This window comes from Macrobrachium nipponense, chromosome 39 (assembly GCF_015104395.2).
Source record: "Macrobrachium nipponense isolate FS-2020 chromosome 39, ASM1510439v2, whole genome shotgun sequence".
NCBI classification, from domain to species: Eukaryota; Metazoa; Arthropoda; class Malacostraca; order Decapoda; family Palaemonidae; genus Macrobrachium; species Macrobrachium nipponense.
Window position 1 is genome coordinate 5,181,154 of NC_061099.1, and position 126,938 is coordinate 5,308,091.

At 45.3% G+C, this 126,938-nt stretch overlaps 1 protein-coding gene across 1 annotated transcript; it reads right to left on the minus strand.

Annotated features, from left to right (window-relative positions):
• Nucleotides 1–4,358: 4,358 nt before the first annotated feature.
• LOC135210062 (WD repeat-containing protein 35-like) lies at nucleotides 4,359–100,321 on the minus strand. Its single transcript, XM_064242858.1, is given in 25 exon segments — nucleotides 4,359–4,715; nucleotides 15,121–15,245; nucleotides 15,925–15,990; nucleotides 15,992–16,086; nucleotides 16,193–16,354; nucleotides 16,980–17,097; nucleotides 17,240–17,452; nucleotides 17,916–18,111; nucleotides 26,374–26,517; nucleotides 56,396–56,599; nucleotides 57,641–57,819; nucleotides 58,274–58,441; nucleotides 59,115–59,193; nucleotides 59,411–59,574; nucleotides 59,848–59,945; nucleotides 87,293–87,421; nucleotides 87,937–88,072; nucleotides 88,267–88,283; nucleotides 88,286–88,484; nucleotides 88,678–88,829; nucleotides 89,789–89,954; nucleotides 96,987–97,147; nucleotides 98,069–98,171; nucleotides 98,841–99,007; nucleotides 100,187–100,321. Coding segments are annotated over 24 exon segments (3,375 nt in total). The 5' UTR covers nucleotides 98,961–99,007; nucleotides 100,187–100,321; the 3' UTR covers nucleotides 4,359–4,534.
• Nucleotides 100,322–126,938: the final 26,617 nt, after the last annotated feature.

The window sequence follows — 126,938 nt, forward strand, 5'->3', positions numbered from 1 at the left end:
AATTTAACACCAATTCCTCCCAATAATGGAATATAAAATCATTCAATGGAATATAAATGGTCTCTTAACCCGACTACGTCTGGGTGAATTACAAAGAATCATATGAGACCACAACCCAATGTGCATATGTCACAACATATAGGAAGTAACCCTACAAATATCCAACACTATAAAATTGCCTGTTATTCACCAAACTGACGGTGGAAAATTTAGGCACAGCCATATACGTTCATAATAGCATTACATATGAACCTGTTGACATACCATCTATTGCCATATCAAATAACATCAATTAAACTGTATATGCCTGATAAAAGTAAAATTACTATTTGTAATTTATATAACCAACCAAATTTCAATGCAAATTTCAGTGATTTTTCTGAACTTATTAGCAAAAGTATACAGAAACCACTACTTATAGTAGGATTTTAATGCACATAATCCATTATGGAATATTAATAACCCCACTGACACATCCGGAATCAACATAGAGAATACTATAATGAAAACACAACCTGTATTGTCTCAATGAAAGTGAAGTTCCAACATATTTTTCAAAATACACACCAACCAACCCTTTTCTTCACTTGACATTTCATTATGTTCAAATGATGTAGCGGGAGAATTTGAATGGAACGTCCTAGACATTCATACACAAGTGACCATTTCCCAATCATCTCAACTACTTAAGTAATGTCAAAATATTGCCACCTACAGATATAATATCCAAAAAGCTAACTGGGATAAATATTTCCTATACACAACGAAACATACCACCATTCCCACATAATGAAGATCACAATACTACACTGTGAATCCTTCTCAAACTTCATAATAAATTGCTGCAGATAAAATTATTCCAAAAAACCAAATCACTTCCACAAAATCCCCTGTCCCATGGTGAATCCAACATTAACAACATTAATAATAAAATAAAACTATATTGATTCGCAATCTAAACAGACTCAAAACTCGCCTTAAATCACTCAACAAAATGCCCTATAGTATAAACATATTAAACAAAATAGTTATAACAAACATAACAATTAACCACATTAAACCACTAATAACAAATATACAGCCAAATTTAGAAAAACGGTAATAGCTAAAAAATCACATCATGGAAGGAACATGTCTCAAACATATCTTCAAACACATCCACAAGGGATGTCTGAAAACATATAGGAAATCAATGGAACATATAAGACCTCCAGAGTGCAATACATTTAAATGGGAAAAAATATACCATGATACTTATGAAATATCAAACATAATTGGGAAACATTTTGAAACATCAGTGCTTACTCCAGCCTAGATACACATTTTCAAAGTATCAGAAAACAAAAAGAAAATATAATACTCAATTTTGAAACTCTTGAAGACCTGGAATATAACTATATTTTTAACATGGATGAACTAGATAATGCCATCAACTCTTGTCATCCCTCTGCACCAGGATATGATAAAATATCATTTGAAATGATAGAAAAATTAGCTCCTATAGCTAAATCATATATTAAAATTTTACAATAGTTATCTGGCTAAAACGTGTCTTTCCTGATAAATGGAAACATGCCATAATTATTCCAATAAACAAACCAGGAAAGGATGCAAGTAATCCATCCAATTATAGACCGATATCTCTAACAAGTTGCCTATGCAAAATCTTAGAAAAATGGTTAATGCACGATTAACGTATGTAAGCTAACCAAAGAATCCATTTTAACACCAACACATCTGGTTCAATAGCTGGCAGATCAACCCTAGATCCCTTAATAACACATTTAGAAGATCATATCAAAAAAGGCTTTGAACAAAAGAAATTAACAGTAGCTATATTTTTTTGATATAGAAAAAGCATACGATACAACATGGAAACATAACATCATGCAAAAACTCCACTCCAATGGACTAAGAGGCCACTTACCAATATTTATTAAGAACTTCTTAACAAACAGAACTTTTCAAGTAAGAGTAGAAAATTCCTACTCAGTAAACCTATAAACTGGAAGAAGGAATCCTCAAGGTAGTGTCTTGAGCTGTACATTGTTTGCTTTAGCTATAAATGGACATTACCATAATTACCAAGTGGTGTAAAAAACAGTTTATATGTTGATGACTTTGTCATTTACTATACGAGTAGTAATTGGAGACATGCTCAGAGAGTTCTCAGTACTGCCATTTCAAATATATGTTGTTGGGCAAATTCAGTTGGAATTTAAATTTTCAACTGATAAAAAAAACAAAAGCAATCGTCTTCTACAAAGACAAAAGGTGGATGAAGAACAAAAACAATCAAACTGCATCTTTATAGCACTGAAATACAATTTTGTACAAAAATCAAGTATCTAGGAGTAATATTTTGATCAACATTTAAATTGGAAAGAGCACATCAAATACATTAAAGCCAAGGGCATCAAAGCCCTTGCCATATTAAAAAAGTTATCTCACACTAATTGGGGAGCAAAGCGAGACATTTTATTAATGATATATAAGGCAACAGTCTTATCCATAATAGATTACTGCTGTCCAATATATTCATCCGCCTCAGAATCTGCATTAAAATCTCTCGATGCAGTGCACCATGAAGGCGTGCGATTGTGCACAGGAGCCATTCCGATCGTCCCCAACAACTCACTTTTGGTGGAGGCAGGTGTTTGTTTGCCCTTAAAACATCACCGTAATTTAATAACTATACAAAGCGGTCTTTCAATGCAAGCGGGATCGTCTCCTGCAGCTTACTGCTTCCAAAACTGTAATCAAGTAACAGCAGTTAATAGTACTAGCTCTTTCCCAAAAAGAGCTAGATACATAATGAACATACATATGGATCCAATTTTTCACCCACCAATGAAATTGCCACCACCATGGATTTTAAATAGAGTAAAGATATGTACCTCCTTCTCTTACCTACTCAAAAAGCAAATGACAAGTACGGAAATGTACCGCCAACATGCTTTGGAGCACATTAGAAGAAAAGGCGACAAATTATGGTGGATATACAGACGGCTCCAAAAATAATGTTGGAGTAGGATCATCTGCATAGTTCGAAAAATATGTTAAGTAAAAAAAGCCTACCTTCAATATCATCAGTATTTACTGCTGAAGTCACAGCCATACAGATGGCTCTAGATATGATATCTGAGGCAAAAAAGCAAGTGTCTCTGTTATTTTCAGTGACTCACGTAGCGCTATAGATGCTATAAGACAGTATAAACCAGGAAACCAAATAGTACAGGAAAATTCATTATAAAAATTCATCAACTCCTCCAATCAGGAATATCAATGGAAATATGTTGGATCCCAGCACACGTGGGAATAAAAGGAAATGAATATGCAGACTCTGCTGCCAAAATTAGCCTGCACTATCCCTCCAACAATTTCATATGCCCCAGGGTCAGACTGGGTAAAATCTGTTAAAACATTGATTTACCAGGATTGGAAAGAAGAATGGGCCTCGGTGCCAACAACAAATAAACTTAAAAATATAAAAACTGAAGTCTATGCATGGAGGACATCCTCACAGGAGGAAAGATCAAAAGAGGTGATCCTAGCAAGGCTACGTATAGGACACACAAGATTCTCACATGGTCCACTTGATGTCAACACCACATGCTGACCCAGAGAAATGTAACAGATGTCAAACACCCATGACAGTACAGCATTTGCTTGTTGAGTGCCCAAATTGGACCCAGCAAAGATCTATTTTATCTGCGGAGTTCGGAAATGAAGAATATTCTTGCTGAAAGCAGGGATTTTTCAATTAATAAAATCATAAATTTTTAAAATAAGACGGGTTTCTCAAATAGTCTAATTTTTTTTTTTTTTTTTTTCTCCCCCCTCAGGATTGACCTCCCTGAGAACCAGCCCGAGAAGAGTCTACTTGAGACTCAGAGTGTGGTGGAAAAAACTAACCACTAACCCCTAATAATAATAATAATAATTAGTATATAGAAAGTGTTAAATTATATAGAAAATAATGGAGTTTGTTAATATTTTTTAAATGTGTTATAAAGGGGTCTGGTTGTTGCTCACAAATTATGTAGTGTAAAAGACTTCTTATAAAATGTTTTTACTCATTCCCAACTTTGGAAAAGTTTGTTACAAATGTCCTCTAAGTGTGACCTTAGTGAAATAGTCACAAGGGTAATAGTGTGCGCGCGTTAATTGTTCAAAAGTTCACTGTAGCTTCACTTGACTCTCGGGTAACCAGAACGTGTTATTTCAGTAAACTATGCTTTCAGAATAAAATCATCAGTATTTTGAATAACTGAACACTGCCAGAGAAGCAATGTTTCAATTAGGATGAAAAAATGACAACTTCACACAATTTAGTTTTAGTTTATATTCATACATTTCAGTATCATTGCAAATATAAATATCACAGAAAGACTTAATTAAATTTGAAATGTGCATTATATTTATAGCACTCTTATCTTGCTTGACTAGTTATTAAACCTTTCTTGTTACTGACTAGAACCTTGCACTTGAGAATTTAGTCTCCAGACCTTTGGCATTGCATGAAAGTCCCCATTCAGTGGCTATTCACAATAACTGCATGACACAAAGGGCAATGAGCTCTCATGGTCATATCTTGTTCTAAAGCTGAATGACTGCAAGATCGACAAGTCCACACAGACGTCATATCCATTATAGGCCTACCAGTGACAATGCAAGTTGGGAAACGAGTGTTACAACTGGGACACGTGCTTACCCTGAAAGGAAAAAAAAAAAAAAGTTACTTTTTCATTATGCATATTTTATTTTGAAGTAATCCGGCCTGATTTCATGATTGAGATAGCTTCAGGAAATGTGAAGTTCTAAGCACATTACTGAAAACGGCCATCATTGAAATTATATATACGTATGTAGTAAAAGCTATCTTTGCATCTTTAATTCTGTTTTGCAAACTTATATGTTTTACTTGTACAATACTGGCTTTCATGTTTTACTTGTACAATACTGGCTTTCATGTTTTACTTGTACAATACTGGCTTCCACTAATTATGTCAGCATTAAGTTATCTAATAAAACTGTGGCTTGAATTTTTGTCTTGCACTAGTAACTTATTTGGCAATGGTCTTGCCATCATAGCAGTGACAATAGTTATTGAACGTTCATTTCAAGGCAGTTAATGAAAATAATGGTAGAACTATTGGAGTAAAGCAGACATACAGTACAGAGAAAGAAAATCGCCAAATGGTAGAACTATTGGAGTAAAGGATACATACACAATACAGTGAAAGAGAATAAAAAATTTGTACAGGACACCACATGACTGCTGATTTAGTTATCAACACTGTCACAGTAGAAACTGCAATGGTATACTTTAAAGTACATAAATTTCCATCCTGTGACGAAAAGGTTCTTGTTTAGAATAATTATAAATTATTAAGCTGGTTTAAGTAAAATTCTACTTTTTCAGAAAAGACCAAGATGGTTGCTGCCGAGAGACTGATAAGTGCACGAGTTTATGGAAATGGAATCTGGAACTTCATACAATTGCCTGAAAAAAGGAAGACAGTCTTTTGGATAGACTGGCTGCATGTCGCAACCATTTGGACAGACTGCCTGCAAGTCACAACCATTTGGACAGACTGACCATGTCACAACCATTTGGACCGACTGGCTGCCTGTCACAACCATTTGGACAGACTGGCTGCATGTCTCAACCATTTGGACAGACTGGCTGCATGTCAACCATTTGGACAGACTGGCTGCATGTCACAACCATTTGGACAGACTGCCTGCATGTCACAACCATTTGGACAGACTGCCTGCATGTCACAACCATTTGGACAGACTGCCTGCATGTCACAACCATTTGGACAGACTTCCTGCATGTCACAACCATTTGGACAGACTGCCTGCATGTCACAACTAATGTGTCTAAGGCTTGAGGCAAGAGTAGGAATAAACAAACCAGTACTACTTCCTCATGCCAAGCAGGTTGTGGAAGATGAACAGTGGAGAGGCTCTGCAACAATGCAGAGTGGTGACAACACAAGGATTAAATGAAGGACTATTTAACATGGGGCTGCTGTGAAGGTGAAGGCAACTAGAAAGTGTCAAGCTGGAAGTTTACGTCAGTAGCTGAAGAGCATTAACCAGTACACTTTTAGCAAAGAATCGGAAGTAAACAAAGGACAAGTTCAACGGGGTTGCAGTGAAGGAGAAGGCAACTAGAAAGTGTTGAGCTGGAAGTTTACATCAATAGCTGAAGAGCACTAACCAGTACACTATTTGCATAAAGTCAAGGAATGTTGCTAGAAAGTGTCACATTTTTAAAATTTAATATAAATTCATATGATATGCCATTTTCACAATGTTTTTATATCAGATTTTCATCAGCCTATTAGGGTGCAGTGAACAATTAGGATAGCGGGATAGCACCTGGTCAGTAATTGCTGGTCATTGAAACTTGTCTTTTTATATAAATCTTTTTATTTTGTTTCATAGTTAATGTAATTTTATTGTTCCATAACATTTTTACTTATATCAACAGACTTGATATCTAGATATCCATGGGAGCACTACATAGAAGAAATAAAAAATAACTCTGCGAGTTAAACAGAACAAGGTAGACTGTCTAATTAAAGGAGATAAGGTAAGAGGATTAGTAATATTGATCAGTGTCATCAGTAACCATTCTTTTGCCATTTGTGGGATTTGTATATAGAAAGTGTTAAATTATACAGAAAAGGATGAAGTGTTGATCAGTGTTGTTATAAGCTATCTTTTACCTCTTTAATTCTGTTTTGCAAACTTGCCTCTTTAATTCTGTTTTGCAAACTATAAACATATGTTTTACTTGCATAATAATGAGGTAATTATTGTGAACTTGACTGAGCAAATAATAGAAAACATCAGTGAGAAGGACACCATAGTTCACTTATATGTCTGAATCAAATGATCTCTAATAAAGTTGTGGCTTGAAATTTTTTCTTGCACTGATAACTTATTTGGCAAATGGTCTTGCCTTCATAGCAGTGACATTTATCTGATGCTTTTCCTGTGAAAACAGTTCATGAAAATACCTAATTATTAATATCTTTGTTGGTGGTAGGTTCCCCCCATGGCCTTCCATCTATTGTTTTTATATAATCATAATAAAGCTGGTTTATGTAAATTTCTACTACTTTTTCAGAAAAGACTAAGATGGTTGCAAAGACTGATGACTGGACGAGTTTATGGAAGTTGAATCTGCAACTTTATATTCCATGAAAAAAGGAATACAGCATTTCGGTTAGACTGCCTGCATGTCACAACCAATGTGTTTAAGGCTTGGGTTAAGTGTAGCAGTAAAGAAAGCAGTACTACTACCTCAGGCCAAGCAGGCTGTGGAAGATGAACAGTTGGAGAGGCACTGCAACACTGCAATGAAGTAGTGATGACAATACAAGAATTGAATGAAGGAGTTCAACGTGGGGCTGCAGTGAAGGCAACTGTACTGTTTTTTTCCATCTGTCCATCCGCCTGTGGTGTTTTTGTATGGTAACACTGCATCCCGGACTTTAAATAGTTACGGTATGTGTAAGTTTTAGGTAAATAAAAGGATATCTGGGTGTACATTTGCAACTGAAAAGTGTTTTTAATAATTTTACTGTCTGCAAAGTACACCGTTAATATTCGAAATAGGATATTATTATTATTGTTGAATGTAAGCTGAATGTAACTATCTAAAGCCCAGGACGCAGTGTTACCATATGGAAACACCACAGGCAGATGGACAGATGGAAAAACACAGAGTATAGTGTCAAGCTGTTAGTTTTACATCAGTAGCTGAAAAGCTGGAATAAATGAAGGACATGTTCAATATGGGGGCTGCAGTGAAGGGGAAGGCAACTAAAGGGTTGAGCTGGAAGCCTACATCAGTAGCTGAAGAGCATTAAACAGGAAGTTTGAATTTTAGCCTAGCCTTAATCCCTTTTATTTACACAAATGAATAATCTACCCACCTGTACGCTTTCTCCAACTTCAGTATACTCCAGAAATCACCTTAGAACAACAGCACAACAAGACTTACGACCCAAAAACTCCTACCAGACAGAGAGCTCTCCCCTACCAACCACACACCACCAGCACGTGCTTTCTACTGCACCGTGTTATTGTTTACATCCCTCCAACCCCGACGCCATCTTGTCTATGAGGTCACAGCCTAGGACATCACAACACAACTTAAATAAATCAACAGACACCTTCTGGAATCAACCATATGCTGTCCATATATACGACACCCACCATATTTCAACAACGCATAAGATACCAATACCCATTATACAATATATACCTAATCACACTTATCTCTTTCTCCCTCCCCTCCGACCGTTTCCTAACCTAATCCCCTCTTAATTTCCTTCATCCTCCAACTCTTTACCCTCTACATAATTTCTAATACATTCCCCTGAAACTCCTGCTTTAGTTAATACATCAGCAACTTGCTCCTTTCCTTTTATCCATCTCACCTCCTTTATTTCCCTGGATTCAATGGTTTCCCTTATTGCTGCAATATCTATTTTTAATCTCTTGCTACTTACACCAGTGCTCGATTTGATGGAGGTCATTAGTGTTTTACTATGAGTGTTAACCAAGGCTTCTAAATTTCTCCCTCCTACTACCTCTTCCCACAAATGCTTGAAATTTATCAATCCTTCTACAGCTTCCCCAACACTCAGGGCTTCGGCCTCAATGGTGGCTTTTGCCACTCCTGGATTACCTAGATTTCCACCATATGGGACTTCTCTTCCCATCTGTCAAGGAAATAATATAACCCAGTGTAGTAGGGCCATCTTCTATGTTTCCAAATGAAGCGTCTGCATAGGCTTCCCAATAAATCCTTTCTTCTTCCACCTAACTTATTGTAACTTCGCCCATCATGCTCTTAGTTTTTCTCACAATTTTAATAAGCTTCTTCATATCCTGAGTTGTTCCTTCTTTAAATGCTTTACTTAATTCGCTATCATCATCATATATTTCTGGCATCGTGTGTAGTGATACCCAATTCAGCTGTCCTACCACTGATCTATACTCGGTTAACTCCTTTTGTTCTAGCATTCTATTACCTGTATATCTTCTAGCCTCTGGTTCTCTTATAGAACTTATATACTGCCACTGATTAAGGGAAAATCTGTTCTCCTTCTGCTCTATTACTACCCCTATATACTTGAACCTTTTACTCTCTTGTTCTCCTACTTGCAATTTCCCTTTCAATTTCCCAATCGTTTCCTTTAAAAATCCTTCAGTTCCTCCGTAGCAAAAATCATCTACGCGTGTACACAAAATGCCATTCAATTTATTGTCCTTTTTCCAAAAGAATATATAAGGTTCTAGTCTACTTCTCTCACCTTGAAGCTCCTTCACTACTTTCACCACTTTACAATACCATGCTTTTGCTGCATCCTTGAGCCCATAGACGGTTTTCTTCAACTTCCATAATCCACTCCAACCGTCTTCCCTCGGTGGCTTCAAATACACTTCTCTTTGTATCTCGTCAGCTTGTAAATATGCAGTTTTGACATCCAATGTATAACAATTCCAATTTTTCACCTTTATTATGGTTAGACAGAATTTTAAAATTTCAGCATTGCAAGTGGGAGCGTCCTTTTCCCACTCTGCCATCTCTTCCTCAAACCCTCTAGCTACCAATCTTGCTTTACATATCCTTTCCCCCCCTTTCATCTTTTCAGTTACTATCCATCTTGTAGATATAGCTTTTTGTCCAACATCATTTACCTCCTCATATCCCTGGTTATCTCTCCAACTTTGAAGTTCTTTTTCTTTAGCTTCCATTATGCTTCTATTTTCAAATCCCAACAACACCCCCTCCTCATCTTCAATTTTTTCTACCTGACTATAATCCCTCAAGTTAACCCACCCTTTGTCACCTGACTGTGAGTCTTGTACATTGTACGAATCAGCCCATGCTTGGCTTGATCTTTTTCCTGCAAGACCTAATATAGTCCATTCTTCTACTTGTCCTGTACTGTTGTTTATAGCTCTAACTCTATTTCCCTTTTTGAATTTTGGTATCTCTTCCATTGACTCACCTTCTATTGACCCACTTTCCCCAGTATCTTCCACTGTTTCCTCTATCACCTCTTTTTCTATACTCTCTTCTGTGTCTACATTCCTTCTCCCATCTACTATTCTACTATTATCTCCTCTCCTCCTTGGCAATCTACTTTCCCTTCATTTGGGCCATCTGACCTACCTTTCACACCATGGGATATATCTATTCTAGCAGATATCTCTTATGTATCTGGTGATCGTCATTGAATCCTAGTCATATGTATCCTAGCTACTTCTCTTAAAGAATCCCCATGTTTGACTATTATTGTTTACCCCGATACTCCCACTACCTGAGCAGGTCCTCTCCATTCATTTTCCCTCTTTCAGAATACCTCATCTCCTACCACCACTTCTTCAAATTTATGTTCTCCGATGATTTTGTTTTACGCTACTATTCTTATTTTATTACAAGACTCATTTTTTATAAACGTTTCTCTGGCCTTGTGCATTGCATTCAGTGTGTCCCTTACCATACCCTCTTCCATCCCTTTTTCTCTGCTTGCAGGACTTGAACTTTCTTCTCCCATTAGGTTAGACAGTGAAGGGTTTTTTCCAAATACTAATTGGTTGGGAGAGAAACCTCCATTATTTATTAAGCAGTTCCTAGCACTCACTACCCATTTCAATGCTATGGACCAATCTACTTCCTCTTCCTCAATCATCTTTCTTACACTTCCCATGATCATGCCTACGGTCTTTTTACATAATCCGTTGCTCCACGGAGATTCTGATGCTGTGGCTAATACTATAATATTACATCTTTCTGCCATCCTCCTTACTTTTTCATTTTGAAATTCTTCCCCATTATCTGACAATATATTGGAGGGCGCTCCAAATATAGCAAACCATCACTCAAAAAGTGTCTATTATAGTTTCTGGTTTCTTATCGTACATCCAACAGGCCTGACCATACCTCGTTGCCATATCCACTATTACCAAGAACTTTCTCTTCTATCGCTCCCACATCCATCGCTACAACTTCATTAAATGTTTTACTCCAAGAAAAGCCTACTACTGGTTTGGCGGGGTTTCTTTTGTATCTTTTACAAACCTCACAATTTTCAATCAGTTCTCTTGGTAACTTTCTTATTCTCTATTTTTCTTTTTCGATTAACCCATTACTCCATTGTGCCTTCCTCTGTTAGTTTCCATATTTTATCTCACTCCATGACCAAACTGTAAATGTAATTTCTTCATTGTGTTCTTAATTTCCCTCAGATTCTTTCCCTTCCAACCCTCCAATAATAATTCTTCTACCTTTCTCCTCCTTATAGGTACTCTTAAATGACCCTGTTTGTCTTCTCTTAACCCTACTTTCATTCCCCCTAATACTTCTATTATGACAATTTTCTTTCAAATTTTGGGTCATACCCATTTTACTCATGGTTTGCTTACCTATCAGCCAGGGCATATCACCCTGCAGAATTCAGTTTTTTAGTATCACGGGTATTTCTATTATTCCTTTGGACTTATAAGATGTCTCACCAAAATTAAACACTTTATTAGACTCTGTCCTAGTGTCCCTCATTCTCCTCAACTCTTCCTGACTCAAATCCATGACAATACGTGCTAGTCACAATTCCCCGCAAACTGTTGATTTACACTGTGTCCAAAATTGCATCAACCACCTCCCACGACGCTTCCACTATTTTATTAACTTCTCCTACATAAACCTCCTACTCTTCTGTCCCAGTTTCTGTTTTCAGCTTATTTTCTTCTAGTCTTGTTTCAGTTTTCTTCCTATTATGAAAATTCTGAGGACAATCCCTAGCCCAATGCCACTGTGAGCTGCATATTGCACATACTGTTACCTTCCCTTCTTTGTTTATAGGATTTCTACCACCCCTACCTCGGTCCATCTTCCCGATATCTCTGGTTTTCCCTCCCTCTCACAGAACTGGCATTGCCTTTTGACAACCCCCACCATTCCTGTTCCTCTTTAGTCCGTAATCCCTCAAATAGTCTTTTCATTGTTTGCGACACTGTTTCGTACTCTAGCTTTTCTTGCCCACAAGCCGATAATACCATTTGTTTTTTATTTTCCATGAGATCTGCTTGCTCTATTACATGATAACCCTTGACTTCCCCTTCAAGCGCGCCTTTCCCCATTGCTCTTTCACACTCAGATGCTGCCTTCTCATATTTAATTAAATAGTCCGCCATCTTTTCACTAATTCCCTTCTTATTAGAAGGTATCTTCTTATTCTGCCATAATTCTCCATTACCAAGTCTTTTAGATAGGCTTTATCTAGTTTCTCTAGGATTAACTTTGGACCCTCTGTACCAGTAAGTTTATCTCTATCTACTGCTTCCACTAGCTCTCGGGCTTTCCCTTTTAAGCTCATTCTTATTTCTATCACCGGGTATTTTATATCTTCTCCATACAACAATAGCCAATCTTCGGCTTGACCTTTCCATTCTATGTATATTCTTCTTGTATCCCGCTAAACCTAGGACATTCCCTTCTCCATCTAGTTCCCTTTGTTCACAGTCGGATACAGGCATCTTTGATCAACCACGCTCTGCTACCAGTTTGAATTTTAGCCTAGCCTTAACCCCTTTTTATTTACACAAATGAATAATCTACCCACCTGTACGCTTTCTCCAACTTCAGTATACTCCAGAAATCACCTTAGAACAACAGCACAACAAGACTTACGACCCAAAAACTCCTACCAGACAGAGAGCTCTCCCCTACCAACCACACACCAAAAGCATGTGCTTTCTACTGCACCGTGTTATTGTTTACATCCCCCCTGACGCCGACGCCATCATCTCTATGAGGTCACAGCCTATGACATCACAACACAACTTAAATACATCAACAGACACCTTTTAGAATCAACCATATGCTGTCCATATATAGGACACCCACCATATTTCAACAATGCATAAAATACCTATACCCATTATACAATATATAATCACACTTATCTCTTTCTCCCTCCCCTACGACTGTTTCCTAACCTAGTCCCCTTTTAATTTCCTTCATCCTCCAACTCTTTACCCTCTACATAATTTCTAATACATTCCCCTGAAACTCCTGCTTTAGTTAATACATCAACCACTTGCTCCTTTCCTTTTATCCATCTCACCTCCTTTATTTCCTCGGATTCAATGGTTTCCCTTATTGCCGCAATATCTATTTTTAATCTCTTGCTACTTACACCAGTGCTCGATTTGATGGTGGTCATTAGTGTTTTACTATGAGTGTTAACCAAGGCTTCTAAATTTCTCCCTCCTACTACCTCTTCCAACAAATGCTTGAAATATATCAATCCTTCTACAGCTTCCCCAACACTCAGGGCTTTGGCCTCAATGGTGGATTTTGCCACTCCTGGATTTCAGTTAGACTGCCTGCATGTCACAACCAATGTGTCTAAGGCTTGGGGCAAGTGTAGCAGTAAAGAAAGCCATACTACTACCTCAGGCCAAGCAGGCTGTGGAAAATGAACAGTTGGGAGAGGCACTGCAACACTGCAATGAAGTAGTGATGACTACAAGAATTGAATGAAGGAGTTCAACATGGGGCTGCAGTGAAGGCAACTTGTGTCAAGCTGTTAGTTTTACATCAATAGCTGAAGAGCTGGAATAAATGAAGGACATGTTCAATATGGGGGCTGCAGTGAAGGGGAAGGCAACTAAAGGCTTGAGCTGGAAGCCTACATCAGTAGCTGAAGAGCATTAAACAGGAACCTATTAGCAAAAAATAAACAACTACAAAGACAATTTTGTTTGATCAACCTGTATATAGTGCTGAAAAGCAAATGCACTATACAGCTGTTATGCAAGGCTATATATAGAAATAAGTAATCTTTACAGCAAAATATCAGTTGCAAAATAATTAATCTTTTCAGCAAAATATCAGTAAAGCTATGTTCACCTTTGACCAAGTGTAATAATGCCAGAACACCAGCAAGCCAAACAGACCAAAAGGAATCCACGCAGGTCACAAAGGTACACAAACCAGCTAAAGCAGATGCAACCTTGAGATCAGCATCAAGAGAAAACTTCTGGAAGTTAGGAAGTGATCCTACATGAGTGATGTCCGCATACAGCTGTTGGATGTGACGAGACTACTAAATGACCCTCTCCATAGAAAACTTTATGAAGGCCATTGACAGTTCCCTACTCAATGCAAATGTGGAACCTGGAGATGCATAAAATTGGACTGGAAACTATTGATACCACCAGACCAGGTGGCAAATGCACTCTCAAGGTGAGGACAGACATGTTCTAAGAGATCAACAATGAAGGCTATTCAATAAGCGTGGAATTTATGGAATTATAGTCAACAAGCGGCTGTTAAGAGTTGACAGCACCAGAGAACTAATATCTGGATGACAAGAGCACAAGAGATTTCTTCTTCCAGCACCATGCAGCAATCATAAAGGTGAAGAAACGTTAGTGGGTGGACTTAAAGATAAGGAGCGAAAATGTCAGGTGCTTGTCCGGAGCCATCATGTCCATATCAGTGTGATTAGGGCTGTCAATATGAAGTACATACTCATAGCACAAAGTTGAAATAGTTGAGGAAAAATGGAGCACCATCTGCAAGAAACAACCTACTCCTTAACTGTTACTAGCAGATGGAAGTGAGATGGAACATCTTCCACCTCCTGATTCAAAAGTGAGGCTGAACCTAGACAAAGAGTGGGTACTGGACTGTGCAGCAGTGTATGATGGCAAGTTCTAAACCTAACATCCGTTAGTTTACAGAAACCATACAGCTGTAATAGAAGGAAGGGAATGTGTCACTAGACCTCCCAAGACATTATCTTAAAGAGGTTTATTAATGTTCTGGGCATGGTAATGGGGACAAGCTTCAAGTATCATGAAGACTGTTACAAAAACTAATTCTTAGAGGCTTCAGACATTAAGTATACACTTAATCTCCAGTGATACAAGTCCATTCTTGTGTTAGTGCGTTGACTGCATGACCTCAGATACACTTGAAAGTCTGAACCCTCCAAGAGGTAGTTGTTGTGTAGCTCTTCAATTTAATTGGTTTTCTCTGCTATTGGCATGAATAGTGCAGAATTGCAAACTTACCAGTCAGGAATCATAGTTTCACAGCTGGTGCATTCAGCCCTGTTACTCCGGGAATCCTTTGGACTGTACTTCATAAAAATATTCATTGCCAGATCTTCATATGCTTCCCTCCTAGACTGAGATACCTGTTTAAATAACACCACTGTAAATTTTAAAATGTGTAATGAAGTGTCCTGAAGCCAATTTTATTTTCATTAACCAATTGTTGATCTTGATAGCTAAGTTAGCAAAGCTAAGAAATTAATTGTATGAATAAAGACAATAAAATGATACAATTATCATGAAATTATATAAATGAAAGGCAAGGAAGCTTATTAATTTAAAATTATTAAGTCAACCAGTTTTAAATCAAGAGTTTTCAAAGCTATTTTTAATATTAAGAATTCTTAAAGCTATTTTAATATTCAATATGGGCCAATTTTGTCATGGTCAGCTAGTACCTTGTCAAGTATGAACAGTGATAACTCCCATGATGGTTGCAGTCATTCACGATATTGATTGGAAAACCTATGATGATAGAGGCCAGTATTCATAACATTTACTGGGAAACTTATAGGCTACACAATGTTCATCATAACAAGCCATAATTGCCCTATCACAAGCGGTATCTTGCTATTTGTGGGGAAGATATGATTAATGCACATTATATGGTATCCCCCAACCCATTACGTATTATTATTACTAGAGCTATTATAAAATATTCAGAAGATTAAACCCAATCAGAGGATGAAACACTTTACAAAGTAAAAAGTTAAACAACCACAAAATTATAACATTCAAAAACAAAACAAACTAAGTTTTTACCTCTGTAAGAGCCTCTAACTTGATGAAAGCTCTTGAACAAGTAGCAAAGGCTCTATTTGCACATGAAAGCCAGAGCTAATAGAGCAAAGATGTCTTCTGGATCTAAAATGCCTTCATATTCCCTCATATGGAGACAAGTTTTCATGGCAGCATCCACATATCCTTATAAAAGAAAGATACTGAATATAGTAAAATTAACTGGCAATACTCATTACAATAACCTATTTCTCTACACAGCAACTAAGAGTGTCTATGGAAATCCACTGACCTTCATACAGTTGCCTCTGTGCCAACAAGAAGAAGTGGTAAGCCTCTACTCCCTTCCATGGGTTATCTAAAATATTGTTAGTAGAACCCTTCATTTCCACAGAAAAGCCACCATCATCTCCATCAAAAAGGCCCATCAGCGCAGCACTTCGACTTCCTTCCGCTGAAAAGCAAAGCAAACAGTGTGAAGTTATAACTAAACAAGTTGGTAAACTGATCTTCTGGATATGCTTCAAGTAAGACATTATGCCAGACAAAACTGATCTTCTGGATATGCTTCAAGTAAGACATTATGCCAGACATAATATACATAGAAGAAATAATAACCCTTAAATAAAAAGAGGCATACACGAGAAATGCATCAAGTGTCATTTTTTTAAAAACAATGTAAATTTATTTTTTTTTTATTTTACCCAGAGTACAACAAAGAGAGAAATGACATACTTGACTTACAATCACAAAACAGGCCAAAAGCATTTAGCAAACTTTTTTTTAGCAGCGAAGACATCACTGAGACAGAAACATATACAATACCATGTACTCATAACTACAAAAACCATCCTTTTTAAAATAAAAGCTCAGTACCTGGTGCATGAGCAAAGTTTTAACCCAAAATTTTTCTAATTGTGAAACAGCTGTTAAATATGCATAGTAATGAGTGGGTGTAGAGAAGATGTTTGAGAAAATTCCTGTGACATATTAGCAAATGAATAGAACCCAATAATATGTGGAAGATTCACTGAAAAAAAAATGTAACTACAAAACAAAAATAAGCTCAAATATCGTACCCTCTTTCATTGCTTCTTTCATCTTTGAATTATGTTCCTGAACCAGCTGGGCTGCTAGTAAATACATTTTCTTAATTCGCAAGGGCCTCGCTTTCTTTTTCCCCTCATCTTCTGCAATCTGTTGAAGAAATATGTTAATAAAAGCACAAACACTTAAATTCAAGCCAATTCAGTAGTAACTTTGACAATCTCTGCATGTATTATGAAGAAGGGTCTTCAGTGAATGCCATAAACAAATATATGCTAAAAAGACTGCTTACCTGCAATAGCAGTTTTGCTGCATCAAGTAGTTTGTCAGCCTTACGGAACAACTCGATGGCCTGGAGTCTATCTCCTTTTTCCAAGAGGTGAGATGCATAACGAGCTAAGAGAGCACTGATCTCGGTTACATTATGTTGCTTGGCTAGTTCCACAGCTTCATGCCACTGGTTTAATGCCACACATGTGTCTATGGCATTTTTAACCTTGTTACACTTAAAGAAAAGATATTGAAAAAATTAATATAATTCAGAAGACAAGCATAAAGATAACATATTTAAGGTACAAAACTACACCTTAATTATTATTTGTTACAGTAATATTAAAACTAATCTTAAAAGTAATAAAAACCTTGTTTAATGCCACAAGTTTAGAATTAATGATGACAAAGTATTCAAAATCCAATTTGAAGCCGCCCCCCCCTTTACCACACACAAAAAAAAACAACAACAACATATCAAGGTATCTCACAACACTCCGGAGTGCAGTATCCTCTTAATCTTTACACTTTGTGAAGCACACCTAATTTCCCATCCGGAATTAAACTAATTTCGTGAAAATTTATTTTTAAAACTTCAATCTATGGTAATGACCTTTTGAAAGTATATATACTACATATGGTATTCTCATACAAATATTCATGCTGCTTTCGAGTACATAACCTGCAAGTTACAATACCTTCATGTAAGCAGCAACAGCTTGCTGTGACATCCCAACACTGGTAAACATATCAGCTATGGATGGCAGTAAAGGTGAATTATCCGGAAGAGATCGCACAAGAGACTCTAAGGCTTCAAAGTCTTCCAACTGATAGTAGCAGACAGACAGCATCTCATGATTGTGAGCTAACTCAAAGTGTTTCACTGCATCATCCCTGATAGCAAAAGAAAATTTTTAAAAATCTTACCTACATCTCTTCAATGTAAACTAGCATTGCCCCCTCAACTTTCAAAATTAGTTCAGTATTCCTGTTACACTCAAACAACTTTGAGAGGAATTGACAAAAATTACTTGGTCAGACTTGAAGTTATGTACAGCAATAGTATTTCAAATCTGCACTACGTAAAAATAGCAGTAAAAAAATTAATTAAAATATTTTGAAAGTGTCATCGGGTCTTAATTAAGGAGCTGATAAAAAATATATTTTTAAAATTAGATAGGCAGACCTGCTGGAATTTGACTAGAAATTCTTGAGAGGTTTTTTCCTCTGTTTTCTATCATTCTCATTCTATGAACAAACAATCAGCCACTTAGTACATAAATGGCACTATAATCCTTCTTTCTGGGTATAAAAATGCAAGAAAATAAAACACTGAAAGGTTGACATTTTTCTACACTGAAAATCTTGTCTGTTTGTCTAAAAATCAATCCCATTTAATTCTGTAACAAGATCTTCCTCTAAATGATGAATAAAGTCAACTTTCCTTCCACATCAAAGAGTGCTGAAAATTAAACTTTGAAAAATGAAAGATTTTTCCATGAATGGATCTGTGGAAATTTGGCTGAAAACTTACAATTTCATCTCCTCCTACTCCCTGCCATTTCAGTCTATGACTAAGTCTTCATCCTTAAGTGTATAAATATGACAATTTGTCGAAAATTGCATTTTTCCTAACTATACAAACCTGAGGTCCTTTAACAATAGGAAGTAGCTAGCGGCAGCTGGAACGGTCGTAAGCTTCGAACAAGGGGAGAACGGTAGTTAACTGCTTGTCCGATCGTCACTGGGAGGTAAACAAAATCAAAAACTTTTGCTTTTGGCCCATGCAAAATACGCAGAGTGAGGGGTGGCATGAGAGGGACTATATGTAAAGGACCATCAGGGTTGTATAGTTTATGAAAAATGCAATTTTCGACAAATTGTCATTTGTTCCGATAACGTAATACAACCATCGGTCCTTTAACAATAGGAAGACTCACTTCTTGGTGGGAGGAATCTGAGTCTTTTGATGAACAGACTGGTGTTCGTCCATCCCTGGAATGCTCCCTGGTCGTAAGAGCGAGGAGGGATCCAAGCCTCTGTCCGATTGATCGGGGTGTGCACCGCAGGATCAATGGTCAGACCTCTGGGCCGAGTACTAAGAGAGAAGGCAAGCGTATCTCTTCGTACCAGCATTGTAAGAACTTTTTCCTTTACATGACAAATGTAAGGTAATGGGTTTGTCTCATGTAGGCATCCACTTTCTCCCCTTGTTGGAGAAAGTGGTGGATATACACTCCTATCTCTAGTTAAAGAGATAGGATGGAGCTCTGTTGAATAGCTTACCTGCATCTGACTCCCTTCCAGCGTGGTAACGACCGTATCCCTCTGCCCACAGGTAGAGGTAGAGAAAGATGGTGAAGAGAAGCCAGTCACTCTCTCATTCGCACATTCATTCTCCCAGTCATACAGGAATCGATGCTGTTCTGCCTGCTCGGGTGCTGGGTAATCTTACACAACGTGTTGAGCAGCCACCACAGGTCCCAAGGAAAAAGTATCCAAGGACTTGTGGGCAATATCCCGAAGGTAGAAGGACGTGAAGGTGGTCTGGTTGGCCCAGACACCTGCCTTCAGGACCTGCGCCACGGAGAAGTTCTTACGGAACGCTAAGGAGGGTCCGATACCTCTGACTTCGTGGGCTCTCGGTCGGAGCGTACGGATGTCGTCGCTACCATCAGCCTCGTACGCTCTCCTGATCACCTCACGCAGCCAGAAAGAAGCGTGTTCTTGGAAACTTCTTTCTTGGTACCCCAGTGCTAACGAAGAGGCGTCGACACTCAGGCCTGAGTTGTCGAGTTCTCTTCAGATAGCGCCGTAGCGCCCTCACAGGACAAAGCAGCATCTCATCCGCATCGTTATTGGTGAAGTCCAGAAGGGAGGGATCGTGAAAGACTCGAACCTGTCGTCAGGGATCGACGGATTCTGAGTCTTGGCTACGAAGTTCGGGACGAAATCGAGCGTCACAGATCCCCAACCTCTGGTGTGTTTAACATCATAAGAAAGGTCATGTAGTTCCCCTACTCTCTTCGCCGATGCCAGGGCCAGCAAGAAGAGGGTCTTGAGGGTCAGATCCCTGTCTGACGACTCTCGGAGTGGCTCGAAGGGTCTTCGAGTCAAACTCCTAAGGACGAGAGTCACATCCCACGCAGGGGGCCTGAGTTCCCTGGGTGGGCAAGACCTTTCGAAGCTCCTCATTAGCAAGGAAATCTCGAACGAATTCGAGATGTCCAGTCCCCTCAGTTTTAGGACGAGAGCCAGGGCGCTCTATATCCTTTAACTGTGGGTACTGAGAGGAGCTCTCTCGGCGAACAAAACGAGGAAATCCGCTACCTGCTGAAGAGTGGCTCTGAGAGGAGACAGACCCTGTCTACGACACCAACCACAGAAGACGGCCCACTTCCCCTGGTACACAGCTGCAGAGGACTGTCGGACGTGTCCAGCCATCTCTGTTGCTGCGCTACGAGAAAAGCCTCTCGTTCGCAAGAGATGGTGGATAACAGCCAGCCGTGAAGTTGAAGGGACTGGACTGCTTGGTGGTACCGTTCTACGTGTGGCTGGGCTAGAAGGTTGTGCCAAGTGGGTAGCTCTCGGTGCGTCCGCAAGAAGAGCCAGCAGGTCCGGATACCAAACGGCTTGAGGCCGTTTGGGAGCCACCAGGATCATTCTGAGATTGGGAGTGACCAGCGCTCGACTGATCACTTTCCGAATCAGACAGAAGGGAGGAAAGGCGTAAGCGAAGAGGTTGTCCCAGGGGTGTTGGAGAGCGTCCTCTGCAGCTGCCCATGGGTCCGGCACAGCTGAAAAGAAAACCTGAAGTTTTCTGTTGTGCCGGGTGGCGAACAGGTCTACGCCCGGTCGCCCCCACAGGTTGAAGAGCCTTTCCGCCACGTCTTGGTGTAGAGACCATTCGGTCCCTATCACCTGATCCGACGGCTGAGCTTGTCTGCTACTACATTCCTCTTGCCTGGAATGTAGCGTGCTGACAGCTCTATCGAGTGAGCCGTGGCCCACTCGTGCACCTGCACCGTCAGCTGATGGAGCGGAAGAGACACTCTAGCCCCACCCTGCTTGTTGACATATGCCACTACTGTGGTGTTGTCGCACATCAACACCACTGAGTGTCCCACCAAGCGGTCCTGAAACTCTTGGAGAGCGTTGAACGCCGCCTTGAGTTCCAGGACATTGATGTGAAGGTGCTTTTTCGTGATGGTCCCACACACCTGCAGTCAGCAACTCCTCCAGGTGTGCGCCCCATCCCTCGGTCGATGCGTCTGAGAACAGAAGCATCTCCGGGGGGGGAGTGCGTATGGGCACTCCTCTTAAGAGGTTCTTGTCGTCGAGCCACCAGGCTAGGTCCTGCCTCACCTTGTCCGTGATAGCCACGGGAAAGTAAGGAGGATCCTTGGCCTGAGACCAACTCTCCCTTAGCCTCCACTGGAGAGACCGCAGGTGAAGACGCCCGTGAGGGACTAACTTCTCGAGTGCGACAGATGGCCGATCACGACTTGCCATTGCTGTGCTGCCTGTTCCTGCCGAGACAGGAACCGGCCGGCTGCCTCCCTGAATTTGCTGATACGCAAGTCTGCGGGAAAGACCTGCCCTGCTACCGTGTCTATCAGCATACCCCCAGTACTCATCTTCTGCTTGGGTTCGAGATCGGACTTCTCGTAGTTTATTACGATCCCCAGATCGCGACAAAACGTTGAGGGCGTCGATCTCTGTCGTAGCAACTGCGAGCGGGAGCTCGCCAGGACTAGCCAATCGTCGAGAGACTCAGAAGACGTTTATCCCGTGCGAATGGGCCCAAGCTGACACCAGAGTGAACACTCGCGTGAACACCTGTGGGGCGGTTGAGAGACCGAAACAAAGTGCCCTGAATTGGTACACCGTCCCGTCGAACGATGAAGCGGGGAGGTACTTTCTGGAGGACTGATGGATGGGTATTTGAAAATACGCGTCCTTCAAGTCCATTGAAAGCATGAAATCGTTCCCCCTGCCTCCATCGGGAACCGCGTCGTGCGAACGAAGCGGTTCAGGGGAGAGAGGTCTATCACCGGACGCCAGCCCCCCGATGCCTTCTCCACTAGGAAGAGGCGGCTGTAAAAGCCCGGTGACTGGTCCTCCACGATTTCTACAGCTCGTTTCGCCAGCATGGTCTTGATCTCCTGTCGAAGAGCGTTGTCCTTTGCTGATCCCCGGACATAGGTCTGTAGATGGACCGGTTTGGAGATGAGGGGGGCCGAGACTCGAAGGGTAGTAGATACCCCTCCCGAAGGACGTCTACTATCCAGTTCTCGGCGCCGTAGCGCTGCCAAGTCGCCCAATGGCTCGCCAGGCACCCCCCCACTTCCGGCAGCAGGTGAGGGGGAACGCCGTCCCTAGCGTTTCCCTCCTCGTTTCGACTTCTTTCCACCACCTCCTCGGGGAAAGGAGGGCTGGGAGGAGGGCTGGTTACGGCCTCCTCTAGCAGAAGTTGAAACAACAGGAGTCTTCACACGGGGCTTGGACGGTGCAACCGTCTTCGCCGCCGTGGAAGCGCTAGGCAGTCGCTCGAGATTGCCCAGTAACCTTCGAGACTGCCTGGTGAACTAAGCGGTCACTGTCGTCAGTGCGCCGCCTTTCCACCGCAGCGTCCACCATCTCTCCAGGAAAGAGAGCTGGGGAACTCCTAAGAGGTCCATTTCGAAGCCCGAGTGCCGCCTCACGCCCGGCCCCCTCGGGTAAGGACTGCGTCCCTACGTCGAAGAACCAAGTTGGCCCACAGGTTAGCAGTCTGATGGGCGAGGTAAGAGATTGCTCTTCCTCCAGACTGGCACAGTCTCCTAAAAGAAGCGTCGTCTTCGAGAGCAGAACTCCCAGAGCCGGCCGCTACTTTGGATATTGTGAGGGACCACAAATCCAACCAGGAAACTGCCATGGAATGCTGCCATAGCGGTAGATTCCAGGGCAAGTGCCTCCTGCTGCGAGAACCATAGGTTCTCCGACAGGAGCTGCTGCAGGGACACACCTGGAGTCAGCCTCGCTAACTCCGGGTTAACCTGTTTCGGCAGTATCGGGTCTTCCGAAGGCACGTAGAATCGCCTCTGCCGCTGTAGAGGAGGAGGAAAGCAGCTTAGAAGAACCGTCCGGACTTTAGCGAGTCCTCCCGTCCTGAGACGAGATTCTCCACCTGATCCAGGACTGATCTGCAAGCTCTGATCGCGGTAAACCCCACCATCATTTTGGGCTCCCTCTTGGGACCCCAAAATGATTCGAGCCGGGACGTGGGCTCTGCCGGTGGTAGCGGCGATCCTTCCGCAAGGTCATTATGCAGACGCATCAGCTTAATGACCTCTGCAAAGTTCCTCTGTATCTCGGGAGTTACTGCGTCTTGTGGAGTAGGACCGTCCAGTCCCTCCAGCAAGAGCATATCCCGCGATACTCCTCCTTCAGAAGGAGGAACAGCGACAGACCCCTGACGGTCGCCTCCAACTACTTGCGGCGTATGTTCTGGTCGGTCCTAAAACCGTGCCTGAGCCATACGGCGTCATAGCTGGTCACGAGCGGCGCACCTCTCGTGATCGCGGGCCCTCGGTACCTCGCTCCTCCCGGTATAGCCCGAGGAGGTTGAAGGTACGGGAGAGGCAGACCTGACGCTCCCCCCCCTCGCTCGCTGGCAGGACCAGCGTGCGTGGAGGGCTGCTGCTGATCGTCAACCCGCGGTGACGGTTGAGCAGCAGGCCTAGCCTTGCCGCTCGCCTGGGGCGATTGGCTCGGCTGAGAACGTCGAGACCGATCTCTAGCGTCAGGCTAGCTGCCGCTGGTCACCGTCTCCGCCCGGTCCCATCGGGAGCGGCGGACGGGTGACCTGCTAGGCTCTCTGCTCTCTTCGCGTCGAGACCGGCCAGCGTCCTCTCGGCGCGTCGAGCCGCTGGTACCAGCCGTGGCTGGTACCCGGCAGCCGCGGGGACTCCTTCCTCGCCTCAACCCGTGGCTGGTCAGCGACCGTCACGTCAGCCCGAGCAGCCAGTTGATCGCTGCGAGAGCGTCCACTGGCCTGGCGAGAGTCGTGTGCACGACTCTCGCCAGTCTTCTGCTCCGCGCCGCTGTCTTGACGGCGAGCGAGCTCGGGCGTCAAAACTTTGGCTGGACGGTCTTTCTTTAGGAAGAGCGTCCACTCGGTGCTTCTCGCGAACGAGAAGCGGCCGAGACGGAACCTGGTTTAGCGGCAGAACCGCTAGCACCAGGTGAGGACGCACCAGCTGAGGCTGGTGCACTCTGGTCCCCGTCGACTTCTTCTTTGCAGAAGAAGCGACGGGCCCCGTTCCCGAAGGAACAGGAGGACCAGCAGAAGAGCTCCCCAACTCGCCTGAGCGAGCCGGGCCCTTAGAAGATCCCGAAGGAGTCTTCTTAGGGGGGGAGGAGGCAGCCTTCTTCTTCTTCGGCTGTTAGCCTTAGAAGTCGAAGGGGAAGGAGAGGCAGCAGACGACGAAGAAGACGAAGACGACGACGACACCTTCTTCCTCTTCCTCTTCTTCTTCGCCAGGCTCCGCAGGACAGACGTCAGGTCTTCCATCCAGGAGGGAGCCAGGGCAGTTGCCGAAGCAACAGGGCCCGACTGCACCTGTCCGGAAAGACCTGAGACTGTGACAGCACCACCAAACAGCAGGAACAACAGGAACAGGTCCGGGAACGGCAGGAACATCTGAAAGGGAATGAGCAGCAGGCACCTGATCTGAAAGGGAATGAGCGGCAGGGACAGCAACAGGTACGGCAGGCACGGCAGGTAACCCACAGGAGAGCCAGGCGTCCTGTCGGCAGCTGACCGTCATCCTCGGCACTGGCGGCAGTCCAGGGGGTACTCTTTGGGCAGCGGAAGTCCGGGGTCGGCAATACAAAGAACCCAGGTGGCGGTGGCACCGTCCTCTTTGGCACGGCAGGAATTGGTTTCTGAATTGCAGCCGTGGGTGTTACCGACATGACATGTGGTGTGTACACCAAGTGCGGTGGCATCTCATATGCTGGTGTAGAAATTGTAGTTGTTGTAGTGGTTACCGTACCATGAGTGACCACTGCCGACCCCGCCAACCGCTGAATCAACCCCTGTATGCTAGGCACTCCCTGCAGTCCCAGCGACTCCCACACCTGTCCCAGGTCGTCCTTCGCTGATGGCACTGCGGAAGCACAGTCGGGTTAGTTAGAGGGGCTTCCTCGCGCCTGGGGGGAGAGAACCCCACCCCCCCCAGAGCGGACGGAAGACCCCGAGTACAACTGGACGTCCGGGTAGCGGGCGCCCTCCTCCACACTCGACGGATCGAGAGAGGAGAAGGACTCCGCTACCCCCCCCCGCAGGGGAAGGCGCGAAACGTGGGGGCTGGCCGGGGGGCAGGAAAGAGGACGAAGTATCCGTTACCAAAGGAGTCACTGGACTTTCCGATGACTTCTTGGGCGGCCTAAGTCTCTTCCTGCCCTCGTACAGCACCCACTGCGCCTCGGACCAATGCATACAAGTCACACATGGCTCGTTGCGGGAGCACCTATCTCTCCCCCGCAAAACGAGTACAAACCTCGTGTGGATCCACATCCACAAATGATCTGAATCCGCCACATCTACGCCCCTCCAGCCCGGGACACACTCTACGGGCGACTGGGGGGCGCGGCGAAATCTCCATTTCTTCCTCACTCATCATAAATGAACAAAAGAAATGCAAAGTACTTACAAATACTCTCAATCACACTAGGAAAAGAGGGCATATACTCAAAACTCAAAGCAAACGACAAAGCGGGCAGAGCGATGACGAGCACGTCCTATCCACACACGGCCGAAAGCAAAAGTGATTTGTTTACCTCCCAGTCGCGCGGCGCGCGACGATCGGACAAGCAGTTAACTACCATTCTCCCCTTGTTCGAAGCTTACGACCGTTCCAGCTGCCGCTAGCTACTTCCTATTGTTAAAGGACCGATGGTTTGTATTACGTATCGGAACAAAACAATAACTACATATTTTGGTAACAACTGAAACACTGAAAAGTTTAGCATTGTTTTTTATAGCTGGACCTGAGGAAATTTGACTGATAATTCTGGTAAACTCTAATTTCTTATGCACAAAGGGAAACACTTTCACTGTATTTACTGAATATTCTCTTTCAACAATTAAAAAAAAATAAATCATCTTACCATTTGTGCCTGTCTGCATAATAATGACCAATGTTATTAAGGGCTTCTTCCATTTTGACATCATCACCTGATGAGCCCAATTTTAAAAGCTGCACAACTCTGAACCAGTCACCAAGTTTGCGTCGAAGACTTATAGCAAGATCCCTGAAAAATAAAATCTTATTATTATTGAAGTTTCATAACTACAGACCTGCTATTCTACATATGCTACCATTCAAAAATGAAAATTTGTCGAAAATTGCATTTTTCCTAACTATACAAACCTGAGGTCCTTTAACAATAGGAAGGTAACTAGCGGCAGCTGGGACGGTCGTAAGCTTCGAACAAGGGGAGAACGGTAGTTAACTGCTTGTCCGATCGTGCGCGTGGCAAAGAATCACTTTTGCTTTAGGCCCATGCAAAAAGTTGCAGAGTGAGGGGTGGCATGAGGTGGGACTATATGTAAAGGACCTCAGGTTTGTATAGTTAGGAAAAATGCAATTTTCGACAAATTGTCATTTGTTCCGATACGTAATACAAACCCTCGGTCCTTTAACAATAGGAAGACTCACCTATTGGTGGGAGGAATCTGAGTCTTTTTGGTGAACAGACTGGTGTTCGTCCAACCTTGGAATGACTCCCTGGTCGTAAGAGCGAGGGAGGTGTCCAAGCCTCTGTCCGATTGATCGGGGTGTGCACCGCAGGATCAATGGTCAGACCTCTGAGCCGAGTACTAAGAGAGAGGCAAGCGTATCTCGTTGTACCAGCAAGCAAGAACTTGTTCCTTTACCAAAGGCAACATAAAGTTATGGGTTTGTCTCAAGTAGGCATCCACTCCCTCCCCCTTGTTGGAGGAAGTGGAGGATATTTGCTTCTATCCCTAACTAAAGGAATAGATTGGGGCTCTGTCGAGTAGCTTACCTGCATCATATTCCTTTCCAGCCCACAGGTAGAGTGAGAGAAAGATGGGGAAGAGAAGCCAGTCGCACTCTCATTCACACATTCATTTCTACAGTCACACCAGGAATCGATGCTGTTCTGCCTGCTCGGGTGCTGGGTAAGCTTACACAACATGTTGAGCAGCCACCACAGGTCCCAAGGAAAAAGTATCCAAGGACTTGTGGGCAATATCCCGAAGGTAGAAGGACGTGAAGGTGGTCTGGTTGGCCCAGACACCTGCCTTCAGGACCTGCACCACGGAGAAGTTCTTACGGAACGCCAAAGAGGGTCCAATACCTGACTTCGTGGGCTCTCGGACGGAGCGTACGGATGTCGTCACTACCATCAGCCTCGTACGCTCTCCTGATCACCTCACGCAGCCAGAAAGAAAGAGTGTTCTTGGATACTTCTTTCTTGGTAACCCCAGTGCTAACGAAGAGGCGTCGACACTCAGGCCTGAGGTGTCGAGTTCTCTTCAGATAGCGCCGTAGCGCCCTCACAGGACAAAGCAGCATCTCATCCATATCGTTGTCGGTGAAATCCATTAGGGAGGGGATTGTGAAAAACTCAAACCTGTCGTCAGGGATCGACGGATTCTGAGTCTTAGCTATGAAGTTCGGGATGAAATCGAGCGTCACAGATCCCCATCCCCTGGAATGTTTAACATTGAAGGACAGACCATGAAGTTCCCCTACTCTCTTCGCCGATGCCAGGGCCAGCAAGAAGAGGGTCTTGAGGGTCAGACCCCTGTCTGACGACTCTCGGAGTGGCTCGAATGGTCTTCGAGTCAAACTCCTAAGGACGAGAGTCACATCCCACTCAGGGGGCCTGAGTTCCCTGGGTTGACAAGACCTTTCGAAGCTCCTCATAAGCAAGGAAATCTCGAACGAATTCGAGATATCCAGTCCCCTCAGTTTTAGGACAAGGGCCAGGGCGGCTCTGTATCCTTTGACTGTGGGTACTGAGAGGAGCTTCTCTCGGCGAAGAAAAACGAGGAAATTTGCTACCTGCTGAAGAGTGGCTCTGAGAGGAGATAGACCCCGTCTACGACACCAACCACAGAAGACGGCCCACTTCCCCTGGTACACAGCTGCAGAGGACTGTCGGAAGTGTCTAGCCATCTCTGTTGCTGCGCTACGAGAAAAGCCTCTCGTTTGCAAGAGATGGTGGATAACAGCCAGCCGTGAAGTTGTAGGGACTGGACTGCTCGGTGGTACCGTTCTACGTGTGGCTGGGCTAGAAGGTTGTGCCAGTAGGGCTTCTCTCTCGGTTCTTCCACAAGAAGAGCCAGCAGGTCCGGATACCAAATGGCTTGAGGTCGTTTGGGAGCCACGAGGATCATCCTGAGATTTGGAGTGGCCAGCGCTCGGCTGATCACTTTCCGAATCAGACAGAAGGGAGGAAAGGCGTAGACGAAGAGGTTGTCCCAGGGGTGTTGAAGAGCGTCCTCTGCAGCTGCCCATGGGTCCGGCATGGCTGAACAAAAAACCTGGAGTTTTTTGTTGTGCCGGGTGGCGAACAGGTCTATGACTGGACGCCCCCACAGGTTGAAGAGCCTTTCTGCCACTTCTGGGTGTAGAGACCACTCGGTTCCTATCACCTGATCCCAACGGCTGAGCTTGTCTGCTACTACATTCCTCTTGCCTGGAATGTAGCGTGCTGACAGCTCTATTGAGTGAGCCGTGGCCCACTCGTGCACCTGCACGGTCAACTGGTGTAGCGGGAGAGACACTAGGCCCCCCTGCTTGTTGATGTATGCCACTACTGTGGTGTTGTCGCACATCAACACCACTGAGTGTCCCACCAAGCGGTCCTGGAATTCTTGGAGAGCGTAGAACGCCGCCTTGAGTTCCAGGACATTGATGTGAAGGTGCTTGTCGTGATGGTCCCACACACCTGCAGTCAGCAACTCCTCCAGGTGTGCGCCCCATCCCTCGGTTGATGCGTCTGAAAACAGCAACATCTCCGGGGGGGGAGTGCGTAGCGGCACTCCTCTTAAGAGGTTCCTGTCGTCGAGCCACCAGGCTAGGTCCTGCCTCACTTTCTCCATGAGGGACACGGGGAAATAAGGTGGATCCTTTACCTGTGATCAACTCTCCCTTAGTCTCCACTGGAGAGACCGCAGGTGAAGACGTCCATGAGGAACTAACTTCTCGAGTGACGACAGGTGGCCGATCACGACTTGCCATTGCTGAGCTGCCTGTTCCTGCCGAGACAGGAACCGGCCGGCTGCCTCCCTGAATCTGCTGATCCTCAAGTCTGTGGGGCGGACTTGAGCTGTCACCGTATCGATCAGCATACCCAGGTACTTCATCTTCTGCTTGGGTTCGAGATCGGACTTCTCATAGTTTATCACGATCCCCAGATCGCGACAAAACTTGAGAAGTCAATCCCTGTCCTGTAGCAACTGCGAGCGGCAGCTCGCCAGGACCAGCCAATCGTCGAGATACCTCAGAAGACGTATCCCGTGCGAATGGGCCCAAGCAGACACCAGAGTGAACACCTGTGGGGCGGTTGACAGACCGAAGCAAAGTGCCCTGAATTGGTACACCGTCCCGTCGAAGATGAAGCGGAGGTACTTTCTGGAGGACTGATGGATGGGTATTTGAAAATACGCATCCTTCAAGTCCACTGAAAGCATGAAATCGTTCTCCCTGATGGAGTCGAGCACGGACCGTGCCGTCTCCATCTTGAACCGAGTCTGGCGAACAAATCGGTTCAGGGGAGAGAGATCTATCACAGGGCGCCAGCACCCCGATGCCTTCTCCACTAAGAAAAGGCGGCTGTAAAAGCCCGGTGACCGATCCTCAACGATTTCTACAGCTTGTTTGGTCAGCATGGTCTTGATCTCCTGCCGAAGAGCGTTGTCCTTTGAAGAACCCTGGACATAAGTCTGAAGATGGACCGGGTTGGAGGTGAGGGGTGGCCGAGATTCGAAGGGTAGTAGATATCCCTCCCGAAGGACGTCTACTATCCAGGTCTCTGCACCGTAGCGCTGCCAAGATGCCCAGTGGCTCGCCAGGCACCCCCCCACTTCCGGCAGCAGGTGAGGGGGAACACCGTCCCTAGCGTTTCCCACCTCGCTTCGACTTCTTCCCAGCACCTCCTCGGGGAAAGGAGGGCTGGGAGGAGGGCTGGTTACGGCCTCCTCTACCAGAAGTTGAAGCAGCAAGAGTCTTTCCTCGGGGCTTCGATGGAGCAGCCGTCTTAGCAGCCGAGGAAGCGCTAGCTAAACTCTTAGGCTTAGCCGCAGTAGCTCGAGGTTGCCCAGAAACCTTCGAGACTGCCTGGTGAACCAGACGGTCACTGTCATCAGTGCGCCGTCTCTCCACCGCAGCGTCCACCATCTCTCCAGGAAAGAGAGCGGAGGAACTCTTGATAGGTCCATTACGAAGTCCATTTACCACCTCACGCCCAGCCCCCTTGGCTACTCGTGTAAGGACTGCGTCCCTACGACGGAGCACCAAGTTGGCCCACAGGTGTGCCGTCTGATGGGCGAGGTAGGAGATGGCCCTACCTCCAGACTGGCACAGTCTCCTGAACGCCGGGTCGTCTTCAAGGGCAGAGCCCCCAGAGTCGGCCGCGACTTTGGATACTGTGAGGGACCACAGATCCAACCAAGAGACTGCCTGAAATGCTGCCATAGCGGTAGCTTCCAGGCCCAGTGCCTCCTGCTGCGAGAACCACAGGTTCTCCGACAGGAGCTGCTGCAGGGACACACCTGGAGTTAGCCTAGCTAGCTCCGGGTTAACCTGTTTGGGCGGTATTGGATCTTCCGAAGGCACGTAGAATTTCCGCTGTCACTGCAGAGGAGGAGGAAGTAGCTTGGAAGACCGTTCTGACTTCAGTGAATCCTCTCATCCTGAGACGAAATTCTCCACTTGGTCAAGGACTTAGTCTGCAAGCTCCGATTGCGGCAAACCCACCGTCAATTTGGGTTTCCCGTTCTTCGGGTGCCCCAAAAATGACTCGAACCGTAGGGACGTGGGCTCGGATGGTGGGAGCCCTTCCCCCAGGTCGTTGTGCTGACGAATCAGCGCAATAACCTGGGCAAAGTTCCTCTGGATCTCGGGAGTTACAGCGTCCTGAGGAGTAGGACCGTCCAGTCCCTCCAACAAGAGCAGCTCTCGAGACCCTCCTCCTTCAGAAGGAGGACCAGCAACAGACCCCTGACGGTCTCCTCCAGTCACTTGCGCGTACGACCTGGCTGGTCCTAAGACCATACCTGGCACGTGCGGCGTCGTGACGGGATCGTGAGCGGCGCACCTCTCACGATCACTCCTGGCTACCTCGCTCTTCCCGGCGTATCCCGAGGAAGTTGAAGGTAGTGGAGAGGCAGACCTGACGCTCCCCCCCCCGCTCGCTGGCAGGACCAGCGTACGTGGGGGGCTGCAGCCGATCACCAACCCGCGGTGGGGATCGATCTGCAGGCCTGGCCGTGCCGCTCACCTGTGGCGAGCGGCTCGACTGAGCACGTCGACCCCGGTCCTGTGCGTCAGACGAGCTGCTGCTGGTCGCCCTATCCGCCCGGTCCCTGTGGGAGCGGCGGTCAGGTGACCTGCAGAGCTCGCTTTCGCGGTGAGACCGGTGAGCGTCCTCGCAGCACATCAAACTCGGCTGGTACCGTCGGTCGAGGGGACCTCTTCCCAGCCTCAACCCGTGGCCGGTCAGAGACCGTCACGTTCACCCGAGGTACCGGCTGGTCACTGCGAGAGTGGCCGCTGGCCTGGCGAGAGTCACCTGAGCGGCTCTCGACAGTCTTCTGCTCCGTGCCTCGGTCTTGACGCTGAGCGAACTCTGGCGTCTTAACTTTGGCTGCACGATCTCCCGAAGGAGACCGTACACTCGGAACTTCTCGCGGACGAGAAGCCGAGCCGGTACCTGGCTTAGCAGCAGAGCTGCCAAGACCAGGCGAGGGTGTACCAGCGGTAGCCAACACACCCCTGGTCCCCGTCTTCTTCTTCTTCTCAGAAGAGGAGACGGACCCCGTTCCCGAAGGAACAGGAAGACCAGCAGAAGAACCCCCCATCACACCAGAGACGAGCCCTTCGAAGGTCCCGAAGGAGCCTTCTTAGGGGGGGAGGAGGCAGCCTTCTTCTTCTTCTTCAGCTTGGAAGCCTTAGAAGTCGAAGGGGGAGAGGCGGCAGCAGACGACGAAGAAGACGATGAAGACGACGACGACACCTTCCTCTTCTTCATCAGCTCTCTCAGGACGGACGTCAGGTCTTCCATCCAGGCCGGAGCCGGGGCAATTGCCGAAGCAACACGGCCCGACTGCACCTGTCCGGAAAGACCTGAGTCCGGGGCAGCACTTCCATGACGAGACACGACGTGGGCAGGGGCAGGCACGGCAGGAACGTCAACAGCAGGAGCAGCAACAGCAGGAACAGCAATAGCAGGAGCGTCACACACAGCAAGCCTCACAGGAGCGGCGCGAGCGGCTGGGCCAGCGACAACATCGGCGACAGGTACGGCACCATAGTCAGGCGTCCCAGGCGTCTTACAATCAGCCACCGTCATCCTAGGAACAGGCGGCAGGTCCAGGGGAGAACTCTTTGGGCAGCGGAAGTCCGGGGTCGGCAGCACAAAGAAACCAGGTGGAGGTGGCACGCCCCTCCTTGGCACGGCAGCGATCGGCATTTGGATAGATGCTGTCGGGGTCACCGAAGCAATGTGCTGCGTATACACCACGTGCGGAGGGGTGGCGTATTCTGGAGTAGACAAGGTAGTCGTTGTAGTGGTCACCACTCCATGAGTAACCACTGCTGACCCCGCCAACCGCTGAATCAAGCCCTGGATACTGGGGGCACCCTGCAGTCCCAATGACGCCCACACCTGCCCAAGGTCGTCACTCACAGAAGGCACACCTGAGGGAGGAAAAGTCGGGTCAGTTAGAGGGGCACCCTCAAGCTTGGGGGAGGATGAACCCCACCCAGAGCGGACGGAAGACCCCAAATACAACTGTACATCCGGGTATCGGGCGCCTTCCTACACACTCGACAGATCGAATGAGGAGCAGGACTCCGAAACCCCCCCCGCAGGGGAAGGCGCGAACCGTGGGGGCTGATCTGGGGGTAGGAAGGATGACGAGGTATCCGTCACCAAAGGAGTCCCTGGAGAGCTTTCCGACGACTCCTTGGCTGGTCTACGCCTCTTCCTACCCTCATACAGCACCCACTGCGCCTCGGACCAATTATCACATACATTGCACGGATCGGCCCGGGAGCATTCTCGCCCCCGGCACCAAGAACACAATTCATGCGGATCAATCTCTGGGAAAGAGCGAAAGCCGCCACATTTACGCCCCTCCAGCCCCGGGGGGCGGGACCACTCTACTGGGCGACGCGGGGGGCGCGGCGAAAGCTCCATTTCCAGATCCATAATTCAATCACAATTCAATTACCGTATATACTCGAGTAACGTGCGATCTCGCATATCATGCGACCCCCAAATTTTCACCAATAAACAGTGGTTTTGTCATGTATCATGCGAGTTCCTTTTCTGAGAGCGTCAGTTCATAAGGTTGGTGGTTTAGCATGCTAATGGCCGAGTCATTCAGATGTGTGCTGCTGCTAGTCAAGTTACGGTAATTTTCTTACTAATCTCGAGAATTGAATATAAAATCTCAAGATTAAGAAAGAATCCTAAGATAATAAAATAATTGTAAAAATAACACGCCTTGGAGTCCTAAATAATTCTCTCTCTCTCTCTCTCTCTCTCAGGAATAAATACTGTAATTTGAGTCTTTCACCACCGGGTATCAGTAAATTTGTAGACATTGTGTGCGTTTTTTTTAAAAAAAATGTGCAGTACACACATTCCGATGTTTCGGTTTTTGGAATTTTTTTCAGATTTCGGAAATGTGAGGTCAGATGCATAATCAAACAAACATCACTACTGCAGCAAAAACATTTTTTCCCTTTATGTTTTTCATTATTGTTATTTATTAATTACAGTTTATTTAAATAAATATTAATATAATACTGTTAAATGAATGTGAGATAACTAAGATCACCTATAACAAAATAGTGGGACAATTAATACCATATGTTCACTAATAGCTATTATTTTTAAAACAAACATTCCGTAAAACGCAAAAATATATGTACATGACAATCAAAATATAATAATGTTTTGCAGTTCACTTGTGAATTTTAACAATAAGTATGACTATATAAATTTATTTAATTTTCACCATATCGATCTGAAGTTGAAGAGTCGTAAATTTTGAGGATGGTCCGGGAAAAGGATTTGTACTTCGTGATTATGTATCGCTACAACACCATGTGGTATTTTCATACCACTATATTGATGACGCATCGCTACGACACACTGGTATTTTTCATACCACTATACATTAAAGTTAAAATGATCATATTATATTATTGTTTTCACGAAGAAATAATTATATAAAGAAAATTATTGAGTAATTTTTGCCGTCAGCAGTCAGAAAATCACGAACATGGTAACGTTCTAAACTAGAGCCATCCACGGCATATGTCTATAAATAGAACAGAAGCAGAGGGCAGTCATTGGATAACAGATCACCATGGCTACCAACCAACCAATCAGGTGTTAAGTTATACTACTCAGTGAATTTCTTAGAATGAACGTTTACACACGCGAAGCTAACGATGATGTGTGTGTTTTGCATACAATACGTAGTTTTAGTTTTTATTAGTGTAAGTATTTTACTGATTACATGAAGAATAGAATGATTCCTTCTCATTACTTTGAATGCAAAATGGTTTGAAGATTCTTCCGCAAAAAGAAAAGAAAAAAAAAAATCTTTAGAAGATGATACCTATTTACTAACGCGGTTGACATAGCTTCAAAACAAATTTCAGCTCTTTAATCTCTGGAAAAATGTTAATCTTTCTGTCCGCTGGTCACACTCTTTATATCCCCGGCGACTAACAACAACAAAATTTGTTTGTTTGTTTTATCTTCCAAGATGTAGGTATTTATTACCTGTAGGTACAGCACATTTTTTAACAGTATGCCCATGCACACACACACAGTTGCGCTTGTGCTAATACCTACTGGTTTCAGAGACTCAAGTTAACACTACAGTATAGTTGAGAGGGGAGAGAGAGAGTTCATCCTAGATGGCCTTGGTTCATCTCTCCATCTCTCGAGGAATGTCACGATTTGTTCCCTGCTCTTTGTAAATTTAGTCCATGCGACTGACAGCAACAAAATTCACATTTTTCTTTCTTCCAGATATGAATTACCCGTACTACACATTTTTAACAAGCATGAACACACTGCATTATACTCTCTCTCTCTCAAAAAAGATACCGTCAATTCAATTTATCAGTATCTTTTCCTGATAGACAGACAAAGTAAATATTTAGGACTCCAAGGCTTGGCATATGTCAATTATTATCATCATCTTGGGATTTTCCATGGTCAACTCTTGGGATTAGTAAGAAAAATGCGATTATTTGAGTAGCAGTAGCAGCAGCTGCAGCGCACACCCAAACGAATCGGGTAAGCCTAGCACGCAGAACAATAGTATTTACAAAATGAGCCGAGCTCTCTGGCTGGGCTGTTTTGGTCCTCCCACGTGTTTGATCGCATATCTGCCAAATTTATAACAACAACAGAGATAAAACCATTTCTCCCATTACAGATAACAAATATTATCTTTTCCGTTACGCAGAATTCTAAATAAATTACGTAAGTTCACGATTGATAAAGTTTTTTTTATGCAATAACAAGAAACGGAGTCAGATTTTCTATCACCATGGCATCTCCTCTTGGTGCTGTTGCGAATATTTCAACCAGTTCCGCGTGCGTTTAAATCCATACTGACTGTACAGTCTGGAGGCAGTTCTCCCTTCTACACATATCTTGATTTCTTAATATCGTAGGTATGGAATAAATTGGTGAGCAAGGAAATATGAAATAAAGCATAACAGAGTAAGATTGACGAGTGAGAAAATAAACAATCGTATACAAGCAGATTCTCTCTCTCTCTCTCTCTCTCTCCGAGACAAAATAATAGATAGGAAACAATGACTGAATATTGCTTGAATGCGATAGGGCAAAGTTTTGGCCTGACTGAAGTGTGGAGTGACTTTGACACCGACTACAAGTTATTCCTGGTCATCTCACAGCCATGGATAGACATCAACTTCACAGCCGAGAAAGGGCAATCGTATACAAAAATAATTAGGTATGGAAAATGCGAAATGCGGGCCTATGTTGTCCCCACGGTCCAGATACATTTGTATCTGGACCGTGGTTGTCCCATAAAAAAAGCTCTCGCTCGGACAGCTGAGGTTTAGGAGAGAGAGAGAGGAGAGAGAGAGAGAGAGAGAGAGAGAGAGAGAGAGAGAGAGAGAGAGAGAGAGAGAGAGCAGGGCCGAATAGGGAGATTAAAGTACCTGGGAATGAAAACCCCTTATAATCTTATAATTATAGCCTCGGGGTTTGTCTCAAGGACATTCAAAGGTCTGTCAAACACGGGCAGTTGTTGTTTAGCATAAGGGCAGATCTTTAAAAGCCACGCCAGAGAGCTCGCCACGGTGACAAGACTATACATGAAATGATCAAAGATCTGGAAGATGACGAATATGACTGCATTCATGGCGAAGAATTCAGAGCAGTATTTGATGATACGGACACGGAGAGCGACTTGCGAGGATTTTAATTTATTAATTTTATGCCTTTTTTTTACTTTAATAAATTTTCACTTAACTGCGTATCCTAAAATAAAAATAATAGTTCAAGTAACAAATGTTTCTTTTACCGAGTAAAACAAAAAGTAAAAATTCCTTCGGTATTGTGCCTTTACAACTGATTTGGAAGTTATAGATGGTTAGTCTAGAACAGTTAAACATGCTGTATAAACCAAAATAATGCAAATGGTGCATGATCGCTCTTTTGTATTTTAAAATACAATAGTAATATGAGAATGCATACAATATTATTGGGTATAGTGAAGTACAAGTAAAGCATAACTTTTTAAAAGATCTACTGTTTTCCTCCGGTAGTAACTATCGCAATCTGCCAATTTGGGAAAGCATAGACGGTACGCTAATTTTATACCGCGTGTATGATGCGACCCCTTTAAAATTAACTTCAAAATTAGGTTTCAAAAGTCGCATAATATGCGAGTATATACGGTAATAATGAAAAAATAAAAAGAGTACTTACAATTTCATTCACAACCAACTAAACAAACCAGTTAGAAGAAATTGTAAACTTTCAAAGCACACGACGAAATAGCGGGCAGAGAGCGATGACGAGCACGTCCTGTCAAACCACGGCCGAAAGCAAAAGTGATTCTTCACCTCTCCGCGTGCACGATCGGACAAGCAGTTAACTACCGTTCTCCCCTTGTTCGAAGCTTACGACCGTCCCAGCTGCCGCTAGTTACCTTCCTATTGTTAAAGGACCGAGGGTTTGTATTACGTATCGGAACAATGAAACAGTTAGCATAATCATCACACAATGGAAGATCTCCGTAGTCTTTGCAATGTTGCTTTAGCATACAATGCTGTCTATCTTTTACTAACTCATTTACTTTGATTTCTTCATATGCTTATTTTCACCTTTATATATGAATTTATAAAGGTGGCGATGGTCTCCTTAAACTACACTATATAATAATGATGACAGATGGTAGTCCCTTACTTAAATCACAAGCGTCAATGATGCACTCACCAAAAATGCAAGGGACTTTTTATACAAATCAGAATTTTTAATGAACACTATATACAGTACATATACAAATGAAGATGCTACTTGAGAGAAATGCTCTACTACAGCTCTTTAGTTTTCTTGCTCAATAAGATATTGAAGTGGGAAACAATATAACATTATGTTCCTTAGAAACCAAATAAATAACATGAATTATAAGTAAAAAGCTTGAATGGCAGCAAAAGTAGGCAGATGATGAAGCTAGCCAAAAAAAAAAAAAAAAAAAAAAAAAAAAAAATCTGCACTCGCATCTGCCCTTACTCCAGTCTTTGGACTACATAGTACTGCTTTTCTCAGCATGAAAGGTGCAAATTATTTCCAGAAATAAGTCCAGAAATCTACTGTACATCCTAAAAGGCAAAGGTTGTTTTTCATGGGCCTATCTTAAGCAGGTTATCTTTACTCCACAATAATTAGACCTGTGTATAATCTCTGAATATGTATTAATCAAACTTAGTTGAGATGCTAAATAAACAAAAGTCATAAAAATATAACTACAAAATAACAATTTGTCGGAAATTGTATTTTTCCTTACTATACAAACCTGAGGTCCTTTAACAATAGGAAGGTTATTAGCGGCAGCTGAACCGGTCGTAAGCTTCGAACAAGGGGGTTCAGTAGTTAACTGCTTGTCCCGCAGTTGGCGGTCATCTCGACTGCGAGGAGAGGAGTCACTTTGCTTTAGGCCCAGGAAAACGCAGAGTGAGGGGTGGCATGAGGTGGGACTATATGTAAAGGACCTCAGGTTTGTATAGTTGGGAAAAATACAATTTTCGACAAACTGTCATTTGTTCCGGTACGTATACAAACCCTCGGTCCTTTAACAATAGGAAGATTCACTTATTGGTGGGTGGAATCTAAGTCTTCTGAACAGACTGGTGTTCGTCCTACCTTGGTTCCCTCCCTGGTCGTAAGAGCAAAGGAAGGGATCCTAGCCTCTAGAGGGAGGCAAGTGTACCTCTTATAAATAGCAACAAATGCAAGAACTAGTTCCTACTTCAAGAGCCAAGATGAAGTCATGGGTTTGTCTTTTGTTGGCGTCCACTCGCCCCTTGTTGGGGAGTGGTGGATAGAAACTCCTATCCCTAATGAAAGGGATAGGATGGAGCTCGGTTGTGTAGCTTACCTGCATCGGCCTCCTGTTCAGCGTAGTGACGACCGAGGCCCTCTGCCCACAGGTAGAGGAGGAAGAACGAACGAGGAAGAGAAGCCAGTCACACACTCTTTCACTCGTCCATTCATGCAGTCACACAAGGATGCGATGCTGTTCTGTCCGCTCGGGTGCTGGGTAGACTACACAACTTGTTGAGCAGCCACCACGGGTCCCATGGAAAAAGTGTCCAAGGACCTGTGGGTAATATCCTGAAGGTGAAAGGAAGTAAAGGTGGTCTGGTTAGGCCAAACCCCTGCCTTCAGAACCTGCGCCAGGGAGAAGTTCTTGCGGAACGCAAGGGTTAGACTAATACCTCTGACTTCGTGGGCTCTCGGACGAAGAGTACGGGTGTCGTCACTACCATCCGCGTCGTACGCCCTCCTGATCACCTCACGTAGCCAGAAAGAAAGTGTTCTTGGAAACTTCTTTCTTGGTAACCCCGACGCTAACGAAGAGGCATCGAAGGCCTGAGGTGTCGAGTTCTCTTCAGATAGCACTGTAGCACCCTCACAGGACAAAGCAGCATCTCATCCGCATCGTTGTCAGTGAAGTCCTTCAGGGAGGGGATCGTGATCGTGAAAGACTTAAACCGGTCGTCAGGGACCGAAGGATTCTGAGTCTTCGCTACGAAGTTCGGGATGAAATCGAGCGTCACGGATCCCCATCCCCTCGAATGCTTGACATTGAAGGAAAGACCATGAAGTTCCCCTACTCTCTTCGCCTATGCCAGGGCCAACAAGAAGAGGGTCTTGAGGGTCAGATCCCTGTCTGACGACTCTCGGAGTGGCTCGAAGGGTCTGCGAGTCAAACTACTAAGGACGAGAGTCACATCCCACCCTGGGGGCCCGAGTTCCCTGGGTGGGCAAGACCTCTCAAAGCTCTTCATCAGGAGGGAGACCTCAAAGGAAGAAGAGGTGTCCACACCTCGCAGTTTAAGGACTAGGGCCAGGGCGGGGGGGGGTGTGTGTGCAAAGAAGCACTCTTCTTACAAGGTTCCCGCCGTCCAGCCACCAGGCTAGGTCCTGCCTCACCTCCTCCGTGAGGGACACGGGGAAGAAAGGCGGGTCTCTTGCCTATGACCAACACTCCTTCAGGTGAAGACGTCCATGAGGAACTAACTTCTCAAAAGACGACAGGTGACCGATCACGACATGCCACTGCTGAGCTGGCTGCTTCTGTCGAGACAGGAACTGTCTTGCTGCCTCCCTGAACCTGCTGATCCGCGAATCTGCGGAGAAGACTCGCTCTGCTACCGTGTCGATCAGCATGCCCAGGTACTTCATCCTCTGCTTGGGCTCGAGATCCAACTTCTCGTAATTCACTATGATCCCTAGATCGCGGCAGAATTCGAGGAGTCGATCCCTGTCCTGTAGCAACTGCGAGCGGGAGCTAACCAGGACTAGCCAATCGTCGAGATACCTCAGAAGACGTATCCCTACCGAGTGGGCCCAAGTCGACACCAGCGTGAACACTCGCATGAACACCTGTGGGGCGGTTGAGAGACCGAAATAAAGTGCCCTGAATTGGTACACCGTCCTGTCAAGCATGAAGTGGAGGTACTTCCTGGAGGATTGATGGATGGGTATCTGGAAATACACGTCCTTCAGATCCACAGAAAGCATGAAGTCGTTCTCCCTGAAGGAATTGAGAACTGATCGTGCCGTTTCCATCGTGAACAGAGTCTGGTGAACAAATCAGTTCAAGAAAGAGAGATCTATCTCCGGGCGCCAGCCCCCCCGAGGACTTCTCCAACAGGAAAAGTCGACTGTAGAAGCCCAGCGACTGATCCCATACGATCTCAACAGCATGTTTGCTCAGCATGGCTTCTACTTCCTGCCAAAGTGCCACGTCCTTGGTCGAACCAGGAACGTACATCTGAAGACGGACCGGGTTGGAGGTGAGGGGTGGCCGAGACTTGAAGGGTAGTAAATATCCCTCCCGAAGGACGTTCACTATCCAGGTCTCCAATTCGTAGAGCTGCCATGTTGCCCAATGGCTCGCCAGGCACCCCCCCCACTTCCGGCAGCAGGTGAGGGGGAACGCCGTCCCTAGCATTTCCCGCCTCTCTTCGGCTTCTTCTTCCCAGATCCTCCTCGAGAGAAGGACTGGGAGGAGGGCTGGTTACAGTCGCTCCTTACCAAAGAAGTCGAAGGCAGAGTCTTAATCGTCTTAGCCACAGAGGAAGCGCTAGCTAAACTCTTGGGCTTAGCCGCAGTCGTTCGAGGTTGCCCAGCCACTTCGGGACTGCCTGGTGGACTAAACAGTCACTCTCGTCATTGCGCCGTTGTTCCACCACAGCGTCCACCATCTTTCAGGGGAAGAGAGAGGAGGAACTCTGCACCGGTCCGTAGCAAAGAGCCAAGGCCACCTCTCGCCCAGCTGCCCTAGTCACTCGGATGAGAACAGCGTCCCTACACCGAAGAACCAGGTTGGCCCACAGGTTAACCGTCTGGTGGGCCAGGTAGGAGATGGCCCTACCTCCAGACTGGCACAGTCTCACAAAAGCCGGGTTCACTTCAGGAGTGATGTTCCCTAAGGAGGCCGCAGTTTTCGACACTGTGAGGGACCACAGGTCGAGCCAGGAGACTGCTTGGAATGCTGCCATTGAGGTCGATTTCAAGGCAAGTGCATCTTGCTGAGAGAACCAGAGGTTCTCCGACAGGAGCTGTTGCAGAGACACCCACGGAGTTAGCCTAGCTAGCTTCGGGTTAACCTGTTTGGGCGGCAGAGGATCTTCCGAAGGCACGTAGAAGAGCCTCTGTCGTGGTAGAGGTGGGGGAAGTAGCTTGGATGACCTACCGGAGTGGAGCGAACCCTCCTGTATGGAGACAAGAGCATCCACCTGGCCCAGCACACTGTCAGCCAAGGCTGATCGCGGCAGACCCACCATCGCCCTGGGTTCCTTTTTGAGACCCCAGAACGACTCCAAACCCAATGTGGGCTCGGAAGGTGGGAGCAGCGATCCTTCCCCAAGGTCGTTGTGCTGACGAATCAGCGCAATAACCTCTGAGAACGACCTCTGGATCTCGAGAGTGACTGCATCCTACGGAGACGGGCCGTCAAGCCCGTCCAGCGAGAACGCCTCCCAAGAACCTCCTCCTTCCACAGGAGGAACCATAACAGACCCCTCATGGTCTCCTGCCACTTGCACATACGATCTGGTCGATCCGAGGACCGTGCCAGGTTCGTAGGGCGTCATGGCGGGATCACGAAGGGATAGGAGAGGAAGCCCTGATGCTCCCCCCGCGCCCACCGGCAGAACCAGTGTGCTGAGGGGGCTGCAGGCGATCGCCAACCTGCGGTGGTGATCGGGCTGCAGGCCTAGTCGAGCGGCTGGATGAGAACAGCGGTGACGGTCCCAAGCGTCAGAAGAGCTGCTGCTAGTCCCCTTCTCCGCCCGGTCCCGGTGGGAGCGGCGGTCAGGGGACCGGCAGGGTCCACTGTCACGGTGGGAGCGAGGCCTGGACTTGGACCAGCCGAGGCTGGTTCAAGTGACCGAGGGGACCGCTTCCTTGCCTCATCCCGCGAACGGTCTGGGGCTGTCGCGTCAACCCTGGGTACCAGCGGCTTGCCACGAGAGCGATCGCTGGCCTGGCGGGAGTCACCTGGATGACTCCCAGCAGTCTTCCGCTCCGTGCCTAGATCCTGGTACCTCTCGCGAACGAGAGGCAGAGACGGTACCTGGTGCCAGGCAAGGAGGTGCCGGTGTTAGCTGGTGCTCCTCCGGTCCCCGTCGTCTTCTTCCTTGCGGAAGGAGAGACAGGCCCTGTTCCCGTAGGAACAGGAGGACCAGCGGAAGCCCCAACCTTCCCACCGGAGTGGGAAGGACTCTTAGAAGTCTCAGAGCAATCCTTCTTAGGGGGGGAGGAGGCGACCTTCTTCTTCTTAGGCTGTGGGGCCTTAGAAGTTGAAGGGGAAGCGGCGGCAGACGACGACAATGAAGACTACGACGACACCTTCCTTCCTCTTCTTCTTCTTCGTCAGCTTCTTCAGGACCACCGTCAGGTCTTCCATCCAGGACGGAGCCGAGGCAGTTGCCGAAGCAACAGGGCCCGACTGCACCTGTCCGGAAGGACCTGGGGTGGGAGCAGCAACACCACGGGCAGGAACGACGGCGGCAGGAACTGGTACTGGAACTGGAGCAGCAGCGTGGTCAGGAACAGGAGGCGGGGCATGAACTAGCGGCACCCTATGCACAGGAGGCAGGTCCACTGGAGAGCTCTTAGGACACTAGAAGTCAGGGGCTGAGGCAAGAGCGGCAAACCCAGGTGGCGTGTCACAGTGGGCATCTCACCTCCGTCAGACGGTTCAAAACTCAAAACGGGTGTATGCACAGCGGCTGTCGGGGTCACCGTGGCTACGTGCTGCGTGTACACCAGGTGCAGCAGAGCAGCGTAGCCAGGCGTGGACACCGTCGTGGTAGTCGTGGTGATCGGACCGAGGGTAACCGGCATGGCCCCTCTCACCAGGTGACTCAGCAGCCCCTGAATTGTCGGTGTCCCCTGGAGCCCCAGCGAGTACCAGGCGCAGCCAAGATCGTCCCCCGTGGCAAGCAAACCTGGAGAAGCAAAAAGAGTCGGGTTAGTAAGGGGGGGTTCACCCCTTGTCAGGGGGGGGGGACAGATCCTACCCCGAGCGAATGGAAGACCCCGAATACAGCTGGATGTCGGGGTACCTCGTCCCCCCCCTCCACGCTCGACTGATCAAGCGAAAAGAAGGTTGATTGATTGATTGTAGGTTTTCTGGCGTCACAACTACCAGGGTCACCGACGCCGAATGCTAAGTGTGATCTTTTTAATGTTATTTAAAATCTGTTTAATATAAATTTTATTTTTTAAAAGAGATACATATAAATTTGATTTTAAAAAAAATTCTGATAAAAATAAGAATAAAATTCTTATTTTATATACTAAGACAGCACAGCTGTCATATATTTGAGAAGACCAGCTTCTTTGATAAAAGAGATAACGTTATTAACACACATGCTTTCTCCCAACAGTTTTGGCATGCTATAATTACCACCTGCTTCACTACTATAAGCTAAAAAACGATTCCTAAGTTCCACTAGACTGGGACACTCAACCAGCAAATGCCTAAGTCAGTGGAACTAAGCAATCATCACAGAAGGGCTCATTCTCCCCATCCATCAGATAGCCGTGAGTTAAACGCGTATGGCCAATACGTAATCTACACAATACAACCTCCCACTTCCTTGGTATTAGGTCATATTTCCAAGGGTGTGTCTGTCTAGTAATTTCTCTCATTTTGTTGGGGCCTACTCTGTCCCACTGAAGTGCCCATAAATACTGGACAGATTCCATATATCAAAGAATGTATCACGATATGGAACAGGGCATTTTCTCGGTACTAAAGTTTGCGCTGCTGATTTGGCTAGCTTGTCTGCCTCTTCGTTTCCCGATACGTTCACATGGGCAGGAACCCAACAAAATGAAACAATGCTGCCTCTATTTTGGTGCAAGAAGATCCACTGCAAGATCTTCAACACCAAGGGATGATCAGTATTAAAGACTTCCAGGGACTGTAAGGCACTTTTGGAGTCACAAAATATTGTGTAGCTACACACTGGGAGTGTTACAATATGTTCCAGTGCTACTAGGATGCCATACAATTCAGCTGTAAAGTTTGAGGCAATAGAAGGAAGTGCACCTCTTCGGTTAAAAGATTGGCTAAAAACTCCATATCCAACGCCGGCATTGGACTTGGAGCCCATCAGTAAATATAAAAATGCATGGATCTATATGCTCTGATACATGCTCTAAAAATATTGCCCTTATTTCCTCATCAGATTTATTCCTCTTTGCTCCATTGAAGTACCTGCAGAATTTCACATCCGGTAACCTCCAGACAGGAGTACTGGGATACACAAAGGGAATAATGGGATATTTTTTAATATTTGTATCCTCTAAAATTTGTTTTATTCTATAGCTAAAAGGAATGGGATACCTTGGATGACTTTCATAAAAACCATTAAAAATATTTCTATTTGCCCACAGCAAATGCCTGAGATTTGGGGGAGTCTTTGCGCTCTAAACCAGTACCGAAGTAATGATGACTGGCGATAGAGTTCAAGAGGCTTCTCTCCTGCATCAACTAGCAAACTAGATATTGGTGACGAACGGAAAGCTCCTGTGGCTATACGAATAGCTGAACTGATGTACTGAATCTAAAAGTTTTAAGTTAGTTGAGGAAGCTGAAGAATATATTTCACAACCGTATGACAGCTTTGACAAGATTAAAGATTTATGAAGCCTTAGTAAAAGATTTCTATCAGCTCCCCAACTGGTGTGAGAAAGCACCTTCAAGATGTGTAGACTTCTAGGCTCTTTACTTTTATATGTTTGATGTGGGGGACCCAAGTCAATCTACTGTCAAAAACTAGGCCTAAGAAGTGTGCTTGTTCTACACATGGATTGCTGCGGTCCATACAATAGAGGTCTGGATCAGGATGCACTCCCCTGATCCGACAGAAGTGGACAGCAGTAGTCTTGCTTACAGAGATTTTAAAACCCTGTTTCTCAGCCCAACTTACTATTTTATTTATTGTTAATTGTAGCTTTCTTTCTGCTACAGTCATCCGGGTGGCAGCAAAGGATATTGACAAATCATCCACAAACAGTGTCTTTAAAACCTCTCTTGGAATGACAGCTCCAACACTGTTTATGGCTAGAGCAAAAAGTGTTACACTGAGAACACTGCCCTGGGCGGGAAACACCTTCTTCTTGGCACCTTTTCTCTGATAAAGTACTGCCAACTTTAACTTTAAAATACCTATGATGTAAAAAGGATTTCACAAATAAAGGTAATTTACCTCGTAGACCACTATTATGCATAGTCTTCAGAATCCCATGTCTCCAAGCAGTGTCATATGCCTTTTCTATATCAAAAAACACTGTCACATGATGTGTTTGGAGGCAAAGGCTCACAGACAGAGGTTTCAAGTTGCAGTAAGATGTCCAGGGTAGAGTGCATTTTTCAAAAACCACACTGAGAAGGTGTTAGAATATTGTTGTGCTCTAGATACCACATAAGTCTTACATTTACCATTTTTTCCATCAATTTACACAAACAGCAAGTTAAAGCAATGGGGCGGTAACTTGCTGCACACAGGGGATCTTTTCCAGGCTTAAGGAATGGTAACATGGTAGCTAATTCCCATATGGTAGGGTAGCTGCTTTCATCCCATATTCTATTGATAATACTTATTATAAAAAGTTTTGTGTTCTTCGAAATGTGTTTAAACATTTCATAAGGAATCTCATCTGGAGAACCAGGGGCAGTGTTCTTGCTCCTAGATAAGCAGAGTCAAACTCCCTTTCAGAAAAAGGCATATTATATGATTCAGCTCTCTTTGCTGAAAAGTCAAGTACCTGTTGTTCTTCCATCATTCTGAAATTATGTCCTGGGGAACTATCTGATTTCTCAGAGACTCGAGCGAAGTGTTCTGAAAATGTATTATAACTTCTGTGGCATCAGTGACATGAGTATTATTCACTTTAAGTACTGGAGGAGGATTGGGTGTAAATTTACCCTGAATTTTTCTTATTTTCTTCCAAATGCTACAGACTGGTGTTCTGCTGTTAATAGAGGATACATATTTGGCCCATGCTTGTCTTCTGGCAGCTTTCATAGCTTTTCGAAAATCGTGCCCTACACTGTTTGTAAATTATGACATTGTCCAAGGTGCGATGTCTACGGCACCTGGTCAAATGATGACCTTGTAGCTCGGTGTAACAGCCTTAGGTCTTCTGACCACCACGGTACTGGCCGTCTACCTGAATAGTCCCTTAGTTCGAGGAATTGAGTGTAGACCTGCAGTATGCAATGTTCATTGAGTAGATCAATGGCATCATCTACACTTGGGAGATCTTTTGCATCCCCCTCCAACTCACTCAGGTCTTTGAATTTTCTCCAATTTGCTTTCTCTAAGCACCATCGTGGCGATCTCGGGATAGGTGGATCATCATTGGTGTCGATCACAATTGGAGAATTGTCACTGGTATGCCAGTCATCACTTGTTCTCCAACTAAAGTCAACACTGCAGTTGGAGCTACATATTGAGAGGTCGATGCAGGAGACAGTGCCTGTCTGAATGTGGTAATGGGTAGGTTCTCCAGTATTAAGAAGACCTATATCTTCATTTTCTATTATAGATGCCATCATATTCCCTTTTGATTTGATGTTACATCTCCCCACAATGGATGTCTACTATTGAAGTCACAAGTAGAAGAAATGGCTCTGGTAGTTGCTGCATTAAGTATATTAGTTCTCTTGGGACACATGGCTATTGGGTGAATGTAAAGGGAACATAAAGTGTATTTCCTTCTTAAATTAATTCTTACAGCCACAGCTTGAAGTGGAGTATTTTAGTTTCACTTCGTAGTGTGGAGTGTCTCGACGGATGTAGATGAGGGATCACCATGATTTCCCACTTCTAGATCAAATTTAGTTCTATAGTGAACATATTCCCTAGGACAAGGGGTATATTCACCTAGCATAGTCTCCTGCAAACATACCCCTACAGGAGAGTGCTCACAGATCAAAAGCTTCACTTCCTCATACTTCGCTCTCAGTCCCTGACAGTTCCACTGAATAATGGAAGTGAATTTATTCATGTTTAGGACCAACATTGTGGTTCCTTTTTACAAGACTGGGAGATTTCTTTTTTCTAATAGGAGGAGGCATTTTAATGGAAAGTTTTGTTGGCTTCTTGGGAGGAGTTATCGCCTTCGTAGAGCCAACATCTTTTCCTTCAATGTCTTTGACACTGAAGGGTTTCTTAGTTTCTTTGCTCTCCATTTCTATCGAGATGGAGAGAGCAGAGGTGTTCTCTAAAGAGACCACCTCAAGAGTCTTTGTACTGCTGGCAGTAGCCAGCTCTGCCTCTAATGAGGCAGAAGTACCAGTGAAGACTGGCACTGGGGGACCAGCATCTGCTGGTTTGTCCTCCAAAGAGGAATTGGCACCAACAGAAGCTGGCACCAGACCAGCAACCACTGGCCTTGCCTCCAATGAGGCAGATGGTGGAGGGTGTGTCTCTACTGACACTTCAATTTTATTCAGTTCCATACTTGTGTCTTTCTTGTTGGTTCTAGTGAACCTTGTCTTTACATTCTCATCATCAGTTGACTCGGATGATTCAGTTAGCTGTCTTTTTAATGATTCTTTATTTGATTTTCCTTTTGTGCTCTTAACTTGGTTGTTTTTATTTGTCTCTTTCTTTTGGTTTCTTAGTTTTGCTACTACAGAAGCAAAACTTAGACCAGGTCTTACAGTCTTTGCTTTGGCTCTCTCTCGTGCTTCCTTAAATGTTGTTCTTTCTATTACTCGGATTGCTTGGATTTCTTTTTCGAGTAAATATACATCACACTGCTGAGATGATGATGCATGTCCCTCCCCACAGTGAACACATTTCGGTTCCCTGGTGCACATACCATGCTCATCTTCTCCACAGTTGACACAGACTGCAGGATTTTCTTGCAATTTGGATCTACATGACTGTAGGGTGTGTCCAAAATGCTGGCAATGGAAACACCTTCGGGGTCGTGGGATGTACTGTTTTATCTTAAACCTATACCAGGCTGCAGACACATATTCTGGAAGTCTCAAAGTATTAAAAGTTAATATCAAGGTAGGCTGAGGTATTCTGCTATTATCAACCTTCTTCGTCATCCTGTCCACCTTTATTACAACCTGGTCTTTTAATTCTGTTAAAAGTTTCTCCTCAGAGAAAGCCATCAACTGAGGGGCATAAATCAAGCCCTTGCTGGAGTTCAGGCTGGAGTGGGGAGTGCACTCAACTGTAACTCCTGCAGGGTCTGACAATCCCATCAACTTAATGTTTTCCTCTGGGGAGATGCTTTCTACTAGAAGCATATTTCCATTTTGAGGTGTTATTTTGGGTTGTCTGCGACAACATTTCACTATTTCTCTGTTTACTTGAAAAATATCTATATTGTCATCTTCAAGCTTTAAATTAAGGTATTTATTAAAAGAATTGGGTACAAAGACCCCAGGAGCTATTTCATACTTCTTATTTCTCTTCATGGCAAATGGTTCCAGTGTGACAATACTGGAGCCAGATGCTTTTTGCTGAGATTTCCTGGTTGTATATCTTCTCGCATTGCTTTGGGTCGTCAACTGTGTTCCTCTGTCATTCGGCCCAGGGGTACTACATTGATCATGGGGACCGACCATGACTGACTGAAGTTCGGGTTCCGTGGGCAAGTCCTTTGACAAAAGCATAGGGTCATCAGCAGAGATAGGGGTGGTTGCCATATAACGTAAAAAGTTAATTCATCCAGATATTCCCCATACCCACCATGGAGTCACACTTAGAGGACGGGTCGTCCCTTTAATTAGGGTCGTCCTAGGGGTAATTACTGGATATACACCCTATCTCCAGTGCTAAGGCGTCCTGATGTCCGTCGAGATCAGACCCGGCACTGAGGATAGGGTTTGACATTAAACTTTCCCCTCGCTCGACCACGTCAGGTACTCGAGTTTTACGGGTGAGGTGGCATGCCGTCCATCCTCACCCTCCTTCAAATCCCAAGATTTAGACTAAATCATGTCCAAAACCAAGCAAATAGTCATCATCATAGAATCCATACCTTATTGGGGGAGGAAGGGAGAAAGATGAAATGTTTTTAGTAGAAGGAAAAGGGCTGACTAATTTAGTTGAATCAACAGCTGGGCACCAAGGCCCAGCGTCAACCCTGGGTACCAGCGGCTTGCCACGAGAGCGATCGCTGGCCTGGCGGGAGTCACCTGGATGACTCCCAGCAGTCTTCCGCTCCGTGCCTAGATCCTGGTACCTCTCGCGAACGAGAGGCAGAGACGGTACCTGGTGCCAGGCAAGGAGGTACCGGTGTTAGCTGGTGCTCCTCTGGTCCCCGTCGTCTTCTTCCTTGCGGAAGGAGAGACAGGCCCTGTTCCCGAAGGAACAGGAGGACCAGCGGAAGCCCCGGGGAAGCGGCGGCAGACGACGACAATGAAGACTACGACGACACCTTCCTTCCTCTTCTTCTTCTTCGTCAGCTTCTTCAGGACCACCGTCAGGTCTTCCATCCAGGACGGAGCCGAGGCAGTTGCCGAAGCAACAGGGCCCGACTGCACCTGTCCGGAAGGACCTGGGGTGGGAGCAGCAACACCACGGGCAGGAACGACGGCGGCAGGAACTGGTACTGGAACTGGAGCAGATGCGTGGTCAGGAACAGGAGGCGGGGCATGAACTAGCGGCACCCTATGCACAGGAGGCAGGTCCACTGGAGAGCTCTTAGGACACTAGAAGTCAGGGGCTGAGGCAAGAGCGGCAAACCCAGGTGGCGGCGTCACAGTGGGCATCCTCACCTCCGTCAGCGGTGTCTGCACAGCGGCTGTCGGGGTCACCGTGGCTACGTGCTGCGTGTACACCAGGTGCAGCAGAGCAGCGTAGCCAGGCGTGGACACCGTCGTGGTAGTCGTGGTGATCGGACCGAGGGTAACCGGCATGGCCCCTCTCACCAGGTGACTCAGCAGCCCCTGAATTGTCGGTGTCCCCTGGAGCCCCAGCGAGTACCAGGCGCAGCCAAGATCGTCCCCGTGGCAAGCAAACCTGGAGAAGCAAAAAGAGTCGGGTTTTAAGTAAGGGGGGGTCACCCCTCGCCCGGGGGGGTTCACCCCTTGTCAGGGGGGGGGGACAGATCCTACCCCGAGCGAATGGAAGACCCCGAATACAGCTGGATGTCGGGGTACCTCGTCCCCCCCCTCCACGCTCGACTGATCAAGCGAAAAGAAGGTTGATTGATTGATTGTAGGTTTTCTGGCGTCACAACTACCAGGGTCACCGACGCCGAATGCTAAGTGTGATCTTTTAATGTTATTTAAAATCTTGTTTAATATAAATTTTATTTTTTAAAAGAGATACATATAAATTTGATTTTAAAAAAAATTCTGATAAAAATAAGAATAAAATTCTTATTTTATATACTAAAGACAGCACAGCTGTCTATATTTGAGAAGACCAGCTTCTTTGATAAAAGAGATAACGTTAGTAACACACATGCTTTCTCCCAACAGTTTTGGCATGCTATAATTACCACCTGCTTCACTACTATAAGCTAAAAACGATTCCTAAGTTCACTAGACTGGGACACTCAACCAGCAAATGCCTAAGTCAGTGGAACTAAGCCATCATCACAGAAGGGCTCATTCTCCCCATCCATCAGATAGCCGTGAGTTAAACGCGTATGGCCAATACGTTAATCTACACAATACAACCTCCCACTCCTTGTATTAGGTCATATTTCCAAGGGTGTGTCTGTCTAGTAATTTCTCTCATTTTATTGGGGCCTACTCTGTCCCACTGAAGTGCCCATAAATACTGGACAGATTTCCATATATCAAAGAATGTATCACGATATGGAACAGGGCATTTTCTCGGTACTAAAGTTTGCGCTGCTGATTTGGCTAGCTTGTCTGCCTCTTTCGTTTCCCGATACGTTCACATGGGCAGGAAACCCAACAAAATGAAACAATGCTGCCTCTATTTTGGTGCAAGAAGATCCCACTGCAAGATCTTCAACACCAAGGGATGATCAGTAGCCAGGCGTGGACACCGTCGTGGTAGTCGTGGTGATCGGACCGAGGGTAACCGGCATGGCCCCTCTCACCAGGTGACTCAGCAGCCCCTGAATTGTCGGTGTCCCCTGGAGCCCCAGCGAGTACCAGGCGCAGCCAAGATCGTCCCCCGTGGCAAGCAAACCTGGAGAAGCAAAAAGAGCGGGTTAGTAAGGGGGGTCACCCCCTCGCCCGGGGGGTTCACCCCTTGTCAGGGGGGGGGGGGGGGGGGGCAGATCCTACCCCGAGCGAATGGAAGACCCCGAATACAGTGGATGTCGGGGTACCTCGTCCCCCCCTCCACGCTCGACTGATCAAGCGAAAAGAAGGAACGAGATACCTCCCCCAAAGGGGAAGACGCCATACGAGGGAGCGGATATGGAGGGAGGAACGAAGACAACGTGTCCGTGTCCAGGGAAGCAACCGGAGAATCCTCCAACTCCCTCCTGGCCGGCTTATGCGGCTTCTTCCTCCCCCCATAGCGCTCCCACTGCTCCTCCGACCAAGAAACATATACTTCACGTCTCGGTGCGAGAGCAGTCTCGCCCTCTACACCGAGTACAATACTCATGTCGACCTCAACAGAGGACCGAAAGGCCCCCACTTATGGCCCTCCACACCAGGGCACAATCTGCAGCTGATGGGGGGGCGAGGGGGTCTCTCCAGCTCTCGGGATTCCATAACGAAGTAAAAATCATTGTATGAAATACAAAATACACACGTACTTACGTATATCCTTTTGCACAAACACACAGTAAGAGAAAAAGCCAAAAAAAGAATCTTCACTCAGTGAAACACACAAAGCATACTACGATAAGCGGGAAGAGAGGCGAAGCAACACGTCCATCCACTAGCGCGGCTGAAAGCAAAGTGACTCCTCTCCTCACAGTTGAGCCGACCGCCAACTGCAGGACAAGCAGTTAACTACCAAACCCCCTTGTTCGAAGCTTACGACCAGTTCAGCTGCCGCTAAGTACCTTCCTATTGTTAAAGGACAGAGGGTTTGTATACGTACCGGAACAAAGTTTCTATTGCAAATTGGTTAGTCCTAAAATAGCAAAAATCACAATGTCATAAATTGTATTTTTCCTAACTATACAAACCTGAGGTCCTTTAACATAAGGAATGTAACATACGGCGCAGCTGGAATTACGGCGGATGTAAACACTCCACTTTGCCTTTCGCCCCAGGTTCAGATTGAGGGGTGGCACGAGGTGGGCATATCTGTAAAGGACCTCAGGTTTGTATAGTTAGGAAAAATACAATTTACGACAAATTGTGATTTGTTCCGACATGTAATACAAACCCTCGGTCCTTTAACATAAGGAAGACTCACTGATTGGTGGGAGGAATCCGAGTGAGCCTCTAGAACTGACTGGAGTTCTGCGCACCTAGGCTACTCCTGGTCGTAAGAGCGAGGAGTGCCCTGCTGCCTCTGACAACTTGATCGGAATATAGGAGCTGCATGATCAAGAGTCAGACTTCTGGGCCTTTTCAAAATGAGTGAGGGATCGTGACTCATCCATAAAAGGGCTGTGAAGAATACTTGGCGTCAGACACATTAATGCAAAGTTCTGGGAAGGATTTTCATTATTGTCAGTCTCCTTCCTCCCCTAGTTAGAGAAAAGAGCGGGATTGCTTCTATGATTCTGATAAACATAAAAAGGATGCTTATGTGTCAGCTTACCGCATCAATCGTCCAACCAGCCAGTATGAGTTTGAGTCCTATCCTCTACCCGAAGGACGAAGAGTGGGGGGACGAGGCGTGGAAGGGGGAGAGCCAGTCACTCTCACATCCTTCTTACCTCTACAACGGCACACCATGGACGAGATGCAACTTGTCCTCTTGAAGGAGCTGGATAAGCAAACACATCTTGCAAGCATCCACCACTGGTCCAGAGAAATGAGGTTCCAAGGACCTGTGGGCAGTCCTGAAGGGAAAGAAAGATATGGTCACAATGACCCATCCATCTTCCTGTCCGACATACTCTTCGTAGTGATGTCCAGTACCCATCTACTGGTATATCCATTTGCAGCGAAGTCTCTCACGGTCTCGTCGTCTCCGCAATAGATAAAGACACCGACACTCCATGGTGGGTGTCGATAGTTATGGGTACCGGAACACCCCAGTAGGACGAAGTAATGACTGATCTGGATCAACAGATACAAAGTCCACAGCGTAGCTCGTGACGGTCTTGGACGCTTCGACAGCAGCTGACTGACTGCATTCGGTTGTGTGATGCAAGCAGTCATGCATCCGAGGCGTAGTCACGTGACCCTTACCTTTTGAGGGGTTGTGCCGAGAGACCATACAAATCGTCTATCTGTTGCCACCAATGCTGGAAGGCGAGATAATGATTCTTTCAAGGAATGTGCCCCACAGACAAAAGTCAATTACCTTCTAGAGACCAAGGTCCCTGATGGCAAGACAGAAGTTCTCATAGTAGTACATAGTTGAATCTCAACTAAGGAGAAACAATACTTTGTGCCGTTGAAGATGAAGCTGATAGGTGAATGCAGACCTACGTCTTCACAGCTGAATCAAGAGAAGTTAACTCTCAAGATTCTGAACGCAGGAAAGTCCAACTGATGACACAAACCCATGAAGATGGCTTAATCCTTGTTGTTTTACACAGGACTGAAAACACTAAACCGCTACTTCATTGCTGTTCGGTGAAAAGTCAGAGTTGCAATGAAAGCGGAGCGCTTTTCAGTAATGAAAACACAGGGATTGTACTGCCTGAAGAACTGCTTCTCATGGGCTGAATCAGGGAGGACATCTATATACTTGGAAGTAGAGCTGGCAGGGCGGGGAACAGGTGATGTCTTCCGTTATACATCTGCAATTCGGGGTGGACAATGAACAATTGCACACCTACGAATACGAGATATATTTAGAAGATAAACTCAGATGTCTGAAGAAATCATTCCGCGTCATCGCAGCGGCAGGTGCGATGCAGTGGGAGACTAGGCTACAGACTTCTGTTATCGTGCGGTAAACAGAAAGATGATACAGAGTCTAGTGAGATATCTTAGTCTGAAAATTCTCGCAACATCAAAGGTGATGCAGTAGAGATGGTCATCCATGTATGCGAGAATTCCAGCCAACCAGAGACCTAAGTCTGAGATTGCCGGGCAGAGATTCGGTTCAGTAGTCAATCATCGCAGAGGAGAGAGACAATATCTGACCGTACTATCTCGGAGAGCCAGCTGGTATTGGGCTGCGGCAGACAGGACTGGCAGGCAGCCCATACACCGCTAGCTCTCGCTCACTCGTCATCCCGAGTTGCCAGCTAATCCATTCCAAGAAGGAATGCGTTCGGCTAGAACCATTGAGCGCAAAAAAATACGCTCGAGCATTTGCATTTAATGGAAACTAATTTCAGTGAATGCAAAATCGAAACTGGTAACTCCTGGGAAGTTTGCAGGGCAGTACCGAGTTGCAGTTCAATTAAGAAGATACTATTCGTCTCGGTCACAACCCGTAGAGTTAATGACGGTATGTGCCTACACCTCGGACAATTCAACTGATAACAGAAGCATGTCATGAGGGCGATATATGTAGTATATTTGTAAGTTCCTGTACATAGACCTCCATCCTAAATTCTCTTCCATTCGAGGAACAAGAATAAGGACTGGAAGCCGACTCTCTAATGAAGAGAGCGAAGGTGAAGTTTTCCCAAGGGAAGACTTCTACGGTGATAACAGGATACCGAAGACGATAGTTCAAGCCGAACTGGATGCTCCCACCGTTCTTCTCTATCCCGGGGTTGGCCGCCTACTGAGGCAACAGACCTGAAGGTCCATCCAGGCTGAGCCCCTCCCGAAATATTCTTCCTTCAGCAGCAGTACTTCCCTTGAACGCTAGAAATTCCAAGAATTCAAGCATTCAGCGTGATTCCCGATTATCGTAATAATGATTATCTGGGATTCTCGTATCGCCCAAGTGTTTGCAGATTGTAGAAGACCAGAACACTCTGAGAGTGCTAAAAAGTCCGAAGAATTCTAAGCGCTCGGCTATTGGGTTGTGGTTCTTGGTTGTTGTTGTTTGTATTTCTGTGACCTCGACCGGCGGACAGCACAGGATAGCCCTGGAATATCTGGAGTCGGTAAGTACACATGGTTTGTGTTTGTTTTTTTGTTTTTGTATAGGTGTAGGTCAATTGTCCTGCATGCATTTTGTTGTGTAAAGAAGAAAGTGTGACTGAGGGTGGGTTTGGCGGCAGCTGGAGTGATTAGGTTAATGTGGGGAGGGTTTTGCCACTTGTTTTTTTTAAGCTTGTGATCCCGCCACAAGGCGAGGTTGAACCAGGTCCAGGAGAGGCTGGACACAAAAATAATCCAAAAGGATCCCACCGGGAAAAAAGATCAAGAACCAGTAAGCCGGAGCTCACAAACACTCGTCTTCATCGGAAGACGGCCGAAGGCAAAGTGGAGTATTTACATCCAGGCAGGCTAGCCTGCCCCACGGTAGTTACTGCCTATCCACCTTGTTCAAGATTCAACGGCCATAATTCCAATTACGCCGAAAGTACATTCCTTATGTTAAAGGACCGAGGTTTGTATTACGTGTTGGAACAAATATGTATACAAACACACTCACAGACACGAATACATCCTTACCGTCTATCTACCTCCAGGTATAACTTCTCAGCCTCATCAAAATCTTTAAAGTAAGCTGCTACCTCTGCTTTTCGCAGGGTTTCATTCTGAATATTTGATATCCTCTTGACAAGCTGGATACCTGGATAATCCTTACACCTCACAAAAGCTGCTTCTGCATTTTTGAGGTCCTGTTTTTCCAAGGCAGCTTCAGCTAGTAGGCGCCTGAAGAAAACAAAAGTGCTAACTGGAGAAAATATTAAATATCTACATTACATACTGTAAAACACTTCTTTCAAATATCGAACTAAGAATTACTGTTCCAGCTTAACGGAAAGGTGGAGTGTTGGCCCTACATTAAGAAGTTTAAGATTAAACACATGAACTGATATTGGAGAAAGTTTGAAATGCTATTCTGAGATCATCTTTCACAGATACGTATAGAAAGCAGAATTAATGCTTTAAATCAAATTCAAAAATAAATTAGATCGTGTTATAAATATTATGGTTGGTTTTGCATGCGGGCTGATTCAATTCAACAGATTCTTCTACTGCCATGATGACTTCTATGAATTGTGATTCAAGGATATAAATTACGCAACAAATTCTCCTTCGGTATTCAGTGACCTTATGAATAAGGCATCAGACTTAGAATCAGAAGGTAGTAAGTATGAATTCTGTTGCAGTCAGTGGGATGAGAGCCATTTTTAATAGTTTTATATTCATCTTTCCCAACTCTTACCAGAATATCAGTCACTAAGGAAGATGGACAACAAAAGGTAAAAAGACTACAGTAAAGCATTTTTTAAAAATAAAAATAGGTATTGATGATAATGTTGTATATAATAAAAAAAAATGACAAACACACAGATGATAATGACAATAATGACAGCATAAAGTATTATTCAACACATACTGAAGAATAATAGAAATAATAGAAATGAAGTTAATAACAATGGTACAGATCTAATTTTGGACAGGATCTGAAAAATCAATAAGAACATTTAGCATTGCCTGCTAATTATGTGTTATTCCTGTATTCATATACATATATATGTACATGTAAATACAAATCTACGTAACTACGGTAACTATTATAACCATTGCTAATATATATACACATTTCTATTCAAGGTTCGCACCTCACTGAAGTTTTACTGGAAAAATTCTAAGCTAAAATTGTGTGTGCCTTCAATACATATACATCTTAAATGCTAACAAAAACTAATGATTTTATTTCAAAATCATAATTGAAGCAGCATTTACCATAATCTTGGATGTGGGTTTTCATCAATAAAAGCTGCAGCATCCTTCACAGACACTTTCTCCAGTAAGTCACGTGTATCTCTAAGACTTTTCACTTCTAAGGTAAGCAAATGATCAGTAGTTGGAGCCTCTGGTTCACGCATAACCTCATCAAGCAAAACAGCCTTTATTTCCAAGTCCTGAAAGCAAAATAAACCACTTCAAGAAAATCCTCTCTGCCGTCCATCTTACATCAGGGTGGTGATGTGTACTTGTAACATACGTAACATACAAAATCATGTTATGGACAAGTCAGTTAAAGATAAAGATTAATATTAATAATAAACTGTCTAACTTGGCCACTAGATTTCTTTGAAATAAATACATGGGGCTTTATTCAATATATATTACAACTTAAGATCTACTAACCGGATAAATTGGAAATAGTGGACTCGGACAAAATTTCACTCAGTGCTTTGTTTTAAATACTATGTAGATGTTAATTGTTGATTGTAGACTGGACAATCATAAAAATATCTTAAATTGCTGGTGCTGTTCTGTAGTTCTCTGTACATATACATAAATGTGTGCCCAAATTGAAAAAAATGTGGCATTATTTTTTTTTGTATATGATTATACAAAAAGATTACTTACCTGGAAACTACAAAGATATCCTGAGCTTGCAATAGGTTCTTCTGGATCCATATTACGAAATACATACATGCGAGTCTTTTCCATCATGGCAAAGAGTTCAGTGTTGTCCTGAGCCCAACACATATCCCAAACATCTTTACGTTCAAATTTCAGGATGGAGCCCATCACCTAAAATATATGTTCCAAACTAATGTTAGCATTACACAAGTTCTTGGTCTTCTTACCACTGATTTATGGGAACGTATGAAAAGATTCAAACCCGAGGCTTCAGAACACAGCTGTAAGGAATTTGCAAAACAATTTGAGGAATGACCGAGTGTAAACCGAGTCAAGTGCAAAAATGTCAAGCATAATCTTTCCAGATATTCCTCAGCCTACTCAGAAAGATATAAGAAATTTCCTTATGCTGAAAGCAAAATACAGTACAGTTATATATACAGTGGTCCCCCCGTATTCACAGGGGATGCGTACCAGACCCCCCGGTGAATAGTTAGAATCCGCGAATGTTTGGAACCCCTATAAAAATGCTAAAAACAGCCTATTTTGTTAGTTAAAACTCAAGAAAAACCACTAAAAATTTTCATACTTGGTTTTTTTAATAGTTTTATCACAATAAGTGCATTTTACGATGAAACTGATAAAAGAAACCAGGAATTTGTGGATATTTCTCATAAAAAAATACTGCGAATGTGCTAATTTTCCCGTGAATAATGCGGGGAAATGTTCCCGAGAAAAATCTGCGAATGTACTATAGCATCAATAATTATAAAATGAACTAGCTAAGTCTCTCCAATGTTATACATTTGGGTGATAAAAACTAAATCTACAAATATATACTAACCTCTTGTCCATTATCGGAATTCCGAGTATCAAGATCGAGGAAAGTCAACAGACCAGTGATGTCAATTATTGCCAGACGTCTGAAATACATGAACACCATAAGCAGCAAATTTTCCTACAATCTACTATTTATATGTATGCTTTAACTTTTTAATACCTAAAAATAACAAAATAAAAAAAAAATGTAATTTCACCTTCCTCAGAAAAATGTACAAAGTGAAAGACAGTTGATACTTTGGTACTTCCCACAAGACTCCCATTAAAGTCACACCCTATGAAATTGTATCTTCCACTTACGATGAATTGCAGTTGAGAGCTAGTCTATGCGGACGACATGGTAATGTGTAACGGGCAGTCAAAGCTACATGAGGCAGAGTGTACCTTTGAAGTCCTCCCGATTCCCTACCAATTACTAAAGTTCTTTCACTTGCAGTCATGCAACACACTGGATCACCAGTTGCCTGTAAGTTTCAATATCAATAAAACAAAACCATTACAGTATTTATATAAACCTTAGAAATATCTTGGTTACATAAAAAGGATAATGACAATCAACATTAACTATTTAGACATACATTAGAGTACAAATCAACTGCTAACAATACATCCTCTGATAAAAAAAATGATCACTAAGGCCAAACTAACTTGTTAGTTATGAAAATTACAAAATCCTTCATTAAAATTCAGTTACTCAATAGTCATGATTATGAAATATGTTGCTCAAATAAACACACCTCATACATTTTATCCCCTTCTCTGAATGCATCTGATACCCCAGTTGGTGTGTCATCTATATGATATAAGCGTTCCTGACGGTCAGGTTTCAGTGTGTCTGAAAGTAAATAGTACAATTTTCATCACATCAAAATTATTTTTTTTAATAAAAACCAATTACCGGTAAAATTACAGTTTCGACCATTATGGGAAAACTGGACTAAAAATATATTTGTTGCATCAGAAATAGTGTAGTTCCAATGGACTTAACGTTTCTTTTAACCGCAAACCATCCGATTTAGAGATTTACTATGTAATTGGAGTTAAAACGAGTTTTTCCAGAAAAATCAGTGTTTGCAACCGTGTTTTTATTGTTTTTGTTTCATATGTTGTAATGAACAGTTGTAAAAGCACAGATTTCTGTTCAGAAAGACCCTACATAATCCCAACAATTAGTGGGGACACCAGGTAGGAACCGAGGTTTTGGGTGGGGTACAATGATATTTCCAATAAAAAAATTGTTTTTTATTTTAGAAAACAAATCCTTAAAGCAGTTAAGTATACCACAGACCTTAATCTTTCGTCACAAACCCTAAACCTATCCCTAAACTAAACCAGGTAACCTAACAAACCCCCCTAACCTAACCTAGAAGGCCCCCAGTCACAGACCCTAGACCTACCAAACCTAACCCTAAACTAAACAAGGCAACCTAACAAACTCCCCTAACCTAACCTAGAAGACACTGGTCACAGACCCTAGACCATCCCACCCCAATCACCAGAACACCAACTAACCATCCCACTAACCTAACCTAAAAAGCCGTGTCCTACCTAGCTCCTTCCTTACCTGCCGGGGGAGGGGGGGGGGGGGGCTTCGCCCCTACTACGACCCCCCCTTTACCCCAGGCTAAATAATTTAAATATATATTTTGCTTAGTCACTTCTTATCTTAAATGGAACCTGACGATGAAGACGTGGAAGGTTGTGGTTGAGCCTCTTGTGAATGATCTGTGCCTATGGGAAACACGTGCCTCAGATTGTGAGGATACAATTGGCTGGCTGTATTCACAACCTCAGGAGTACCATTATAACTTCCATGAAACCGAGCGATCACCTCAAAATAGAATAGCGACATGCACACACCTGCAACGGAAGATCCATGACAGTTAAGTAATGAGACTGCCTGAACGCATAGAGACCGGTAGGTTTTCAAAAATCGCAAGTAATTGGATATAATGAAAAATGTAACCAATCAGAGTTCAGTATTTTCATTGTACCTATAGTTTTAAAGTGAAAACAAACGACAATCAGGCATTTCTCCCACAATGAAATAGGAAAATACAAAATACTATCGATTACGATGGTATATTGCACGAAAAACAGATCCTTGGGATAAGAATAGAGACAAAATGAATCTTCCAATATTTCCGCAAGCCTTTCCTTACGATAGTTTCTACAAAAAATTTTTTTGTACATGCAACTTCCCCGGCAGATATATACTTAGCTATAGCCTCCGACGTCCCGACAGAATTCAAAACTCGCGGCACACGCGACAGGTAGGTCAGGTGACCACCCCCCCCCCCCCCCCCCGCTACTCCCGTCCGCTGGGTGGCGGGAATAGGAACCATTCCCGTTTTCTAACCAGAATTTTTCTGTCGCCGGTAACAACAACACCGTTGTTGGTACCTCCTGCTTTGGAATTCTTTTCTCGTTGGCCGAGGATTATCTGTTTGACCTTTGGTGATGTATATTGATCTTTGGCTTTGGCATACGCTTATCGTGGACCTTTTTTTGGATTCTCTTTAAAATGTCTGACGTGGTACCTGTATTTAGTGTGTGTACGAAAGAGGAATGTAAGGTGAGGCTACCGAAAGCTTCGGTGGATCCTCACACGGTCTGTAAAAAATGTAGGGGGAATGATTGTTCTGCAACTAATACCTGTCTGGAATGTGAGAGTTTGACGGAAGTGGAATGGAAGGCCTTGGCTTCTTATGTAAGGAAACTTGAGAAAGATAGAGTTAGGAGGGCTTCCATCAGAAGCTCAAGTAGATCCTGCTCTATTGAGCAGGAAGTAGCTCCTAACTCTTCTGTTAATTCACCTGCTCATAGTTTGGTTTCAGCCCCTTCCCCCAGCAGCGAACCTGTGGATGCGTCTACGGAAATGGCTGCAATGAGAGCCTCAATTATCAACTTAAAATCGCAACTGCAAGCGATGAAGGAGACAGGTAAGCACAGTGACGTGTGCAGTGATTTGTGCAGTGTCCCCAGTGAAGTGGAGGGGGCGTCTGACCGACTCCGCATTGCTCCTAGGCCTAGACCTCTTTCAGACTCCCATGACCAAGGGAGGAGGAATGTTGAAAGCCGCAAGGGGGATGTAGAGTATTCCCAACGGTCAGGCGTCCCTTCGGCAGATCCTGTAGCCGCTTCCCAGGCTGCCAAGGACAGCTATTGCAAAAGCGTCCTCAGGAAGTGCTTTTCTGACTCGGACTCTTCGTCCCCAAGAAGAGGATGGAGTTCTACCTCTAAGTCGCGCCCTCTTAAGAGAACCTGGAAAACGCCAGCAAGCGAATCTTTGCCTTCCAGTCCTGAACCTTTTCCGGAGTATTCTCCTGCTCGTAAGAAGAGAGCTACGAGATCTCCTGACTCTTCTCCGGAAGGTTTTGCTCACAAGACAAAGGAAGTTTTGGTAGGACTCCAGCAGCAGTTGTCCGCCTTAGTAGGAGTTCTTTCAGAAGGCTCTTCTAGGCGGAAGAAAGACGTTTCTCTTCCATCAAGAGTTTCTGTTAGGAGAGCCTCAGAGAGTAGGCGCCCTGGCGCCAGCAGACGCTCCTCGCCTGAAAGGTTTTCGTTCCCCAGCGAAACCTTTCTTCAGTTAGTTATGACAGGACTCGTATGTCCTCTCCTTCTAAGCTCGCTGATCGGAAACTCCCTGCGAGCAAGAGTTCTTCCAGGAGTTTTTCTAGAGGCAATTGCGCCTCTCATGACAAGTACCAGGAGCCTGAGAGCCTCCTTCCACCTGATTTTTCGCGGATTTCTCGTGAGAGAATTCGTTCGGCTAAGAGCTCCGGGAGAGAAGAGAGCCCCTCTCTTTTCAGAGCTCCGCAAGAAGGAAGGAGCGTTCGTTCATCTAGACGATTCTCGAAGGAACAACCCTCTCCCTCCGGCAAGTGCCCAGAAATCAGGGAGTCCCGTAGGATCTTATAGATATCCTTCTAAGGGACGCAAGAGTCCTCGCCGAGTAGGCACCATGATTTTGACAAGTGCTCTTCGCCTCCCAGGAGGTCTAGGAGAGAATCAAGCGCCTCTCCGACTGGACGCAAAGATAAAGGAGCTTTTCTCCTGCTAGACGCAGTTACCAGGAACGCAAGCGCCTCTTCTACTGGACGACGGGAACAAAGGGTTCTCCTTTTCTCCTCGCGGCATGGCGCATTTCGCCTTCCAAGCGTCCCTCAAAAGGACGCAAGCGCCTCTCCTTCTTGGACCAGGCGCCCTCACCAGGACGCAAGCGCCTCTCCTTCTTGGCCCAGGCGCACTTCACCAGGACGCAAGCGCCTCTCCTTCTTGGTGCCAGGAACAGGATGTTCTCCTTTCTCCTCGCAGGCGCTCTTCGCCTCACAGGCGTCTTATTCAGGACGCAAGCGCCTCTCCTAGCAGGCGCAAGGAGCAGATCAGAAGCCCGAGTATAGGGAAACTCCAGGACTCTTGCAGGAAGGAGGATAGGATCAAGTTCTCGGATAATATCCAACAAGTGGACATTGATTCTCCTGCAGATAGGATTCGTGAGAGAAAAAGGCTTCTTTCTCCGGATCGCACTCCGGAAAAGGGAAAGCCCTCTTCGCCTGCAGCTCTTTTGGAAGAAGTTTCGGAAGAAGAAATCCCCAAAGATGCAGGAGTTTCGGACTATAAGAGACTTGCTTCTCTTTTGTTGCAAGTGTTTGGAGACTCGCTACGCCCGTCAGATCCCCCTTCTCCGGGATCTTTATTACAGCACGAAACTGTCGAAGTCCTCCTCCTTCGTCAGGATGACCCCTACTCTTTCTATGAGAAAGTCTCTGAAGAGCCTCGAGAGCTGGCTCAGATCTAAGAAGGAAGCGGGGAAGACGGTATTCGCTTGTCCTCCTTCCAAGCTAACGGGAAAACCAGGTATGTGGTATGACACCAAGGAGCCGATGGGCCTGGGACTCCCTTCGTCCTCAGATGCGGACTTTTCCGCTCTGGTAGATTCATCAAGACGACGCTCTCTGCATTCTGCAAAAGCCTCTTGGGGGATGTGTGAGGTTGATCATCTCATCAAGGGCCGGGCCCTGTTCAAGACTCTCGAAGTCTTTAATTTCATGGACTGGGCTTGGGAGGCTTTAGCCAAGAAGTCTCAAGACCCAGACTTCGTTAGCATGGAGGAGTTGGGCAGCGTATTAACTTGCCTAGACAAGGCGGTTATGGATGGCTCCAATGAAGTGGCATCCCTTTTTGGATCCTGTATTCTGAAGAAGCAGCAGTGTTTAGCTCCTTCTTAACAAAAATCTGTTTCACCTCTGCAGAGATCCTCCCTGTTATACGCGCCCCTCTCTAGTCACCTCTTTCCTCAGGAAATAGTGAGGGATATTTCGAGGACCTTATCAGAAAAGGCCACACAGGACCTGTTGGCCCAGTCAGCTAAAAGACTAAAACCTGCTGTTCAGGTATCGAAGAAGGAGAAAGTTCCCTTCAGGCAGCCCTTTCGGGGAAGGTCTGCCCCTAGATCCTCTCTCAGAAGTAGACGATCGGTGAAGAGAGGAAGGTCTTCTCGAAGGCCGTTCGTTTCAAGACCCAATGAGACTGCGGTCCATCCAGGACAAAAGGTGGGTGCCAGGCTTCTAAACTTTTACAAGACTTGGGCACAGAAAGGTGCCGATGCCTGGTCCCTATCCATCCTAAAGAAAGGATATTTAATCCCCTTCAGGGAAAAACCTCCCTTGACTACAACTCCAAGGGAGTTGACAGCAAACTACAAGGACTCTGTCAAGAAACAAGCCCTTCTACATCTCGTGGAGCAGATGCTTTACAAGGAAGCCATAGAGGAAGTAAAAGATCTCTCTTCTCAGGGGTTTTACAATCGCCTGTTCTTGGTTCCGAAAAGTTCAGGAGGTTGGAGGCCAGTTCTGGACGTGAGCGCCCTGAACGTGTTCGTAGCAAAGAGGAAGTTCACAATGGAGACGACATCCTCGGTTTTAGCAGCCCTTCGTCCAGGGGACTGGATGGTATCCCTGGACCTGCAGGATGCGTATTTCCACGAGCCAATACACCCGTCTTCCAGGAAATACCTCAGGTTTATGGCTCAAGGAAGAGTATTTCAATTTTGGGCCCTATGCTTCAGACTCAACAGCCCCTCAAGTATTCACAGGACTGATGAAAAATGTGGCTCACTGGCTTCATCTCGAAGGGATTCGAATATCCTTGTATCTAGACGACTGGCTGATATGAGCACAGTCGCGAGTCAGATGTCTGCAGGACTTAAATCTGACACTGAAGTTAACACAGTCCTTGGGACTCTTAGTAAACCTCGAGAAATCCCAGATGATTCCCCAGCAGAACATTGTTTATCTGGGGATTCGGATGATTCTCGGGGTTTTCATGTATTTCCATCTACAGGAAAGACAGAACCGCTGCTTGGAAAAAGTAGCAACCTTCCTAGAGAAAGAACAATGTTCCGCGAGGGAATGGATGAGTCTTCTGGGGGACCCTTTCCTCGTTGGAACAGTTCATTTCTCTAGGAAGGCTTCACCTAAGGCCTTTACAGTTCTACCTAAGAGAACATTGTTATCAGAGATCTCAAAATCTGTCCGATTCCTTCCAGATTACGAAGGAAATAAAGGAGGACCTTCTTTGGTGGATGAATCCGTGCAGGCTCAACGAAGGAGTATCCCTTCACGTCCGAACCTCGGCTTAGTGTTATATTCCGACGCCTCAGATGCGGGGTGGGGAGCCACTCTAGGGACGAGAGAAGTGTCAGGCACCTGGAGGGAAGAACAGGTGTCCTGGCACATCAATTTGAAGGAATTGACAGCGATTCACCTGTCTCTCATACACTTCGAGGCTCAGATCTCAGGTTCAGTCCTACAGATCAATTCGGACAACACAACAGCCTTAACTTACATCAGGAAGCAAGGAGGGACGCACTTGTTCTCCCTTTACGAAAAGGCAAGAGAACTACTGCTTTGGGCAGAAGAGAGAAGAATCACTCTCCTGACGAGATTCATTCAAGGGAGAAAAAAAATGTAAAAAAGTAAGAGCCGACCTTCTGAGCAGGAGAGACCAAGTACTGTCTACAGAATGGACGTTGCATCAGGAGGTATGCAACAGACTATGGAACCTCTGGGGAGACCAAAATATAGATCTTTTTTTGCCACCCATTGAACAACAGGCTGGAAAAATTACTGCTCCCCGATCTCCGATCCAAGGGCGATTTCTGTGGACGACCTTCTCCTCGATTGGTCCGGAATAGACGGGTATGCTTTTCCACCGTTCAAGATCGTATCGGAAGTAGTAAGGAAGTTTGCAGCAGCAGAGGGAACCAAACTGACCCTCTTAGCCCCGTTCTGGCCAGCGCAAAACTGGTTCACAGAGGTACTGGGATGGATAGTAGACTTTACGAGATCTCTCCCAAACAGGAGCGAATCTTCTCAGACAACCCCACTTCGACAGGTATCACAAAAACCTGCCCGCTCTCGCTCTAATTTGCCTTCAGGACTATCGAAGGACTTGTCAGAACGAGAGGTTTTCTCGAGAAGTTGCGAAAAGCTATCGCAAGAGCAAGGAGGCCATCTACTATTCGAGTCTACCAGTCGAAGTGGGATGTGTTTCGCAGATGGTGTAGAGCTCAGAGGATATCTCTTCCAGTACCTCTGTGACAGATATAGCTGATTTCCTCCTTTACTTGAAGGAAAATGTTAGTCTAGCAGTCTCTACAATTAAGGGCTATAAAAGTATGCTTTCGTCAGTCTTCAGGCATAGAGGCCTTAACATTGCAGAAGACAAAGATTTACATGATCTGATTAGATCTTTCGAGACGTCGAAGACTAGAAGTATTAGAGCACCTAGTTGGAACCTGGATGTGGTCCTAAAGTACTTGATGATCCCCAAATTCGAACCTCCCCGCCGTAAGGCTACGTTCAGAGATCTAACAAAGGAAGTCGTTATTCCTGGTCGCGCTAGCCTCAAGCAAAAAGAGTAAGCGAAACTACAAGCCTTAGAGCATAATGGTGGCTTCAGGAACGACTCGGCGTTTTGTTCCTTCAAACCGATGTTTCTGGCGAAGAGTGAAAACCCTTCGAAGCCTTGGCCTAGAACCTTCGAGGTAAAAGGACTTTCATCTCTAGTGGGTACAGAACAAGAAAGGGCTCTTTGCCCGGTTAGAAGCCTTAAGTTCTACTTAGAGAGGAAGAATGAACTAAAGGGGAGTAAGGATAGTTTATGGTGCTCAGTTAGAGATCCCAGAAGACAGATCTCAAAAAATGCTCAGGTGTTCTTCATCAAAGATGTAATCAAGGAAGCCCATTTAGCGTGTAAAGAAGAACAACTGGACCTCCTTAGAGTTAAAGCTCACGAGGTAAGAGCAGTCGCTACCTCTTTAGCATTCCACAAGAACTTGTCGATACAGACTCTAGTGGAGTCAACTTTTGGAGATGCAATTCAGTCTTTGCATCCATTACTTGAGAGACATTCAAGTGACGTACGATAAATGCTTTACTCTAGGAGCTTACGTATCTGCGGATTCGTTGCTGGGACAGGGAGCTGAACCCAATCCTTTTTAGTTTTATTAGGTTAAGGTTTTTTAATGGTTTTTGGTACGTTTATTTGGTCGATTGAAAGAGGGTGCAGGAATTGACCCCTTTCAAATCGTAGTTTCTAACATGTTAGTGTGGTCAGGTGGTCGGGATGGTCGTATGCTCCTTGTAGTGTCTTAGTTACCTAAAGCTCTATCATGTAAGAGGGTTAGCCCCCGTTGGTATGATACAGGTCAAGGTTCTGCCATGTAAGTGGGTCAGCCCCCATTGGTACGATCCAAGAAAAGGCTCTGCCATGTAAGTGGGTAAGCCCCCATTGGCATGATCCGAAAGAGTTATCAGTCACAGGTCTCATCCTCTCTGAAACTCTCATGGCAAGCAGACTCATAGACAGTATCAATGAAGTCTTCTTCCATATCAGGTAGGAACCAAGGTTGTTTTTAATATACCTACAACGTAGGTTGTTTCACCGTTTTTATATTCATTAATATTTAGTATGTAACTGTCTCTTGCCCTCCACCAAGGGTGTCAATCAGCTAAGTATATATCTGCCGGGGAAGTTGCACGTACAAAAATGATATTGTTAGTATACAATAAAGTTTTGTACATACTTACCCGGCAGATATATACGATTAATGGCCCGCCCAGCCTCCCCTCAGGAGACAGGTGGAAGAGAAAAATTCTGGTTAGAAAATGGGAATGGTTCCTATTCCCGCCACCTGGCGGCGGGAGTGGGCTGGTCACCTGACCTACCTGTCGCGTGTGCCGCGAGTTTTGAATTCTGTCGGGACGTCGGAGACTATAGCTAAGTATATATCTGCCGGGTAAGTATGTACAAAACTTTATTGTATACTAACAATATCATCTTAAGAATGGGGCCAGAAATGAATGATAATTTGTTTATGCATGAACATTGCCATAGACAAAAAAAAAATTATAAGCGAAAAAAAATAGCTAATGATAACTCCAAAAAAAAAAAAAAATTTCATTGGAAGACCGACATTACTAGTAGGAAGCCAATAATAACTCTTGAAAAGATCCCTGTATTTTGATTGGAGGAGCGACATTAGTGGGAGGAGGAGATGCGCATTTAAGCAAATACAGTAGGGCCCCCGTATTCACGTTCTCCGGATTCACAGATTTTTCTCTGGACCATATCTACCCATTATTTGCAGTGAATTCGCCCATTCACGGCATTTTCTGACAATAAATAATCACTAATTAGTGTATTTTGATTCTATTTTCATGCCTATATACATTTTTATGATACAAAAATGATCTACTAATTTTAAAATATTAATATTGATCAATACTGTCTTAGTAAGTTTAATAAGATTAAATGATATCACATAATAATAATAATTCTCTCTCTCTCTCTCTCTTACAGAGATGTATGCTTTTTGTTTCATAAATGATTTACTAATTTGCAAATAAGGGATTTTGACGTAAGGAAAATCTATTTCTCGGTGATTGGCTCGTGTCGCCAGCGAAATATCCTTTTAATCTATTATTTCTTAGGGTAAATGTACTAAACACATACCAGAGAATAAATAAATAAAGAAAAAGGAAAAAGGTCAGTACAACTGACTCGCTCACCCTCCAAGAGGGTGTCGGTATGAACACTATGGCGAGTGAGACCACTACCACGAGCCGCTTGCCAATAGAAATCTCCCACTACAAAATCCCCACAAGAGGAGAGCCGACCCACAGAGTGGGCAGCAACTACTACTACTCCATCCCATGCTGCCGACTGCTGCGCCTCTGGTGGCCATCCTGAAGTTAGCAGACAATCTTGAGCGATGGGACAGGTAGGGCGGGATTTCGCTGGCGACACGAGCCAATCGCCAGAAATAGATTTTCCTTACGTCAAAATCCCTTTTCTGGGCTCAGCTCGTGTCGCTGCGTGAAATCGTACAGAGAAATAGCACAAGATTGTAAAGAAAATTCAACAAAACAAGAAGAGGTCTCAAATAAAAGATAACATAAAAGAAAAGAATACAATTGCTAATAAAGATACATATACACAATGATACAAAATTAGAAATATTGCTTAAATTAAACTTAATGCTAATAATATTTCTTAAAATTAACGTAATTTTTACATATATACAGGGCTTACATGGAATATATGTTAAAAGTAGTACTGTGTATCGATATGTACCAAGAACTCCAAAGCAATTATAACAACTTGAACAGAACAAACTTCAATAATAATAATATATGAAGGAATGTATATGACTTAATATACAAAACCCGTAACCATTGTAAAGAAGATGTATCCCCTAGCATAAAAATAAGGGGATCACATCAAAGAGATCAATATATACAATCGATTGTGAGTGTCCCCATAGCAAAAAAATAAGGGACACCCACCCCCATATTATCATAAAAGCAGCTAAGACACAAGGTAACCGTAGATGAACATGACAGGCATAGACGAACTGTTGGGTGAGACAGGTAGAAAGGAGGACTGGATCTTCTACTAAGGATTAAGCAGAGTCGGGGGAAAACTATGTTACCCGCCGCAACTGTTGAAAATTTCAGAGCTTCCAAGGACTTTAAGTAATGACGTTTTAAATACTGTCGGCGATTTCCATCCAGTATATTTTTCAACTCAATCGAAGTTCATATGTTGGAAATAGTTAATTGAGGTGGCTACTGCCCTGACATCATGTGCTTTTGGAAAAGAGTCAGGACTGGCTTGTTTAATAAAGTACAGGATCTGCTGCTGATGCCTTTAATAGATAAAGTACACATTTTTCTCTCTTAAAGAGAGGACCCGATGAGGATGAGGAGGTCCTGGACAGAAAGGCTCGTAAGGTCGATACTGGGCAAAGAGATATATCTTGTGGAAGGGGTACTACCTTCCATGGTTCCCACCTCATCAAAGGATCTTCATTCTTTGCTATAAAACTACGTTCCGGAGAAAGTAGCACTTCCCCTGTGGGAAGAAATTGAATATGATCCGGATCTCTGGATAAATGCCGACAGTTCTGAAATTCTAGCTACTGAGGCCAAGCTTAATAAAATAGAGTTTTTTTCTTAAGAGCATTATAAATGAACATGTGTCGTTATCAGTTTCTGAAGCCAGCTTAGAACATCATTTAAAGAACCATGATACTGACGTAGGCCTTACAGAAGGTCTAAGTCTAGCACAAGCCTTGGGAATAGACGAGAAGTAGGAGTCTGTCAAGTCTATGTTGAAACCAAATTGAAAAATCTTTTTCAAGGCTGACTTGTTTGTCGTAATGGTGCTAGCTGCTAAGCCTTTTTCAAATAAAGATCTGAAAAAGGATATAGCTGAATTGATTGTCATGTTCTAATCTTCTGATTCTCTCAGGAAGGTTGCTAACTTTTGACAGCAGCATCATACTGTCTCAAAGTTGAATCTCTTTTATCGGATTCCAAGAAGAGAATGTTTTGAGGGTCAATATTCGCATCCCTTTTCGCTGCAAACTTCATGAAATCCATAAAGTTAGGGTTGGGTTTTGAGAATTCCTGAGGAAGCGAACACAGTCTTCGTTTGCACTGACTAGAGCCTGCTGGGACTGGGAATCCGAAGAGGGCGAAGACCCAGTTCCAGAATTAGAGGGTACCAATTGCTCTTCGGCCAGTCTGGGGCTACTAGAGCCACTTGACCCTTGAATGTCCTGAGTTTGTTCAGTACCTTCATGAGAAGATTCACTGGAGGAAAGACATAAATCTTCTCCCAGTTGTTCCAGTCTAGGGCCAGGGCGTCCGTGGCATAGGCCAGAGGGTCCAGGTTGGGGGCCACATAACATGGGAGTTTGTGGTTCGCTTGGATGCGAAGAGATCCACTTGTAGGCCTGGAACTCTCTGAAGAATCATGGAACGAAAACTGTTGTCCAGTGACCATTCCGACTCTAGAGGTACTGATCGGGATAGAGCATCTGCTATGACGTTTCTCACTCCAGCTATATGGGTGGAGGAGAGGTGCCAACTGAACTTGTCCGCCAGGGAGAAGATGGCTACCATGACATGATTTAGATGACGTGATTTGGAGCCTCCCCTGTTTATACAATGTACTACCACTGCGCTGTCCAAGACTAGCTTTATGTGGGAGTACTTTGGCGGACGTAACCTTTTTAGAGTCAAAGAACACTGCCATTGCTTCCAGTACGTTTATATGGAACTGACGGAACTGAGGTGACCAAGTTCCCTGAACTTTCTTGAACTGGGAATATCCTCCCCAACCGCTTATGAAGCGTCTGTGTGGATGGTAATCCCCGGAGGAGGAAATGAAGGGGGCACTGATATCGATAAGTTATTGACTTTCGCCCACGGGCGAAGTCGATTCCGTAGAATCTGAGGGACTGAGGATAATTTGTCCCTGGACCTGACATTTGCTCGTGAGCGCCAGATTCTGGTTAGGTCTTTCAGTTTGGCTTTCATCAAGATGTTTGTCACTGATGCAAAACTGGAGTGAACCCAGGATCCTTTCCTGGAGTTCTTCTTGACGCAAGTTTGTGACTCAGAAATTGCTTTACTGACTTCGCTATTTCTTTCCTCTTGGCTGATGGAATCGACAGAGTATGGGAGAATAGATTCCATTGGATGCCCAGCCACTGAAAGTTTGACTCTGGAGTGAGTCTTGACTTTGGTGGCCTGTTTTATCTTGAAGCCTAGATATTCCAGGAAAACTGAATCACTTTCAGTGTTGCTTTGTGCATTCCTCGACTGTTGGAGCCCAGATTAACCAATCGTCGAGATACGCTACTACCATAACCCCTTGCGATCTTAGTTGTTGAAACTACTACTTCCGCCAACTTCGTGAACACCCTGGGTGCTACGTTGAGCCCGAAAGGACTACCTTGAAGGAGAATGTCTGGTCTCCTATCTTGAAGCCCAGATACGGACAGAAGTGTCTTGCAATAGGGATATGATAGTAAGCGTCTGTAAGATCGATAGAGGTGGTGACGGCCCCACGGGGAAGTAAGGTCCGTACCTGCGAGATCGTGAGCATCTTGAACTTGTCGCAGCGAATGGCTAAGTTTAAGCGGGACAAGTCTAAGATTACCCTTCTTTTTTGTGAGCCTTTCTTTGGAACGCTGAACAAGCGTCCTTGAAATTTTAATCTGTTGACTCTCGCTATAGCTCCTTTCTGAAAGGAGGTTCCTCCGTCATACCTCCGTCAATTCTTTGGATGGAAGTTGGCGGAAAGGTCTGGATGGGGGCGGGGTGGTTCGCTACCAACTCCAACCCAAGGCCTTTGACACAATGCTCTGCGCCTACTTGCTGAAATTCCACCGGTGGCGGAAGTGAAACAGCCTCCCTCCTACCTGAAAGTCCTCATTGATGTTGGTAACCTCCTCGGCCTCCCCTGAAATGCTTTCCTCTATTAAAGGACCCTCCCGATCCCCCCCCACTAAAGGATCGCTTACCCCTGCCTCCCTTACCCGAGCGGTCATACTTCTGGGAAGCCTGACCCTCGAAGACTTGATTGAAGGCTGGAGAGAGAACGTAAGAGGTGGAGGGTTGAGGCTGGGGGGGAAATGACATAAATTGGCTGCGACTGAGCCTTGGAGGTAGAAGGTTGGGCTGGGCTTGCACCAACGGGACAGCTGGAACCGGCTGAGTAAAGCGTGGCCGTTTCTTCTGGTAAGGCTGGAAACGTCTGGGTTCCTTGAGCCTTACCTTGACCACTTGATCTTGGCGCCTCTTGGCCGTAAGACCCCAACGATCTTTAAGGCTTTGGTTTAGTCTTGTAGCCTCTGCCTGGACCTCCTTCACCATCGCCTCTGGAAAGAGGTCTGCTCCCCAGATGTTCGATGCAAGCAACTTATTCGGTTCATGCCGAATCGTTGCTTCTTGGAGGACATGTTTCCTACAGTTTGTTCTAGCCGTGGCGAACTCAAACATATCAGACTGCATCGTTTGAGTCAGAGACTTGGTGAGAAGCTTAAAAAGTGGCTCAGAACCATAGGAAATGGTAGCCACCTCGGTCATGGCCATGGTATTGATAGACCTGGCTAACCTAGACTTGGCATCAAATCCTGCCTGAATGAGGCTATTGGGAAGCCTAGGCAGCTTCTCACCAAACTGCTCCATAAGAAAACAGGCTGTTTTGAGTTTGGCCCGCCGAAAAAGTGTTGGGCAGATCTTCCCACAACTCAACCGGCTGAGGGAAGTAAAGGAGACGTAGGGTCCGCTTCTTTCAGCTGAGGCATCGAATCCCCCTTCTGGGCTGCTGGAATGGTAGCCGTAGCAAACTTTGTCAAGAAAGGGAGCGGGGTACTCCCTTCCATTGTAAAGATTGTAAAAGGACTCTTAAATGGCTGTATCTTCGTGTTGGAACAGTCCATGTCCTCTAGACACCTGAGCCATTCTCTTTGAGCCTGGTCTCGTGAATAGAGGACTGTCTCTTTCGCCGGTACCTTATCGTCTCGAGTCATGCCGAGGCGGTGAGCCTGGCGTAGCCGATGAACGGAGGCTGAAGGTCTTCCGGGTAGAACTCGAAGTCTTCAATCCTCCGAGTTCCACATTCCGGATAGAGATAAGCCCGTCTTGGAAGGGGGCGTATGACGCTACTCTCCAAGGATTGTTCATATAGAACGGAGGTAGAGAGTCATACGGAGGCAATTGCGCTCCCCCTGTGCTAAAAGGTGGGGGAGAAGCTAGTGGAACTTGGCTCAGTCCGGCTATAATGTTGTCCTGAGAGTTATCCTATCAGAACCCCAAACCGGGAGATCATCTGTTCCATACTGGTTTTCAGAGACCCAACCAGATCGCCCACATTGTTGCAATAGGCCAGCGTTGGAATCCAAAGCCGGAGCTGCTGCGGAGGTGGACGGGTGGCTCTGAACCGGAACCAAGGTAGTGGAAACTGTTGACTCCGCTGGAGTGTGTGATCTCCCCCTGGAGGATCTACTCCTAGAGGATTTGGAGCCGGACCCAGAAGCTTTAGACCACTCTGCTCCGGGATTTCTAGCCGGAGACTTACGAGATGAAGATGACGCCGACGCCGTCTTTTTAGACGACGACGACGTCTTAGTCAAGGTTTTTACTGCTTGACCTTTGACCTTAGGTCTAACGGAAGCATCAGGAGAAGTATACAATTCTGTACTGTAAAGCCTTGGAAGGATGAGAGGTTGCAGGGGTAGAAGATCCAGTGGCACCCAAGGGGCAATCCCTTGGGCGTCTAACGTCCTACCATCGACCAACAGGTCGTCTACCATACTAGCCATGGGTTCGATATTAGATCCAATGTCTCGACTTGAACTTTCGAGGAGATGTCCGGGCCTGGATCCGTCAACGAGGCAGCGAGCTGTTGTTGAATGAACGCAATAGTCGGGGCGCCTCTGCTGGGCCGACGTAGCCCGTTGACTTTGCCGCCTCCGGGGAAGATCAGTACCGCCAACCTCTTCTCAAGAATGTAGGGCATACCCTTGGCGGCGTTCTTCCCGCCTCCGCCGACCCAGGCCCGCAGGGTTGCCAGTGCGGTATCCTTCACAGCCGGAGCCTGGAAGAGGGAGGGGTATTTATTAGATTTTAAGATTAAACTTAAAACTAAAACTAAATTAAAAACTTAACTTAAAATTATAGGGGATGCGAAATCCCTTGTATTTTTATCTTAAGTTTAAGAAAGATTGAATTTAGAAAACTTAAGAACTATAACGAAGTGGGGACTGGCTAACGGAGTTGGAATACTTACCCCGTCTAAAAGCTGGCTCACCAGATCATAACAGATGGTGCATGTCTCGTGATACCAGACCTGGAGGTCCCCGTGCGGAGCCGCGCATGGAGCATGGGACCGGCAAACTTCATGCCCACATGGATCTTGAAGTGTGGCGGCGCATCCTGGATGCTCACAGTTGGTGGTCTGTAAGTGAAAAGACACATGAGTATCTTAAAGGCTATCACCACAGGCCTAAAGGACAGAAAAAGAACTCCGTTGCATGCCGGAGCTCGGAAAAATTTTGGGCATAACCCCTCCCTTAACGCCTGAATAGGCTATAACCCCGGAGAGATCCGGTGAGGCAGATAAAGGAGGGGGGATGGTTTAAGGTAGCTTAAGATAAACTTACTAGTTTAACATAACAGATTCTTAAACCTATAAAATTCGAACGTACCGGACTAAGTCCAGTGCGTGGCGGAGCGTGTCGCGACTCAGCGCGACGGAGGGGTTAGTAGAGACCAACTGTATGCCCCGGTCCTCCCTGCGAGGTGGACTAGCACCTTACCACTTGGATGCCGGAGCTCCGGTAGAAAAGGAGCCCCAGTAAGTGGGAAAGGGAAAGGGCGAGAGGGCACACAGACCCGCGTTCTAGCAACGGAGCGACGGGAGTAGCGACGGAGGGGGGAAAGGCCAGTCATCCCCCCCTTAGCCATCCGGCCGGACCGAGAAGTGGAGAGGCCGAAGTCCAGTCTGGGTCTGTCCCGTCCCTCTACTCCCTCCGCCTGGGGGGACTGGAGAGAGGCAGGCTCGGGTATGCGGAGCGGAACGTGGGCAGACCACCTCCCCCCTCGACTCTATGGAAGAGCGGGAGAGGGGGAGATGACTGGGACAGGCGTCTGGCTGCTCCGTGATCACGTAGTGACCACGGGGCGGTAACAACAAAACAATGAAACAATAAGGCCTAGAAAACACAACCGGCTGATCAGAGAGATGCATAGGGAAGCAACCGACTGAAGAGCGGTTAGCCACATGGGCCCTATGGGCCATAACCTAGGCTAGGTGAGCCAGACGCCTACACTAACATAAACATAATATAAAATAAATAAATCATTGAAAGAAAGAAAACAAAATAGTAGGAGAAAAAACCCAGGAGTGTACGACTAACCCGAAAGAAAGTCTACCACTCAAAGCTAGCCGGGGCCGATACTAAGAGCCGTGGCTAGGGCCTGGATAGAAGGAGCCTACGTAAGGTAAAAAGACATGCATGCATGACATAAACCGTGTAGACTGTACCCTAAAACAAATAGGATGATTAAAAATAGAGCGTACTAAAGTAAGGGAATGTTCTGGGTATGGGAGACCAAGAACGAACCCGCCACGAGGCAGAACCATGCTGCCATGCTTCCGACCTAGAGTTCGTATTTATACCTAAAAAACGGCAAATACTGTCTCAGGGACGGAAAAAACCAAATGGCAATAAACATTGAGTACTTAACTTAGCTGCTGCGATGGCTGCACGCTCCATGATAAGTAAATCCAAAAATAAAGGCACAAAAAACACAGAGCAAAAAAGGGCACGTGTATACAGTGCGCGCTAACTGAAAAGGATGACCACCAGAGGCGCAGCAGTCGGCAGCATGGGATGGAGTAGTAGTAGTTGCTGCCCACTCTGTGGGTCGGCTCTCCTCTTGTGGGGATTTTGTATGGGAGATTTCTATTGGCAAGCGGCTGTAGTGTCTCACTCGCCATAGTGTTCATACCGACACCCTCTTGGAGGGTGAGCGAGTCAGTTGTACTGACCTTTTTCTTTATTTATTTATTCTCTGGTATGTGTTAGTACATTTACCCTAGAAATAATAGATTAAAGGATATTTCGTGCAGCGACACGAGCTGAGCCCAGAAATTAATATTAATGTAAAGAGCAATCACTTCAATAAAGAATACTACAGTGAATTAGTAAGATTTTAGTTTATAAATTTTTAAAGTTATGTAAGAATGAAGGGAATCCCAGTCTTCACACATCTCTCTCTCTCTCTCTCTCTCTCTCTCTCTCTCTCTCTCTCTTTCTTACAGAGATGTATGTTTTTTTGGATGATAAATAAAAGATTTACTAATTTTCAAATATCAATATTAATGTAAACAGCAATAACATCAATTCATTAAAGAAAATACTAAAGTGAATTAGCAAAATTTTAGTTTATAAATAAGAAAATTATGTAAGAATGAAAGAAAATCCATTTTACCCCACATCTTGTCTTTGAACTCCACGTAGCCAAGCTGAGATGGCTGGGGTCCAACAGCTGTCAAATTTATCAGTAATGTGTCAGGAGGGGAAGTGTGTGTTGCCCACCCAGGATCATGTAAATTCTCTCTCTCTCTCTCTCTCTCTCTCTCTCTCTCTCTCTCTCTCTCTCTCTCTCTCTTACTAAGATGAGAGAATTTCTATGGTACGTGTAAGTTTATAAATATTTTTGCATAATAATAATAGTAATATAACTAATTTCTAAATTCATATGTGATAGTATTTTAAAGAAATACAATAATCTATCCATTTCACTCTTTTAAATAAGGATAACCCTCTCTCTCTCTCTCTCTCTCTCTCTCTCTCTCTCTCTCTCTCTCTCTCCACACGAGATACGTATGTCCCAGTGGTAACTCTCGCCCTCTGTTTGGGTTGGAAGTGTATGTATAAGTACAGTGGTCCCCCCGTATTCGCGGGGGATGCGTACCAGACCCCCCGTGAATAGTTAGAACCCGCGAATGTTTGGATCCCGGAATATAAAATATGCTAAAAACAGCCTATTTTTGTAGTTAAAACTCAAGAAAAAACCCACTAAAAAATTTTTTTTTTTTTTTTCCTACATGGTTTTTTTAAGTTTTATCACAAAATGACAATTGTCGAAAATTGCATTTTTCCTAACTATACAAACCTGAGGTCCTTTAACAATAGGAAGTAGCTAGCGGCAGCTGGAACGGTCGTAAGCTTCGAACAAGGGGAGGGGAAACGTGGTAGTTAACTGCTTGTCCCGATCGTCGCGGTGCGCAAATCACTTTTGCTTTTGCTTTTGGGCCCATGCAAAATACGCAGAGTGAGGGGTTGGCATGAGGAGGGACTATATGTAAAGGACCTCAGGTTTGTATAGTTAGGAAAATGCAATTTTCGACAAATTGTCATTTGTTCCGTACGTAATACAAACCCTCGGTCCTTTAACAATAGGAAGACTCACTTTCTTGGTGGGAGGAATCTGAGTCTTTTTGATGAACAGACTGGTGTTCGTCCATACCCTGGAATGCCTCCTGGTCGTAAGAGCGAGGGAGGGATCCAAGCCTCTGTCCGATTGATCGGGGTGTGCACCGCAGGATCAATGGGTCGACCTCTGGCCGAGTACTAAGAGAGAGGCAAGCGTATCTCTTTGTACCAGCATTGTAAGAACTTTTTCCTTTACATGAGCCAATGTAAAGTAATGGGTTTGTCTCATGTAGGCATCCACTTTCTCCCCCTTGTTGGAGAAAGTGGTGGATATACACTCCTATCTCTAGTTAAAGAGATAGATGGCTCTGTTGAATAGCTTACCTGCATCTGACTCCCTTCCAGCAAGGTAACGACCGTATCCCTCTGCCCACAGGTAGAGGTAGAGAAAGATGGTGAAGAGAAGCCAGTCACCTCTCTCATTCGCACATTCATTCTCCCAGTCATACCAGGAATCGATGCTGTTCTGCCTGCTCGGGTGCTGGGTAAGCTTACAAACAAGTGTTGAGCAGCCACCACAGTCCCAAGGAAAAGTATCCAAGGACTTGTGGGCAATATCCCGAAGGTAGAACGGACGTGAAGGTGGTCTGGTTGGCCCAGACACCTGCCTTCAGGACCTGCGCCACGGAGAAGTTCTTAGGAACGCTAAGGAGGGTCCGATACCTCTGACTTCGTGGGCTCTCGGTCGGAGCGTACGGATGTCGTCGCTACCATCAGCCTCGTACGCTCTCCTGATCACCTCACGCAGCCAGAAAGAAAGCGTGTTCTTGGAAACTTCTTTCTTGGTAACAACCCCAGTGCTAACGAAGAGCGTCGACACTCAGGCCTGAGATGTCGAGTTCTCTTCAGATAGCGGCCGTTAGCGCCCTCACAGACAAAGCAGCATCTCATCCGCATCGTTATCGGTGAAGTCCAGAATAGGGAGGGGATCTGTTGAAAGAACGCGAACCTGTCGGTCAGGGATCGACGGATTCTGAGTCTAGCTACGAAGTTCGGGACGAAATCGAGCGTCACAGATCCCCAGCCTCTGGTATGTTTAACATCATAAGAAAGGCCATGTAGTTCCCCTACTCTCTCGCCGATGCCAGGGCCAGCAAGAAGAGGGTCTTGAGAGTCAGATCCCTGTCTGACGACTCTCGGAGTGGCTCGAAGGGTCTTCGAGTCAAACTCTAAGTACGAGAGTCACATCCCACGCAGGGGGCTGAGTTCCCTGGGTGGGCAAGACCTTTCGAAAGCTCCTCATTAGCAAGGAGATCTCGAACGAATTCGAGATGGTCCAGTCCCCTCAGTAGACGAGAGCCAGGGCGGCTCTATATTCCTTACGTGTGTACTGAGAGGAGCTTCTCTCGGCGAAGAAACACAGAGGAAATCCGCTACCTGCTGAAGAGTGGCTCTGAGGAGACAGACCCTGTCTACGACACCAACCACAGAAGACGGCCCACTTCCCCTGGTACACAGCTGCAGTAGGACTGTCGACGTGTCCAGCCATCTCTGTTGCTGCGCTACGAGAAAAGCCTCTCGTTCGCAAGAGATGGTGGATAACAGCCAGCCGTGAAGTGAAGGGACTGGACTGCTTGGTGGTACCGTTCTACGTGTGGCTGGGCTAGAAGGTTGTGCCAAGTGGGTAGCTCTCTCGGTGCGTCCGCAAGAAGAGCCAGCAGGTCCGGATCCACCAAAGGCTTGCGGCCGTTTGGGAGCCACCAGGATCATTCTGAGATTGGGAGTGACCAGCGCTCGACTGATCACTTTCCGAATCAGACAGAAGGGAGGAAAGGCGTAAGCGAAGAGGTTGTCCCAGGGGTGTTGGAGAGCGTCCTCTGCAGCTGCCCATGGGTCCGGCACAGCTGAGAAGAAAACCTGAAGTTTTCTGTTGTGCCGGGTGGCGAACAGGTCTACGACCGGTCGCCCCACAGGTTGAAGAGCCTTTCCGCTAGCGTCTTGGTGTAGAGACCATTCGTCCCTATCACCTGATCCCGACGGCTGAGCTTGTCTGCTACTACATTCCTCTTGCCTGGAATGAAGCGTGCTGACAGCTCTATTGAGTGAGCCGTGGCCCAATCGTGCACCTGCACCGTCAACTGATGGAGCGGAAGAGACACTAGCCCCCCCTAGCTTGTTGACATATGGCACTACTGTTGTGTTGTCGCACATCAACACCACTGAGTCCCACCAAGCGGTCCTGAAACTCTTGGAGAGCGTTGAACGCCGCCTTGAGTTCCAAGGACATTGATGTGAAGGTGCTTTTCGTGATGGTCCCACACACCTGCAGTCAGCAACTCCTCCAGGTGTGCGCCCCATCCCTCGGTCGATGCGTCTGAGAACAGAAGCATCTCCGGGGGGGGAGTGCGTATGGGCACTCCTCTTAAGAGGTTCTTGTCGTCGAGCCACCAGGCTAGGTCCTGCCTCACCTTGTCCGTGATAGCCACGGGAAAGTAAGGAGGATCCTTGGCCTGAGACCAACTCTCCCTTAGCCTCCACTGGAGAGACCGCAGGTGAAGACGCCCGTGAGGGACTAACTTCTCGAGTGACGACAGATGGCCGATCACGACTTGCCATTGCTGTGCTGCCTGTTCCTGCCGAGACAGGAACCGGCCGGCTGCCTCCCTGAATTTGCTGATACGCAAGTCTGCGGGAAGACCTGCCCTGCTACCGTGTCTATCAGCATACCCAGGTACTTCATCTTCTGCTTGGGTTCGAGATCGGACTTCTGTAGTTTATCACGATCCCCAGATCGCGACAAAACTGAGGAGTCGATCTCTGTCCTGTAGCAACTGCGAGCGGGAGCTCGCCAGGACTAGCCAATCGTCGAGATACTCAGAAGACGTATCCCGTTCGAATGGGGCCCAAGCCGACACCAGAGTGAACACTCGCTTGAACACTGTGGGGCGGTTGAGAGACCGAAACAAAGTGCCCTGAATTGGTACATCCGTCCGTCGAAGATGAAGCGGAGGTACTTTCTGGAGGACTGATGGATGGGTATTTGAAAATACGCGTCCTTCAAGTCCACTGAAAGCATGAAATCGTTCCCCCTGATCGAGTCGGAGCACCGAGCGTGCCGACTCCATCGTGAACCGCGTCGTGCGAACGAAAGCGGTTTCAGGGGAGAGAGGTCTATCACCGGACGCCACCCCCCGATGCCTTCTCCACTAGGAAGAGGCGGCTGTAAAAGCCGGTGACTGGTCCTCCACGATTTCTACAGCTCGTTTCGCCAGCATGGTCCTTGATCTCCTGTCGAAGAGCGTTGTCCTTTGCTGATCCCCGGACATAGGTCTGTAGGTGGACCGGTTTGGAGATGAGGGGGGGCCGAGACTCGAAGGGTAGTAGATATCCCTCCCAGAAGGACGTCTACTATCCAGTTCTCGGCGCCGTAGCGCTGCCAAGTCGCCCAATGGCTCGCTAGGCACCCCCCCCACTTCCGGCAGCATGTGAGGGGGAACGCCGTCCCGTAGCGTTTCCCTCCTCGTTCGACTTCTTTCCAGCACCTCCTCGGGGAAAGGAGGGCTGGGAGGAGGGCTGGTTGCGGCCTCCTCTAGCAGAAGTTGAAACAGCAGCAGGAGTCTTCACACGGGGTTTGGACGGTGCAACCGTCTTCGCCGCCGTGGAAGCGCTAGCCAAGCTCTTTGGTTGGCCGCAGTCGCTCGAGATTGCCCAGTAAACCTTCGAGACTGCCTGGTGAACTAAGCGGTCACTCTCGTCAGTGCGCCGCCTTTCCACCGCAGCGTCCACCATCTCTCCAGGAAAGAGAGCTGGGGAACTCCTAAGAGGTCCATTTCGAAGCCCGAGTGCCGCCTCACGCCCGGCCCCCTTGGTCACTCGGGTAAGGACTGCGTCCCTACGTCGAAGAACCAAGTTGGGCCCACAGGTTAGCAGTCTGATGGGGCGAGGTAAGAGATTGCTCTTCCTCCAGACTGGCACAGTCTCCTAAAAGAAGCGTCGTCTTCGAGAGCAGAACTCCAGAGCCGGCCGCTACTTTGGATATTGTGAGGGACCACAAATCCAACCAGGAAACTGCCTGGAATGCTGCCATAGCGGTAGATTCCAGGGCAAGTGCCTCCTGCTGCGAGAACCATAGGTTCTCCGACAGGTGCTGCTGCAGGGCACACCACCTGGAGTTCAGCCTCGCTAACTCCGGGTTAACCTGTTTAGGCAGTACCGGGTCTTCCGAAGGCACGTAAAATCGCCTCTGCCGCTGTAGAGGAGGAGGAAGCAGCTTAGAAGACGTCCGGACTTTAGCGAGTCCTCCCTCCTGAGACGAGATTCTCCACCTGATCCAGGACCGAGTCTGCAAGCTCCGATCGCGGTAAACCCCACCATCATTTTGGGCTCCCTCTTGGGACCCCAAATGATCGAGCCGGGACGTGGGCTCTGCCGGTGGTAGCGGCGATCCTTCCGCAAGGTCATTATGCAGACGCATCAGCTTAATGACCTCTGCAAAGTTCCTCTGTATCTCGGGAGTTACCGCGTCTTGTGGAGTAGGACCGTCCAGTCCCTCCAGCAAGAGCATATCCCTCGATACTCCTCCTTCAGAAGGAGGAACAGCGACAGACCCTGACGGTCGCCTCCAACTACTTGCGCGTACGTTCTGGTCGGTCCTAAAACCGTGCCTGAGCCGTACGGCGTCATAGCTGGGTCACGAGCGGCGCACCTCTCGTGATCGCTCCTCGGTACCTCGCTCCTCCGGTATAGCCCGAGGAGGTTGAAGGTACGGGAGAGGCAGACCTGACGCTCCCCCCTCGCTCGCTGGCAGGACCAGCGTGCGTGGAGGGCTGCTGCTGATCGTCAACCCGCGGTGACGGTCGAGCAGCAGGCCTAGCCTTGCCGCTCGCCTGGGGCGATTGGCTCGGCTGAGAACGTCGATACGATCTCTAGCGTCAGGCGAGCTGCCGCTGGTCACCGTCTCCGCCCGGTCCCATCGGAGCGGCGGACGGGTGACCTGCTAGGCTCTCTCGCGTCGAGACGGCCAGCGTCCTCTCGGCGCGTCGAGCCGCTGGTACCAGCCGTGGCTGGTCACCGGCGGCTGCGGGGACTCCTTCCTCGCCTCAACCCGTGGCCGGTCAGCGACCGTCACGTCAGCCCGAGCAGCCAGTTGATCGCTGCGAGAGCGTCCACTGGCCTGGCGAGAGTCGTGTGCACGACTCTTCGCCAGTCTTCTGCTCCGCGCCGCTGTCTGACGGCGAGCGAGCTCGGGCGTCAAAACTTTGGCTGGACGGTCTTCTTGAAGAGCGTCCACTCGGTGCTTCTCGACGAACGAGAAGCGGCCGAGACGGAACCTGGTTTAGCGGCAGAACCGCTAGCACCAGGTGAGGACGCACCAGCCGAGGCTGGTGCACCTCTGGTCCCCGTCGACTTCTTTTCTTTGCATAAGAAGCGACGGGCCCCGTTCCCGAAGGAACAGGAGGACCAGCAGAAGAGCTCCCCAGCTCGCCTGAGCGAGCCGGGCCCTTAGAAGATGCCCGAAGGAGTCTTCTTAGGGGGGGAGGAGGCAACCTTCTTCTTCTTCGGCTGTTTAGCCTTAGAAGTCGAAGGGGAAGGAGAGGCAGCAGGACGACGAAGCAGACGACGAAGAAGACGACGAAGACGACGACGACACCTTCTTCCTCTTCTCTTCTTCTTCGCCAGGCTCCGCAGGACAGACGTCAGGTCTTCCATCCAGGAGGGAGCCGGGGCAGTTGCCGAAGCAACAGGGCCCGACTGCACCTGTCCGGAAAGACCTGAGACTGTGACAGCACCACCAACAGCAGGAACAACAGGAACAGGTCCGGGAACAGCAGGAACGGCAGGAACATCTGAAAGTGAATGAGCAGCAGGCCCCTGATCTGAAAAGGAATGAGCGGCTGGGGGACAGCAACAGGTACGGCAGGCACTGGCAGGTACCACAGGAGAGCCAGGCGTCTGTCGGGCAGCTACCGTCATCCATCGGCACTGGCGGCAGGTCCAGGGGGGTACTCTTTGGGCAGCGGATAAGTCCGGGGTCGGCAATACAAAGAACCAGGTGGTGGTGGCACCGTCCTCTTTGGCACGGCAGGAATGGGTTTCTGGATTGCAGCCGTGGGTGTCACCGACATGATATGTGGTGTGTACACCAGATGCGGTGGCATCTCATATGCTGGTGTCGAAGATTGTGGTTGTTGTAGTGGTCACCGCACCATGAGTGACCACTGCCGACCCCGCCAACCTCTGAATCAACCCCTGTATGCAACTCGGCACTCCCTGCAGTCCCAGCGACTCCCACCTGTCCTAGGTCGTCCTTCGCTGATGGCACACCTGCGGAAGCAACAGTCGGGTTAGTTAGAGGGGCTTCCTCGCGCCTGGGGGAAGAAGAACCCCCCCCAGAGCGGACGGAAGACCCCAGAGTACAACTGGACGTCCCGGGTAGCGGGCGCCCTCATCCACACTCGACGGATCGAGAGAGAGAAGGACTCCGCTACCCCCCCCGCAGCGGAAGGGGCGCAAACCGTGGGGGTGGCCGGGGGGGCAGGAAAGAGGACGAAGTGTCCGTTACCAAAGGAGTCACTGGGACTTTCCGATGACTTCTTGGGCGGCCTAAGTCTCTTCCTGCCCTCGTACAGCACCCACTGCGCCTCGGACCAATGCATACTAAACGTTACACAGGGCTCGTTGCGGGAGGCACTCTCGCCCCCGACAAACAAGTACAAACCTCGTGAGGATCATACATCGCACAAACGATCTAAATCCCCCACATCTACGCCCCTCCAGCCCGGGCACCACTCTACGGCGACCTGGGGGGCGTGGTGAAATCTCCATTTTCTTCTTCACTCATCACAATGATTAACAAAAGAAATGCAAAAGTACTTACAATCACTCGATTTATACAGAAAGAGAGGGCAAATACTCAAACTCAAAGCAAACGACAAAGCGGGCAGAGCGATGACGAGCACGTCCTTCCCACACACGGCCGAAAGCAAAAGAGATTTGTTTACCTCCCAGTCGTGCGGCGCGCGCACGATCGGACAAGCAGTTAACTACCGTTTCTCCCCTTGTTCGAAGCTTACGACCGTTCCAGCTGCCGCTAGCTACTCCTATTGTTAAAGGACCGAGGGGTTTTGTATTTTACGTCTCGGAACAAAAGTGCATTTTATGATGTTAAATTCATAAAAAAAACAGGAATTTGTGGATATTTATCATAAAAAAATACCGCGAATGCGCGAATAATGCAGGGAAACGTTCCCGAGAGAAATCCGCGAATGTGTGAGTCCGCGAATCTGGAGAACGCGAATACGGGGGGTCCATTGTATATCTTTAGCGATATTACTGCATTTTATGGTAAAATAATATATACAGTACTAGTTTACAAATAATATTAAGTTTAATAAGATTAAAAAGTAACAATAACCTCTCTCTCTCTCTTTTACTTACATATGTTTATTTGTTTTGTAGTATAAATAAATGATTTACCTTATAACTTATTTTCAAATGTTAATAAGATTAATTAAAAATAGCGATTCCCAGTCTTTTTATCCACGTGGAGGAAGGTGGGCGGGGGAGCAAATGACAGTTTGATATACGAATTGGTGGAGGGAAAGGAGTCCGAGTCTAGGAGTTTCTCTCTCTCTCTCTCTCTCTCTCTCTATCTCTCTCAGAAATAATTCATAATTTCACTCTTGATGGTCAGATATATGATGTTGCCATTCACTGGTCTCTCTCTCTCTCTGTTATTGGCTGCAGGTATATATTGTTAATGGTAAAATGTTTAAGATGACTTTGAAATGATATTAATAATATAACCTCAAAGATTAATACAGTAATAGGTTAGTAATTTTAGGTATATTTGAAGTAGGATGTTATTAAAGGTATACATTTGGTATCTGAACTTTCAAGATAAGCAGTTATAAGCATTTTTTGTGGTAGTTTTAACTATTCGGGGGTTTTAACTATTCACGGGGGTGTCTGGTACACATCCCCCCAAATACGGGGAGAACACTGTATTGTCACATTACGCAATGGGGAGGAGCCAAGAAAGATGATGAAAAGAGATATACAAACTAACAAGAGCTACCTCACGTGGCCATAGAAAGATATAGTACACTTAAGTTAGAAAAAGTCAAGACCTACAATACCTCAAATATTTTTTTTTTCTCTGTAAGTATGCATTAGCGACAATAATGTATTGAGAAGTGTTTTGTTATCACGTGCTTTACCCGGGAAAAATATTGATATAATAGATTTCCCATAATGGTTGTAAGTGTAATAATACCCAATTACCTTTACATAGCCTATTCATTCATGTGTGCAAATCTCAGATTTCACATTCTTAGCATATAATGAAGAGGACCTGCTATTCTTAGTACGTTGGTGCATGCACGTTTCCTCATGTCCTTAATGTGCAGCATGAGCAGCTAGCCAAGACAGAATATTAGTGGTATCAAGAGTAATGGACATGTAATATTGCAACCCTAAAATACCCTTTTAACCTTCAATGTCTATTAATAGTCTTCAGTGATGTAGATCCTATATGATCCAAGGCCACTTTCTAAACTGCTTTTCTGTCAATGCTGTCACACAAAGTGACAATATCACAAATAGCCCTTACTAACCTGCTAATAATGTTGACCATTTTTCTAAAGCACTTCCTCATAAAAGTTTGTTCTTAAAGGTGTTAGTACTGCACAGGAACTGCAGAGGAATTTAAAATCTTCCACAGACTTATTCTGGAAATACCAATCCTAAAGCTAAGAGATACAAGGGTCTTGCTTTGTACTTTTATTCCATAGAGTTGTCTTAGTAAACCAACTTTACACTTCTACTTTGTTTTTGATAAACAAAGGAATGAATGACCATCTATAACATTTACTTACTTGCCAATTCAAGAGAACTATGGGCTTTGGGTGTCTTGAAATGCCAGAGGTAAAAGTTTTCCTTGGAAGCAGCAAAGACATAACTGCTGCTCATGGCCAAATAATGTGGTTCAATATCTATATATTTACCTGAAAAAATAAAACAGTAAGAAATAACACTCTGATAAACTAGGATGTATAAGACATGCAAAACAAAAAACAAATTTCAATATGTGAAAAGATTGACGGCCGAGTTGAACATCATAGTAAAATAAGTAAATAAATCACATAAGGGAAAAAAACATCATGGGCAAGATACTACAGTACATCTACATAAATTATGCCAACAATTTGCATAAACATTAATTTTACCGAAGTTAAAAAAAAGTTCATATGAGAAAAAAGGCTACAGGAAAACTCACAAAATCATGGAGAAAAGGAATACGTAGAAAAAGATCTACACCTGATGTGAATTCAGGAAAAAAAAGAGATGAGAATAAGTCTAGCCCCATAACGAGAAAAGCTGATGAAAATATATTCATAATGATGAAACAAAACCTTCGTTTAATCATACTATCCACAGAATCTTACTCTACTGCTTAATGTATCTGACAAATTGACAATTTTCATAATAAACAAAAAAAAAATTGTCCTCATCTACTTACTATCTACTGGAGTTCCAATAGCATTGCATAAAATAAGTCCAAACTGTCCTGAACCATCATCAGTTCGTACAGCCAAAACACAGTGCTCCCCTGATGATGACATTCCCATTAAGTACTTGATGTGCTTAATAAAATGCTGTCATGGAGATAAAAATCAAAGCCTTATTTCTGTTCTATGTAGCTGTAGTAATCAAATTTATTGACGAAAATGTAAATGAAAAGATTCCTGCATATGAATACAATAATCAAAACTGCTCATCAAACAGAATCTGGTTTACAGAAGAATATATGATGCTCAATAATCAAATTAAAACAGGGTTTTATTCTCACCTCATTGTTTCTGGTATCCAAAATGTTACACAAGTTTCACTGCGGTCAGGCTTTGTATAGGTGTATACAACAGTATTAGCAAAATAGCACCATCTGTAGTCTGGACGGATGTTTGCGAAATATATGAACGAGTCCACAGCCAAAGCAATCCTAAGTGATCCACCTTCCCAAGAACAAGCTGTTATCTGCTTACCAGGAACTTTCAGAGTACGGAGATGCTACAGAAAATGTTCAACCATATAAATAATACAGTAATATTACTTTGGGTAAACAGTAAACATAGTACAGTAGTACATGTATAATGTTATCTCGACAAAAAGTTAAAAAAAATGTTTTCATATAAACTTCATACATAAGCATCTAAAAGCTTTCAAAATTAACAATACAGAGCTTTAACTGCTGAAGACTTACCTCAACCAAACGGGTGTATAAGAATTGGACAACATTACAGTCTTTATCTCCCATACCAGTCAACTGTAAATGTACAGCAACAGCTATAACACTACCATTGTGGTTCCACTGGCTGGAGCAAACAGTCATTCCAGTATCAATCAGGACAGGCACTGAAATTGAATGCTAAAAATATAGAATATTCAACCTTAATACAGTAGACATTTTTTACAGCAGTAAAATAAAAAAATCAATATTGACAAAATCTTATTAATATAACAATAACTAAAACTTGAAAATGCACTCATATACTATATGAAACAGAAAAGCTATTATAGTTTAATAATTGTTGTATAAAGATGTCCATGAAACATTATTAGCTTAAGGAATCAATACAATTTTGTTTTTAATATGTACTATCATTATCATGATCTAAGAATAGGTGAAGAACCAATCATGTGTGTGTGCATATATTCCTTCTTTGTAAAAAGAAGCTTTTACCAACTTGATCAGTTAAGACTGAAGAGGCCAATTGATCAAGCTGGCAAAAGCTTCTTTAGACAGAGAAAGAAAGAAAAAATGCACGAACATAAAACTGTGGACTTTCTTTGCCCATAAGTATGCTTAAGAAGTATTTTAAATCAATTTATATATTTGACTTGAATGTGTGCCTTGGGATCTCACTTGAAAAGATGGAGGTAACAGCAATCATTATTCAGTATTATTATTTTGTAAGAGCAATTTAGTAGTGATCGTTTGTTAATACTAATAAACTATCACAATAATAAACAAAGTAATAAAGTAATAAACTGTCCATAATCATCTTTACCCAAATCACTCTTTTAAGTGAACCTTAAAGACAAAATCAAATATAATCACCATGCATCTCAACACCACTTAGGGCACTGGCAATAGATCCAGGCACTAAATTTTGGAAGTGGCTGGTGATTACCCAAATTAACTTTTTCATTTTATAACGTCCATTTTATCTCATTACAGGATTTGGGAAGTCTGTAGGGGTTAAAAAAATATGGCATAACCTAATTCTGGCTCCTAACCATACTGTATAACCAAACACAGTACAAATATGCTCTCACTTCAAGTAATGTTGTAATTACTATCCGCGACTTACTATCATCGCTTTCATTCCGCATTATTTGCATTCTGCCATTGTCATAGCATATTGAAAGAGTAGGACAATCTGGTTCAACATAACCATTGCTTCCATTGTACCAAGTAAGCCCAACTATAGTTGCTCCAAGACCCATGCTCCCCAGGCACTGGATGTTGAGACGACTCTAACAAAACAAAACAAAATTAATTTATGTATTAATCAGTCTATAACAAACTGCATAATACACATGAAAAGAAGTCAAGCCTACTCATATGTACATGTAAGTAGGCATGAAAAAACCCAAGCAACTTGTTATTGCTGAGAGTAAGGGTTAACCATAATTATAAATTTATACACTAAGACAGTAAAATGACAAATTTTCTAAGACAATTTGTATTTTTCATAGCTACAAACCTGAGGTCTTAACGTTAAACTGCCCACCTCTCTGTTTAAGTCATCCTGAGTTGGGAAAGACTGGCTTAGGTGCGTGGTCCTCGACCACTCTTCACCCGATCTACGCATACGTTGCCAGATATCACAAGATTCCTTGCTTTCATCTGCTTTGTAACCGGATCCAGCTAGGCGCTATAAATTATTCTATTGTTAAGACCTCAGGTTTGTAGCTATGAAAAATACAAATTGTCTTAGAAAATTTGTCATTTGTTCATATGTGTGAACAAACCTTCGGTCTTAACAATAGGATAGACTAATACTGGAGGGAGGGAGGTATAAGACATCCTAGACTGGCTGGGGGCCTACCCACCAGTCCAGCTCTCAAAAGAAATAGTTCTTGGAGAGGGACTGAAGCCTGTTGAGAAGCAAGATAAATTGATATCTAACCACTCAGAACCTGAGTGATGTACAATGATACATGGGATAACCATTGTACAGGGAACGAAAGAGAAACTTTGACTGTCCAATAACAAACCAAGACACTAGGGTTTGTATTACTCCCAACTCCTTACCAAGGAGTGGAGCCTATGCTACCAAATAGTGGGTAAGATATTTGTATACTGCACGACCACACTACCAGTATGACTACCTTACTCACCTGTATCAGACCAGTCCAGCAAATGACGTGTCTATTCCTTAAACTGCCCAAAGGAAGAAGGAAAGGTACAAGAGAAAGAAGGAGACCAGCCAACTCACTCATTCTCTCATCCACACAATCATCTTAGGTAAGATACAAAGGTGCCTTGTTAAGGGCAACTATGAGTTACACAACCTGTTGGGCAGCCACCACAGGACCCTGGGAAAACATGTCCGTAGATCTGTGGGCAACATCCTTAAGATAGGAGGTGAATGTGGACTGGCGTAACCAAGTACCATCGCTCAGCACTCTATGTACAACTCTATGTACAGATAAGTTCTTTTTGAAAGCCAGAGAGGGATCAATACCTCTAACGTCATGTGCTCTAGCCTGCACAGATGTGGTGGTGGAATCATCACGAGTCAAGTATGCCTGTCTGATGGCTTCCCGTATCCAAAAAGAGATAGTATTCTTAGACACCTCTTTCTTTGTACGGCCTGTGCTAACAAAAATTCTGTGGCAACCTGGTCCAAGGTGCCGAGTCCTTTTGAGATAGCAACGCAGGGCCCAGACAGGGCACAACAAAAGCTCTTGAGCATCACCACCCACAAAGTCAGTCAGTGATGGAATGGAAAACTAAGTGAACCTGTCATCATGCACCAAGGGATTTTGGGTCTTGGCCACGAATTCCAGGACAAATTCAAAGGACATTGACCCCCAAACCCTGGTGTGCTTCACCTCATAGCTCAGACCGTGGAGCTCTCCTACCCTCTTGGAAGATGCCAAAGCCAAAAGGAAAACTGTATTGAGCGTCAGGTTCCTGTCAGATTAGCGACGCAAGGGCTCATATGGACTCTTAGTGAAGCTCTTAAGAACCAAGGAAACATCCCAAGTGGAGGCTTGAGTTCTCTAGGAGAACTCAGACTGCTCAAACCCCTTAACTAGCGGGGAAAGTTCCCAGGAAGAGGAGATGTTGATACCCTAAAGGCGTAACACCAAACTCAGTGCTGCCCTGTAGCCTCTAATAGCGGAAATGGACAAACATTTCTCTTCTCTGAGGAAGGTTAAAAACTCTGCTATTCGCTGAATAGAGGTCGCGAGTGGAGAAAAACCCGTTTACGACACCAATCACAGTAGATCGCCCATTTGCCTTGGTAAACTGCAGAGGTCGACTTTCTAAGACTGCTGGACATGTGCCCAGCTGCTCTCTGAGAAAAGCCTCTTGCTCGGAGGAGATACTTGACAGCCTCCAACCGTGAAGAGACAGGGATTCTACCAACTGGTGGAACCTTTCCGCATGGGGCTGACACAGATGTCGCCAAGGGGGAATCTCCCTCGAAACCTCTGACAACAACAACAGCAGATCTGGAAACCATTCCGCCTGAGGCCACAGAGGGGCTACCAAAGTCATCCTTAGACCCTGTGAACTCCTTAGCCTGTTCAGAACCTGACAGATCAAACAAAACGGTGGGAAGGCATATACCTCCAGGTTGTTCCAGGGATGTTGGAATGCATCTTCTGCCAATGCTAGAGGATCACGAACTACTGAACAGAACACTTCCAGCTTCCTGTTGAAGCCTGTCGCGAAAAGGTCCAGCATGAGTCTCCCCCAAATCTGGTAAAGCTTGTCTCCCACCACTTAATGAAGGGACCACTCTGTGCCTAGGATCTGATCCTGGTGACTGAGTTTGTCTGCGACCACGTTCCATTTCCCTGGGATATACCTGGCTGAGAGCTCTACCAAAATGCCGAATGCCCACTGGTAAAGCAACGACGGTCAAGGCGTGAAGTTGATGTGAAACCAGGCCTCCCTGTTTGTTCACATAATCTACCACCGCAGTGTTGTCTGACATGAGAACGACCCAGAAAAGCCGCCTTCAACTCCAAGACGTTGATGAGGGACCAGCTTTCTCCAGGGAAGATAACACTCCCAGAAGAACCTACCACCGATGAGCTGACTGATGTGACTGACAGGAAGTTGCACGCTACCGGCCGCAACTTCTCCAATCTCTGATCCGACGGGAAATCTTTTGTCAACGTCGTATTGATGACCATGCCCAGGTAGAGAATCCTTTGAGTGAGTACAAGGTTCGACTTTTCCTGGTTGACTAATATGCCCAGGTCCAAATGGAACCGAAGTAGACGATCCCTGTCCTACAGCAGCTTCTCCCTGGAAACTGCCAAGACTAACCAATCGTCGAGGTACCTCAGCAAATGGATCCCCTGAGCATGGACCCAACTTGACACAAGAGAGAAGACCCTTGTGAACACTTGAGGGGCTGTCGTCAGCCCAAAGCACAAGACTTTGAACTCGAAGATCTTGTCCGCTAGAGAGAAGCAAAGGAACTTCCTGGACGTGGGATGAACAGGGATCTGGAAGTATGCGTCCCTTAAGTCTATCGACAGCATGAAGTCGCCTTCCCTCATGGCTGCCAACACCGAGCACAGGGTCTCCATCTTGAACAGTGTCTTCCTGATGAGGTGATTCAAGGTGGATGAGTCGATCACAGGCCTCCATCCACCCGACGCCTTGGGCACCAAGAAGATGTGACTGTAAAACCACATGGATGGCCACACTTCTTCCTCTATCGCATCCTTGTCCAGCAAAGAGCCTAGAACTTCAGAGAATCTGGAGGATATGCCTTTCTGAGCTGCGGCTTGTCCGACAGAGGAAGAGAGACATCGAATAGTAGCAGGTATCCCACCCGAAGGACATCTGCCACCCAACTTCTCCACCCCATAACTCTGCCACTAGCCCCAATGGCCAGCCAGGCACCTCTCCACCCGTGGCGCAGGAGAGGGAGAGGTGCCTAACCTACTGACAGCCCCCTTTACCTCTGCCCCTTGGGCCCCTTCTTGGCTTAAAGGAACGAGAGCGAAAGGGGCATTGATCTTCAGACTTAGGCTGTGTCGAACGGGGAGGCCCTACCAAACTCGAGGTTTTTGATGGCCTACCACGCGACGATCTCCTCGACTGCTGCTGGACCGGGGGAGGAGGAGGAGCCAGATGTCTCCAAGGACAAGACTCCGACTAAGACACGGCCTTGGTGCACCAGTCGGTCTTTGGTGTCAGCCTGGCACCAGTCTATCGCATTTTCAAGTTCTGTCCGAGGAAACAAAAACTGGGACCAACAGATCTCCGTTCCTCAATGCCAGCAAAGACTCTGTGCCGAGCGACGTCTCCATAGTAGACAAAGCCGCATCCCTCCTAATCAGAAGAAGATTAGCCCATAAATTGGCACTGAGGTGTGCCAAATATGAAAACGCCTTGCCCCCGGACTGCAATAGACTGGCAAGTGAGGCGGCACTCACCAACCCTTCCAGGGACCTGTCAGAAGCTACCTTGGCAATAACCACAGACCAGAGGTCCAGCCAAGAAACCATCTGTAATATGGAGGCTGCCGTAGATTCCAAAGCCGAGGCATCTTGCGGAGACAAGGACAGAGTCACCGACCTCACCTGTTCCAAAGTCAAACCTGGCTTCAGGCGAATGTCTGGGTTAAGGTGGCATGACAACAAAAATGCAGAGCTCGTAGCATAGTACTTCCTATGTCCCGTGAGACGAAGGGGTAGTAGTTTGGTAGAGCCCCTAGAGCGAAGCGACCCGTCCCGGTCAGAAACAGAGGCGTTAACCTTCTGCAAGACCGACTAAACGTGGCCCGACAAAGGAAGCTGAAGAGATGATTTGGGGTCCTAAGTAGCTCCTACCAAGGCTTCCAAGCAAGAAAGAGTGTAAGATGACCAAGCCTGGGACCTACTTTCCAAATTGTTAAACCCACAAATGAGATCAACAACTTCCGAAAAGGAAGACAGAAACTCCTGCGTGTCTCCCTCTTCCTGCTCCGACACTGAAGACCGATGACGAGGAGGGTAGGTAGGCTCTTCTAATGCGCCTTCTCCACCAAAATTGACGGAAGGGTTAGCAGCCAAACAGTCCAAAACCCTTACTAACCTGTCTGGGCTAGGTCCAAGCATCGGCCTCCGAGATGGACCCACTGCAACACTAGGAACATCACTTACCTCAACAAACGACTTCTCATGTCCATGAATGGTCACGGGCGTGGTGGTCGTACGTACGTGAGATGGGGGGGAAACTTGAACACTCGAGATCGACAGAGAATCCCTTAGAGTCGAACTCTTGGAAGCACCAGTGAGAGAGGCAGGCAAACACTCCAGCTGCACCAACTCTGTGCTCACTACCTTCGACCTCTTGACAGGTGCCTCCAGAGCTTTACGGCGACTAATAGGCCTTGGAGAAGAAGGAACACTAACATCACGTGCACGGGCAGGGGAGGTTGCAACAAGCTCGTAATGTGCAAGGATGGGGGGGGTTGCACATTCTTGATTCGAGGCAGAGGACGAAGCAACCCCTGCAGAACGCACACCACTAACACTGCCCGAAACCACAGCACTCTCAGGAACACGTCCACGTTGTTCCTCCCTCGAAGGCGAAGGAAGGGCAAAGTCCTTAGCCTTCCAACGCTTGATAAGTGACGAGGCGTAGAGGGGGAAGAGGGAGAGGAAGACAGCACTAGTTTCTTATGCGCACTCTTCTCGGGAGGCAGGGACGAAGCAACACGTTTCCTACCAGTCCTCCCAACTGATAAGACAGCCATCTTCACATCCAATACAGAGTCTAACCTCTGAAGCACTGCCTGGCATATGACCTCTGACTGATGTGCCAGAGAAGGCTCCGAAGACAAGGAAGGGAGATGTTCGAACTGGATGGCAGTGATGATGTCACGGCTGAGCAAGACAGATCAGAGGAGACGACTAGGAGAGACATCATCGATGCGAGTGACGTCACAAGCGGCGGCGACGTCACGGTTTCCCCTCAGTGCAAGGGGGAGAGAGATGCCACTGGCGGAGGAATACACATACATGGAAATGCTAGCAACCCCTCCAAGGACGGGGTACCCCCTAGCCCAAGCGTCTTCCAAATCGCCGCCATTTTGGATGCCTCTGACACTGGAAGAGAAGAGATTGATGGAAAAACCTCACCCTTCTCAGGAACCAAATAAACTCCCAAGGAAGAGGGGCTACATTACAAATATTACCCTGGCAACCTCCTGATACTTCCATCGACGAATCAATGGAAGAAAAGGAAGGAGATGCAGGGACAACGCCATTATGGGGTTGACTACTGCAGGAGACGAAACATCAGGAATAGGAGCAAATCCTTCCCAAGTAGGAAGAGTCGAGACTCTCCGATGTTCCCTCTTGCCATAAAACTACCTCCACTGCTCTTTAGGCCATGCCTGGGATTCTGTGCAAGGATTCGTAATGGTAAAAAAATTCGAACGACACCTACTGCATGTGATGTGAGGGTTGGTCACTGCCGAAGCCAAAAAACCAGAACACGGAAAACTAGGTACTCCGGGGCACAGACGCTGACGCTGAGAAGGAGCAGAAGCAGCCATAATACCAGGCAAAAACACACACACACACACTAAAAGAAACAAAACGGGCAATGAACCGGGAAAAGGCCAAGAGAGTTAACAGAACTCTCACCCAGGCTGTCAAAGAAAAGACGGGCATAGGTGCGTGGTCCATGACCACTCTTCACCCGATCTACGCATGCGTTGCCAGATATCACAAGTTCCTTGCTTTCATCTGATTTTTAACTGGATCCAGCTAAGCACTAGAAATTATCCTAACTGTTAAGACCTCAGGTTTGTTTGCGTATGAACAACTAACAATATGATACTGCATTAATACTTGTATGATTTCTGTACCTAACAAATAATTATTATATACTGAGATACATAATTTGACCCTACAAAAAATGAACTGTCAATTCAATTTTCTTTTTTTTTTAATGACAATATATAATAAACTGTCATAAATTTTAGCTGTTTAAGACCATTTAATGAAAAGCAAAAAAATCAATAAAAAGTGGGTCCCTCAACTTGGACTACCTACTGCACTGTCTCTGTTCAATTAAATTACTATTTGACAAAAACCTACTGTCTTCTTCCGTAAATTTATCCTTGTCAATAATTTCACAAGGAGACAGCCAAACAAAAATAGTGTTTTGTGTCATAAATGTATTCATGGCTAGTCAGTTGTAAAACATTGCGAAGAACTTTGAGGATTTACTATGTGGAAGTTAACATCAATTACTTCAAGTTAACAAAAGGTATCCTCCACATATCTCTATTACTGTATAACATAAGAAGTACTTACCACAAATCCACCAGTGTTATCATAAACATGGACTTCGCCGTTATGAAGTGAAAACAACAGCAATCGTGAATCGGGTGACCACTCAACTCCCATCAAGTGATGTCCTTTCAATTCTTTGCCCCAAATTCGGTTACCATCAACGCTGCCTACAATTACAGCACCTGCAGGAAAAGCAATTCCATAACAATTATAATTGAATGTAGGGGTAGTTTTAGCTGGCAAAAAATTTAATTTAACATAGCCATGAAAACAGTTATTCAGTAGAGCCTATAAACTTCTGGAAGATAAGCAACTAGATGCATTCTACATATCTAAGGGCAAGTCTACACAAAGAACAAATGAGCACAAGGTAGTGATTAATGGGTGCCAGGAACTGCTGGTCTGGTAACTACTACATAAGCAGGGATACATCTTCTAAAAGAACTTGGTGCGTGGCTATCTTTCTTGTAAGATTCATCAAATATTTAATTACAACAATCGTCATATGGTGTGGTACTCATATGACTTAAGAAAAATTCGGACACTCATAACAAACTTACATCTTATTCACAAGAACACATGTTACACCATCACAGCAACCCCTTTCTTAACCCTATGGATAACCAGACTGTTGCTAGTCATGTAACTACATGCTGATTATGTTTCACCATTATTTAGGGAAGTTTTTCTTTGTCCATAGCTGGTTACAGAAATGAAGTATAAGTCATTCTGAAATAGGGCTAGGCATTTGATCATTTCAGAGTTTTTCTACAATGCACTCCTCGTGTGAGAGGGGACTGGCAAGACTAGATCTTGTCTAAACAGAGAGACTTTCCTATCATGAACAGCTGATATCCTGATACACTGAACTGATATCTTGAATTTTCTCTGATGACAAAGGTAAAATACTTGAGACCCAAATGAAGGAGGATGGTAAACTCTACTGACAAGGTCTATCTTCTCATTTAGGGGCAATGGTTTGTTTAAATATGAATACATTCAACTTGTGGCTTTTTCTCTTGTTTATGAACTTGCAGAAAGACAAACAATGTTAGAAATTATTTATACACACTGAGAAATGGGTAATGACTTCAGTTACCTACCATCCTCATAAACAATGCAAATTTTCTGTCCTTCACTGTTCCATGCCATTCCACGCACTACCGATTTATTCCTGTTGTTTATCATCTCTTCATACCATGAACCCTGGAAGACAGGCTCCAATTTACAATACAATCTCACTAAACTGCCTGAAACTTTCAAAAGAAAAAAGTACTGTTTAATAAGGCAGATAGAAAAAAATATAACTAAAATTTTATAACTTAAAAAGTAGAAGAAAAAATTAAAATGACTGTAAATGAATATGTATCCCTAAAACAAATAAAAATTTTAAAACCCATTTCAATCAAAAATACCCTCCACCTTCTGGGACCACAGATATTAGCATAAAGCAGATGTCAGCCTCATCAGCCTAAAAGGATAATTATTTATGAGTACGTAGTGTATATTTTGGATCTTACCAAATGGGAATAACCCACACAATGCAGAGCGTTATGAGAAATGTGCACTTTTAAATCACAAAGTTTATGAAAAATTTATAACTTGTCACCATCAAAATAAATTTCAATGATGTATGCCACTACAGAAAACCCCCTAGCCTTTAAAACAGGCCTCTGAATACTCTTATCTATCTATGCTCAAAAACACTGCAAAATATACAGAGCATTCACATGGTAACATCCAATTGCAAATGAGGACCGAGATCTAGTAATAACAGGAGTGGTTCTTCAGCTACTATATTACAGGTCTATACAATACCAAGTACGGTAAGTGATATATAGGGCTGCTAAAAGCCAAAATTCACTCTAAACTTACCTTATACAGCATCCATACAATAATAAGCCCACTCTGGTCAGATGACGTAAGTTTTTGATGCGATTCATTCCAAGTCACAACTTGAATTGCACCACTGTGACCTTCCAAAGTTTGATTCATGGAAAGGTTTGAAGGGGCAGCTAACCCTTTCACCTTTGTATCCTTTCCTAAAATATAAACAAAAATTATACTTTTATAAGGTCAACATTAAGAATCCTTGAAAGTTCAGAAACTTAAGTATGACAACTACATTTCCTTCTATCATCTTAAACCTGAACCATTTGATAAATAATCAACTTGGCCCCCTTAAGTGGAAGCATTTAAATCCAAATACATGCTCTGGAGATATGTAGAATAATATGTATCATACATATAAAATTTTAACCGCTGCCGCCAGCCACTGGGTCTCATTAAGGAACTGACCTCTAAATTAACTTCCTGATGGTTAACTTGCTACCTAAACATCTGAGATGAATATTGGTCACTGGTGCACATTTACCTAAGTTCAGCTCTTCTTTTTACTTTCACTATTTCCTCTGTTTACAGTTCTGTCTCTCCTTGTCTGATCATTAAAATAAAAACTTATTAAACTAGACTTCATGATACTGTTTAACTCCACTTTATTCTCTGGATTTTATGGTAATACTGTACTGCATTTCTCCAAGCAGCTAACTGAAAAAACATTGAAATTGGAAATCTGCATCCTGAAACTATTTGGGAACTAACGTAGTACATAAATTTCTGACTTGCATCAGGATCAGACCTATCTCTCAAATGAAAGGTCAAGCCACTACCAACTGATCCACACACACATCAGAAAAGAAGACTATGAGAATAACTTCCTTACTAGCCATAATACTGCTCTTATATGGTGGAGCAATAGAAAAGGCAAACAAGCAAAACTATTATATTAAACTATACAAAATCTTTGAAAATAAATATGAGCATTATCTTCTGATTATTATTCTACATTTCTCATTCTGTTGTCTCTGATAAACTCTAGTATCTTCTCAGAAACCTTATTGAACACTGATCCCAATAATCTGTACGATTTTGCTATAGTATCCGAGAAAAAAAAATGAGCTGACTTAACATCATATAAATATCAGTCTTTAACAGGAAGTTATGAGATAGCATTTTTTTTTTTTCAAAAGAAAGTTTAAGAATGAAACTTTCTTTCCAGAAAGAAAATGCTAAGGCTGTTTGGCAAGGGAGACGCCACCTTGCAAGTAAATACTAACACCACCTATTCTTGGAAGAATTAAATATTTTGTCTGATCTCAAATATACATATAACCAAGAAAGGGGGGTTTGTCCTTACAGAGACAAAAACTCAAAACACTCACCTGCCTCAAGCTTTAGAACTTTTAGCAATCCGTCATCTCCGCCACAAGCGATGTAACCTTGGTCTTTGTTCCATCCAACACATCGTAAACGAGTGTTGTTAGGAATGGCAATCTGAAGGGAAAACAACTTTGATAAAAAGAATTTCCTATATTTCCTAATTACATATTAAGTATCAATTTCCATGATCATTTCCCAAAATGTATACCGCATATAAAAAACATACCCATTTCTTACCTAACAGTTTTAAATAAAATAAACATTTGGTTCTAGAAGTTTTCACCTAAATGAGTAAAAATACCACTAGGAAAGCATAGATATTATAAAGGAGAAACTATTTTTTGTTCGAGATATACTTGACTGAAGACCAGTTATTAAAACTCTAGGAATGAAGGCCAATATAAATTAAGAACTGATCAAATTGGTTTACCTTAAATCTTGTGACCTTAGCACAGTACACAAAAGCATATTCTGAATTATATCATCGCCAAGGACATGATGCTGGGATACAGGGCAAACAGAACCCTTGTTCTTCGACAGAATGGCAACTCTTCATGCATTTTTTGTTTAACAGCATATTTTTCTCTGCCTTAGACATTAACACAGCATGGGTGTATTTAAATTCAAGTTTTTCCAGTTTGCATTCTCTGGATTAAACAATCTGTGCTACCTTAGAGAGTGAAACTGAAGAAGAGTTGTGAACTTAACGTTTAAGCTTATTTCAGCAGTTATTTGCCTACTTAGAAGTAGATCAAATACATTTCTATAGAAAAGTGGGTATGGGGAGAGAGGTGGGAAAGTCTTCGTCACCCTAGGATCACCTAGCATGAAATTGTGCATAGCAGAACGATGAGTTACAGCTATTCTGCGGCTTTGTCACTTAGGATGCTGGTAAAACGGATGCTTGGTGTCCTTGGCCTAAGGCTCACTAATCCTGTGCATTAGTCTCCTTTCAAATGGTTGATCTTCTTCAAATAGGCCTACGAGCAGTGATAGGCACCAAATGGCTGGACCAAACCCTTTATTTGTGTGTTAGTTTAATTCCAGGTAATTCTAGGCAATAACTCTGCACGAACTGCAAGGAATGTTCCCGCGAATATGTCAGCCACTAGGGATTGGGACGTCAAATGTATTTTGCCCTGTTTAGTACTAGCCCCTGGAAGTTAATTACAATCAATCCCAAAAAATAACTGTAAATTCTTAAAAGCAATCTGAATACTATAGGAAAATTGACATTTTTATGATAACATAATGTTTCATTTATACTTACCTGGTAGTTACATATAGCTAATGTCTCTGACGTCACAGCTTAATTTCAAAATGCTTGGTAGCACTAGTTGATTGGTCAGGTGATCCCTCCCCCCCCGCCCCTTACCCGGGGAAAGGGTACTAGGAACTTATTCCCAGCTAAGCTCAGATTTTTTATGCCTACCTGATCCACAGAGGGGAGGTTGGGTGGGTGGGCCTTTTGGTTAAGTGTAACTACCAGGGCAAAGCATATACGTTAAAACCAAACTTTATTTATCATAAAAATTTCATTTTTACGTATACAACTTGCCTAGTAGTTACATATAGCTGATTGGCACCTTTAGGAGGTGGGTCAGTGACAGCTAACTACTGCTTAACAGAATTCAATAAGAAGACTGAAATAGTTCCTTACCTGCTAAGGTAGCTGATTTAGCGATTATACTGCCTCTGTAATCCGCTAACCTTAGAGCAACAGGGGGGTGTATGGACCTGGTCGTTGGTTGCTTACAGGAGTGCATGTCAACCAGGGCGTGACCTGTATGTGACACGACATCCATAATGCCCCTTCTCTGGGCGCAGTACCACAATGAAGAAATAACGAGGGATCACGTAACCCCAGACGATTAAAAACTAACCTAAAAACACACTTCATCTTTACCCTAATTTGACTGAGGAGAACTCTAATAGCCTCCGTTCTCTCAGGCAACCGTAAAAACCATGCCACCACAATAATAAAAGTAAGGAAGGAATGACTTCCTACGTTCCCTCCCCCAACACTGTGCCAGTAACTACAAAGGGACCTAAGGTACAGCAATTTTCAAAAGTCGTTTGCATGTCACTGAGGTAAAATAATGCAAACACTGACTTACACCTCCAGTATGTAGCCTGGAGTATCGCCTCTAGAGACAGGTTCTTTTTATATGCTAGAGAAGTCGCAACTGCTCTCACTTCATGCGCCTTTACTCTCGCCATGGTTGTTTCTCTCTCTTGCAGATGCGTGTGCGCCTCTGTAATTAAGTCCCTTAAAAAGAATGACCAAGCATTCTTGGAAAAGGGCCTTGATGGATCCTTGACCTTACAAGACGGGCCTCTGACTGTCTCGCTGCGTTTTAAATAATATTTAAGCGCCCTCACTGGGTAAAGGAGTCTCTCCTGTTCCTTTCCCACTAAATCCGTAAGGTTTCGAATATCAAATGAGCGCGGCCATGGCCGAGAAGGATCCTCATTCTCAGCTACGAAGTTTAAAATGAAGGAACATACTGCTTTTCCTTCCGCAAAACCAATTCTTTTGTCTAGTGCTTGCAGTTTGCGGACTCTTTTAGCTGTAGAGAGCACAACCAGAAAAATGATATTGTCATGATACAATAAAGTTTTATACATACTTACCTGGCAGATATATACTTAGCTATTGACTCCGTCGTCCCCGACAGAAATTCGAATTTCGCGGCACACGCTACAGGTAGGTCAGTGATCTACCGCCCCGCCACTGGGTGGCAGGAATAGGAACCATTCCCAGTTTCTATCAGATTTTCTCTTCCACCTGTCTCCTGAGGGGAGGCAGGGTGGGCCATTTAATTGTATATATCTGCCAGGTAAGTACGTATGTATAAAACTTTATTGTATCATGACAATATCATTTTTATACATTCAACTTCCCTGGCAGATATATACTTAGCTGATTGGCACCTTTGGCGGAGGGTAAGAGACAGCTAATTACTGAATAGACAGGTAAACAACATACGTTGTAGGTAATAAATAAATAAAACCTTGGTTCCTATCTGTATAGACGGAGGGTTGACTTCCCAGTTATTGCTTAGGAGTCTGCTTCGTCTCAAGAGCCTCAGTGAGGATGTGACCTATGGCTAAGAGTTCTTGTAGGTCTGTCAATGGGGTCTTATCCACTACTTGAACAGAACCTAAATGGCCTTTGTCAATGGGGTCTAATCCACTTACATGACAATACACCTATGCCTAGTGGCATAATTAAGGAGCACAACACCGGTCCCGATCACCTGATCCTAACACGAGGGTTAGTGCTTAATTTGAAGAGTTATCCCCAAACTCCTTTCAAACAACCCAAAGAAAAAAACACTACGTTAAATAAAATTAACTCACTTGTTAAGGATCAGTGTCGGCTCCCTATCCCAGCAACATATCCGCAGACACGTATAAACCAAGAGAGAAGGATCTCTCGTAGGTTAACTTAACATCCTTCGTGTAATGGGAAGTCAACACAGAGTTGCATCTCCCGTATGTGACAGCTAATATGTCCTTTATGACATATTGTTATGGAAAGAACAAGAATTCGCAAAAGCTAGCACTTCATGCGCTTTTAATTCTCAGCTGTTTGAAGGAATCATTAAGTCACTTATGAAGTGCTTTAGACATCACACTTGTCTCAAAGAAGACCAGGGTGTTCTTTGATATGGATCTCTTCTGGATGAAGCCTGGAGCCTGTCTGGCGCCTCGCGCCTGGCTGGCTCCTTGCGCCTGGCTGGCTCCTTGCGCCTGTCTGGCGCTTGTGGCTCTTCCGGCGCATTGCGCCAGGCTGGCTCCTCTGGAGCTTCTGGCGCATTGCGACTGGCTGGCGCTTCTGGCGCACTGTGCCAGGCTGGCGCTTTTTTGGTGCCTGGCGCCTGGCTGGCACTAGTAACGCCTGGCGCCTGGCTGGCTCCTCCACACTTGCTGGAGCTTCGAGCTTGGTATAGTCTCGAGGCTGTCTGGCAATGTCCACATCGGACACTCTTATCTGTCCGATTTGTTCGCCTTGGAGTATTTGCGCCAGGTTGGAGGCCCGCTCCTTCTCCGCATCAGACCATGACAGTGTTCCTTGGAACTGTCTGCCTCTGGCGTTTTTCGCCTGTTTTGGCATTTGGCGCCTGGCTGGCACTACATTGTCCGAAAGTCCTGAACAACCACATAGTTTATCAGGAGACTGGAGAAGGGTGGAAGAAATTCTTCCCCTTTGAGCTTTTGGCCTCTGGCAGGAGGAGGTGATTGTAGTCGGCTACATCCAGTAGACGACAGGATATCTAACAGTACGAGAGAGAAGAGTCTTCCTCCGAGGAGGATCCTTCGTGAGCACTTCCGTTGCTAACGAGATCTCTTCTTCAATGTTGATGAGGTTTCTCGTTGCAGAATCTTCCCTATCCTTGCCCGAAGGAAGGGAAGGAGTCTGGAAGTCAAAGGAGACTCCGAGCTGAAATTGGGCGGAACCTTGATTTCTTAGCTCTTATTGTATCCCTCTGAATACCTTCTGGGAAGCATTTTGAGCCCTCATCGCACCCCAAAGACTCTGTAGGCAAATGTTTAAACCATCTCTTCTTCTGTAGATGAAAACGTAAGTACCCTGCCTGGGCAACGAAACTTCTATCTGAAAGCGTTGAGTCAGGAATAGAGGGTTTTAGTTCTTTTGCCAGACATACTATGCTGGCAAGAACCCATTGCCGAGTCTCCATTGAATCTGATGCGAGATTCCAATGCACAAAAAATTCACTTGTCTTCTTGGTCGTTTAGGGCCAAGAGAAACAAAGAATTCCCTCATAAAATTTCTCAAAGTAGTTTGATGAGGAGCAGTTCCATCTTGTCGGAACACGGAATCTGTGGCCACAAAAAGATCCCATTAGAAGTACATGATATCCTACTCTTGTCGTATTGAGGTATCATATAAGATCCCGAAGATCTTAATCCTCTGCCATCTCTAATTCCCCTTGTAGAGACAGAGTATAGCCTTTTACTGCATTCTTTGATAGCAGATATATATACAAAGGTGATTCTTCCCTCTGAAAGGGAAGAAAAAGGGATTTTGACGTAAGGAAAATCTATTTCTGGGCTCAGCTCGTGTCGCCAGCGAAATATCCTTTAATCTATTATTTCTAGGGTAATGTACTAACACATACCAGAGAATAAATAAAATAAAGAAAAAGGTCAGTATAACTGACTCGCTCATCCCTTGAACACTAGGCGAGTGAGACCACTACCACGAGCCAAATGCCAATAGAAATCTCCCACTACAAAAACCCTCCATGAGGGGAGCCGACCCACAGAGTGCAGCACGTACTACTACTACTCCATCCCATGCTGCCGACTGCTGCGCCTCTGGTGCCATCCTGAAGTTAGCAGACAATCTTGTGCGAAGGGATGGGGTAGGGTGGGATTTCGCTGGCGACACGAGCCAATCGCCCAGAAATAGATTTTTTCCTTTCGTCAAAATCCCTTTTCTGGGCTCAGCTCGTGTCGCTGCGCGAAATCGTACCAGAGAAATAGCACAAGATTGTAAACAAAAGTAATAAAATAAATCAGAATAGGTCTCAAATAAAAGATAAAATAAATATAAAAAAGAATATAATTGCTAAAAGATACATATACACAGTGATACAAAAATAGAAATATGCTTAAATTACACTTAATTCTAATCAATGTTTATAACATAAGGTAATTTACATATATACAGAGGTAAAATGGCTTACATGTATCAAAATGGTATCGTGTGTAAAGGCATGTATCAAAAATATTATAGCAACTTAATATAATCAAATGAACAATCAATCAACAATAATAATATATAAAGGAATGTATATGACTTAATAAACAAAACCCGTAACCATATAAATAAGATGTATCCCCTCTTAGACATAAAAATAAGGGTATATATCCATGAGATCAAATATCATATAATCATCTGTGAGTGTCCCTAGCAAAAAAAATAAGGGGACCCACTACACCATCATAAAAGCAGCTAAGACACAAGGTGAATGTAAATGAACAAGGCAGGAAATAGACGAACTGTTGGGTGAGGCAGTAGAAAGGAGGACTGAATCTTCTACTACAGATTAGCTAGAGTCAGGGGAAACTATGTTACCCGCTGCTACTGCTGAAAATTTCAGAGCTTCCAAGGACTTAAGGTAATGACGTTTGAACACTGTCGGCGATTTCCATCCCGGTATACTTTTTCAACTCATCGAAGTTCATATGTTGGAAATAATTAATTGAGGTGGCTACTGCCCTGACATCATGTGCTTTCGGGAAAGAGTCAGGATTGGCTTGCTTAATAAAGTACAGGATTTGTTGCCTGATGCCTTTAATGGATAAAGTTCCACCTTTTTCCTCTTAAAGAGGGGACCCGATGAGGATGAGGAGGTCCTGGACAGAAAGGCTCGTAAGGTTGAAACTGGGCAAAGAGATACATGTGGAAGGGGTAGTACCTTCCAAGGTTCCCACCTCATCAAAGGATCTTCATTCTTTGCTAAAAAGCTACGTTCCACCCCCGAGAAAAGTAGGACTTCCCCTGTGGGAAGGAATTGAATATGATCCGGATCTCTGGATAAAGCCGACAGTTCTGAAATTCTTGCTCCTGAAGCTAAGCTTAATAAAAATAGGGTTTTTCTTAAGAGCATTATAAACGAGCATGTGTCCATTATCGGTTTCTGAAGCCAGTTTTAGAACATCGTTAAGAACCATGAAACTGACGTAGGCCTTACAGAAGTCTAAGTCTAGACATGCCTTAGGAATAGACGAGAAGTAGGAATCCGTCAAGTCTATGTTGAACCCAAATTGAAATATCTTTTTCAAGGCTGACTTGTTTGTCGTAATCGTGCTAGCTGCTAAACCTTTTTCAAATAGGGATCTGAAAAAGGATATAGCTGAATTAATTGTCATGATTCTAATATCTGATTCTCTCAGGAAGATTGCTAACTTTTTGACAGCAGCATCATACTGTCTCAAGTTGAATCCCTTTTATCGGATTCCAAGAAGAGAATATTCTGAGGGTCAATATTCGCATCTCTTTTCGCTGCAAACTTCATGAAAGTCCATAAAGTTAGGGTTTTTCTTTGAGAATCCTGAGGAAGCGAACACAGTCTTCGTTTGTACTGACTGGGAGAGCCTGGTTTGATTGGGGATCCGAAGAGGACGAAGGGCCCAGTTCCAGAATTAGGGGATACCAATTGCTCTTCGGCCAGTCTGGGGCTACTAGAGCCACTTGACCCTTGAATGTCCTGAGTTGTTTAACACTTTCATGAGAAGATTCACTGGAGGGAAGACATAAATCTTCTTCCCAGTTGTTCCAGTCTAGAGCAGGGCGTCCGTGGCAATAGGCCAGGGAGGGTCCAGTTGGGGCTACATAAACACGGTAGTTTGTGGTTCGCTTGAGATGCGAAGAGATCTACCTGTAGCTCTGGAACTCTTTGGAAGGATCCATTGGCAATCAAGAACTGTTGTCCAGTTGACCATTCCGACTCTAGGGGCACTGATCGGGATAGCGCGTCTGCTATGACGTTTCTCACTCCAGCTATGTGAGTGGAGGAGAGATGCCAACTGAACTTGTCTGCCAGGGAGAAGATGACGTGACTTGGAGCCTCCTCTGTTTATACAATGTACTACCACTGCGCTGTCCAGGACTAGCTTTATGTGGGAGTACTTTGGTGGACGCAACCTTTTTTAGAGTCAAGAACACTGCCATTGCCTCCAGTACGTTTATATGGAACTGACGGAACTGAGGTGACCAAGTTCTTGAACCTTTTGACCTGGGAATACCCTCCCCAACCGCTTAAGGACTCGTCTGTGTGGATGGTGATCCCTGGTGGAGGGAACTGAAGGGGTACTGGACACCGACAATTCTTGACTTTCGCCCACGGCCGAGTCGTCGATTCTTTAGAATCAGAGGGACTGAGGATAGTTTGTCCCTGGACCTGACATTTGCTCGTGAGCGCAGATTCTGGTTAGGTCTTTCAGTTTGGGCTTTCATTAAGACGTTCGTTACTGATGCAAACTGGAGAGAACCCAGGATCCTCTCCGGAGTCCTCCTTGACGCCCAGTTTGTGACTTAGAAATTGGCTTGACTGACTTCGCTATTTCTTTCCGTTTTGGCTGATGGAATCGACAGAGTATGGGAGGATAGATTCCATTGAATGCCAGCCACTGAAAGTTTGACTCTGGAGTGAGTCTTGACTTGTTCCTGTTTATCTTGAAGCCTAGATATTCCAGGAACTGAATCACTTTCAGTGTAGCTCTGTTGCATTCCTCGACTGTTGAAGCCCAGATCAACAATCGTCGAGATATCGCTACTACCATAATCCCTTTTGTTGACCTGAGGTGTTGACTTACACTTAAAACAGCTATGCTTCGTGAACACCCTGGTGCCACGTTGAGTCCGCGGGGAGGGAACTACCTTGAAGGAGAATGTCTGGTCTCCTATCTTGAAACCAGATACGGACGGAAGTGTCTTGCAATAGGGGATATGATAGTAGGCGTCTGTAAGATCGATAGAGGTGGTGACGGCCCACGGGGAAGTAAGGTCCGCACCTGCGAGATCGTGAGCATCTTGAACTTGTCGCAGCGGATGGCTAAGTTTAAGCGGGACAAGTCTAAGATTACCCTTCTTTTTTGTGAGCCTTTCTTTGGCACGCTGAACAAGCGACCTTGAAATTTTAATCTCTTGACTCTCGCTATAGCTCCTTTCTGAGGAGGTCCCCCGTCGCGTACTCTGTCAATTCCTTGGAAGGAAGTTGACGGAAAGGTCTGGATGGAGGTGGGTTCGTCAACAACTCCAACCAGGCCTTTTGACACTATGCTCTGAGCCCATTCGCTGAAGTTCCACCGTGGCGAAAGTGAAACAGCCTCCCTCCTACCTGAAGTTCTTCATTGGTTCTGGTAACCGCCTCGGCCTCCTCTGAAGTGCTTTACCCTATTAAAGGGGCCTCCCGATCCTCTCCCACGAAAGGAACGCTTACCTCTGCCCCCCTTACCCGAGCGGTCATACTTCTGTGAAGCTTGACTCTCGAAGGCTTGATTGTAAGCTGGAGATGGGCGTAAGAGGTGGAGGGCTGAGGCTGAGGGGATATCACATAAATTGGCTGTGATTGAGCTTTAGTAAGAAGGTTGGGCTGTTTGACTAAGGGCACCGCACCCGCGGACCTTGCTGAAGAAAGCGTGGCTGCTTTTTCTGGTAAGGTTGGAAACGCTGGGTTTCCTCTGCCCCTTACCTTTAGGTGTTAGGTCTTGCCTCCTCCTAGCCGTAAGGCCCCCAACGGTCCTTAAGGCTCTGGTTCAACCTCGTAGCCTCTGACTGGACTTCCTTCACCATAGCTTCTGGGAAGAGATCCTGCTCCCCAGATGCTAGACGAGAGTAACCTATTCGGCTCATGCCGAATGGTTGCCTCTTGTAGGACATGCTTCCTACAATTCGTTCTAGCAGTGGCAAACTCAAACATATCTGACTGTACCGTTTGAGTCAGGGATTTGGTCATGAGCTTAAAAAAAAAGCGGCTCTGAGCCATAGGCTATGGTCGCAACCTCGGTCATAGCCATAGAGTTAATTGATCTGGCTAATCGCGATTTCGCGTCAAATTCAGCCTGAATAAGGCTATCTGGGAGCCTGGTAGCTTTTCACCAAAAACTGCTCCATAGCACAGTCCGGTTTGAGGTTTTGCCAGCTGAGAAGGTGTTCGGCAAGTCTTCCCACAATTCTCCGGCTGAGGGGAGTAACGGAGATGTGGGATCTGCTTCCTTCAATTGAGGTAAAAAAACCGCTATGTGGTCACAGAAGGTATCGGAAGAGACAGTTTCCTCATTCCATCTAGCAACGATCTGCAGCAATTCTATGTCTTGGCCATGACTATAGTCATTTACCTTGAAAAATCCTCTCATTCATGTCCACTTCTGGTCAGTCTGCACACGGACAGACTCAGAGTGGAGAGGTTGTTAAGGTCCATTTATAATAGATGCTGATAGAATATCCAGACTCTCTTGGAAAAAAACCTTCCAAAACATGCTGTGAGAAGAACATAACCTCTGTGAATCCAACCTCTCTAAGGCCAAAATGAGGCATAAAGTATCATCCTATCTTCCTTTGACACCCATTTATGTATCTTAATATCCGTTAAGAATTTATATATCTAGGGGAAAAAAGACTAAAGTTTATTCCCCTTTTAAACTAAAAATGGCGTATATTGCTACCTCTCTTGGTTCGAGAATAAGGAAGCAGTCTAGAGGAAGCCTGTTCGTCTTCCACCTTGCGAAGAGATCTATGAAGAAGACATCTCGCAGGTTTCCACACCTCTCTTTCCAACTATGATTAGACATAAGTCAATAGTTATATCGTCGATTGAGAAGGTTCTCACGGACGTGCAACAACGTGCAGCGAACCTCTTAAGGATCGTTACGTTCCGTGTCTGTGTTCCAAACAGGTTCTCTCTTGTTAACGCAAACAGAGGCGAAAAAAGAGATTCTCGATGCTCCTTGAGATATGAGAGAGCTGTGGAATTAGTCAAATTGATTTGAAAAAATCATTTCGTCCCTCCTTGGGATCGAACACCCCTCCAGTTAGACGGGGAATGAAATCAGGAACGAACCGTGACGTTACCGAGCCTGCTGTCAGAGAGGCTACTGAACCCTTCGGTTAACACTCGCTATATCGAGAAATTATCAAGTCCAACAATTTTTTCTTGCAATTCTGAAGACTATGTGCCTGAACTTCTGTACCTCTGTCTTGGTACGCGGCACCCTCTCGTATGTCTGCTTTTCTAGAGCCTCCAGCAAGGTGAAGCTGTTGAGTTCTAGAGGATCTGTCAACTGGGACGTGACCACAATGCAACTAGATCCTACATACAGACATCGAATTCGGGTAATGCATTCCTAGAGATGCCAGCAAGGACGTGACCTGTGTAGCTGGTGCGCTCTAATGAACTGTCACGGGGATCGTGACCACAATGTGACAGATCATATAGGTGTTGTTTAGACACCAAATACTGTTTATGCTTCACTAGAGTTGCCAGCAAGGATGTGACCTATGTAGCTGGTGCGCTCTAGATGATTTGTCAACTAGGACGTGACCACAATGTGACAAAACCATTTTACCCTACTATGAGGGCGAAGCAAAAACATTACCATTATTTCCATTTCTGGTAGGAAAAAACTTTACAAGCGTAAAATAGTCCATTCAGGGAAACAAAATTCTGTCCAAAGAAAAATGGTTTCCATCAGACTCCTCCATCTTCTCACTAAGCATGTTCTCTAATAAGCTATGCTTTCGTAAGCATGAGAGCATTATACAATATAGTGCTCTGCCGCGTTAGAATCCTCTATTATTCTGTTACGTTGCGGTAAACAGCATTGAAAGGTTGCAATATCTTTCTTATTGAAAGCTTCTTAGCAAAAACGCAGACAATGTTTATTCATGTTTGCCTACAAATCCCCTCAATCCGAGGCAAAGTCCGTGATTGTAGGGGAGAGATACGGTAAGCCAGTCAATCCTGTAGGAGAGAGAGATGTAACCGACCGATCATGACCGAGAACTAGATGCTACTGTGTTGATCTAAGCGATAGCAGTGAGCAGTCTCCGTTCGCCATCTCGCCTTATTCTTCCTGAGTTGCCAACTACACCATTCAATGAAGGAATATCATAAAATTATTATCGAGCCCCAGGAAGCTTCTCACTATGTAATGCATATTTAAGCGAAACAAAACTTCGTACAATCCAGAAGCTGAGTCGGTGTTCTCTTAACAATCCCTTTAAGCCTAGTCCTTACCTAGGAAACTCCTGGAAGGATACAGGTAATTCGGTTGCTAACCATAGAGGAAACTACGGTATGTGCATATGACTTGACCATACAGTAGTCTTATACAGCAAATTCTCTACTACATTCTTTCCTCTCCGAGGCAGAGAGAGAATGGAAAAATTTACTATCTTCCTTCTTTTCGTCAATAGAACGAATTAGTATTAGGCGAAGGAGATCCCAAGTGAGAACTGCAGATCGAAGAGAATCTCTCGAGCTTCCTTTCTCTTGGACATAAGACTTAAAGGACGTATTCTACGCGTCTACTACTTGGAAGAGCCTCTAATCAATTAATGAGAGCTCCTCCGAATCTTGTCCAAGGGAGCTTATATGCTTACGCGATAAGATGTATTGAGATCTTTGTCAATGAGAAATAATCCATTAAGATACAAAGAGTATACATTTTTTGTCAATTATGTGTTTATGCACTTATTTGACAATATGTTTAATATTTCCCTAAGGAAGGAAGTTAATCCAGGAACTCGTTAAGTTTTCGTGATTTCCACAGAAATCGCGGATTCCTGTTTATATAGTATTGAGCTTACGGAAGGAAGATTGATGTTCCCTTTCCGCAGTCATTCCCCAACGCCGAATAGACGAGATTCTTATAAGAAAAAACTCCCGTAGCTCTTGCCTCGTCATAATGAGGGAAGAGTATGAATGAATGAGAGAGTCCACGCTGAGAGGAACTGCCTGTTACAGCAGTCATCTGAATATTGGAGAAGGGCTTCTCTCAGTATCAGAATCATTCTGACAAAAGCGACGGGCCGCCTGTGCGACATCTTGCGCCTTTGCCTGGAGAAGGCTGATCCTGATAAAAACTAAAGAGAAGAACTCTAGGAAGGCGATTCGCGCCTGACAGTGTCTGTCTCTGGAAAGTTCCGCGTGCCTGGAATGTTTCCGCGCGTCTTGAAGGCAACTCTCGCCTGGAACGTTCCACTTGTGTGGAAGGTTCCGCGCGTCTGGAAAGTTCCGCATGGAATTCCGCGCACCTTGGACAGTGTCGCCTGTCCGCATTGTCCACATCTGGCGCCTGGCGCTGTCCGCGTACGACACTTTGCCTGTCCGGAGAGTGCGTGTCTGGCGCTTGGCGCCCAGCTGGAGTACCGTACGATACTTTTTCCCGTCCGGGCTGTCCGCCTTGCTTTTTCCCCTCCGGGCTGTCCGCATCTGGCGCCTGGCGCCTGGCTGGCGCTGTCCGCGTCGGACACTCGATGCTGTCCGCGTCGGACACTCGCTCTGTCCGCACCTCTGGTTGTCCGCCTAGGACAATAAAGACGCTTGTCCGAGTTGTTTTCCACATCTTCGAACTTCAAACATGTATGTAAGATGACGAATCGGACTCTAAGACGCACTCTTTGAGGATGCCTTTCCAATGGCGATCCTTGGCAGTCTGGGACGTTACTACAGATCCTGCCGAGGGGACGCCTGACCGGTGGGGGTTCTCTGAAACCTCCGTACGGCTTTCGACATTCCTTCTCCCCTGGGCCTGGGAGCTTGGAAGAGGCCTAGGCCTGGGAGCGAGACAGAGCCGATCAGACGCACCCGCCAGTGTACTGGGAACACTATAATCACTTCTTATCTTTTAGTAGCTCGCATTTTGAGCTACATCCCTTTATCTTCAAATTGCAACTATGGATTGTAGTTTCTGTGAAGTAAGAAGGTGATGAGGATGCAACACTACTAGTACTGTTAATACTCTAACTGCTCATTAGTACGAGAGCTATTAAAACTTCTAAAGGAAGCATAAGTAGTTCTGAGCTTTTCTGACTTCCTAAAGTAGGAAGTTAGATTTTATAGTTCCTCAATCAAATTCTCACACTTATTACACGTATTAATGAATAAATATTAATTTTCATACAATCAACTTACCTGTCAGATATATACATAGCTAAGACTCCGTCGTCCCCGACAGAAATTCAAATTTCGCGGCACACGCTGCAGTTAGGTCAGGTGATCTACCGTCCTGCCCTGGGTGGCAGGATTAGGAACCATTCCCGTTTTCTATCATATTTTCTCTGTCGCTTGGAATGTAAACGTTTGCAGTTCCTCCTGACTTGATTTTTGGATTTCATCGCCATCGATCTTCTGGGCTATCTTTTGCAGGGAAGTACTGGGTCTTTGGTTCGGCATACGCATATTAATTTGTTTTAATAACTTTGGCTTCGAAAATTTCGAAGAATTGTTTACGTGTAACTACCGAACTTTTCGGTAGACACTCATTTAGTTTGCAAAAAAGGGAAATATTAATATTTATTCATTAATACGTGTAATAAGTGTTAGAGCTTTATTGAGGAAATATAAAACTAACTTCCTACTTTAGGAAGTCAGGAAAGCATATAACTTTTTACGCTTCCTTTAGAGGTTTTAATAGCTCTCGTGCTAACGAGCAGTTAGAGTATTAACAGTAATAGTAGTTTTTGCATCCTCATCTCCTTCTTACTCTACAGAATCTACAAATTAATAAATTTGAAGATAATTGGATGTAGCTCAAAAATGCGAGCTCTTATAAGGTAAGAAGTGAATTTAGTGTTCCCAGTGCAGTGGAGGGTGCGTTCTGATCGGCTCTGTTTCGCTCCCAGGTCTAGACCGCTTCCAAGCTCCAAGCCCAGAGGAGAAGGAAAGTCGAAAGCTTACGGAGGTTATGGAGAATCCCCACGATCAGGCGTCCCTCGGCCAGGATCGGTAGAAAAGAACGTCCCAGACTGCCAGGGATAGCCATTGGAAAGGCATCCTTAAAAAAGTGCGTCTCTTCTTCCGTTTCTTCATCTTACATGCGAAAAGACGAAGAATGTACACGTTTGGAGTTCGGACGATCTGGCGCGTTCTCTGAAAACTAAGAGAACACTGAGCAAGAGGCTGAGAGCCAGCAGCCAGCAAGCTAGCGCGAGCCACGTTCCAACAGCCAGCAGCGAGCCGCGTTCCAACAGACTAGCGTGAGCCGCGTTCCAACAGACTAGCGTGATCCGCGTTCCAACAGACTAGCGTGAGCCTCGTTCATACAGATAAACGCGAGCCGCGTTCCAGCAACTGAGCGCGAGCCGCGTTTCCAGCAACTGAGCGCGAGCCGCGTTCCAGAACATTTTTCTTGGCGCAAGGCGCCTTCAAAGAGAAAAAACAGACGGCTAGAACTGAGGAGCCTTATAGTAGAGTGGCAATCAGAAGGATGCTTCCATTGAACGTTTACTGGCAAGAGGCTCGTAAAAGAAGACTAGAGGCGCTCGGAACTATCAGGGCGCACGGGACCTTCCACGCAAGCGGAACGTTCCAGGAGCGAGTCTCCATTTCTAGTGTGGGGCGAAACATTCACGGCGGCGCGGAACTATCCAGACGCCAGGGGCGCTAGGCGCAAGGATCCAGGCGCCAGAATATTCCAAAATCTTCATTTGAGAGAGAGGTCAGTCGCGAGGCTCCTCTTTGAGTTTTTTAACTTGAGCAACTTTCCCTGGCAAATGTTGCAAGATGTCGCACCGGCGGCCGTTGCTTTTGTCAGAAGGATTCTGATACTAAGAGAGCCCCTTTTCATTATTCAGAAGACTCCTGTGTTAGGCAGTTCCTCTCAATGCGGACTCTCTCCCTTCATCCATGCTCTTCCCTCGTTTGAGGAGGCAAGAGCTTTGGGAGTTTTTCTTATTAAGAATCTCATCGACGTTTGGGTATGATGGCAGATAGGAAATATCTACTTCTTTCCGTAAAACCCTAGTGATGAACAGAATTCTGTCTCTCCGCGATTTATAAGGAACATTCACGAGATTTAAAGAGTTTCTGGATTAACTTTCCTTCCTTAAGGATATATATATACTCTTCATCGTTCTATTAACGAAAAGAACAAAGATAGTAGAAGGTAGTAGAGTATCTGATGTATGAGAATACGATACGGTCAAATCATAAACACATACCGTAGTTACTTCTTTGCTGTGCAACTCATTTACCAGTATCCTTCTACGACTTTCCTAGGAAGGACTACGCTTAAAGGGATTGTTAAGACAACACCTACTTAGCTTCTAGATTTATCGAAGTCTTGTTTCGCTTAAATATGCTTTAATAAGAACTTCCTGAAGTTCAATAATAATTTTATAAGATTCCTTTATTAAATGGAGTAGCTGGCAACTCTGGAAGAGTAAGGCCAGACGGCTAACGGAGACTGCTTTCGCTGAGAGCCTGAGACCAACGCAGTACCATGTAGGTGTCGGTCATGAGCGGTCTGGTTCATCTCTCTCTCCTGCGGGATGGAATAACTATCCGTATCTCTCCCCTACAATCGCTTTCTTAGCCTCGGATTGAGGGGATAGTTAAGCTAACATAAACATATTGTATGCCACTTTTGCTAAGAAGCTTTCAATAAGAGAGATATTACAACCTTTCAATGCTGTTTACCGTAGGTAACATTATTAAAGGATTCTATAGCAGCAGAACATTATATTATATAATGCTCTCAGGCTTACGAAAGCATGGCTTATTAGAGTACCTGCTCAGAAGAAGATGGATGAGTCGAATGGGAAACATTCTCTTTGTGGCAGAACTTGTTTCCCTGAATGGACTATACTACGTATATAAAGTTTTTTCCTACTAAGAACGGAATTAACATGTGAAAGGATGTCGGGTACCATAAAGGCACAGGTGGTCTGGCACATAACCTAAAAAGAATTAGAAGGAAGCGCCAGCCTGGCACAAAGCGCTAGAAATGCCAACCTGGCGCAATGCGCCTACGCCAGAAGCGCCAGCCTGGCTCAGTGAGCAGCATCATCCAAGATTTTCTCGTTTTAGCGAGTTACTAACCTAAGAGTCCAGTAGCCTCTCGGACACCAGGCTCGGTAACGGCAAGATTCGTTCCTGATTTCGTTACCCATTTAATCACTTAGGCCAATTCCACGACTCTCTCATATCGCAAAGAGCATCGAGAATCTCTTTTTTCGCTCCTGTTCGCGTTAACAAAGAGAACCTTCTCGATCGACGATAATAACTGTTAACATGTCTAACATTTATTGGAAAGAGTTGTGGAGAAACTGCAGAAAGTCTCTTCATAGATCTCTTAGCAAGGTAGAAGACGAACAGGCTTCCTATAGACTGCTTCCTTTTCCTAGAACCAAGAGAGGTAGCAATATACGCCATCTTTATTTTTTTTTAGAAAGGGGAATAAACTTTAGTCTTTTTTCCCCTAAATATATATTCTTTGCAGAATTTAAGATAAAGGGCATCAAAGAAAGAGAGGATAATACTTTATGCCTCATTTTGGCCTTAGAAAGGTTGGATTCACAGAGGTCACGTTCTTCTCACAACATGTTTTGGAAGTTTTTTCCAAGAGAGTCTGGATATTCTATCAGAATCTATTATAAATGGACCTTAACAACCTCTCCACTCTGAGTCTGTCTGCGTGCAGACTGACCAGAAGTGGACATGAATGAGAGGATTTTTTAAGGTAAATGACAATAGTCATGGCCAAGACATAGAATTGCTGCAGATCGTGCTAGAGGGAATGAGGAAGCTGTCCTCTTCCGATACCTCTGTGAACCACATAGCGGTTTTTTCTTCCCTTTCAGAGGGAAGAATCTCCTTTGTATATGTCTGCTATCAAAGAATGCAGTAAAAGGCTATAGTACTCTGTCTCTACAAAGGGAATTGGAGATAGCAGAGGATTAAGATCTTCGGGATCTTATATGATACCTCAATATGACAAGTACCTTTTAGGCTCTGCCGAGTAAGTGGATAAGACCCCATCGGCAGACCCACAAGAACTCTTGGCCACAGATCACATATCTCGCTAAAGTTTCTTGAGGTGATGCAGACTCCTTGGCAACAGCCATATGAAGTCTACCACCTATCAGATAGGAACCAAGGTTTATTTATACCTACAACATATGTTGTTTACCTGTCTATTCCATGTTAGCTGTCTCTTACTCTCCACCAAAGGGTGTCAATCAGCTATGTATATATCTGACAGGTAAGTTGATTGTATGAAAATGATATTGTTATGATACAATAAAGTTTCATACATACTTACCTGGCAGATATATAGATAAATGGCCCACCCAGCCTCCCCGCAGGAGACAGGTGGAAGAGAGAAAATATGATAGAAAACGGGAATGGTTCCTAATCCTGCCACCCAGGGCAGGACGGTAGATCACCTGACCTACCTGCAGCGTGTGCCGCGAAATTTGAATTTCTGTCGGGGACGACGGAGTCTTAGCTATGTATATATCTGCCAGGTAAGTATGTATGAAAATGATATTTTTATGATAAAATAACGTTTCACATATACTTACCGAACAGTTACATAGCTTATAGCTTCTTACCTGCGGCAGTCGAAATTCAAATTGTTGGCGCCAGTGGCGTTGCTATCTTAAGTATAGGTGATACAAGACCCGCCCACTTCTGGGAACCCTGGGTACTGCTAGCCTTCTACCGTCAATTTTCGTTTAGCCGACACGTCCATCTGTGGGGAGGTGGGTGTGGCTTGATTATGTAACTGTTCGGTAAGTATATGTGAAACTTTATTTTATCATAAAAATATCATTTTCACATAAGTGACTTACCGAACAGTTACATAGCTGAATCCAACTACCCGGAAGGAGGGTAGATGGACTACATAAAAAATGACAGTAAGACCACATTAAACAGCAAATGTTGCAGTACCCTACCTTTGTGAGAGAGCAGCTGCAGGAGAATACTGCCTCTGGTTGGCGCTCTCATCACTCGTAGGAGACGTGGCAGTATAGGCCAGGGTCGTTCCTACTTAGTGGGATTTTGTAACCATGGACAAGACCGTTGGTTGACAAAATATTAAAAAACAGATAATGCCCTTGCCCTGGGCTTCAAAAACCAGATAAAAAACAACAGACCATCACCTATACCAAAAATAATGAACATACTCAAACGTAATAAATAAGATCTGGAGGTTCTCCAAAGTACTATGAGCCTCCAGTCTGCCCACGACTCAACAACCTATAACAAGGCGAGGAGACAGTAGAGGATAGAAAGTTCCCCTATGTTTCCTTTCCCAACACCATGCCCGCTACCGACAAAGGACCCAATTTACAACAACTATCATAAGTAGCCTCTACATTCTTCAGGTAAAACGAGGCGAACACAGATCACGATCTCCAAAACATAGATTGAAGAATCGAGGAAAGCGACATATTGTGCTTGAAGCTTAAGGATGTCGCCACTGCATGTATTTCATGTGCTTTCACCTTAAGCACATTTAGAGTCTGATCTTGGACTTGAGAGTGTGACTTCAGTATCAGACTTCTCAAAAAGAACGAAATAGCGTTCTTGGAGAGGGGTTTTGCAGAATTCTTAACCGAACACCAAAGTTGGTCGGAATTACCTCTAACGGATTGTCCCCTTGACAGGTAACATTTCAGAGCTCTGACAGGACATAGTAAATATTCTTCGTCCATCGGACCCACTATATTAGATAATCCCTTAAGTACAAAAGATTTAGGCCATGGGTTAGAGGGAGATTCGTTCTTTGCTAAAAATTCGTTAACAAAAGAACAAACCGCATTGCTATTTTTGATCCCCACCTCTTTGTGGATGGCTTGTAACTCACTCACTCTCCCTGATGTAGCCAATGCGAAGAGAAAAGTGTTCTTCCTCGTTACATCTCTCAAAGACGCTTCACGAAGTGGCTCGAATCGTGAAGACATCAGAAAAGTTAAAACTACGTCCAAGTTCCAGTCCACACTATCCTTCTTGGATACTTTTACTGTATTACTCTATGCTTAAACACTGAGGACAGCATAGCTCTGTACCCTTTAATTGTCGATACCGACAAGTTCTTTACTTCTTTAAGGTACAGCAAAAAATCAGAGGTTTTAGAAGACGAGAAATTATGTCTTCTGCACCACGTCCTAAAGACTCCCCACTTCGATTGGTAAAGCTTGGCAGAAGAGCTTCTTCGACAGTTAGCAATAGCCTCTGCCGCTCTACGAGAAAACCCTTTAGCTCTGACGAGTTTCCAGACAGTCTGAACCCTGTCAGTGACAGCGCGGACAAATTCTGATGATACCTGTCGAAGTGGGGCTGTTTGAGTAGCCGAGGATACTGAGGAAGAAGTCTGGGATGGTCTATAACCAACTTGAGAAGGTCTGGGAACCACTCTTTCCTGGGCCAGAATGGTGCTACCAGCGTCAGTGACACATTTTGATGCGAGAGGAACTTGTTCAACACCTCTCTGATCATTCCAAATGGGGGAAAGGCGTAAACGTCTAGACCCGTCCAATCCTGAAGCATTGCGTTGGTCTTCCAAGCAAGAGGATCTGGAACTGGGGAACAAAAGATCGGAAGTCGATTGTTCCTCGACGTGGCAAACAGATCCACTGAAGGTCTTCCCCAAAGTTTCCAAAGTTCCTGACAAACTTTGTCTTGCAATGTCCACTCCGTGGGAAGAACTTGGTTTACTCGACTGAGTTCGTCCGCCAGTACATTTAACTTCCCCTCTACAAACCTCGGAACGAGGGAAATATCCCGATCTACCAGAGAAGGAGATCTTCTGCGACTTTGTAGAGGGAGAATGAATGGGTTCCTCCCTGATTCCTTATATAAGATAGAGCCGTGGTGTTGTCGGAGTATACTGCCACTCTCTTTCCCACGACCAAAGGAGCGAATGCTTGCAGACCGAACCAAATCGCCTTCAACTCCTTCATGTTGATGTGATTCAACCTCTCTTGCTCTGACCATAATCCTGAGATCTTTTTGGTTCCTAGGAGAGCACCCCAACCTCTGTCCGATGCGTCTGAGTATAATTCTAGGTCTGGGTTCCGTAATGCCAGGGAGAGACCCTCTTGCAATCTTTCCCTCGACATCCACCATCTCAAGTCGTTCTTGATCTCTTCCGACACTGGGAACGAATACGTGTCTGGTTGAGACTTCCGACACCAACTCGCTTTGAGAAAAAACTGAAGAGGTCTCATGTGAAGACGACCCAACTTTACCAACGTCTCTACTGATGATAACGTCCCTAGGAGACTCATCCATTCCAAGGCGGAGGAGGACTGACGGTTCAGGAATTGGCTCACTTTTTTGAGGCAAGATTCTATGTCGGGGACAGAAAAACCCGAAAAGTCTGAGAGTCCAGAATCATCCCCAAATAGGGGATCTTCTGGGAAGGCACTAATTGAGACTTCTCCGGGTTGATGAGAATTCCCAGTTGACTCGCTAATGACAGTGTCTTCCGTAAATCCTTCACGCACTGTGTCCTCGAACTCGATCTGAGAAGCCAGTCGTCCAGGTAAAATGCTGCATTTATACCCAAACATATGCAGCATTTCCCAATGGAGCAAGAACACGAGTAAATACTTGAGGGGCCGTCGAAAGGCCGAAACAAAGGGCTCTGAATTGATACGTCCTCCTTCGAACACAAATCTCAGGAACTTCTTTGAAACTCTGGTGAATCGGCACATGAAAATAGGCGTCCTGCATGTCCAGGGACACCATCCAATCGCCTGGGCGAAGTGCCGACATCACAGAACGATTTGTTCCATATTGACTTTGTCTTCAGCACATAAAGGTTCAATGCGCTTACATCTAGCACTGGCCTCCAACCTGCCGAGGCTTTGGGAACTACAAAGAGTCTGTTGTAAAATCCCTGAGAACTGTCGAGGACTTCCTCTACTACTCCCTTCTTGATGAGTGCATTGACCTCTGCTGCTAAAGCCAAAGCCCTCTCTGATCCTGGAGAATATGCTATTAAGCTGATTGGTGTATCGGAGAGAGGAGGATCTAGAACAAAAGGAATCGAGTATCCCTCTTGAAGAACTTGCACCACCCCTTGCTCTGCTCCTCTTCGACTCCATTCTTCCCAAAAAAGATGGAGTCTTGCCCCTACTTGCACATGAAGGAAAGGCTTCTCACTTGTCCGAAGGTTTGGGGGGGGGGGGTGGGGGGGGGGTTTCTTTGAGGACTTGTACTGTGGACGCAAATTAGTCCTGGGTCGTTGCCACTTATTCCCTTGAAAGGGATGCTTCTGAAGAGGAGAAGACTTTGCTCCTGTCGGAGTAGGCTCTTTCGGACGTCTAGAAGACTGAAGAAGGAGATCATTAGTAGATTTCTTTTCTAAATCCGATAGAATTTGTTGAATGGTTTCTTCAGGGAAAAGGTGAGATTTACAGAGCGGAGCAAACATGAGAGCCGACTTCTGGTTATTAGTGACTCCTTTAGACACGAAAGAACACCACCTTTCTCTCTTCTTCATCACTCCCATTGTGAAAAGGGCTGCTAATTCTCCCGAACCATCTCTAACAGCCTTATCTGCACAGGACAGTACTCCTAACCAATCTGTGGCAAAATCCTCTTCTAAAGACTGACAGTGTTCAATCTTGCGAGCTAAAGAGGCAATAGTCCAGTCCAAAAAACTAAATACCTCAAATACTTAAAAAATATTCTTCACCAGATGGTCAAGCTCCGAAGAAGAAAACAAAATTTTAGCTGACGAAAAAGCTGCTCTTCGGTGTGAGTCCACTAAACCGGAGAAGTCTCCCTGGGAGGAGGCAGACACTCCCAAAGAAGGAACTTCTCCAGTTGCGTAGAAGCGATACGCTTTACTCTGAAGCTTAGAAGGCGGGAAAGCAAACGAAGCCTTACCTGTTTCCCTCTTCTTAGAAAGCCACTCTGTTGACTCCTTAAGTGCCTGCTTCGAGGACTGAGAAAGAACCAGTTTAGGTAGACACGAATACGCTGTCTTCCTACCTTTAACGAACATTGAAGGCGGTGAAGATGGAGAAGCAGGTTCAAAGTAATCTGGATAAGTGGAAAGAAAAAATTTAAGAAGACTCGAATAAGCCAACGAATCCTTGTCATCTTGATCCAAAGCTTCCTCTTCAGACTGCACGGAAGCGGAGTCGAAATCAGGCTTTTGTTGTACCCCGGTGGAGGATTTCAACAAACTCATAAGATCTTGAAAACGCTTCTTAAATGGAGCTAAGGTAGAATCGTCTAACACTGTAGAAGTCGATGGTCTTTCAGTCGAAGAACGATTCTTTCTAACAGGTGAAGTCTCCGCACAACGAGTCAACACAGGCGAACAACCAGTCGAAATTCCTATCGACTCACGGCGAGGGGAGTCGAACGAAGACGAGCGAATACACTTCTCTGGACAGTAATACGGAGTCGAACGAGGTGACCGAGCCGAAACTGCGACAGAGACTCGCTTGGGAGAGTCGAGCGATCGTGAATTATCACGAAGTTTAGTCCGAGATCCATTGCTTTTAGCCGAAAAATGCGACTGCGGAGGAGATTCACTAAAATATTCACATCCGAGCAAAACTACACGAAGGTTGAGGACTCCAATGCCTCTTAGACTTCTTAACAGGAGTCGGTGACGAATCACCCCCAAGAATCTAATGTCTTTTTAACGGTCGAGACATCAAATCACTTCGCCTTTTGCGCACTGGCGATTGCACTTCCGAATCAGAAGCCAGACGAGAATCACAAACACTAATACCTTTCCACATCTTTTTGGACGACACCCGCGAGTCGACGGAGTCGACGGCTGACCGTGGGCAAACTCCCCCAGACTCCTTCCGACCTCTGGTATGTCTTCTCCCGGTTGCGGGGGAGCGGGACAGTGACCTTCGTCTGGGAGTCGAGGGGGAACGGACAACCGCCTCCTCAGGCGCAACATAACACTTTGCACTGCACTAGATTTCACTGTACTATCTACAGAAAGCTTTAAAAGACATTCCTAACTTCATAACTGATTCAGCTAAACACTTCGAACTTTTATCCATCTTAGACTCAAGCAAGGCAATGGTGTTGGGTTCGGAAAACATGGGCACCTGAACAGGGGTAATCAAAGGAGAAGTAGGAGGACTATTAATTGGAGAAATATTCTCTAATAAAGGAGAGGCAAGAGAAGACTTATTTGTCTCCCCAAGGAACAGGAGTAGTTTCTAACCTATTCTTACTACTAGCCCTAAGAGCTGCCTTCTTTTCCTATCTTTCTCCATTTCTCAGCATGCGATCTAACCGCTTCCATCCCTGTTCATCCAATTCTTTACATTCATCACATGTCACATCCATACCATTACAATTTTGTCCTCTGCATTTAGTGCACTTAGAGTGCGGATCGTGACATAACTTAGCTAATCTTGTTTTGCAGCCAGCGCTGCAAAACCTTACAGCAGATGAACTAGAATCTGACATAATTAGCAATAATGACGAAAAACTGAATAGAGATAGCTAACTGGCAAGATAAAACCAAAAACTTGTATATCACCAAACAAAAACCAAAATCCAAAATGGCGACGCAGGAGACTGCAGCGAAAATCTCACAGGTGTTACCCCGTGAGCGGCAGAAACGAAAATTGACGGTAGAAGGCTAGCAGTACCCAGGGTTCCCAGATGTGGGAGGGTCTTGTATCACCTATACTTAAGATAGCAACGCCGCTGGCGCCAACAATTTGAATTTCGACTGCCGCAGGTAAGAAGCTATAAGCTATGTAACTGTTCAGTAAGTCACTTATGTGAAATTTTATTGTATCATAATAATATCATATTTCCCTTTCTTGCAAACTATGTGAGTGTCTACCGAAAATTTCGGTAGTTACACGTCATAAATTCTTCGAAATTTTCTAAGCCAATTTCATTAAAAAGTTAATAAAAGCGTATGCCGAACCAAAGATCCAGTACTTCCCTGCAAAAGACTGCCCAGAAGATCGATGGTGATGAAAAACGAAAATCAAGTCAGGAGGTACCGCAAACTTATGTTTACAATACGGGCAACAGAGAAAATCTGGTTCTAGAACGGTAATGGTTCCTATTCGGTAGATCACCTGACCTACCTGCAGCGTGTGCCGAGAATTTCAAATTTCTGTCGGGGACGACGGAGTCTATAGCTAAGTATATATCTGCCGGGGAAGTTGCATGTACAAAAATACAATTTTCAACAAATTGTTATTTGTTCCGATACGAATACAAACCATCGGCCCTTTAACAATAGGAAGACTCACTTCTTGGTGGGAGGAATCTGAGTCAATGAACAGACTGGTGTTCGTCCACCTTGGTTCCCTCCCTGGTCGTAAGGGCAGAGGGAGGGATCCTAGCCTCTGCCCAATGATCGGGGTATGTACCGCAGGATCCCCCCCCAGTTGGGGAAAGTGGTGGATAATCGCTGCTATCCCTAATGAAAGGGGTAGGATGGGCCTCGGGTGAGTAGCTCACCTGCATCGGTCTCCAGCGTAGTGACGACTGCGTCCCTCTGCTCACAGGTAGAGGGGGAGAAAAAGATGGGGAAGAGAAGCTAGTCACACACTCATTCACTCATCCAATCATGCAGTCACACAAGGATGCGATGGTGTTCTGTCCACTCGGGTACTGGGTAAGCTATAAAACTTGTTGAGCAGCCACCACGGGTCCCAAGGAAAAAGTGTCCAAAGACCTGTGGGCTATATCCCGAAGGTAGGAGGAGGTGAAGGTGGTCTGGTTGGTTCAGACCCCCGCCTTCAGGACCTGCGCCACGGTTAAGTTCTTGCGGAACGCAAGGGAAGGACCAATACCTCTGACTTCGTGGGCTCTCGGACGAAGGGTACGGATGTCGTCGCTACCATCAGCCTCGTATGACCTCCTGATCACCTCACAAAGCCAGAAAGAAAGTGTGTTCTTGGACACTTCTTTCTTGGTCACCCCGGTGCTAACGAAGTGGCGTCGACACTCAAGCCTGAGGTGCCGAGATCTCTTCAGATAGCGCCGTAGCGCCCTCACAGGACAAAGCAGCATTTCATCCGCATTGTTATCGGTGAAGTCCAGTAGGGAGGGGATCGTGAATGACTCGAACCGGTCGTCAGGGACCGAAGGATTCTGAGTCTTCGCTACGAAGTTCGGGACGAAATCGAGCGTCACAGATCCCCATCCCCTGGTATGCTTGACGTTGAAGGATAAGCCATGAAGTTCCCTTACTCTTCTTCGCCGATGCCAGGGTCAGAGGGTCAGATCCCTGTCTGACGACTCTCAGAGGGGCTCGAAGGGTCTTCGAGTCAGACTCCTAAGGACGAGAGTCACATCCCACCCCAGGGGCCTGAGTTCCCTGGGTGGGCAAGAACTCTCGAAGCTCCTTATTAGCAGGGAGATCTCGAACAAGTTCAAGATATCCACTCCCCTCGGCTTCAGGACTAGGGCCAGGGCGGCCCTGTATCCTTTGACTGTGGGGACGGAGAGGAGCTTCTCTCGACGAAGGAAGACGAGGAAATCCGCTACCTGCTGAAAAGTGGCTCTGAGAGGAGATAGACCCTGTCTACGACACCAACCACAGAAGACGGCCCACTTTCCCTGGTACACAGCTGCAGAGGACTGTCTGATGTACCCAGCCATCTCTGTTGCTGCTCAGCGAGAAAAGCCTCTCGCTCGCAAGAGATGGTGGATAACAGCCAGCCGTGAAGATGAAGGGACTGGACTGACTGGTGGTACCATTCCACGTGTGGCTGGACGAGAAGGTTGTGCCAAGGGGGAATCTCTCTCAGTGCTCCTGCAAGAAGAGCCAGCAGGTCTGGATACCAGCCACCAGGATCATCCGGAGATACGGGGTGACCAGTACTTGGCTGATCACCTTGTGAATCAGACAGAACGGGGGAAAGGCGTAAACGAAAAGGTTGTCCCACAGGTGTTGAAGAGCGTCCTCTGCAGCTGCCCATGGGTCCGGCACAGCCAAGTAGAAAACCTGAAGTTTCCTGTTACGCCGGGTGGCAAACAGATCCACGACTGGACGCCCCCACAGGTTGAAGAGCCTTTCCGCCACGTCTGAGTGTAGGGACCATTCGCTCCCTATCACCTGATCCCGACGGCTGAGCTTGTCTGCTACTACATTCCTCTTGCCTGGAATGTAGCGGGCTGACAGCTCTACCGAGTGAGCCACGGCCCACTCGTGCACCTGCAACATCAACTGGTGCAACGGGAGGGACATAGGCCCCCCTGTTTGTTGACGTATGCCACTACCGTGGTGTTGTCGCACATCTGCCCC